The 144,179-nt window shown below is 38.6% G+C and overlaps 3 protein-coding genes and 1 long non-coding RNA gene across 4 annotated transcripts; 1 reads left to right on the forward strand and 3 right to left on the reverse strand.

Moving 5' to 3' along the window:
• Positions 1-43,106: 43,106 nt before the first annotated feature.
• LOC131994852 (xanthine dehydrogenase-like) lies at positions 43,107-50,331 on the reverse strand. The gene is made up of 4 exons (XM_059361808.1): positions 50,326-50,331; positions 46,820-48,781; positions 46,283-46,760; positions 43,107-43,417 (listed from the first exon to the last, which is right to left on the reverse strand). Exons 1-4 carry the CDS (start codon positions 50,329-50,331, stop codon positions 43,230-43,232), a joined length of 2,634 nt encoding a protein of 877 aa, XP_059217791.1. The 3' UTR covers positions 43,107-43,229.
• LOC106088014 (uncharacterized) lies at positions 50,243-64,571 on the reverse strand. The gene is made up of 7 exons (XM_059362460.1): positions 63,948-64,571; positions 63,702-63,874; positions 62,886-63,626; positions 62,595-62,828; positions 53,907-55,868; positions 53,370-53,847; positions 50,243-50,561 (listed from the first exon to the last, which is right to left on the reverse strand). Exons 1-7 carry the CDS (start codon positions 63,985-63,987, stop codon positions 50,374-50,376), a joined length of 3,816 nt encoding a protein of 1,271 aa, XP_059218443.1. The 5' UTR covers positions 63,988-64,571; the 3' UTR covers positions 50,243-50,373.
• A 9,641-nt stretch (positions 64,572-74,212) lies between these two features.
• LOC106087981 (uncharacterized) lies at positions 74,213-89,558 on the reverse strand. Its single transcript, XM_013253244.2, has 8 exons — positions 89,298-89,558; positions 89,057-89,229; positions 80,074-80,814; positions 77,223-77,456; positions 76,718-77,159; positions 75,619-76,653; positions 75,248-75,568; positions 74,213-75,186 (listed from the first exon to the last, which is right to left on the reverse strand). The coding sequence occupies exons 1-8, from the start codon at positions 89,338-89,340 to the stop codon at positions 74,381-74,383; spliced, it is 3,795 nt and encodes a 1,264-aa protein (XP_013108698.2). The 5' UTR covers positions 89,341-89,558; the 3' UTR covers positions 74,213-74,380.
• Positions 89,559-98,146: 8,588 nt separating this feature from the next.
• LOC131995002 (uncharacterized) lies at positions 98,147-99,302 on the forward strand. Its single transcript, XR_009397048.1, has 2 exons — positions 98,147-98,247; positions 98,332-99,302. It is a non-coding gene; the product is annotated as an uncharacterized LOC131995002 (long non-coding RNA).
• The last annotated feature ends 44,877 nt before the right edge of the window (positions 99,303-144,179 follow it).

Here is a 144,179-nt window from a genome sequence, read left to right on the forward strand (position 1 = left end):
GATAATTCGCGACCCAACGTTTCAGGCCTGGCTGGAGGGACGTGTTGGCGATGTCCTCAAATAATTTGGCATGGCTGACCGTGTCGAATGCCTTCGATAGGTCCAGTGCCACGAGGACTGTCCTGTCACATGGCCTGGGTTGATTGAAGCCACGGCAAATGTGTGTGGTGATGGCATGCAAAGCTGTTGTTGTGCTGTGCAGTCTCCGAAATCCGTGTTGATGCTCGGCGAATGGAAATTCTGCTATGAGGCTCGGGAGGAGTAATGCCTCAAGCGTCTTAGCCACTGGTGAGAGAAGGGAGATCGGTCTGTACGACTCCCCCAAACTCGGGTCCTTACCAGGCTTCAGTAGCGGGATCACTCTGCCCATTTTCCAGACATCGGGAACTATAAGAGTGTTCAATGACAGGTTAAGGACTGTGGTAAGGTACTCAACTCCAGGTAAATCCAGATTCTTCAGCATCAATGTAGAGATTCCGTCGGGGCCCAACGCCTTGGAAGGTTTGGTGCCACGGATGACATTCGTAACTTCGCCCACGGTAAATTGTGATGGCTGTTCATCGGCTCGGAGACCACGAATACGGCGAATGGCTCTCCTCCTTGCCCTGTCTCTCTCGGGATGCACAATAAATTGACGGTTGAACAACCTGGCGCATCTCTTCGGATCAGTCACGGTTAACTCGCCAAAAGTGACTGAGGTCCTGTCGTCCCGTCTACCGGGGTTCGAGAGACAGTGGCCCACAATTTGCCTGCACCGGTGCCTAAGTTACATTGCTCCAAGTGTTCCAGCCACAAATTCCGCTTATGTTCGTTGACTACCCTGTTTATTTCCAGATTCAGCTCGCTGATTCTGGGGTTAGCGGGGTCCATAGCACGAATCCCATCACGCTCGTCTGCGAGTACCACTGCTTGCGCCGGGAAATTGGGTCGCACTTGCGGTATTCGACCGGCTGGTATAAAGCGAGCGGCTGCTGCGTTGATGATGTCTCGGAATTTCCTCTCGGCCACAAGCACATCAGAGGGGGGTGGCAGTTCATTGAAGCGGCGATTGGTATACTCTCTGAAGCCAGTCCAATTGGCCTTCTTGTAATTGATGAACGTCCGGCGCTCAGAGGTTATGAAGTCGGGTGGTCGGTCGATGGTGAGGATTATGGGGAGGTGGTCTGACCCCAAAGAGATGACGGCTTGCCAGGATACGTCACTCAGGAGATCAGGGGATGTGATTGAGATGTCTGGCGATCTGCTGCACCTCCTCGTAATCCTAGTGGGGGCATCCTCATTCACCGTGCAAAACATGGAGCTATCTATCTGTTCTGCCAAAGCTATGCCACGCTGGTCGTTACCTAGGGGAGAATGCCATGACGAATGATGTGCATTAAAATCCCCCAGAACCAGACGACTATGGCCAGATAGCAACCCACTTATGTCGGGGCTGTAGGCCTGGCCATTAATCGGGACACAGCTACCAACCGGCGGTATATACACGTTGTATATCTCTATCTCGGCAGTACCAGACCTGACTGCTACCCCCATACATTCCATGTATGGGTCACTAGCATCAAGCGCAGGCGAGATAGGTCTATACTGCACGGAATGGTGTATAACGAAGGCCAATCCCCCACCACCATTCCTTGAGCGATCCTTACGTAGCACATTGTAGCCGTGACAACTGTGCAAGCTGCAGGTGTTAGCTTTGTCTCCTGGATCGCTGCGACCGATATGCTCTTCCGACTCATAAAATCTACAATCTCATCAATCTTGCCTCGCAGTCCATTGCAGTTTAACTGCAAGAACGATACATTTCCCGACACTGGCCTGGCAATAGTAGGGCTAGGGTGCTGTCGTTGCATAAATTGCCGTACGGGAGAGGTCGGGGGGGTCACATAGTCCGACGACGAGGACGCCGAAGGCGACGACGGCGACGCTTGTGACCCACTGCTGGCTATGTTCGCACAGCACCTAGCGACATAGCCAGTATGACTACACTCCCGTAGCGAGGTTAGGCCAGAGCAAGAACGGAAATGTACCCACTCCAAGCACCGGTTACACCTCACCGACACTGACCGATGATGAAGGCGGTTCTGGCAAACGGAACAGAACCAGGGTCCGGGGTTCTTTTCAATCCCGGCACGGACCAGAAGCATACGGAGAAGGCACTCCGGGATGTGCCTCTCCCATGACGAAAAAAGGCGAACACGTACACTGAGGCGGCAGCCCTTGCCGATGAAGATTCCATCGGGTCAATCCGGTGCGTACAACCGGCTGCCATGGGATTGCGGGTTTTGGTCTTCACGGTTTGCGTGTACCACCGTGGAGCTTCTTCATCCATTCTGACAACATGACCTTGCCAACGCAGCCGTTGTATTTTGATGCGTGTAACTATGCTATCGTCGCCATACGGCTCATACAGCTCGTCTTACGTCGTCTATATTCTCCATTATCGCAAACTGGTTCATATATTTTACGAAGAATCTTTCTCTCAAATACTCCAAGCACTGCCTCATCTGGTTTCAGAACCATATAACAGCACCGGTAGTATCAGTGTCTTGTATAGTGTAATCTTCATCTGTCGAGAGGTGGCATTGTTTCTAAACTGCTTACTTAGTCCAAAGTAGCATCTGTTTGCCAGTATTATTCTTCACCTAATCTCAAAACTGGTGTCATTCGTTTCGGTTACTGCGGTGCCGAGGTAGATAAAGTTACTGACTGTCTCAAAGTTGTGGTTCCCAACGTTCTCCATTTTCTTTATCTGCTCGGTTGTGCAAGGCTTTTTGGGAGTTGAAACTATCCATTTCGTCTTATCTCCATTAACTGCCAGACCCATTTTCACTGATTCTCTTTCGATTCTTTCAAAGGCTGCAGTTACTACTTCCGGTGACCGACCTATGATATTGATGTCGTCGGCATAGGCGAGTCGCATGTGTTCTCTTGTGAGTAGTGTGCCATATCTATTCACATCTGCATCTCGTATAGTCTTCTCCAGCAGGATATTAAAGAGATCACACGATAGGCTGTCTCCTTGTCTGAAACCTCGTTTGGTATTAAATGGTTCGGAGATATTCTTTCCTATTCTTTCTGAGGTGTCATCCTGCAGAGTCTTATTAATTTTGCAGGGATACCAAACTCAGACGTGACTTGAAATACCTTTAAAGGTAAAGAAGTATCGAAGGCGACTTTGTAGTCAACAAAGAGATGGTAGGTGTTGATTAGTAATTCTCGGGTCTTTTCCAGGATTTGGGCGCAGTGTGAAAATCTGGTCCAAGCCCAATTATCTCATTGACTTTAGGTTTTAATCTTTCACACAGTACACTCGAGAGTATCTTGTATGCAATGGGAAGGAGATTTATTCCTCTGTAGTTGGCACATTCCGTCTTGTCTCCTGTCTTGTGTACGGGACATAGTATGCTGAGGTTCCAATCATCGGGTATGCGTTCTTGTAGCCAGATTGCGCAGATAAGCTGATGCATACGCCTTATCAGCGTGTCGCCTCCGGTTTTAAATAGTTCAGCAGGTAACCCGTCGGCTCCTGCTGCCTTGTTGTTCTGTAGTCGACTCACTGCTACTTGGACCTCATTCTGACTAGGAGGTAAACATTCTATACCATATTCAGGGATTGGTTATATATAGGCAATAGGTAATACTTGATAATAATTAACTGCATGCTTTGCATTGCTAAAAGAATGTCATGTGGTGACCATTTACAAGACAACCTCTTCCTTATGTTACAAATAAAAGATACTTTGACAAGCTATCTTCAGTTTGCCGTAGCGAACTGTTGGGACTACGATTTCTTCCCATGGCATTTGAACAAATATTCGCAACAGTTGCATCAAATTTACATGGTGCATTTGCAGACATACGTCTGATCAATCCATGTCATCCGGCATATCAGAGTGGCGAAGTAAATGTACGACTGACATACAGACGCTCATGCATTGGCAAAGTAGAAGACTGCAACGAAATATGACACTTGTTTGACATGACAACACTTTTTAGTTATTCTTTGGATGTTTTGCAAATGCATTGAATCGATGTTGCCACAACTCACAGGGTATAGGCGGAGGGGCGTGCAGGCATCACCCGCCCCTGAGCGATGAACGTCATAATTGTGTGCATAGAGAAGACTTTCAGGTAGTTCATTATCAAGTCGCATGCTACAACTTGAAAATGTGAGTAGTTAACTTGTCTTGCAGCAGTCACATCAGTTTCAGGGATTCAAGTTGCAAGTGTCTGGAGGAAAATGGATGCGGCGCGTATGGAAATGCACTTACAGTGTGTTATTGTTGAGGATTGTTAGCGAGAAAGACTGATTGTCTATTTGCTTTTTATTATAAACGCTTTTATTTGCTTAAAATTGTCGGGTTATTAGGAGGAAGGTAACAACAATACATAAAGAAAAATAAAAGAATTCATCAATTGAGAGAAACAATTTGTAAGAAAGTAATGAAAATCATAAGTCAATGCTTAAATTTTTAAAAATGTTTGTCATAATTTGGTCGATGGGCTGCACCCATGAAAAAAAATCAAGCACGGCCTTGTCAAACTGACCCCATTGAATCAACACATCGATGATTTCAGATCAATCACAAATGTTCATAAATCAACAACGTTTTTTGTGCATGAAATCTTCGGAACTGTCTACAACCATTTACATTCTGACAAAGTTTAGAATGCAAAAAATTTTTGTTTGCTGTGGAGAATAGATACTGAGTTCTATCCATGATTATATGTTAAAAAACGTCTTACCACATGGCTGCACAGCACATGAAGTCGTTGAATATTTAAAAATGTTTAGTGTCTCCAGTACAATCTTTATTTTGACGGCCCCTGCAAACGTTTAAAGGACCATGATTTGCTCCTGGTATGTCCGCACTCTTATTAGTACGCACTGGCGGATGTATTAGAGAAGTACAGGAAGTGTGATGGCTCGGGAAGAGCTCCACAACAACACCGAGTGGTGACGGCTTATATTATAGCTGCCATGAGACGAGCATGAATTTGGATATAGATTTGAGGTTAGTCGGAAACTCAAACACCTTGTCTCCAGGCTAATTTGCACCCATGCAGCGAAGGAAGACACGGACGAAACGACCAAGGATATTTTTTACGAACTCCTAGAATGAGAATATGACCGCTGTCCCGCCCATGGTATTAAAATCGTTCTGGGAGATTTTACTGCAAAAATGGGGAAGGAACATATCTTTGGCCCAACAGTCGAAAAATTAAGCCTGCATGAAGAAACTTCCTATAATGGATTGAGGCTAATAGACTTGGCCGCTGCAAAGAATAGGTAGCACCACCAGATTACAACATCGAAGGATTCCCACGGCCACATGGCTGTCACCAGATCAAAGCACGAGAAAAATATTGTAGATAATTTTGAGACAGATGGAACTGTTTGTGACTAGCAGCGTGTTAGATGTAGGATCAATCCAAAGAGGCGAACATCGATTCGGATCATTACCTTGTTGCAGCAAAGGTTCGCACCCGTCTTAGTGTGGAGAAAAATGTACGATCAGACATTGAACGGAAACAGGATATCGAAAAGCTGCAAACACAACAGATAGCGGAGGCATACTGCATTCGACTAACCCAACTGACTGATGATACAAGGGTTACCTTTTATATTTCGGGATTAGAGAACACAACAACAAATATTAACCATCGAAAATCGCTTTATTGTTTTTCAAAATATAATCCACCAATGTATAAGGTTGTCTCAATCTCACGATTGGTCACATGACGATCTAGTAATATCAGTTGGAGCACAGCATCAATGTTTTTTGGAACAACCACTGATTTTAGACGACCCTCACGAAATTTGTCTTGAAGTGAACTACGACCTCGGTTGAATTCACCATACCATCGATAATAGACTTGATGGAGTTTCATCGTCAAAGATTTAGTTAAGATCATCGATGAACTGTTATTGAATTAATCCACGTCGAAAATTGTAAAAAATAATCGCACGAAAATGTTGACGATTCAGTTCAATTTTTTGGGGAGGATGAGGCTTTTATGTAACTGGAAACAACACAAATAGCGTTGTTCTGAGTACGTTTAATCTCAGAAATATCAAGCTTTACGATAGAGCTGTCAGTTGGCAGATTGCAACACAAGGGCTGTCCAATCCCGAAACATAAAAGGCAACCCTCGTAGCACTCCATGGCCCGATGATATTACTGCGCAGTGGCAATCCATTGCCCATTTCATGGAAAATGTCGTAAAATCCGTTCTTAGGTACAGGAAGCCAGCTTCCCCCAAAAACTCATGGTACGACCAAGAACTACGAAATGCTACTGAAGTCAAGAATGCGGCACACATCAGCAGCGCCCCAGATGAAGGAGAGGTTTCGGGAGAAAAGGAGAAAGAAGAGAAACGTCTATTCCGCAGAAAGAAAAAGGAAATAGAAAGAGACAAAGAAAGAAATCTGGTAACTGACACAGATAGTGTGCTGAGTATATGAAAATAACATTTTACCCAGCTGCTAGTGTCCGACGATGGCGTCGAAGCGGATACCGCAGAACCAATCACTGATGATGGTTTAGAATGTGTACCTCCTAATCAGAATGAGGTTCTAGTAGCAGTAACCTGACTGAAGAATAACAAGGCAGCAGAAGCTGACGGGTTACCCGCTGAACTATTTAAGAACAGAGGCGACACGCTGCGCGATGATTGGAACCTCGGCATACAATGGTCTGTGCACAAGAAAGGAGACAAGACGGAATATGTCATCTACAAAGGAATAAGTCTCCTTCCCATCGCAAACAATGTACTCTCGATCGTACTGTGTGAAAGATTAAAACCTGAAGTCAATGAGATAATTGGCGGCTTTAGACCTGGTAAATCCACCATAGACCAGATATTCACACTGCACCAAATCCTGAAAAAGACCCGAGAAGGACAAATCAACACCTACTAACTCTTCGTTGACTACAAAGCCGCTTTCAGGCCATGTCTGGGTTTAGGTTAGGTTGAAAAGAAGGTGCAGAAATCAATCCTCCCCATGCCACTATGGACATACACCTAAGCCAGTAATCGGCTTGTTCTGCGCTCTAAATACAAAAAAATCACCTCGAAAAAGAAAATCAAAGTTAGAAATTCCCTGCAAAATTCATAAGACTCAGCAGGGTGACACTTGCTGAATCACGTTCCTCAGTAAGTATAGAAAAGAACCTCTCCTAACCACTCAATACCAAACGAGGTTTCAGACAAGGAGACAGCTTATGGTGCGATCTCTTTAATAACCTGCTGGAGAACAATACGAGATGCAGATGTGATTAGATATTGCATACTACACACACAAGACAACACATGCTACTTGCCTATGCCGACGACATCGATATCATAGGTCGATCACCGGAAGTAATAACTGAAGCCTTTGAAATAATCGAAAGAGAGTCAGTGAAAATGGGTCTGGCAGTAAATGGAGATAAGACGAAATGGATGGTATCAACTCCCAAAACGCCTTGTACAACTGATCAGATAAAGAAAGTAGAAAAAGTTGGAACCACAACTTTGAGATAGTCAGTAACTTTATCTAACTCGGCGTGGCCATAACCGAAACGAACGACACCAGTTTTTAAATTAAACAAAAAATGGTACTGGCAAAAAGCTGCTACTTGTGAAAGCATACGAGGCAGTGCTTTTGCAGTATTTGAGAGAAAGATTCTTCGTAAAATTTGCGTTAACGGAGAATATAGGCGTCGTATGAACCATGAGCTGTATGACGACAAAGCAAGTTACATGTATCAAAATGCAACGGTTGCGTTGGCTAGGTCATGTTGTCAGAAGCTCCAGCAAATAAGTCTTTTGAATGCGATCACGGTGGTACACCTAACCGGGACGACCAAAAACCCGACGGAAAGATTAAGTGGTGGGAGACACCTCGAAACTTGGCTTCAGAGATTATAGAATAAGCGTGGAAGATGGAGGCGCTTGGAACGCTATTTCACGTTCGGCTAGTGGTACAAATGTTCTGTCATAGCCAATTAAAGTAAAATAAGAGAATTTATATGAACGTAGTAGTTTTTTGAATATTAAAAAAAAAAATTAAGAAAAAAGCAATCAAAAATTTTAGAAAATTTTTAAAAATATTTAAAAAAAGTGTTCCTCTCTCTAACCATTTCCTAATATTTTTTGACCATTTACCGAAAAACCCGATTTAAAAGATTTTGGCCATAATTTTACTTTTTTTTATATAGAAACCATCAAATGCAACAAAACACAAAAATGGTTTCCAAAATTTTGAGAAAATTTTTTATTTGATTGGTTTGGATATGAAAAAATACCGACTTTCGAGAAGCCTATGCTATATAAAAACTGTTTTACTACATTCAGCTATTGGTGCGAATTGGCTAAAACTTCTTTCTCTCTCTCTCTCTCTGTTCTATAATTACTGATATAGATTTGCGATCCTAAAAAGTTCTGGAGGCTTAAGATTCTAAGTAGATTAGCCATGTCTGTCCGTCCTTTCGACGAAATGAAAAGCCGCTAGAAATTTGACGCCAAATAAACACCCTATTGGTTCCTGCATAGACTTTGTCTCCTCCGGTTTGACTGCCCCAACTCATTCATTGTGCGATTTGTTTTCTTCAAAATAATCCCCATATAAAGTAAGTTGACTTCGACATATGAAGGGTGATGGATATCCAAGGTCAGGACCGGCAATATGTTTTTAATGGTTTTTAGTTAGTGCCTGTTTGCACCTTCTTTTTTTGTGTTTCATGGGCTTTTTTGCAAACGATTCCTTGCATTTTTCACATGTCAAAATCATGCAGTTCTACAGCTTAAAAACATTAAATATGCAAAAATATGGTGGCGTTGGTAAAAGCTAACAATTCGGTTAATACGGTTGTATACTGAGTTTTAAACTATTATAACAACCCAACCGAAATCCAATCTCCAATGCAGATTTGTCATTGAACATTCCATTAAGGAGCATCGAGGACACCTCTCTCTGCTGTTCGATACAAGTCTGAGCTCAGTGATTGCTAATTGAGCAATCTGACAGAATGCAATACAAATAAAAACATTTTAATATTTATGTAAACGTTATTGGTCAATCAATTTGTTCTTCGTAACACTTTCATTGTGTAACCCGTTTACTTATTTCTCGAAGAGCTGTTTATGTAAAATATTATTTCTGTTTGCCATTAGGTTAGCATTTTGAAAACTCACATCCCGGATGAACTCAGCCTTGGGTGATTTAATTGGTTAACAATTTTTATGATTTGCTTATCGCCCAAGTTGCAGCGTTTGGCATTTTCCAAACTTGCGAATAAGTCGACAAATAGTTGAGCCAACCATCTACCACATCAACAAGGACACATTCTTCACTCAATTCTGCAAACAAGAGAAACCAATACCAATAATTATCCCTTGTGTCATGAAGGATTTGGAAAACTCAACCTCAAATACCACCGACATTGTGCTCATATTGTGAACTTTCTAAGGCGCTCCAATGCTCTGACGCCCACTCTCAACCTCCTGCAATGGAGCTGGATTTGATGTCAAAGTTAAAACTTGTACTTATCACTGCCACCGCAAATCTTTTAGAGAATAACATTCTGTCACATAATTTAACACCCTTTTGCGAAAAAGGTGCTGAATTTGTATAAAATGCCAAGGAACACAAAAAGCGACATGGTATAAAACGATGTTATTCCTTGTCATTTTGCTCTTACTCCGGACGAGGACAAGGACGAAACCGAAAGAAATGTACCCTTTAGGGGAGCAATACTGGCTGCAACTCAAATAACTTGCCACAAGGATGCGAGTCAACAGGAGATAATGTTATGCAAAATACAAATGAAGAGGTTATTCAATATCAATTGGCACCTTCTTAACGCGGGGAGGGCATGTGCAGTGAACCGCTAACAAACTAGAAACCCCCCATTCCAGAGTGTAGGGTGTGATAGGTTCCAAATTGCGGACTCAAAGCAACACTACGACCACGACTGCCACAGCCAACCATCGGCATTACGGAGCGAATGATGAATACATGCACATTTTTTGGGTCCTTTTTCCAATTTTCATGCAATGCTAAATCTTCTGAAGTGTTACTGATGTTGATGCTGACGCTGATGCCGCTGGTGATTGCCGGAGTGATAGTGTCTGTGCGATAGTGTTGAAAATGTGCTCGGCATTTAAATTTATGCGTTGCCTTCCTTGCCTGATTCGACTTGTGTTGGCGGTGACTGTGGCGGCGACAAGGGAGGGGTTGCAATTGCAGTTGCAATGTGATGTGATTCGGAGATAGGAGACAACACGATTGGTGTGTAAGAACGTCATTCAAAATCCAACCATCCTTCCTTTCTAAATGGGAATTGAAACAGAACCGAAAAAATAGTAGTTTACATCCTACCAAAGCTCCCTTGCAAAAGTCCATTTAACGGGTGTAGATGGGAGTTTAAAACGGCGGATCAATTTCATTTGGAGCAGAACGTGGCTAGGGTATTTTGAAGTAGCACAATGGCTAATGCTTAAAATTGACTTATTTTGGCATTGTCAAATATTTAATAATAAATTTTTGCTAATGTGCTGATGTCGCACCAACATCCTTGGGACCAGTCAGTACGCTGGCCTGTCAATGAAATAAATGGCAACACAGGCAAAACAATGAAACGTTTGAAATGCCTTTACGACAGGCAAATCTGTTTTATTGTGGAAGAATTATTGACATACACCTAAGCCAGCAATAGGCTTGTTGTGCGCTCTAAAAACTAAAAAGTAACCTCGAAAAAGAAGTTTAAAGCCGGGAACTCCGTGCTACTTACAAAATCCATAATTGTTTTCCATACCAATCCCCTAAGTTGGTTCATGTTTGGTATTGTTTCCCCACCTAAGTACCGATCTCTTTTAGCCGCGAAAGCCCGGCAATGACATATGAAATGCTCAAACGTCTCATCATCATTCCCACATGCCCTACACAGGCTATCATTTGCCTCACCGATTTTTCATAAGTGAGCTCATGGTCCTATGTGTTCCGTTATGGTACTGAAACCTATACTGAAATGCTTCTTACTTCCTTTCAGTAATAGCTTCGCTCTCTCACGATCCGGATCACACCATAGGATTTTCGACGTCCTACCGACTGTTTCCCTGTTCCACAGTGTTACATGCGCTCTCGTCGCCCACGCCCTTAAATCGGACTGTGTCGATCCGAAAGGCTTCGCGTTAACCATGTTTATTGACTGCAGTTATCTGTCCTTCACTGCCAAACCGTCTGCCCTTTCATTCCCCCTTACTCCGTTATGGCCCGGCACCCAAACGATGTGGACTGTGCCGTCCTCATAGAGGGCACAATCAAGACTGTTCGTCACCTTGCCTTGCTGGTTGTTATTGCCCTTATGGCAATTTTTGATTTTTGTTCAAACTGTGTTACTGTGAACGTTATTCCCGACTTTGCCACTTCGTTTATGGTTAAACCTTTAAGAACTTCGTCTCTGCTAAAGGATGGCTGTGTTTGAACGAAAATTTTAAAATTCTTTTAAACCAAAAATGTTTCATTTACAGCTAAAGATGCTTTGCTACACGAAAAGGTGATTCGTTTGCTTTGCTAATCGCTTCTGTCAATTTCATTCCGCAGGGAGGGTGAGAAACTGTGCGTATACAGGCATACGCTCCAATTTGTCGTTTTCGGATATGTTTTCCGTTAAATAGTCAGTCAGCGGTCATTACAGGTAGGAACGCGTTCGTGTGCGGATGTAAGCTCGAAAAGTGATCATAATTCAACTTAAGGTAGAAAAAACGGTTGTATGTACAATACTTCAAATAAGCAAACTGCCAAAAATGTCTCAAATTTCGTTTACTAATAATGAATTATTTTTTTGCGTGCATTTGCAGCAGAAAGTGTTTGAACTACATGAATTGGAACAGTGGTTGGAGGCAGAGGTTTGCATGTCCATCTATGTCGCGGTACTCTTGGGTTCAAATCCCGAAAGAAATTTATTGAATGTTTTGGTTTTGCAAGTATAAATGTCACCATGGTGTCGATTAGTTGGAGCTCGCGCTTCGACCTCTTGGTTAAGGAGGTAATCAACAGAATCCTTTAGGTCTAGGGGCTTCAAAAACTCTAAATTGGTAAGTTGTACTTATATCGAAGTTATTGCCAAACCTCGTCTACGAAATTAATATAACACTAACCAATTTCGTCTCGTTGTCACATTAGCTGTCTCTTTCCAATGCAAGTGTTCTGTTGCATCGATTGATTTCTTTTGCAACACCTACGTATTTAGTCTGTAACACATGGAAACATTGATCTGTCATCCTGTAAAGCATGTACTTTTTTATACCCACCACCGAAGAATGGTGGCATATACATTTTTGTCATTCCGTTTGCAACACATTGAAATATCCATTTCTCACCCTATAAGGTGTATATATATTATTGATCAGCGTAAAAGATCTAAGACGATCCAGCCATGTCCGTCCGACCGTCTGTCTGTCCGTCTGTTGAAATCAGTCTTTTAAAATAAAAATGTTGAGCTGAAACTTTGCAGAGATTCTTTTTTTGTCCATAAGCAGGTTACGTTCGAAGATGGTCTTTATCGGACTATTTCTTGATATAGCCCCCATATAGACCGATCCGCCGATTTGGGGTCTTAGGCCCATAAAAGCCACATTTATTATCCGATTTTGCTAAAATTTGGAACAGTGAGTTGCGTTAGGCCCTACGACATCCTTCTGCGATTTGCCCCAAATCGGTACATATTTGGCTATAGCTGCTATGGGGCACAAGGTATGAATTTTTCACCGGATTTGGAGGATAGGTGGTTTACGTATATACCCGAGGTGGTATATAAAGTTCGGCCCTGCCGAACTTAACACCTTTTTACATGTTTTCTAATAAACTTGACATTTAAGCCGCTGTGTCTTTGTCCGTTCATCTGTTTGTCCATTCGCGTACATGTGCATATGGAAGTAGTATCGATTTTAACAAAAACACCAGTAAAAACGTGCTAAGTTCAGCCGCGCCGAATCTTGGCAACCCACAACCATGGATGGACTCTGCTAAAAATTTACACAAATGAATTTAGTTGAAAGACATATGTGTACTTTATGTACCAAATTTCAGCCAAATCGGGCAAAATTTAAAGCTTCTAAGGGTTGTAGAAGACTAATCGGTAGATTGGTTTACGTGGTAAAATCAAGATATCGGCCTATATGGCAGCTAAATCAGGTTAGTGACTGATTTGGACCATACTTGGCACTGTTGTTGGAAGTCGTAACAGAACATAAAGTGCCGCATTTTAGCCTAATCGGATAATAATTTAGGCTTTCAGGCTTCAGCCCAATATGTCAAATCGATTGTTATTGTAGATTTATGTGACGCTATATCGGGTTATATACTGATTCGTACCGTATTCGGCGCAGTTGTTATAAGACGGAATAAAATACTAGTAGCAAAAATGTCAGCTAAATCGGGTATGGCCCATTTTCAATCCCCAATGAAGTAACTGTGCAAAAATTCAATTGGCTAGCTTTATCCATTCAACCGCTATTGCGATTTTGACAGACGGACGGACATGGCTAGATCGATATTGAATGTCAAGACGATCAAGAATATACCTACTTTATGGGGCCGCAAATTGATATTTCGAAGTGTTACAAACTGAATTACTATAATAGAATGACTAGGAATATGAAGGATGTCAATATACATTTTGTTATGGGCGCACTTATGCAAAATAGATGCGGCAATTGACAGCGACTGCTGGTCATATGGGGAAGATGATGAGACGTTGGAACATTTTCTACGTCAATGCTTGGCTTTCGCGGCTAACAGACTTCTTGGCTGCGGATACGATATCAGATTGATTTCTTTTAATATATTGAAAAAATTGTCTCGATTTCTGTTTCTATATGATTCAAAGGGTTTTATTATCTCATCCGCGAGAACAGTTTTCGCTAAACCTAAAAAAACAGAAATTTTAGCTGGATTCGCTATAACGAAATTTCTTATAATAATTTAACATCAACGTTCATTTGGTACATGCAGAAAAGGGTCAAGTGGAAAAAATCTGAAGTGCAAGTAGTTGTAGCTGAAATTTGTCTTTTCCAATGGTGAAAAATGGTCCCCAAATGAAATTTATTCAACAATATTTTCGATGGACCATTGCTTTAAAGGACTTATGAATCGAGATGGGGTTTCCTTGCATTATGTCGAAACATGCATACGTATGGAATTGTGTTGGTACCTGCTGAGGCACAACAGTGTGTGGTAAAGTTGTTGGGACACCCAATGACATCAACGAGGACTTCTTGATGGATAAGTTGACATTGAAATACGATCAACTATTGCTTAGCTGAATAATGGTATTGAACTTGCATTTTGCTTATTTCCTTCCAAATTTTATATAGAGAAAATTATCATACTAAGGATTGATTTTTGAAGCGTAGTTTTGTTTTTTATACCCACCATCATAGGGTGGGGGTAAACTTATCTGGTCATTACGTTTGTAACACCTCGAATTATTGATTTGTGACCACAAAAAGCAGTTATTTATTGTTGATCATCTCGGCATTCTGATTCAATCTAGATACGTCCGTCTCCCGCCTGTCTCTCAAAATCGCGATAACGGCCGAACGTATAAAGCTAGCCGCTTGAAATTTTGCACAGCTACTTCTTGTTGACATGAGTCATTGGGGATTGAAAATGGGCCATATCGTTTCAGATTTGCCGTTTGGCCCACTGTGCGTTGTCAGAATGTGAAGTTTCTAACGTTTCGTTCACAGAAAATTGTTGTCGTTTTATGAACGGTTGCGGTGGATCTGATCAAAATTGAATGTTGATTCATTTTTATGAACCATTGGGGTCAATTTGACAAAGCCGTGCTTGATTTTTTCTTTCGATGGACATAGAATTGTTACTTTTCATGGAAAGGATCTATGACTCTAGATTGAAGTGGCCCACAAAAAACTGAGAGAATACTTACCACAGATTATAGAATCAAACCCACTTGTAGTTGAACTAGCTAAGAACATTTGACTTTGCCACAAATTGCATAGGCATTGGTGGAGGGCTTGTAAATGCTCCTCATTGTGGAGAGTAGTTGGTGGTGGGATCTTGGAGCTCGCTGCTCTCACATTCTTGATCTCTCACTTGGGAGTCGCAACGAATCCTAATATCCCCAGATTCATATTTTAAAATTTGCCACCTGCCGAAGCCAAATGCCAAAAACATTGAAATGTCTTATCAAAATGTATGCCAGAACTGACTAGCTGGTCTCGCGGGTGGCTAATATAAACACAGAATATAGGATTCTTCGAAATATTTCCCGATTCCTTCGTAGACAGCACTTCAAATACGCACTAAGAACTGTAAAGTTCTACTTGTATCACTTTTCTTCGCAGCCACACAAATGCCCAATTGTTTGGCATCAACCTGTGTTGTCAGTATGTGTAGATGTGCATTTCTTCCCCATTATTTTTTTTCGTTTCATATCAAAAGCGGAAATTAAATGTATGTCCTGCTCAGAGGAATTGCAGCTAACGCTGGGATTTACAAGTCCCACTATCCACACGGTACCTCCGAGAACCACTCACCTACACACTCACCCATGCGGCCAAGTGAGTTTTCAATGTGATATTTTATACAGATGAACATAAAATTTCATTTCCATAACAGCATTCACAGTTGCCATATTATTTATTTCCACTTCAGTGATGCAGCTGAATTGAGACCCAGCCCACGAGACGGACGGGAGCGGAAGAATTGAAGAAATGCACAAACGTACGAACGTACGAACGAACGGATGAGAAAAAAATTCAAAACTAATGGGAATTTAATCCATCAGTTGCACTTGTGCACAGTAATCTCGAAGATTTCTTCACAGATAGGATCTTTCCAATAAATAAATACCACCGGAATGTCTGAGGTGTCTATGGCCAGCGTCAATGTCGCTTCTTCCGCTGAGCGTACTGGAATTTGGCTGACATTTGGAGGGTGCAGGGTGGAGGGGAGTGAGCGAGTTGGCTTTAAAAATTATAATTACTTGTATAAGTTTTATTATTATTCGGCAGAGATGCTGAAGTTGAAGTTGGTGACCCGCCACGGTCTGTTTAACTGCTGTTGGGGCAGTTATTAAGCTGTCGTTGTCGTTGCGCCGAAGGTCCCATGTGTTGTTGGCCGCCACATGACAACCTACGCTGTGTGCGTGGGGTTTATGCGAGTGTTGGTTTCCGCTTCCGCGGTATAGGCAAAAGGGCTTTTGTGCTGTATCTGAGCACTCGTGCAGTGTCGCAGTCAGGATGATGCATACATGAGTGAGCCTGTGTATGTGTTTGTTTTTATTTTTTGGTGTAATCACTGAAATAAATCGTGAATTGTGATGATAATTTTGCATTGTATGCGGTTTCCATTGATGCCGATGATTATTACCAAACGACCGCACAAACACAGGCAAATGGCCAAGCGGCCGCATGGAAGAATACCTAGAAGGAGCAGGCGAACAACAGAAGCAGCAGTTGTTTTTATGTCGGCCATGATTTTCAATGATTGTTTTGCAATTGTTTCATGTGTGCGAGTTTGTGCGTGTGAAGGGAACTACTGTTTTCTACGCACATGAATGATGTTAATGTTTATTGATTGTGGGCCCGGAAGTGTTGTGGCGGAATTAACACAAATGGCCAGACGGAATTCGATGGTTGGGCCATAGCCGGTCGAAGGTACTTGCGGAGGAATGTGCGTGCAGCTCTCTGTGGCCCGGTCGGTGCAGCCCCCAAAAGGCATACAAATCCATAAATCAGAGAATAAAGCTTCATTAGCATGCAATCACCTGCTTTCGCCACCATCATGGCGGTTGGGGGAACAGGCCATTGATCGTTGCTCATGGACATTCCAGTCCGACGAAATATCATCGATGTCTCTGGGCCACTGTATGCTATTTATCAATATTTACTTTTACGCCCTGGTCAGCAAAATATAATGTGCAAAGTGCAGTCAGGCAGCAAGTCAACCAGGCAGCCAGCAGGAACTTTCATTACAGCCATGTACTCTGTCATTGACATCGTTGCCATTTACTGCGTATTTATGCTGCTTCTCGCCCATTGCACTAACACCACTGGGGTAAATTGCAAGCTGTACGATCCTTGCAAGTTGGCCTCGACAGTCGACCAAAGAGTTGTTCGTCTTTGGACAACTTGTAAATGCCAATTGGTCATAGGGGCAAACTTAATATGAACCTGGTGGTGTAAAAGTTTTAAGTTGCTATGCCCACTCCAAAATAATGGCAAACCTTTGGCAGAGCCCATCCAACCGTCCTCTTAAAGTTTCCGCAAAACTTTAAGCCTACCCGTTATTATTCCATAATTGGCTATTGAAGGCATCGCTCCCTGCCAATTTCGACCTATCAGTTCATGGCCAACTGCTATCCGTTGACGAGAAGGGAAGGGAGGGCAGTGGAGTGAAATGGAGTGGTGCTGGTCTGTTTCACAATAAACTGTGCTGTTACATTGTACCGTCGTCTGTAACTTAACACACTAATGGTCCATGAAATTAGATATTATTAAACTGACTTCAAACATAAATATGGCCAAAGATGTACACAGCACGGCTTATTTTCATATGCTCGTACTCTGGCCTAACGAGGGTAACTTCTGTGCGGCGGTCTAGTCATGCGGTCTTTGTTGTGGCGCTAGTCCCTCCCCTCCCCCCCTACCTCTTGGAGAGAGACCCATTTATTTTCTATTTGGCCATAATATTTTGATGTTGGCCCAAAGTAAGCCCTGTCGGCTGGCCGGCCATTAGAGCGAAGAACCTGTTCAAGTTCAGTACAATTCATAAATTTGCCATACTCGCACACATTTTCAAAAATTGGGTTTTGGCAATCATTGACCGCAAAAAATTTATAGACCAAAACAAATTTGTCTTGGTAAGTCAATGCCATAAATAAGCACACTGCCAAAGGGAAATTCAATAAACAAAAGACGACGTGGTCAGTTGGAGACACAAGCAAATGATATAGGTTTTGTAGGGGAAATTGTCACCGCAAATCGTTCGGTGAATGGAGGCAATAATTAAAATTTAATTCCCCCTTACGACCTTGTCGGGCAGAATGGCTAAACGAACGATGGAAGGCATTGTTTGCCAACTTTACTTTCAAGGACAGTTTAGGTACAACATTTTAGATAAATATAATAAATGACACATTTTCTTGTGTTACAATATATTGATGACTTTTTCGAAAAAAAGGTAAAGGTGGAGTAGTGTCATTTCGCCCAAAACGACAAACGTCATATGGCCCAAACGATATCACTTAGCCCAAAAACGAGTTTTTCAAATGTCAGAAAGCCCAAATAAAAACCCAAATTTTGGATTGGGATATTGTGACATTGAAACATTCGAATATGCCAAAATCAAAAAATAACTGTGACCCTAGAAGTGAAAATCGGGCGATGTATGTATATATGACAGCTATATCAAAATCTGTCACGAATTGTATGAAATTCACCAGAAATGTTGGGAATCCTAAGAAAATCCTTCCTGCCAATTTTCGAGAGAATTGGTTAAAAAATGAGCACTTTAGTGCAATATTTCTCAAAATCGGTTGAACATATATATAGGAGCTATACCTAAATCTGAACCGATTTCGAGGAAACTTCTCAGATACTGTGGCAGTGGTCAAGGAAAGTGTTTAGCAAAATTTTAGCAAGATGGGTCAATAAATGCGCTTGCTGTGACTCTAGAAGTTAAAATCGGACGATATATATGAGAGCTATACCAGAGAGCTATATGGCAGCTATATCCAAATCTAGACCGATCTGAGCCAATTTGCAGAAAGCTTTTGAAGAGCCTAACGCAACTCGCTGTTCCAAATTTCGTCGAAATCGGACAATAAATGCGTCTTTTATGGGTCCAAAGCATACTTCGAAAGATCGGTCTATATGACAGCTATATCCAAATCTGAACCGATTTAAGCCAAATTGCAGAAAGATGTCAAGGGGTCCAACACAACTCGCTGTTCCAAATTTCGGCTAAATCGGACAATAAATGCGCCTTTGATAGCCCAAGATCTTAAATCGAGAAATCGGTCTATATGGCAGCTATATCCAAATCTGGACCGATCTGTGCCATATTGCAGATAGAAGTCGAGGGGCCTTACATAACTCACTGCCCCAAATTTTGGCGACATCGGACAATAAATGCGCATTTTATGGACCCAAAACCTTAAATGGAGAGATCGGTCTATATGGCAGCTATATCCAAATCTGGACCGATCTGGGCCAAATTGCAAATAGATGTCAACGGGTCTAACACAACTCACGGCCCCAAATTTTGGAAAAAATACGCCTTTTATAGACCCAAATCCTTAAATCGATCTATATGGCACCTATATCGAAATCTGGGCCAAACTAAAGAGCAATGTCGACTAGCCTAACATAGCTCACTGTCCCAAATGTTTGCAAAATCGAATAATAAATATGGCTTTTATGGGCCTAAGACCCGAAATCGGCGGATCGGTCTATATGGGGGCTATATCAAGATATAGTCCGATTTAGCCCATCTTCGAACTTAGCCTGCTTTTGTACAAAAAAGAATCTGGACAAATACAAATCTGGACAATATCACTATTTTGAAAGACAGTAGCGTGATTTCAACAGACAGACGGACGAACATGGCTAGATCGTCTTAGATTTTTACGCTGATCCAGAATATATATACTTTATAGGGTCGGAAATGGATATTTCGATGTGTTGCAAACGGAATGACAAAATGATCCATCCTTCGGTGGTGGGTATAAAAACCAGGAGATCGATTTATATAGAAGCAATATCAATGTACAGACCAAATAAAATAAAGAATGATAAAGTCACTAGGAAGTCATGAGAAAAATCATGGTACAAAAAGTTAGCCTAATCGGATGAAAATTGCGCCGTCTATAGGCGCAATGTATCTTAAAGGATGCATTCAGTGTCGTATTGCTTATTTTTGTTTAATTTTGCAAAAAATTTAACTTTTACGATAATATCCATCGGAAAAATATCAATCGATATTCAGTCAAAAAACTAATATCGATAGTGCCATAGGTATTTTGCCAGCTCTACTCCAGAAGTGCAGGCCACCGTGGCGCAGGGGTTAGCATATCCACCTATGACGCTGAACAACTGGGTTCGAATCCTGGCGAGACCATCAGAAAAATTTTTCAGCGGTGGTTTTCCTCTCTCGGCTTGAAAAAGAGGCACCTTATAATTGAGCTTAAACTTGAATCGGACTGCACTCATTGATATGTGAGAAGTTTGCCCCTGTTCTTTAGTGGAATGTTCATGGGCAAAATTTGCAATTTGCTACTCCAGAAGTGCAATCGGGAGATCGGTTTATATGGGAGCTAAATAAGTTTTTGAATAGATTCGGATCATACTTGGCGCATCTATGAAATGTCATAGAAAACGTCAAGCACAACATTTCAGCCAAATCGGATAAGAATTCCGCTCTCCAGAGGCTCAATAAATATAATCGTAAGTTCTGTTTATACTTGGAAGTCTAAGTTGAAGTAATTGTGCAAAATGTTCGCTTAATTGGATAATAATGACGGCTTCCAGGGGCTCAATATGTCAAATTGTGTAATTGGCTTATATGGGGACTTTATTCAAATCTTAACCGATATGGCCCATTTGCAATTTCCAATGACCTACATCATGGTTAGCTTAATTCGTTCGCAATTAGTGTTTTGTTAGGACTTCCAACAACCGTGCAAAATACGGTCCAAATCGGTTTACAACCTGACATAGCTGCCATACAAACCGATCTCTCGATTTGACTTATTGGACCCCTAATCGCTGCAATGATTACCCAATTTGGTTGAAATGCGTCACGTAGTTGACTTTCAACAACCGATTTGTCTGAAATTTATAACATTAAGTGAACATATGCCTTTCAAATAAGTTCAGTTCTGTACATTTGTAGCAGAATCCATAGTGGTGGGTTACCCAAACTCGGCCCACCCGACAGAGCACGTTTTTACTTGTTAAATTTTAGAACAGCAATTAACGAATTCAACCATCCTAACGTATACCTTTCCATAGGAGAATTTGTTGAAACAACAAACTTTCTTGTACTTGTTGTTTCTCAATATGTGACCCAAGTAACATTTTTTTCTTCTTTTAATGTCAGACATCAGTCCTCTGGTTGTGTTAACCCATCGTAGTACTTCTTCGTTAGTTTTTCTATGGCATTTTGCGAGTATCCTTAAATTAACCATTTAAAATAGTTAACGATAAAATGACTCACCATAATAATAGAAGTACTTTAAAGCACACAGATGCCACAGAGCTGAACTCCATGTGTGTGCACAGTAGTTTAGGTAAACTCGTGAAAGCAGCATGGTAAGCCGCAAAAGATTAGCAGCTGTTATTTGACCCAAAAGCTGTTAGAAATTTCCATTCATAAAAAGCCTGCCATTCTGGTTTTTTCGACTTGCCAAGTGTCGTATTTGCTGCACCATATTGTCTAGACAAGCGAGATAATCGGAGTAATGATGACGTGGCCAAATGGCAGCAAGGCTAAGGCTAACATTGTAAACGTAAATCAACCAAAAGCCGCCACCACCATCGAAACGGTCTTCTACAATATTTTTGTTTTTTTTTGCCTTCAAAAGGTACACGTATCGCATAAAAGCTCAGCAAATGAATGTGTGCTGCATGAGTAGCTGTGATATGCAAATTATAAAGGACTGCGATAGATAAAACATTGTCTGCAGGCATTCCTCCTGGCAGAATGGTACTGCGAGTGTCGTAGGTGCTCCAGTGACTATGGCAACGTACGCAGTTGGGTGCACCAGAGGAATTGAAATGATTTACCAAATGAAATGGCATCCGCATGGAGTCAAGTTCAAGTTCATTGTAAATGTCATTTGACTTCTTGTGCAAGTAAAGTCAGCTAATAAATGGATGCAGGCACATTGTTAAGCTTCTGTTTTTGAGAGTTGAGGCAAGGCCAATATCCTGCATTTAAATTCAAAGAATCACAGTGTGTCATATGTGCTAAGAAAATGTGAAAATTACTTAAGAATATGTACACAATAAACCCCGATGAAAAGTGAAATACCATCGGAACCGGATAAGTGCAACGCCAAAAATACATCAATTTGGTTTCACTTATCCGTAATTTTCAGTTTAATGTAGTTCGGATAAGTGAAATAAGATTTCAATTAAGCGATATAATCATAAGTGCATGAGCATTTTCCTGTCAACGTTCTAATTATGTATAGAAAAAACTAGAGTTGAAAAATAGCAATGCTCAGTAGAACTCTTTAAAATTCAGAAACAATCATAAGCGATATATATCACAATATGTGTGTGAGATTTACTTGAGACATTCCCATTGAAACAACTTTTTCACTTATGAGATTAAGGTTCCATACAAAAAAGGAATTTAGGGTGCAAGAACTTTTACAGTTTAGTGTATTTTCAGTTAAGCGATTTTAATTGCATTGAATAACACCCAGCATTAATAGCTCTATACATAATCTTTCACTTAAGCGGTATTTTTCACTAACTACAGTTATGCGGTTTCGTGTACATACATTCTTGCGCATTTTTGACCCTAAAATTAAAAATAAATTCCTAATTTTGAGAAAAATTTAATTTTTGCCTTTAGAATTATTTCATCTGTTTAGGTATCATTATACCCTCCACCATAAGATGGGGGGTATACTAATTTCGTCATTCTGTTTGTAACTACTCGAAATATTCGTCTGAGACCCCATAAAGTATATATATTCTTGATCGTCGTGACATTTTATGTCGATCTAGCCATGTCCGTCCGTCCGTCCGTCCGTCCGTCCGTCCGTCCGTCCGTCCGTCCGTCCGTCCGTCTGTCTGTCGAAAGCACGCTAACTTCCGAAGGAGTAAAGCTAGCCGCTTGAAATTTTGCACAAATACTTCTTATTAGTGTAGGTCGGTTGGTATTGTAAATGGGCCATATCGGTCCATGTTTTGATATAGCTGCCATATAAACCGATCTTGGGTCTTGACTTCTTGAGCCTCTAGAGTGCGCAATTCTTATCCGATTGGAATGAAATTTTGCATGACGTGTTTTGCTATGATATCCAACAACTGTGCTAAGTATGGTTCAAATCGGTTCATAACCTGATATAGCTGCCATATAAACCGATCTTGGGTCTTGACTTCTTGAGCCTCTAGCGTGCGCAATTCTTATCCGATCAGAATGAAATTTTGCACAACGTGTTTTGTTATGATATCCAACAACTGTGCCATGTATGGTTCAAATCGGTCCATAACCTGATATAGCTGCCATATAAACCGATCTTGGGTCTTGACTTCTTGAGCCTCTAGCGTGCGCAATTCTTATCCGATTGGAATGGAATTTCGCACGACGTGTTTTGTTATGATACCCAACAACTGTGCTAAGTATGGTTCAAATCGGTCCATAACCTGATATAGCTACCATATAAACCGATCTTGGGTCTTGACTTCTTGATCCTCTAGAGGGCACAATTCTTATCCGATTTGACTGAAATCTTGCACGCGTTGTTTTGGCATCATTTCCAACAACTGCGCTAAGTATGGAGCCAATCGATCTATGTTTGAATATAGCTGCCATATAAACCGATCTTGGGTCTTGACTTCTTGAGCATCTAGAGGGCCCAATTCTTATCCGATTGAAATGAAATTTTGCACGACGTATTTTGTTATGATATCCAACAACTGTGCTAAGTATGGTTCAAATCGGTTCATAACCTGATATAGCTGCCATATAAACCGATGTGGAATTTTGACTTCTTGAGTCTCTAGAGGTCGCAATTATTATCCGATATGCCTGAAATTTTGTACGATGGATCCTCTCATGACCATCAACAAACGTGTTTATTATGGTCTGAATCGGTCTATAGCCCGATACAGATCCCATATAAATCGTTCTCTCTATTTTACTTCGTGAGCCCCAATGGGCGCAATTAAACGAATTGGTTGAAATTTTACACAGGCCTCCAACATATAATTTAATTGTGGTCCGAACCGGACCATATCTTGATATCGTTTTAATAGCAGAGTAACTATTTTCTTATATCCTTTTTTGCCTAAGAAGAGATGCCGGGAAAAGAACTTGACAAATGCGATCCATGGTGGAGGGTATATAAGATTCGGCCCGGCCGAACTTAGCACGCTTTTACTTGTTTTATTTTAACACCCACCACCGAAGGATGGGGGTATATTCATTTTGTCATTCCGTTAGCAAAACATAGAAATATCCATTTCCGACCCTATAAGGTATATATATTCTTGATCAGCGTAAAAATCAAAGACGATCTAGCCATGTCCGTCCGTCTGTCTGTTGAAATCACGCTACAGTCTTTAAAAATAGAGATATTGAGCTGAATTTTTGCATAGATTATTTTTTGTCCATAACCAGGTTAAGTTCGAAGATATGGGGGCTATATCAAGGTCAATATGCGGGCTATATCAATATATAGTCCGATATAGCCGACATATAGACCGATCCTCCGATTTAGGGTCTTAGAAATATAAAAGCCACATTTATTTTCCGATTTAAATGAAATTTGGGACAGTGAGTTGTGTCAGGCCGGTCGATATCCTTCTTCAATTTTTCCCCGATCGGTCGAGATTTGGATATAGCTGCCATACAGACCGATCTCTCGATTTAGGGTCTTGGGCCCATAAAAGACGCATTTCATGTACGATGTTGCTGAAATTTGGGACAGTGAGTTGTGTTAGGCCCTTCGGCATTTTTCTGCAATTTTGCCTAGATCCATCCAGATTTGGATATAGCTACCAAACCAATCCGAATCCAAATCGGACCATATTTCAATATAGCTGCTATGGGGGATTAAATATGCACTTTTCACCGGACTATGATGAAATGTGGTTTACATATATACCAGAGGTGGTGGGTATCCAAAGTTGGGCCGGCCGAACTTGACCCCTTTTTACTTTTTTAAGTTGGGATTTATTTCATATTTATTTAGGACCTACTAGTTCATTAGTACATATTTCATTGGGGGTTATTGCGCATATCCATTTAGGAAACTGTCCATAGCATTTTAAAGAGTCATACTTGAAGCTTGGACCATGTTTGTCAATTGGTGTTGTCTTATTTTTTGTATCTATTTTTTATATAAAGCATGAAAAAATTAATTCCCATCAAGTAAAAAGGCGTTAAGTTCGGCCGGGCCGAACTTTGGATACCCACCACCTCGGGTATATATGTAAACCGCCTTTCGCCAAAATCCGGTGAAAAATGCATACCGTATGCCCCATAGCAGCTATATCGAAATATGTTCCGATTCGAACTTAACCTGCTTATGAACAAAAAATGACTCTTTGCAAAATTTCAGCTCAATATCTCTATTTTTAAAGACTGTAGCGTGATTTCAACAGACAGACGGACGGACATGTCTAGATCGTCTTAGATTTTTACGCTGATCAAGAATATATATACTTTATAGGGTCGGAAATTGATATTTCCATGTGTTGCAAACGGAATGACAAAATGAAAATATATATATATATACTTTATAGGGTCGGAAATTGATATTTCCATGTGTTGCAAACGGAATGACAAAATGAAAATACCCCCATCCTTCGGTGGTGGGTATAAAAATTTTGCACTATTTTTGGATATCCTTGAATTTTTCAGTCCTTCTTTTGTAATAACGCTACGGCCTTAAAAATCAAATTCAAATTTTCAAGAACGCAGCAAGGTGAACTGCTTATACAATTTCGATGCAATTTGCATTCTAGCTACTCCTACACATGTGCCAAGTATGTCTGATAGTGTATCAGGACACAGGTTATGGTCTGTTGCTATAAAACAAAAAAAAAGACTCTGTTATCACAAAGGACTAAAATTGTCTGAGTCTGATTGTTGACTGCCACTATAACCTACCATAACCGCTGTGTTTGTACACAAGGGTGGTTTTAATTTTTGTGTCATGAGGTAAATCACTTGTGTTCGAACTCTGGCGAGAACGTCAAAAATGTCGTTTAGCTGCGATTATAGTTTTTGTAAGGCCTTCAGCCATGTTAAACTTTTTTACAAAAAGCTTTGCTCAGCGACAACCACTGCTGCGGAAATTTAAATCAGACAGCTCGAATTGAAATGAAAAAGACTTCCGGCTATTTAATCCTCGAAAAGTTTGGACTCTTGGTTTGCAATCAATCAAAGACTCCTCTCCGACCCAATAATTTATTTATAACTATTCCTTATTCTTTTAAATTTCTAAGACGAGATGTCTGCTCGTCTGTCTGTTCAAGTTAAGCTACTGTTTAAAACCAATGAAGATATTAGATATACCCCATCTCCCGATCTACAGTCTTAGGCTCATAAAGCGTATATATTAACACAAACTCAACGAAATTTGGAAAATAACATTGCAGTTGTTCTTCCTACATTCGTTGTGGCGGTCGTATAGACCGATATTTCAACTAAAGGTATTGAGCTTTTTAAAGATGCATTTGTTACCCAAGCTCATACAGGGTGGCTGATGAATATTGCTACAATGATGAATATTGCTACATTTTTTTTTCGGTGTATGGAATACATTTTTCTTTTATTCATGTTAAATTAAATTATTAAATTAATTATTAAATTATTATTAATTAAATTAATTAATTAATTAATTAAATTAATTATTAAATTATTATTATTAAATAGAAAAAAAGTTATTACATTTTTTTTTGGTAGCGGCTTTCATCAGCCACCCTGTATTTAGATATATCTGTCATATAGACCGATCAAAATGAGTATTTCTAGTTTCTATATAAGGTGGTGGTTACTACCAGTTTGTTTTTATTTGTTTTCTATTTTGTTGACAATGTGTAGGCATCTTTGCGAAGAATGGCAGCTACCCCAATGTGCAGGGACGCGTAGTGCCTGTGCGAAACCACGTAAATGTGTTAACGCTTGCATGGTGCTCGGAGGCGTTACTTTTCGTCTGGACATTGTTTGTGTTTGCTTTTGTGAAATTAAAAGTCACAGGATCGAAAACACAAAAAGCCATCACCTAAGGGAGTTCACAAGTGCTCTCGCACTACAGTGACTCAACTAGTATGACTTCACTAAATTTAAAACGGCGCCTGAAACACACAATAGAATGCGGTCATCATTTTTCTTTAATCCTTTGACTCATCAGCGGCCGCAATTTAAGTGACAAATTAATCACCTCATTATGAGTTAATTTACAGACATTTTTGGATAATATTATGAATAGTACATTTAACACAATATGACACCGTATGCCCTTCAGTTCGTGTGGATGTGTGTGTGTGTGTGTGCGTGGGTTTATGTAAAGCACAGCAATGACACTGGGTCATAAATAAATGATTGAACTGATCAATCAATGGCAATGACAAGGATTCCATGCTCAACGATATACTCGCAGACTCTCTCAAAAGCCGGGGGATGTGGGTGCGTTTGCCAATTGAAACCCGCCGCCGCTGCTCCTGTTGCTGTTTTAATGTCAGGGTTGTTAATGTTCAATGACCTCAGGATATATGCGTGCCTGCCTACAACTACTCATGCATAAATGTAACACATTCTCGTTTGTATCCTCCTGTGCTATCTCCAGCAACTGAACTGGGCTGGACGAGTGAGTGCGTTGCAATATAAACCACTGATGATGCTTTTTGCGGTTATTAAAAACAAAACCGCACAAACACATAAACAGATGGTGAAAAGCTTTCAATGGCACAGGCAATTGTTAGCGAATGTTTTACCCGCATGGGCAGGCATGGTAATGATGATTGCCATGAAAAGGGCACTTATGTATATTGCATTCATGTACACACACACACACACGCACAAAAACAAAAGTCTTTCAATGGCTTGTTTAAGTGTATTTGTGTTGCACATCAATTGTTCTTATCTGGCCAATTTAAGTTACGTATTTTGAAAAAAAAGAACACTGATTTGCCTTTGTAATTGTGGTTTTCAAGTTTATTGTCCTTTAGCTTGGAAAAGTCTTTGATCCAAATTTATCCAATATGAAAGGACATGTGTTTAGAACGGCATACAATTATAATCTTTCAAATACACGTTTTATTATTTAAAAATTTGATTTTTATACCCTTCACTCTAGGGCCCGAGTGAGGCCCGTTCCGTTGTAATTGTGGGTCCTTGAAAACATTAAATAACAAATCAATTAATGTGAATCTGAGAAGGACCCATAGCCCAGAATGGCTTGGTCATTTGGGCAACAGCTTCAAACTATTTAAAGAAATATCTACTAAAAGGCATTTAGATGTGTAGCGAAGTACACCGGGTTAGCTAGTCTGTTATATAACAAGTAAAAAGGTGTTAAGTTTGGCCGGGCCGAACTTTGGATACCCACAACCTTGAGTATATATGTAAACCATCTTTCGTCATAGTCCGGTAAAAATGCATATTTTATGCCCCCATAGCACCTATATCGAAATATGGTCCGGTTTGGATTCGGCACGGATATTGAGTGGTCTAATAAATACAAGTCATTGTTTAATTTTGTAGAACAAAAAGCCTGACATAAGCCACCGTGTTAAATTTCAGCGAAATCGGATTATAAATGCGCCTTTTATGCAGCCAAGACTTTAAATCGAGAGATCGGTCTATATGGCAGCCAAATCGAGACCGATCTGAACCAAATCGAAGACGGATGTCGAAGGGCCTAACACAACTCACTGTCCCAAATTTCGGCGACATCGGACAATAAACGTGCATTTTATGGGCCCAAAACCTTAAATCGAGAGATCGGCCTATATGGCAGCTATATCCAAATTGAAGAACGATATCGACTGGCCTAACACAACTCACTGTCCCGAATTTCAGCAAATTTATGGGCCTAAGATATAGTCCGATATAGCCCATCTTCGAACTTAACCTACTTATGACCAAAAAAAACATTCTGTGCAAAGTTTCAGCCCAATATCTCTATTTTTAAAGATTGTAGCGCGATTTCAACAGACGGACATGGCTAGATCGTCTTAGATTTTTACGCTGATCAAAAATATATATACTTCATAGGGTCGAAAATGGATATTTCGATGTGTTGCAAACGGAATGACAAAATGAATATACCCCCATCCTTCGGAGGTGGGTATAAAAATCAAAATGTTTGTTACTTTTAGTCTCGAAAACGGCTGAATTCTTGAAATTTTCACAGATTATGTTGGTTGGTTTGTTAAGTGTTAAAGGCTTTATATATTTTTGAATATCGGAAGAGGGAGCGGTACCTCCCCCTTATCCCAACAACACCACCCAAACTGAAAAATGTACAGTTCGGGTTAATATGGGACTTAAACGCAAAGTATTTGGGAGTAGTAGACGAACATGATAATTAAATTTGGAGGCAGATCTCAAGTGGGCCCACCCCAAACGCGACCCCCAATCGAATTGTAAACCGATGGGGACGATATAGGTCTCAATATAAGGTATTTGGGAGTAGAATACATAACTTGCATCCAACTTAGGGACCAAGTCTCAAGAGGCCAACCGACAAAAAAAAACACCCCAAGCGAACATGTGGGCCGACCGGGGTAATAAATAAAATTTAGTATCAGGGAAGTCGATGGGGCTATCCCACATTTAAATAATCACCAAACAAGCACTGAGGGGCATAGTGACGATATAGTACCGAAATAAAAGATTATTGCAAGTATAAGTACGAATATTTTAGTAACACTAGACAGCAAGTGTCTGGTTTTACCATGAAAACCCAAAATCGGCAGCTAGGTCGACGTGACAATATGGAACTAAGGTCCTTGCAAGCATAAAAAAATTAAAATAAGTGTCTGTGTCTGTGTCTGTAAATTCAAGAAGCACCAATGGGCCTGAAGTCTTGATTCTCTGGAGACAGACTTCATAATATTTAATGAAGTTTTTATTTTTAATAAATCTACTTAAAGCGCAGCACACCAGTAGCTCCTTTATAAATCGGTCACTGAATTTGACTTCCCGCGCACCTTGGTAAAGCATTTATTATTCAAATAAATATGCCATGACCTCTCATCATCCTTTTTTGAGTTTTTGCCTATTAAGAGAAAGAACTTTCCAAATGCGATCCATGAGACTCGGTCCAGCCGAACTGAGAACAGTTTTATTCGTTATTTCAAAGTGTTTCCTTGAAAAAGGATTGTAAGGGACTTGTTTAAATTTCCTTATTGTTTGGGAAGATTACTGTAATTTTGCTGTCAGATACTCCCGAAATTGTTGTTGTTAGCTTATCTATCTTCCCTCACATCTACAAAATAAGATTTCTAAACTTATATGGGTGGATTATGCTTTGGAAGATCAATTCTCAAAATGTATAATTCTTGCATTGGAGCTTTTGTAGCAACGTACAAATATTTGTGTGCCATTATCGTTATGGCTTAATGCATTGTAAATGTTTTCAAATTGTTTCTCAATATGAATTTTGATCTGTTTTTTGAAGGGTGTGGGCCATGCGACTTCTTACCTTGGGTAACCTTCTGTGATTTTGGAGATGTTGGAGTTGCCGTTATTTCGCCGCTAGTCAATACATCAATTCGTTCTGCTTCAAATGTGGAGCGGGCGAAAGTGATTGATTGAGTGGCACTGCAAGTAGCACTGACAGGCCACAGACACAATCCATATCGCACTTAAGAGGCTGCGTTTTGGAGTTCTCATTCCCTGGAATAGGCATCAAATATGAGGGGAAAAAGCACTGAATCACTGTAGACAAATCTCGTGTGCAGGAGAAACTGTATCATTGTCATTGTCTTGCGGTGGGTCGTTCGACAATGTGGCCGCTTGTTTGCTGAGAGTTTTCATCTGATTTTCATCGCAAATCATGAATATTTCGATAGAAATTCCCAAAAGTCTTTTGACTTTTTGAAGTGATTTGGCCACCAAGCAAGCACCAAGTTGACGCAAGAAGCCCTGCATTGCGCCCCAATGGCAGTGAAGTTCGGTGAACACACACACACGCAACAGCACTTACACCTACAATGAGATTTTTGAATTTCGGGGGTATTTGGTGGCCGCTCTTGAGATTATTAGATTACATTTTCCCAAAAACAAGAAGGAAAAATATTTTGAAAGCAGCCAGCTAGCAAGCAAGCAAATAAACATAAGCCGTCGTCAGCACACCTTTCAAGTGAAGTGTCTCTGCCAACGTATGCGGCCATTGGTTTGGTTGTTTGTTTGTCTGCTGACTTGCCCGCGCGTGTGTGGTCCTTTTCATATTTAAATCTGGTCACGTCTTTATTGTCGAACTCATAAAATGTAATTAAAATTGTTATAATGTTTTTCGATATTTTTTGTTTTAAACCGATTAAATGGCAAGGGAGTTGACTGTCTGTCTGTCTGTCTGTCTGTTTGTCCGCTGCCTGATGCGGGGGAGCTATCCCTGTGGCAGCAGCTGGAGCGTAAATGTTTGGGAGGTTCTGTGCCGTTTTTTAATTTATCCATGTAGTTTTTTTTTTCTTTTAAACAGTTCCACATACGTGTACGGATCGCTTTACTCGTTAATTTCACGTACGTGCAGCAAACAGACAATTTATTATGGCCAAAGTCATAAGCCAGTATCAGGCGTTATAATTCAATCATGTGACTGAATCAGCTTCACGTTCTTCTCTTCCAATCCACACCAATCCAATCGATATGGACAAATGAAAAGTCAACAATGACAATAATCCGAAAATGTATTCTCGGTATGTGTGGCTGCGCTGTGGCAACGATTTTTGTCCGATTCTCGTTAGCCTGCACACAGAGGCGCCACCTAGGGCCAGTTAGAGTGCTCTTGCAATCTGCATTCGAATGACTGCCGTTCAGTTGAAGCGAACGGTGGGCTGGATTTGTTGTGTTATGACCAACATTCATTTGACTCAAAACAACGACTACGACAATGGCCGCCTCTGGGCATGGGGTAGCAGGCTGGGTGTAAGTGGATATGGGTGGTCATTGTCAGTTGCAGAATAATGGCATCACCCGTTTGTTACTTTATTGTGCCACGGTCTCCTCCATCTCCCCGCTTGTCAGCCGATGATATCGGACAATGCAAACGTATACATTTCACCTAGACTTAATGCGCCTATCGGGATGAATGTTGATGAAATGGCTGCAACCCCTTGCAAGTCCATGCTTATAAAGTTCAAATGGACGAGGTCGTCTTCATGGGCACTGGGCTTAAATATGACAAAATTTGTTCATATGTTGACCACTTCCTAGTTGGTTGATATTAAGAGCAGCCTTTTTCGATATCCTTCCCATACATCTCTGAGTAGAAAACTAGCAAGAATTTGAAACCCAAATGTTTTACCTAAACCCATCTCAGCTCTTGGAAAGAATATTTGGTAATCGATTTTACGAAGATATAGAATTTCGTGGATAATTCGGCTTGAGGCCATGTACAAGTATTAAAAACAGATGTCGGTATATTTTATTAATTGTTTTATCTTTTTAGTTATCCTTTCCCTGATGAAGATTTCCAGCGATAATCGAAATATTGGAAAAATTTTAAATAAAACGTGGAAAGCGTTGTGCAAAGTTTTGGCAAGATTAGTAAATAAATGCGCTTGCAGTGGCTCTTGGAGCGAAAATCGGAGAGCTTTATCTAAATCTGAACCGATTTCCATTAACTTCAATAGTAATGTCGAGAGTCATAAGAAAATCCTTCCTACCAAATTTCGAGAGAATCGGTTAAAAAATGAGCAATATTTCTCAAAATCGAATGAACATTTGTATGGGAGCTATTTCTAAATCTGAACTGATGTCTATAATATTCACTTTTAATATCGAGAGTTATGAAAAAATCCTTTTTGTCAAATTGCGAGAGAATCGGTTAACAAATGACCATTTGATTGCTGTATTGCTCCAAATCACACGAAGATATACATGGGAGCTATATATTTAAATCTGAACCGATTTTTATGAAATTCATCAGTAATATTAAGAGTTATTGCTACCAAATTTCAAGAGAATCGGTTAACAAATGACCATTTTATTGCAGTATTACTGGAAATCGGACGAACATATACACGGGAGCTATATGCAAATCTCAACCGATTTCTATGAAATTTACCAGTAATATCGAAAGTCGTAAGAATATTCTTCCTACCAAGAGAATCGGTTAACAAATGACCATTTAATTGGATTTTTACTGCAAATCGGACGAACATATATATGGAAGCTATATCCAAATCTGATCCGATTTTTTCCAATTTCAATAAGCTACGTCTCTAGGTCGAAAAACATGCCTGTACCGAATTTGAAGACGATAGGATGAAAATTGCGACCTGTAGTTTGTACACAAATTAACATGGACAGACAGACAGACGGACATAGCTACTTCTGTAGCGTCAGTCAGTAGTTATCACGATGTAGACATATCGATTTAACGCTTTGACATTTAATAGTTGTAAATGATGATATATATATTCATGGATTTGGGAAAATTATTTCCATAATCCGCTGACTTTTTTTTCATCCTTGAAAATAGCAAACAATCAAAATCTTCCATTTTACTCGACAAGTAAAATACTGGTGAACATTTTCGACACTACCCGTAGCATGGATATAGGAAAACAAAGTTGCCCGAATAAAGTTACTGGTCCCCAATAGCCAAGCAAAATGCTAACGTATCCATTCGCATGGACACTCGCTCAATTTTTCGTTCAAACGCCTTTAAGCCGCCTCCAAATCGAATTATTTGAAGTATGCTACGTATGAACGAAAAACTTAAGTCACTGATCTAGGCAGTTTGTCTTTGAACTTTTCGTGCAAAAATGTGTTGCGAATTTGGTATAACTGCGCTACGAAATAACTCAGGTGTGTTCGCCTGGACCTGGTGTGCTTGGCCAGTGTGTGCTCGACTGCGTGTCGTGATGTGGCTCAAGACAATAGCGTCGATGGCATTGAAATTGCCATCGTATTGTGTGGGAATGAAGCATCGGCTATGGCTGTATTGTACTCTGCAGCCATTGATGATCGAGACAAAATGTAATTAATTCAATTTGTTTACATAATTACAGAGTTATACGTTACACAATGTCGATAATTTCGCCACTATGCATGCATCCTGCGAGGCACTCGGGATGCGTAACTCCAACCAGATGGCAGAAGCACTCTATGGGGCAGCTTTAACATTTGCACACACAATAACTCCGGCTCACTCGGGCAAATGCAAATAAATTCAATACAGACAGACACTGGTGGACGAACATACAGACAGACAGTCAAAGCACATAGTGGTGGCTTCATAGACTCTTATGAAATATTATGTGTCCTTTATGGTCCAGAGTTTTTTGATGCATCCAACAAAGCCGATGACGGCGACACCGACGACGACGACACTACAATGACGATGAGTGTATTTAAATTGAATTTCAAACATTTTACCAACAACACTAACGGCCAAAGGCAATGACTATGACACTGGCATTGGCAGTGGCAGTGGCCGCAACCGTCCACGGGCGGCAATAACAAGCAACACCAGGGGATGGACACGCACTCCTTTGACAATGTCCTGAATTTTATTGCTTTCGCTGACTGAGAAGCAATTATGGGACTCCATGGGGGACAGTGCTTTGAAATCGCATTGCAAAGGCGCAATAGTGTGCCAAACTAATATTGGAGCCAATTTAAAACGCATACCGAAACTTTCCGCTATGAATTGTCACAAAGCATGGGAACTTTGCAAGATTTAGAGAATTGCAAGGGATCAGAATATTGCAAAGCTAATGAATGGTCCTGATTGGGAATGCAATTGCTTGGCACAATTGACCGCATTCATTGTGATATTGCCTCCGGTGGCCTTAGCGAACTGGTTTTCAAATTCAATTCTTAATGGCCGAAAATGGCTAAAAGGAAGCCATTGAAGCCACACCACTGTGGTACGCCGTGTTCGGCACGTTCATTCGTTTTCCTCGCGGCATTGCTGTAATTAATACATTCAACTGGAGTTTTTAGCATGCAACAGCACTGCGAATAAAGCAATGAATGGCGACCACAAATGCTCGTTCATCCTTTTTGCAAAAAGTATTCCCCGGCTCGCCGCAGCGTTCCTGCCATCGCTGTGAATTCAAAGGATACGCCACTACTCCTAAATAACCATTATTTATATATGTATGTATATGAGCATATACATTGGAGAAATTCATGGCCTCCACTGCCAAATTGAATCCTTCGAAATGTTTAACTGGACTGCAGAACTTTGCGTGGCATGTGTTGCTGCTTATACAGCCTTTGCCATCCTCCAGAGTTGGCCAAGTTATTAATTTAATTTGTTGCAGTTGGTGTTTATTTTCGCCAGATTTTCAATTGTTTCGCCCCTTATTCAATCGCTTTCTCATTGTTAGTTATTTTGCGTAGAGTGGGTGGGCATATACCATCGTATAATGGCCTTTGCGCTCTACAGCTGGGAACCGGACCAACTTGCGTGCCATTGGCATCAATTAAATCATTTTAACAATAAATAAGTTTGCTGGCCGAAAAATGAAAAGAAAAGTACATAAAATCCATATACAAATATTAAACTCAAACCTATTGAACTTTAATTAAGTGACACTGAGGCAGCGGAGTGAAGAGAACTCTTTGTCATACTTGCTGATGGTAATTTCAAAATAAATGGAAAATTTGAATGTGGGCATTTTGGTGGGGGACACGATACCAACTGACTTGGGGGCGTGGAATGGATAACATTTGGGGACTTTGTTAGTAGCTGGGAATTCCTTACTTCCTGGTTCTCTTCGAGGTTACTTTATATTTACTAAGAACACACGACAAGGCGATAACTGGCATAGGTGTATGCGCATAGGTGTATGTACATAGGTATGTGTGTATGTATGTAGGTGTATGCGCATGGGGCGGATTAATATCAAATCGGTTAAAAAATTCGCTCTCTGTGGGCTTAGGAAATAAATTCGGTCTGACCAATCGCACCTTTTGGCTCAAGTTTAGCATTTTAATAATTTCTGAATAGTTTTTCGATTTGATATAAATTTCTTTCCACTTTGAACACCATGTTGTGCATCAGTTGTCCTTGATAATAAGAATGTATCATGCACCATGGTTTGCTTGTACCATTTCGCCAACACCAAAACATTTTTGAGTCTTCTCCGTTTATAGGAAGGAGGAGGTTGTTACCATACCTCCCAATGGTAATTGCAATGGTCTTGCCCTGAGTGCTTAATGAAGTTCATAGTTTCAAATATGTGTTGTATAAGAAGCTTTTCTATTCCAATAAGGGAAATTGAACAGGAATATAAATCAATATCGGCCCCCGATCTCCCTCCCAGTCTAAGCACGTCTTTGGCACGTACACAACATTCTGACAAATAGGCGCAAATACATGTGTACTTCCGACATTCGAAGTTCCACCAGCCGCGCACCCCACTCATCTTTGCCAAGAAAGACATTGACTCAAGCATGTGCACTGTAGTTGGGTGCAGTTTGCATTTTGTCTTCACTTGGGGATCATAAATTTACTGTAAGCCCGATGCAAGTACGCACGCCTGACTGGGCGCCCACAAAAGCCCATAAATTCACACACAATTTGACAGTTTCGGCACCTCCGGCATAATCATTTCGATAGTTTACGGGTACTTATCGATGGCTTATGAATTATTTTCATGAGCTATTCTGGTGAACGTATGTAATTTTTAGCCAAATGATTGAGGAAACGTAAATAAGAATAATGGCTGGAGAGCCAAAAGAAGCCGTCGATTTGACTGGCTCTGCGGTTGGATGGCCGCAATGACACTTGGTTTGTCCATTTCCTGCATTGAGTTGTGTCTGCCATGGCCTGCCGCATGGCCAAGAAGAAAAGAGTGAAAATCTTGGCGACTACGCAACACATTGCCATTTATGTTATGCTTATCCCTCAAAATAGCGTTACAGTGCCGCTTGCTAACCAGCGATGCATATGGTTTATAATTGGCTACTCCCTCCAATAGGACGGTATCATTTAAAAATGTGATTCATCCTTGAACGCAATCCCCTTCGCGAAATGATGACTGGGAATAACATTCAAGGCAAAAAAAAACCAAGCAAGCAAAAACGTGTTAAGTTTGTCCGTCCGAACTTTGGATACCCACCACCATGAATAAATTAACGCTCCTCTTTAATAACAACTCCACTACCATATCCATAGTAATATGCAAATGGAGGCTTGTCTGGATCATATTTGATTCAGGTCCCGATAACTTTTATAATACAAGCCAAAGTTTCAGCAAAATCGGGCAACAGATTCGCTCGGTCGGTCTATATGGCAGCTATATTTAAATATAGTTTGATCTGGACCATACTCTGGTCGGATGACGGAAGGCTTAATACAAAGCGCTGTGTCAAATTCCAGCGAAATCGTGCAATAAAAGCAGCTTTAATGGGGTTAAGGCTCTTTATCGGCAGATCTATTTATATGGCAGCTATATCTGAATAAAGACCGATTTTAACCATATATGAGTCGGATGTCGAAAGGGTTAAAACAACTCAATATTTCAAATTTAGGCCAAATTGGATTATAATAGGGACTTGACAACTCTTAACTCTTACTCTTTAAAATAAACTGCAAAGGCTTGAAGTACAATGAAAAGATTTAGGGATGGAAGTCTGGGGCTATTTCTTGATATAACTCACTCATCAATCTTCAATAAATCAATTGTATCGTGTGGCATCGTCCTTGAAACCACATGTCGTCCAGGTCCATATCTTTCAATTCAGCTCACAAATAATCATTGAGCATGGTGCTGTAGCGTTGTAGTAACGTGACGATTGCCATCATCGAAGAAGAAGTATGGACCAATGACGCCGCCGGCGTGCAAACTACACCAAACAGTTATTTTTTGTGGATAAACTGTTGATTCGTGAAGTACATGTGGATTTTTGCCTGACCAATAACACATATTTTGCTTGTGGACAAATAAGCGAAACATGACGAATATGAGCTTTAACTAGCGGTCACTGACTCCTAATTTCGCTTGTAAATTTTTATGATTTGTAGACGTTGTTCGTTACTTTACCATGAAGAAAATATTGAGTTTACTGAATAAATTCACAGTGACAGTTCGATGATTAGTGTAAGAGTGCGCCTAATTAACAAAATCTTGCCCATTCTCTTATGACTCTTGACATTACCGATAAATTTCATAGAATTGTTTTTATACCCTCCACCATAAGATGGGGGGTATACTAATTTCGTCATTCTGTTTGTAACTACTCGAAATATTCTTCTGAGACCCCATAAAGTATATATATTCTTGATCGTCGTGACATTTTATGTCGATCTAGCTATGTCCGTCCGTCTGTCCGTCCGTCCGTCCGTCTGTCTGTCGAAAGCACGCTAACTTCCGAAGGAGTAAAGCTAGCCTCTTGAAATTTTGCACAAATACTTCTTATTAGTGTAGGTCGGTTGGTATTGTAAATGGGCCATATCGGTCCATGTTTCGATATAGCTGCCATATAAACCGATCTTGGGTCTTGACTTCTTGAGCCTCTAGAGTGCGCAATTCTTATTCGATTCGAATGAAATTTTGTACGGCGTGTTTTTTTATGATATCCAACAACTGTGCCAAGTATGGTTCAAATCGGTCCATAACCTGATATAGCTGCCATATAAACCGATCTTGGGTCTTGACTTCTTGAGCCTCTAGAGTGCGCAATTCTTATCCGATTGAAATGAAATTTTGCACGACGTGTTTTGTTATGATATCCAACAACTGTGCCAAGTATGGTTCAAATCGGTTCATAACCTGATATAGCTGCCATATAAACCGATCTTGGGTCTTGACTTCTTGAGCCTCTAGAGTACGCAATTCTTATCCGATTGAAATGAAATTTTGCACGACGTCAATTTTTTTCGCATCAAAAATTGAAAATTTTCATAAGGGGTTAGCCTTTGCTAAAAAAATGCAAAAAAAAATAAAATGTGAAATTTTAAGTAATTCTGTTTATTTTACGAATCGTCTTCGAATTTCGAACTGCGGAATGCTAGAAAATAATCGAAATTCGAAAAAATGAAGGAGTTACAGCGTAGTTGGCCTTGAAAACGACTTTGAATTTTTACGCCCAAAATAAATTGGTTTTTGCTATGTTTTCCATAGCAACCTTTACAGTATCGCTTCATGTAGCACCTCTACGGAAAGGGATCTTTATCACGAATCTAACGGTGTCTGAAAATTTGTAAAGTTTGCCAAAATAGGGAAGTTACAGCAATTGCAAACTCAAGTTGGTTTTTTTGAATTTTTGGGATATGAATTATGCGATTTTGATGCAATACACTGAAGATTTCAAGGAAATGGGAAATAGTATTGATTCGTCCGGCACCACTACGGAAAGAGAATTTCTTCACGAATCCAACGGTGTCCTCAGAATGTTGAAGTTCACAAAACTAACGAAGTTACAGCAATTTGAAACTCACGTAGATTTTTTTTGCGTTTTTATACCCTCCACCATAAGATGGGGGGTATACTAATTTCGTCATTCTGTTTGTAACTACTCGAAATATTCTTCTGAGACCCCATAAAGTATATATATTCTTGATCGTCGTGACATTTTATGTCGATCTAGCTATGTCCGTCCGTCTGTCCGTCCGTCCGTCCGTCCGTCCGTCTGTCTGTCGAAAGCACGCTAACTTCCGAAGGAGTAAAGCTAGCCTTTTGAAATTTTGCACAAATACTTCTTATTAGTGTAGGTCGGTTGGTATTGTAAATGGGCCATATCGGTCCATGTTTTGATATAGCTGCCATATAAACCGATCTTGGGTCTTGACTTCTTGAGCCTCTAGAGTGCGCAATTCTTATCCGATTCGAATGAAATTTTGTACGGCGTGTTTTTTTATGATATCCAACAACTGCGCCAAGTATGGTTCAAATCGGTCCATAACCTGATATAGCTGCCATATAAACCGATCTTGGGTCTTGACTTCTTGAGCCTCTAGAGGGCGCAATTCTTATCCGATTGAAATGGAATTTCGCACGACGAGTTTTGTTATTATATTCAACAACTGTGCCAAGTATGGTTCAAATCGGTTCATAACCTGATATAGCTGCCATATAAACCGATCTTGGGTCTTGACTTCTTGAGCCTCTAGAGTACGCAATTCTTATCCGATTGAAATGGAATTTCGCACGACGTGTTTTGTTATGATACCCAACAACTGTGCCAAGTATGGTTCAAATCGGTCCATAACCTAATATAGCTGCCATATAAACCGATCTTGGGTCTTGACTTCTTGAGCCTCTAGAGGGCGCAATTCTTATCCGATTGAAATGGAATTTCGCACGACGTGTTTTGTTATGATATCCAACAACTGTGCCAAGTATGGTTGAAATCGGTTCATAACCTGATATAGCTGTCATATAAACAGATCTGGTTATTTGACTTCTTGAGCTTCTAGAGGGCGCAATTCCTATCCGATTTGGCTGAAATTTTGCATGACGTATTTTATTTTTACTTTCAACAACTGTGTCAAATAAGGTTCAAATCGGTTCATAACCTGATATAGCTGTCATATAAACCGATCTGGGATCTTGACTTCTTGACCCCTAGAAGTCGCAATTATTATTACCGATATGCCTGAAATTTTGTACGACGGATCCTCTCATGACCATCAACAAATGTGTTTATTATGGTCTGAAGCGGTCTATAGCCCGATACAGATCCCATATAAATCGTTCTCTCTATTTTACTTCGTGAGCCCCAATGGGCGCAATTCTTATACGAATTGGCTGAAATTTTACACAGGTCTCCAACATATAATTTAATTGTGGTCCGAACCGGACCATATCTTGATATCGTTTTAATAGCAGAGCAACTCTTTTCTTATATCCTTTTTAGCCTAAGAAGAGATGCCGGGAAAAGAACTCGACAAATGCGATCCATGGTGGAGGGTATATAAGATTCGGCCCGGCCGAACTTAGCACGCTTTTACTTGTTACTTTTAGAGTTTGTATAGCTCATTTAGCAACCGATATTTTCAAGGCTTACCTTTATAACTCCCACCATAGGGAATCGGTGTGCAAAAAAACCGGTTCAGATTTAAGTATAGATCCCATATAAAAGTATCACTCGATTTTCACATTAAGAGCTCTTGTCAGCGAATTTTATAAAATGTTGCACAATAATTTCTTTTATGACATTTACCATGTGAATCGATTTTTATTGAAATCGCTTCGGATTTAAATATAGCTCTCATATGCAAATTGCAAATTTTGCCCATGAACATTCCACTAAGGAACAGGGGCAAACTTTTCACATATCAATGAGTGCAGCCCGATTCAAGTTTTAAGCTCAATGATAAGGGGCCTCCTTTTTATAGCCGAGTCCGAACGGCGTGCCACAGTGCGACACCTCTTTGGAGAGAAGTTTGACATGGCGTTGTACCTCACAAATTTTGCCAGCATTAGGAGGGGAAAACCAGCGATGAAAATTTTTTCTGATGGTCTCGCCAGGATTCGAACCCAGGCGTTCAGCGTCATAGGTGGACATTCTAACCTCTGCGCTACGGTGGCTCCCACATACATATATATATTTACGTCCAATTTAAGTTTATACTTCCGTAATTTAGTGATTTGCTTCTCGAATGTTTCTCTTATGACTCCGATCACTTATGACATATCACACATTTAACTTTAAAGGCCTTTGTAAACGCATTTATATCCAATTTCCTTAAAATTTTGCTCAAGATGTCTAATTGAGAGACTGATTTATATAGGACCTACATGTGTAATACTTGATGTTTCTTGGTGTTGCGAAATTTCAACCAAATCGGATAAGACTTGCACCCTCTTGAGGCTCAAGGAGTAAGAACAGGATTTCGGTTTACATGGGTGCTATATCATGTTCAAGACCAATTCAAACTATGTACTTACGAACTATACCCACCTCCATAGAATGGGGGTTCTCTAATCAAGTCATTCCGTTTGTAACACCTCGAAATATTCGACCCCATAAAGTATATATATTATTGATCGTTTCGTCGTCTGAATCGATCTAGCCATGTCCGTCCGACCGTCCGTTTGTCGAAATCACGATAGAAATCCAACGCGTAATGCTAGCCGCTTGAAAATTTGCACAGATACCTATTATCGATGTAGATCGTTGGGAATTGCAAATGGGCCATATCGGTTCAGATTTAGTTCTAGCTCCCATATAAATCGATCTTCCGTTTGGAATCTTGAGCCTCTGAAAGCAGCAATTTTCGTCCGATCTGGCTGAAATTTTGCATATGGTGTTCTGTTATTATTTCCAACAACTGTGTCAAGTACGGTCCAAATCGGTCTTTAACCTGATATAGCTCCCATATAAACCGATCTCCCCATTTCACTTCTTAAGCCCCTGGAAGCCGCAATTTTTGTCCGATTTGTCTGAAATTTTGCACCTGATGTTCTTTTATGACTTCTAACAACTGTGTCATGTACGGTCTAAATCGGTCTATAACCTGATATAGCTCCCATATTACCCGATCTCCCAGTTTCACTTCTTGAGCGGACAATTTTTTGTCCGATTTGGCTGAAGTTTTGGATGTAGTGTTTTGTTGTGACTATCAACATCTGTGCTAAGTACGTTCCAAATTGATCTATAACCTGATCCTAACGACTTCCAACAACTGTGCCATGTATGGCCAAAATCAGTCTATAACTTGATATAGGTCCCATGTAAACCGGTCTCTCGATCATCCTTGTTCGGTTCCTAGAAGCCTTAGGTTTTGCTGGTTTGACAGAAGTTTGGTTTGTAGAATTATGCCCAAAACCGAACATAGTACCAGTCATTGGACGAATATAATAGAGGAAGTTATACAAAAAGTGCGAATATTTATCCGTCCAAGCCACTATGCACATACAGTAAATGATCGGCAAGTTGCATGCCAGTTATAATTTCGAAAATTTTTTTCAGGATTTTTATGCTGCTCACAAAATCCCAAATTATTCGTAAGTTGAGTTCTGCTATGACTTTCAGCTTGCTTGACAGCGAATGTATATCATCTTGCCATAGGTCCGTGCTTTCATGATACAGGTCCAATTTCCCAATTTGATAATCATGTACATCGTAAGGGTGCAACGCTTTTCTTAATTGGCTGCTATTTTCATATTCAGATGGGATATTTCACTTCCAATTGTACTCTTTAAGTTTGAACCTGTAAAAGTAAGTCGCCAACAGAACTTGGACAATATTTGACTAGGTACAACTTATCGCATTTCTTTTGCTTATACATGTTCTCAATTTTATTTTCGAAATTTCGGAGATCGTAATATGTACATCTTATAAAGAACAATATTCATAAAAACAATTATCAACGATTGTTCCTGAGGTTTGTGCACTATTTGGCGGCAAGTTTCATCATTTCCACATTAGTGCCAGAGTTCAAAAGTATGTACTCGGGCGTCATCGGAGCATTGAGGGTGACCCATTGCTTTTCCAAACCAGCATCGTCACGAGCAGATTGTATGGCCTCTTGCAAGGCAAAAGTTACATTTACGGACACACAGATGGAAGGTTCCCCGGTAGCTGAAAAATTTAAGTAAACAGTCATAATTATTTCAAGTCTCGAGTTCATTTATTCAAATAATAATCGAAAGAATGTTAAGTCCAGCAGTATTACTATGATCATTGATATGTAGCTTAAAGTACCCGCAAAAAAAAAGTTTGTCCCAAAGGAAATTTTCGGCAAGTACACTTCTTTTGTGGAAAACAAATGAAAATAGTTATAATCGATATTTTTTTATACGCAGAAAAAAATATTGTCAAACCATTAAGGAAGGGCAAAACTCGGGCGGTGCCGACTGTATAATACCCCACACCTACCCTATAAGTACAATGTGGGACCTATATTCAATTCTGCTTCAATTTTTATGGACCTGGGCAGATGTTTCCAGATTTCTTATTAAACAATCGCTATAAATTTCGAGCAAATATGTTCAAACTGTACTAACTACGGTTGACAAATGACAAAATTGCTGCAAATTACCAAGAATCTAACGAATATATATGTGAGTGCTATATCTAAATCTGATCCGATTTCGAGCAAACTGCTCAGACATTGTGGTAGCCGTCAAGGAAAGCGTTATGCAAAACTTTGGCAAGATTGGTCAATAAATGCGCTTGCAGCGGCTCTCGAAGTGAAAATCGGGCGATATACATATATGGCAGCTATATCTAAATCTGAACCGATTTCTATGAAACTCACCAGTAATATCGAAGATCATAGGAAAATCCATACTGCCAAATGTCGAGGGAATCGGTTGACAAATTAGCTCTTTATTGCAATATTTCTCAAAATCGGACGAACATTTAAGTGGGAGCTATATCCAAATTTGAACCGATTTCGAGTAACCTTCGCAGATAATGTGGTAGTCATCGAGCGTTGTACAAAGTTTCGGCAAGATTGGCCAATATATGCGCTTGCAGCGGCTCTCGAAGTGAAAATCGGGCGATATACATATATGGCAGCTATATCTAAAACTGAACCGATTTCTATGAAATTCACCAATAAAGTCGAAGATCATAAGAAAATCCCTCTTGCCAAATTTTTGAAGAATCGGTTAACAAATTAGCACTTTATTGCAATAATTCTCAGAATCGGACAAACATATATATGCGAGCTGTATCTAAATTTGAACCGATTTCGAGCAAACTCTCAAAGTTTTGGCAAGACTGGCCAATAAATCCGCTACCTGTGACTCTAGAAGTTAATATCGGGCGATATATATATACATACAACAGCTATATCTAAATCTGAACCGATTTCCATGATATTTACTAGTAATATTGAGAGTCAAGAGAAATTCTTCCAACCAAATTTCAAGAGAATCGGTTAACAAGTGACCATTTTATTGCATTATTTGTGCAAATCGGACGAACATATGTATGGGAACTATATCCAAATCTGAACCGATTTTTTCAAATTTCAATAGGCTTTGTCTCTAGACTAAAAAACATGCCTGTACAAAATTAGAAGACGATCGGATGAAAATTGCGACCTGTAGTTTGTAAACACACTAACATGGACAGACAGACAGATGGACATAGCTAAATCGAATCAGAAAGTGATTCTGAGTCGATCGATATACTTATCAATAGCTCCATCTCTCTTCCTTCTGGGTGTTACAAACAAATGCACAAAGTATAATACCCTGTAGTGGTGTAGGGTATACAAATGCACACGACTGTATTCGTACCAATAATGACGTCTCACTGACCGACAATAGTCAATGAAAAAAATCTGAAAATAGTCTTTTGAGCATATTGCATTCTTCGCTCGCGGACACACACTCTCTGCCAAGAGACAACATATAAATAAAGTAAATGAATCAATTTTTCGTGTAACAAGGCATATTTTGCCGTAAACAACACATTTTTGGGTTAAAAGAATTTTTGAATTTATACGTAAGAGAGTCATCACTTATAACAGACGAAGTAAATCATAGTATATTGATTAAGAAATTGGAGAATATTGGATTTAGCAATGAAACTTTTCTTTTTTTACAGATTTTTGAAGAAAACGATTCCAGTTTGTAAAATTTGGTAACGAATCAAGTGGCTGGGTACCTGTACACCATGGCGTAACTCAGGGGAGTGTTTTGGGTCCCTTATTTTTTAAGATATATGTTTATGATTTAAAAAATATGGGATTTTTTGAAAACCTTGTAATGTGAGACTCTTTTACAGATATGTGGACGAAAAGGTACTTCAAGTACAAATTTGTTCTTAACTCATCGAAAACCGGATTTGTTCGATTTAAACCTCAGACCAATGGAGACACAATGTCTGTGCATATAAATGGAGTGCCCGTTGCAGAGTCAAGGTTCGTCAGCTACGGTTATTCTTCGCAAATTAAATCGACTTTTAAATATTGATATTAAGATGATGATATATCGAGCACTGAAACACTCTCTCTGGAATTTGTGCCTGTGAGAATAACAGCTCATTGAAAGAATTACAGCACGCGCGGAACACTGCATTAAAAATTGCTATGAATTTACCTAGAAGATATCCCATTAAGGCTTTCCAGGGAGAATGTTAAAACTGTTTTGCCGATACGTGGCTTATATTCGCAGCAGATACTAAGATATGTCAAGTCATTTACAGTAAGAGGTTCTAGATTAATACAGTTCGGTGATAACGGCAAGAAAATATCGTCAATCTGGCCAACTTCGTATTGATAGGTGTCGTTTGGAGATTATTAAACAACGAATGAGTTTTGCTGGACAGTTATTTCAGCCTTTAAAGATACATTGATAAAATATCTTGTGACTAAACTGTATACACTTCTTTCGTTATTTGAATACCTATTTTATCCTCTTTTTATTTTAATTCGAAGAAATTAAGTTAAAGATCAATGCTTATTTAGAAATTGTTAATCTCCTGACTTACCCTTAGATCTCATGAAACCACCAGCATTCGGACTTCTTGCCAATAATTCGATGCGAAAGTCTATGGGAATGTCCCTGGCACCGGGAGGGTTGTAGTTCCAAGTGCGATTTGTCAACATCTGGCCATTTGATTTATCGACTACGCAATGCTCGCTGGACCAATAACCCAAGCCCATGATATAGGCACCCTCGACTTGCCCAATGTCTACATTGGGATTTAAGCTCTCACCAGCATCCTGCAAAATGTCGACTCGTTTAACAAGGTAATTGCCTGTCAGCATGTCCACCTCGACCTCGGCCAGACTCAAGCCGCAAACAGTATATGGATCCATTTCGCCAACATGGCAATGTTCACTTGCAATGAGGTTCATGTTTTTGCTGTGAGCCGTTTTCACCAAATCCTTCCACGAAGGATCTTTCAGTTCTTCTCGCACAGGGGCCAATCTAGCCATCAAAGTGTTGCAGCATTTGCGCACAGCCTAAAAATGAAGAAATACTTCGCTATCAACCACGTTAAAATGATTTGATTTGTACTTACAAAGCAAACAACTTCACTCCCCACAGAACCACCGGTCGCCATTGAATTGGCTCCATTAACAGTGTTGCTTCCCTCAACCCGTATCATTTCCATGGGAATTCCCAAAGTATGGGCCGCCACCTGCACTATTTTCGTGTTCATTCCCTGACCCATCTCTATGCCACCGTGACTGATGATAACTGTGCCATCACCATGGTAAATGGCCACACTGGCTGGGAATTGACCGAAATATCCCACATGATACTCCATCATGGCCAAGCCAAGACCCTTCTTTATCCAACGGTTTTGTTTATTGAACTCTTTGATCTCCTGCTTTCGCTGCCTGTATTGTGTGGACTCCTCAAATCGGGGCAACATTTCAGATACCTTGTGGCCCGCTATTAAATTGGCCAGACGTAGGTCAAGTGGATCCATGTCCAATTGGAATGCTATGTGCTCCATGATGTTTTCAATCATAGCTATGCTCTCAACTGAGCCAGGAGCTCTACAGGAAATGTTCGATGGAGTATCAGTGATGACCATATAGCCATCCAAGATGAAGTTGTCTGAGGTAAATTGGTAGCAGTTCTTTGAGAGCAACTGGGTATGGCCCATAGGCGATTCGTTGGAACACCATCCAGCATCCTCGTAGAACGATGAAATCAGTTTTACAACTTTTCCAGACTTGCGTGCGAAGAAATCGTAGTCAACATGACAAGGCCATCGCTTGCCAAAGGACTCCATCATAGACTCAATGGATAGCACAAAGCGAACAGGTCTGTTGAGTTTGAAGGCAGATAGAGCTGCCGCGCAAGCAGCATAGTTGCTACGTGTCACTTTGCCACCATAACCCCCACCAACGCGAATGGTTTTCAATTGCACTTCATTGTAGCGCAATCCCAGTAATTTTGAGACGGCATATTGTGAAAAATCCATCCACTGAGTTGAAACATAGAGCAGAACCCCCCCTTCAGTGGGCAACGCGACTGTGGTGTGTGGCTCCATAAAGAAATGGTACTGCAGACCCATATCCAAGGCTCCTTTAGCGGCAACATCGAACTGATCGGGGCTGATATCTTTTGCTTGTTTCGAAGTTCCCGCCTCAAAGGTTGGGGATTTGATTTGATGCCGAATCCTATTCGCAGGACCTCCATTTAACACATCCTTCATAGTTGGATAAACCACTGCAGAGCCGCCTTCATATGTGAGCTCCACCATTTCAGCGGCTTTGTTGGCAAGAGCATTTGACTCCGCCACTATAATGCCAACTGGCTGGCCATAGTACTTGACTTCCCCTTCTAAGAACAGCTCCTCGTTTTCCATAAAGTACATATTGTCCTTGGTGACGGTGTAATTGGCCCCAGGAATATCTTTGGCCGTGAAAACTGCGACAACACCAGGCAGTTGCAATGCCTTTTCAGCATTTATTTTGGTGACCTTGGCGCCGATTTTCTTAGCCGTAAAGAAAGCGGCCCACAGTTGTTGACTCTGCGGTAGCAAATCGTTGGAGAAAGTTGCTTCACCGGAGCATTGTAGAAGACCTTCGTGTTTTTCGGTGGGCTTCTTGACTGGCAGACAACTGTCGTTGACTTCGAAAGTTTGTTGTCCTGTGGATACTGGGCGCTTTAGTAGTTGACCACCTGAAGAGAAGCTGGTACCAACTTTGCCGGAAGGTGCATGGCTTAGGAGGAATTTGTAAAACAGTCCATGTGCCAGTTTTGTCCTATATTCTGGGGATGGTTCGGGCAACGCCACCTCTGCTTTGATTTCCGATTGCATAGAGGCGAAGGCATTACGGACATTCTCTTCAGTAAAGAGGGCTTTGTTTAAAAGGCTCTTCTCCAGATTTGTGGCTCTAGAAAATCCGTGGCTTAAACCGCCATAGGATATACGGGCCGATTTCACTATGTAGTCAGGTTTTTGAACCTGCACAAGGAATGCGGCATTTACGAGAGCATGGGCATTTTGTGCTCTAGGCATTATCTGCAACGGAAGGAATAAGTGTAAATAAATAAGAGGACCAAGAAGTAACCGCTCTATAAAGATTGGGTTTTTTTTGATTATTCGAACTCAGAATGGTCCTTTATAAAGGGTGATTTTTTTGAGGTTAGGATTTTCATGCATTAGTATTTGACAGATCACGTGGGATTTCAGACATGGTGTCAAAAAGAAAGATGCTCAGTATGCTTTGACATTTCATCATGAATAGACTTACTAACGAGCAACGCTTGCAAATCATTGAATTTTATTACCAAAATCAGTGTTCGGTTCGAAATGTGTTCATTCACCGTAACGTTGCGTCCAACAGCATCTTTGAAAAAATACGGTCCAATGATTCCACCAGCGTACAAACCACACCAAACAGTGCATTTTTCGGGATGCATGGGCAGTTCTTGAACGGCTTCTGATTGCTCTTCACTCCAAATGCGGCAATTTTGCTTATTTACGTAGCCATTCAACCAGAAATGAGCCTCATCGCTGAACAAAATTTGTCAAAATTTGAACACATTTCGAACCGAACACTGATTTTGGTAATAAAATTCAATGATTTGCAAGCGTTGCTCGTTAGTAAGTCTATTCATGATGAAATGTCAAAGCATACTGAGCATCTTTCTCTTTGACACCATGTCTGAAATCCCACGTGATCTGTCAAATACTAATGCATGAAAATCCTAACCTCAAAAAAATCACCCTTTAATATTAAGTAATGTGTCGTCAAAGTTCTAAAAATATTACTTCTCCAAAGGAAAAAATCATTGAATCAAATGCTCCACGCACAACAATTTGTCTTTTTCAAATCTTGCATATCCTTCACCATGGATGGGAATTTTATTGAAACGTAGTGAAATAAGTAGTCAATTTTGAAAACTTCACGATTTTTAAATACCTAGGATGGCTAGGCACTTGAACTGTACCCTATGCCAATACTGAGGCAGTGAGACAGTCGATCGGTAATCGACTCAGAAACTCTTCCCGTACCCATCCATCTGTGTTTCCTTTCAGAGGGGTAATACACAATTTTGTGCAAAATGTTTCTGCTTTGCCATTTTAGCAGATATTTTGTGGCTATGCATATGCAAATTTGCCCACCAACATTCAGTTAAGGAACATTGGCAATCCTCTCACATATCTAAGAGTGCTGTCCGATTCCAGTTTAAGCTCAATAATAAGGGGCCTCCTTTGTACAGCCGAATTCGAATGAAATTGGTACATGGCTGTCATACCATTTTTTTGAATTAGGAGGGGATAAATACCGCGCACCGAGTTGGCTGATCACACCCAAGTTTTTTTTTCCGACTAAAATTTTACATGTGAATATTATTTAAGGCTTCCATCCATAAGATTCAGCCGTGCAGAGCTTTTCTTAGGCTCATTCCTGTGGTATCTTTAAAACAAATTTAATGTAAACTTATTAACATTAACATGTGATACAAAACGTTATGTTTTTTTCTTAATCTGTGTTCTTAATATTTTATTGAATTTCAGCCACATGTCATTACATAAAAAAAATATATAAACATACATACATACATATGTATGTAACAATTATAACGATGGTTCTTAAGATTAGTTTCTTATTTAGCGGCAAGTTCCATCATTTCCACATTAGTGCCAGAGTTCAACAGAATGTATTCGGGCGTCATAGGAGCATTCAAGGTGACCCACTCCTTCTTCAAGCCGGCATCGTTACGAGCAGATTGTATGGCCTCTTGCAAGGCAAAAGTCACATTTACGGACACACAGATTGAGGGTTCGCCCGTAGCTGAAAAAGGCCAAATTAATAATAAAATTTATGTTACATACATTTTTGTTTCCACTGCCAAATTCGTATGAGAAACGAGCAAAGGAAGTGTAAAGCAAGGAGGAAGTCATCTCTTCCCTGCCCTTCTCTATTAGTCTAACACAAGGCTGTATATACATATGTATGTGTCTATTTCAATTTTAAATAAAACATAATTGACAATTTTGTGAAACTGTTTTTATACCCACCACCGACGGATGGGGGTATATTCATTTTGTCATTCCGTTTGCAACACATCGAAATATCTATTTCCGACCCTATAAAGTATATATATTCTTGATCAGCGTAAAAATCTAAAACGATCTAGACATGTCCGTCCGTCTGTCCGTCTGTCTGTTGAAATCACGCCACAGTCTTCCAAAATAGAGATATTGAGCTGAAACTTTGCACAGATTCTTTTTTTGTCCATAAGCAGGTTAAGTTCGAACATTGGACTATATCTTGATATAGCCCCCATATAGACCGATCCGCCGATTTAGGTTCTTAGGCCAATAAAAGCCACATTTATTGTCCGATTTTGCTGAAATTTTGACAGTGAGTTGTCTTAGACCCTTGCACATCTTCTGTCAATATGGCTTAGATTGGTTCAGATTTGGATATAGCTGCCATATAGACCGATCCTCCAATTTAGGGTCTTAGGCCCATAAAAGCCACATTTAATATCCGATTTTGCTGAAATTTGGGGCAGTGAGTTGTGTTAGGCACTTCAACATTCTCCGTCAATTTGACTTAGATCGGTCCAGATTTGGATATAGCTGCCATATAGACCGATCTCTCGGTTTTAGGTTTTGGAGCCATAAAAAAACGCATTTATTGTCCGATGTTGCCGAAATTTGGAACAAAGAGTTATGTTAAGCCCCTCCACATATTTCTGCAATTTGGTCTAGATCGAACAAGATTTGCATATAGCTGCCATATAGACCGATCTCTCTATTTAAAGTCTTGGTTCAGATCGGTTTATTTTTAGATATAACTTCTAAAAAGATCAATATTTTGTTATATACAATTGAACAATAACGTTTACTTATTAGTATTTGGTCTAAATCGGAACATAAATTGATATAGCTGCTATGGGGCATAAGGTATGCAATTTTCACCGAATTTTGATGAAAGGTGGTTTACATATATACCCGAGGTGGTGGGTATCCAAAGTTCGGCCCGGCCGTACTTAGCGCCTTTTTACTTGTTTTTTATATTCTCGGCCCTATTTCGATGTTTTTTTTTTTTTTTTTTTTGAGCTCGAGGCCTTAGTTTTAGCTTATATTTTATTTGGCAGGGCCGAATCTTTGCACTGTATCTCTTTTTAGATCTTTGCACTGTATCTCTTTTTAGGCAAACAAAGAATAATGAATAAAAACTGTTATGCTATTGGAGCTATATAGAGATATAAATGAATTGAATGCTGAACATTGTAGAAGTCATTGTTCATTCGGATAAGAATTCCGCCTTGTAGGAGATCGATTTGTATGGGAGCTGTATCAAGCTATTGATCGATTCAGACCATATTAGAAACGTATGTTGAAGATCATGAGAGAAGTCGTTGTAAGAAATTTCAGCCAAATCGGATAATAATTGCGCCCTCTAGAGGCTCGAGAAGTCAAAATCCCAGATCGGTTTATATGGCAGCTATATCAGGTTATGTACAGATTTGCGCCAGTTGTTGGAAATCATAACAAAACACCTCATGCAAAATTTCAGCCAAATCGGATAAGAATTGCGCCCTCTAGAGGCTCAAAAAGTCAAGATCCAAGATCGGTTTATATGACAGTTATACCAGGTTATGAACCGATTTGAACCATACTTAGCACAGTTGTTGGAATTCATAACAAATCACCACGTGCTAAATTTTAGTCAAGACCCCAGATCGGTTTATATGGCAGCTATATCAAAACATGGATTGATTTGGCCCATTTACAATCCCAACCCACCTACACTAATACAATAGAAAGTATTTGTGCAAAATTTCAAGCGCCTAACTTTACTCCTTCAAATATAAGCGGACGGACGGACATGGCTAGATCGACTTAAAATGACATGACGATCAAGAATATATAACTTTATGGGGTTTTATACCCATATTTCGAGGTTTTACAAACAGAATGACGAGGTTTGTATACCCCCATCCTATGGTGGAGGGTATAAAAATAATCTCTACTATAGCGTAATTAAGTCTTGTGTCCTTGTCAGCATGTCAAATTTTGAACTGCTTGCCAAAAAATTAAGGGCCGATCGGCTTGATTCTTTCTTTAAAATATAGCGCTCGCAAAACAAAATTTTCTAAGCCATATAACTATGTTAAGTTCGTTTACATATCTCTATCCGCTCAAAAGTTCCACAATTATTTCCAAGATTTTTCGATTTGGTAACACTGTCCGTAAACCGGCCACCGCACATTGAAAAGTGATCAGATGTCAAGTTTCAAGGTTTTGAATGTTTTGAGGCTGCAAATAAAATGCTGGAGGGTTTTGGTCAGAAAAAGTTGCATCTAGGACCATAGTGCAATGCGTCACATTTCGATTTATTTCAAATTTGTTTCTCCTCAAACATTCCAAATGTTTAAAAATTATTAAATTACAATTGTAGAACCTTAGAGTCGCCTTTAAAATGTATGTAAGGCAGTCTCCCATCACTTAGAATTTATAGGAATTTCTTTGAACCCAAAATCTACTTTCCTCAAATGAAGTAAAACTAAAATACACTGCTTTAAGTGTAGAGTCACATAAGTCTGCGAGCTCAATGAGAAAATGAAGTAAAAAAACCGTAACTCACCCTTGGATCTCATGAAACCGCCAGCATTCGGACTTCTTGCCAATAATTCGATGCGGAAATCTATGGGAATGTCTTTGGCACCCGGAGGCTTGTAGTTCCAAGTGCGATTTGTAAGCATCCCACCGGTAGATTTATCAACCACGCAATGCTCGCTGGTCCAATAACCCAGGCCCATGATGTAAGCGCCCTCGACTTGGCCAATATCCACATTAGGATTTAAACTTTCACCAGCATCCTGCAAAATGTCCACTCGTTTCACAAGATAATTGCCTGTCAGCATGTCCACCTCGACCTCGGCTAGACTCAATACGCAAACAGTATATGGATCCATTTCGCCGACTTGGCAGTGATCACTAGCGATAAGGTTCATGTTTTTGCTGTGGGCCGATTTCACCAAATCCTTCCATGAGGGATCCTTCAGTTCTTCTCGCACAGGAGCCAATCTAGCCATCAAGGTATTGCAGCACTTGCGTACGGCCTAGAAAAGAGATTTTTTTAAACCCTCATTGAAATTGAAACAAATTGAATTGTACTTACAAAGCAAACGACTTCGCTTCCAATAGAACCACCTGTTACCATTGAATTGGCTCCGTTTACTGTATTGCTGCCCTCAACCCGTATCATTTCCATGGGAATTCCCAAAGTATGGGCCGCCACCTGCACTATTTTCGTGTTCATTCCCTGACCCATCTCTACGCCGCCGTGACTGATGATAACTGTGCCATCACCATGGTAAATGGCCACGGTAGCTGGGAATTGACCGAAATATCCAATATGATACTCCATCATGGCCAAGCCAAGACCCTTCTTTATCCAACGGTTCTGTTTGTTGAACTCTTTGATGTTCTGCTTTCGCAGCCTGTATTGTGTGGACTCCTCAAATCGGGGCAACATTTCAGATACCTTGTGGCCCGCTATTAGATTGGCCAGACGTAGGTCCAGTGGATCCATGTCCAATTGAAATGCTATGTGCTCCATGATGTTTTCAATCAGAGCTATGCCTTCTACTGACCCAGGAGCTCTGCAGGCAATGTTCGATGGAGTATCAGTGATGACCATATAGCCATCCAAGATAAAGTTATCTGAGGTAAATTGGTAGCAGTTCTTTGAGAGCAACTGGGTGTGACCCATAGGCGATTCGTTAGAACTCCATCCAGCATCCTCGTAGAACGATGAAATCAATTTTACAACTTTTCCAGACTTGCGTGCAAAGAAATCGTAGTCAACATGACAAGGCCAGCGCTTGCCAAAGGACTCCATCATTGACTCAATGGATTGAACAAAGCGAACAGGTCTGTTGAGTTTGAAGGCAGCTAGCGCAGCGCCACATGCAGCAAAGTTGCTACGAGTACCTTTGCCACCATAACCCCCACCAACGCGAATGGTTTTCAATTGCACTTCGTTGTTTCGCAAGCCTAGCAACTTTGCAACGATATCTTGCGTCAAATCCATGAACTGAGTCGAACAATAGAGCAAAAGACCTCCATCAGTAGGCAAGGCGACTGTCGTGTGTGGCTCCATAAAGAAGTGGTACTGCAGACCCATATCCAGGGCCCCCTTGGCTGCAACATCGTACTGATCCTGGCAAACTGCTTTTGCTTGTTTCGAAGTACCTGCCTCAGAGGCTGCAGATTTGATTTGATGCCGAATCCTATTCCCAGGACCTCCATTTAACACATCCTTCATAGTTGGATAAATCACTGCAGAGCCGCCTTCATATGTGAGCTCCACCATTTCAGCGGCTTTGTAGGCAAGAGCATTTGACTCCGCCACTATAATGCCAACTGGTTGGCCACAGTACTTGACTTCACCTTCTAAGAACAACCCCTCGTTTTCCATAAAGAACATACCATCTCGAACGGCGGTGTAATTGTCACCAGGAATATCATTGGCCGTAAAAACTGCGACAACACCAGGCAGTTGCAATGCCTTTTCAGCATTTATTTTTGTGACCTTGGCCCCGATTTTCTTAGCTGTAAAGAAAGCGGCCCACAGTTGTTGACTCTGCGGTAGCAAATCGTTGGAGAAAGTTGCTTCACCGGAGCATTGTAGAACACCTTCGTGTTTTTCGGTGGGCTTCTTGACTGGCAGACAACTGTCGTTGGCTTCGAAAGTTTGTTGTCCTGTGGATACTGGGCGCTTAAGAATTTGACCACCTGAAGAGAAGCTGGCGCCAACTTTGCCGGAAGGTGCATGGCTTAGGAGGAATTTGTAAAAGAGCCCATGTGCCAGTTTTGTCCTATATTCTGGGGATGGTTCGGGCAACGCCACCTCTGCTTTAATTTCCGATTGCATGGAGGTAAAGGCATTACGGACATTCTCTTCAGTAAAGAGGGCTTTGTTCAAAAGGCTCTTCTCCAGATTTATGGCTCTAGAGAATCCGTTGCTTAGACCGCCATAGGCTATACGGGCCGATTTGACTATGTAGTCAGGTTTTTGAACCTGCACAAGGAATGCAGCATTTACGAGAGCATGGGCATTTTGTGCTCTTGGCATGATCTACAATAAAGGCAAAGAAAATTTCACTAATTCGCTTTTTTATAGCAAATTGTTTTTAATTTGAATTAGCCAATCCAACTTCGATAATCTACACACACTTTCATTAACGTTGGCAAAAGCGTCATACTACACTTAGATTAATGTTAGGTTTTCTTAAAATGCTTTCTAGTTGCAGATTTTGCATAGATAGGAATATTGATCAAACAGGAGGAAAATGAAACTTTTCTTGTGAAGATACTCAGTGTTTCTAGTTGCTGCCTTTTATAGTTAGTCGAACACTATTGAAAATTGGTAAACATAACTCACATTGTTGGTATTATGCAAGCGCAATATCTTTGGCATGTACTTTTACGATGGGAAACACAGTGGGGGGGGGGGGGGGATATTCTTTATTGTGTTCAACAATCAACAAGCTCAATTCAGAGTTTTTTAAGTTCTGAGTTTTTAAGTTAAGCAAAAGTTCGTGCAAAACCTTTTTCGCGTTATCCTATGATTGAGGCCTCTGCGCCCATATTAATAAAGAAATTGGATTTTGCAAACCTCTTTTGTCCTTCTGGATATTTTGGACATTTTAGTCAAGAAATGTGAGCAACCTTTTGTAAATGCCGTTTACGTAAACTGACAGCTACGTAATTAGGATATGTTTGTACCAATAAATTTAAGCCTATTATAACACCGGCCATGGTGAACAGTTCAAACAATATGCGATATTGCGACATTTTCGTATGCAAATTTTGGCATATATAGCATGCTATGTTGAAGACATTTGACTTAAAACTATATTTTCGATTTTTGACCTATTTGCAAACAGATTTTGAATCTACTGATTACGGAATCAGATTGCTTAGGACATTTAGAATGATTTTGTTGCATCAGTGTCCATGGAGCAACATAATTGACTCTACCAAATTTCGTGGAGATATTTTGAACAATATATCTGTAGCCCCTTAGTCCCATGTTTAAATTAGGAAATGGATTTTTATAGCGCCCATACAAAACAAGAGCCATATTTGCTACATATGAACTTTTTTTATACCCACCACCGTAGGTGATTGTTTTGTTCATTTAGTCGCTTCGTTTGCAACACATCGAAATATGAATTTCCGACCCTACAAAGTATATATATTTCGGATCGTCGTAAAATTCTAAGACGATTTAACCATGTCCGTGTCTGTTGTAATCTCTCTACAGACTTCAAAAATTGAGATATTGAGCTAAAATTTGGCACAGATACGTCATTTTGATGCACGCTGGTTCCTTAATGGGCCAAATCGGACCATATTTGGATATAGCTGCTTTATAGGCCGAGCTGCCGATAAAGGGTCTGAAGCCCATAAAAGCTTTATTTATTGCCCAATTTCGCTGAGATTTGAAACAGTGGGTTATTTTAAGCCTCCCGACATATGACTTAAGTATGGTTCAGATCGAACTATATTTAGATATAGCTGCCATAAAAGCTTTATTTTTTAACCGATTTCGCTAAAATTTGAAACAGTGGGTAGTTTTAGGCGTTTTAATATAGGACCCAAATATGGTTTAGATCGGACTATATTTAGATATAGCTGTCATAAAGACCGATCTGCCGATTAAGGGTCTGAAGCCCATAAAAGCTTTATTTTTATCTAATTTTACTGAAATTTGAAACAGTGAGTAATTTTAGGCCATCCGACCCAAATATGGTTCAGATCGGACTATATTTAGATATAGCTGGCATATACACCGATCTGTCGATAAAGCTTTATTTTTTAACCGATTTCGCTGAAATTTGAAACAGAGAGTAGTTTCAGACCTCTCAACTTCGAACCTATATATGGTTTAGATCGGACTATTTTATAGAAGACTAGTTTTATTCAATAATTTCTAATATATGTCTACATAATCCTATTTACGTAAATGTAAATTTATTTATTTTTTTATATTTGCTGAATAATAGGATTTTATGTAGCTTACATCATTTTTTGCGGTCACTCTGGAAAGCCTGTTTTCAACTTAATAGCGGTTACATCATCTTAAAACCTGATGCAGAGATCACATTTTTGATCCGATTTTCTTGAAATTTATCACAGATGACATTTGAGTTCTAAGCCACTGAAATTGGTTTAAATCGGTTAAGATTTAGGTATATCTCCCTTGTATATGTTCGTCCGATTTGAACTAAAATACCAATTATTGGTCATTTGTGGAAATTGGATTCTAGCGGGTAAATTCCCAATGATTAATTTTTTTTGGGTATTTACAAATTTTCAGATATTTTAGTAACTGAAAACATTTTGTACCATTTTTTTTATAATTTCCTACTCTTTGTTTATAAACCTGACCTTCTGATCTTATAAAATAGGACTAGATTCTTATATATATATATATCCGCTATATAGACCGATCTCCCGACTTAAAGTCTTAGGGCAATACATTTTTCATCCATTCCTGTGAAATGTGATCCAGATCGGTCCAAATTTGGATATAGCTGCCGTATAGACCGACCGCCCGATCTCCAGATATAGGGTATTGAACCCATAAAAGGATAATTTTTTCATCCGTTTTTGATGACATTTGGCAGAGTGAGTTTTGGTAGACCTCTTCACCTTTTTGTTGAATTTTGTCCAGATCGGACCATATTTGGATACAGGTGCCATATAGACCCATCTCCCGATATAGAGTATTGAGCCTATAAAAGGAGGAATTTTTCATTCGATTTCGATGAAAGTAAATTCAATGTTTTCATAAGGTGTTCTTATTAATATGGTTCTTATTTATTGGACAATCAAAATGTTCTATAGAGCCAAGATATCACTCGGATATTCACCCAATTTACCGTGTAAATATATTTTCGATACCTTCCGAGTCCTAAGCATCCTTATTTATATTCGATTGGGTACACTTATGCTAGGTTAAATCCATAAATAACTATTGCCCCCGGTCGTCCGTTTGACTTCTTGAGCCTCTACGGCATCTTTGGTCAGTACCTGTTGAAAAAACTGTTGCTTTCCATTCACAATGGTTGTTTTCGGTTGATTTTAAAAGTTATTTTTCCTGGGAATTCCCTGGACCGAAGTCTGAACTACGCAATTGAAATCATTAGTGTAAGTAAACATTGTCCATATCAATATCATCTGCGACCATAAATCAGTCTTTATGAAAATTAAAAAAAATATTTTTTAAGGCTTAGGGATAAAAAATATTAAAATTGGAAAAAAATCGGTTCAGATTAAGATATAACTGTTATATTCATATATATTTCGCTCGATATGCACTATTATGTCTATATATAAATCCACAAGACGTTAAATTTGATGTCCCAATGTTTGTGCAAAATATTGCCTAATCGAATCAGATTTAGAGTTAGTTCTCATATACATCTTTCATCCGATATGCGCTTCTATGGCTGCGGTAGCCACAAATTAGGTCCGATCATTATAAAATTTGGTGGGAGAAAATCCAAAAAGAAATTTGTAAAATATATGCCGCGTGAGAACGGGTTTAAATGGTTAGAGCTGAGGTGTTAACGAAATCGTGTGCAAAATTTCAAGTTACTAGGTTGTCCGGGCGCCTTTTGGCAGGCTCCTAAATTTGGTCACCTCTGTATTTCGAAAAATTGTTCGGGCTGCCAAATCTTTTTATCTTCGTATATTGCAATTTGCGTATTCGTATTTTGCATTTGTAGTTCGATTTTAATTTTTATGGATGATTTGGATTCGTGACATGGCGAGCAAAGTAAAAAAAAGTGGCAACCATTATTTTTTCTATACGAAAATTGCAAAGAATCAATAAAAAATGAAAGGGGAGCAATTATCATGAACACAGTGAGTTTGTTCACAGCTAGAACTTTGAATGTTTTTCCGACTTTTTTTTAATTCTCCTATTTGTATGCAAATTTGATAAATTTTATAACCAAATTTGAAAAAAATTTAAAAAGATCTTTCTGAGACACAGTTTTAAAGTAAAATAATTTTTATACAATCCGGGTGCAGACCGTACGATAATCTGTTTCTCTTACAAATAGAAAAACAAAAAACTCTTTTTTTAAGTTAGGCAGAACATGTGTTTTTGCTTTGGTACCAAACTCATCAGTAAGAGTTGCCAAATAAGAAGGACAATATCCGATAGAATGAATTATTTCAGGACCTAATGAATATAGCGCAAAACGTGTGAATGGACAGGATGGCACGCTGCAAACAGTGTAGGCTGAAAATATGCCTACATTGAAAACTTACTCTTTTGGCAATAGGCAATTTTTTAGAGTAGCGGTTGAACAGGATATTTTGTTGTTGGATGCCTTCAATTAGTAGAAATATATGAGGTGCATGAATTTTCTTTCTTGGTGCGTTACAAAAAGTCAAAAACTCCTAAGAGAATATTTTCAAATACTCTTAAGACATACCACTTTTATACCCATCACAATTGGATAGGGGGTATATTGATCTAGTCATTCCGTATGCAACACATTGAAATATCCATTTCCGATCCTACAAAATACATGTTTTGGATAGTCGTAAGATTCTAAGGCGATTTAAAGATGCATTCACTCTACAACCTTCAAAAATTAAGATATTGAGCTGAAATTTGGCGCAGATATTTTTTTTCTGCACACAGGTTAAGTTCTTGAACCGACCAATTCGTCCAATTGCGATGTAGACCGATCTGCCGATTAAGGACATGAAGCCCATTTACGACTTATTTATTACACGATTTCGCTGAAATTTGAAAGAGTGAGTTGCTTCAAGCCTCCCGTTATCTGATTCAAATATGGTTCAGATCGCACAATATTTAGATAAAGCTTTCATATAGACTGATCTGTCGATTAAGGGTCTGGTCGTTAATTTTTTACGCCTCCCGACATTTGACCCAAATATGGTTTAGATCGGAGTACATTTAGATATAGATGCCATATAGACCGATCTGCCGATTTAGGGTCTGAAACCTTAAAGGCTTTATTTTTTACCCGATTCAGCATAAACTTCAAATAGTGCGTTGTTTTAAGCCATATTAAGAGGCTTAAAACACCCCAAGTATTTACATGTTGAGGTCAATCTGCAAACCTACCAATTTTAGTAAGAACCTACCTAACACGCCAACACTGATCATGATGGTATTCGAACAAAAGGTTTGCACATATATTTCTTATCCATGAAGGTTTTTGTCAATTCCAAAAGCAAATGCAAATTTGCCCATGAACATTCCACTAAGGAACAGGGGCAAACCTCTCACATATCAATGAGTGCAGTCCGATTCAAGTTTAAGCTCAATGATAACGGGCTTCCATTTTATAGGCGAGTCCGAAATTCCTCTTTGGAGAGAAGTTTTTACATGGCATACTACCTCACAAATGTCGCCAGCATTAGGCGGGATTAAAAACTGCTGAACATTTTTTTCTGATGCTCTCGCCTGAATCGAGCCCAGTCGTTCAGAGTCATATGCGGACATGCTAATTTCTGCACTACGGTGGCCTCCATTGAAGGTCTTTGGGAATTGGAAATGGAATATTTCGACTTCTATTTATATGCCGTTTCCATATAAGTGGATTACTTGAGTTTTAATTTTCAATTTTTGAACAATGTGGGTTTGCCCGAAAAAAATTTGGTGAGCCTAAATCTCGATATTATGAAATCCATGTGCTAGTATTTAAATTAAAAACATCATAATACCAAAATCCATAATCATATCAATATACCCTACACCACTAGTGTGGCATAGGCTGTTATAACTTAGTGCTCGCATAGGTTGAAATTCTTTATTTCAAATTTAAACAGGGTCTTAGCCTGCATACCCAATGTGGTGTAAGGTATCAAAAGCTGGTCTTTGTTCGACTTAAGTCCGTCCTTACTTGTTTTAATATCGACGTATTATTGTCCAGCTTCAAAAGGAAATGTTTCTGGTTTCTTGTTTGCATTTATGATTGCCCCAGGAGCCACCCTCGCTCATAGAACAGGCATTCACGCATAGAACATATGCCTTGACCTCTTGATAAAGTTGAAACAATGAACAAAAGAGAGTACTACACAATGATTGATTGATGTTCTCATATATGTTAATAGCTTATATAAAATCGTTTATATTTTCATTTGATTTCTATTAAATTTGAAATAGTGGTTTTAGCCGACATACTATAAAGTATATTGGTTAGGCTATTTTACATTTTAACAAAAGTTAGATTAATTGAAATTGCCCACCTGACCACTTGTTCATAAATATATGTCTGAGAATTACTTATGAAATGTTTCTCGATTTGGTTTACTCATGAAAGTTCAGTATATTTTTATACAGACTATTGTGATTATTGCTCACAATTATTGAGCATTCAACCGTAAAAGTACACTCGAATTTTTTTATACTATTTTCGGAAATATTAGTGTTTTGGTTTATTTATTTATTTTTTTTTTTTTTGATGACATTTGCGCTTGGAAACCAGTTTGAATTGGTTTAGTCAATTTTCTTCATATGTTTAATGAACAAGTGAGCTATTGTACTGATAATGGATGAATTTGTAGATAATTTCTTTTTTGGGTTTGATATGGAAATGCCTTGCCAAAAGAAGAACGACACAAGTCTGGCCCAAATTTGAAATTTTGCTTAGGAGATAGCTTATCGTTGGTGCTATCTTTTGACAAGTATTAGGTGAAATTATCAAATAGAAATTGAGGGTGACTCTGCAATTTGTCCATGGCCAGTCAATTAAAAATAGTTTCAAGTTCAAAATAATTTCGCCAATTGTATGGTTTGTCCACTTACCTTATATGACTCGAAGAGATACTCATTGCTGTGGTACTGCCTCAGAATGAAAGATTTGATTATTTTTTTGCTCATCGGTGCTTTGAGATACTCGGAGATGGTCATGGTTTGCTCATCGCCTATGGCTTTTTGCACCACAACATGGACATCTAAAGCCTCAAAGACCACATAAATATCGGAGGGGAAATCTGGGTGTTGGTGTTTGATCGAAAGATTTCCAGCCAAAGTGCCCATCTGAAAGAAAGCGTTCGAAATATTTTCGCCTCTTAGAAGTCAACCCATGGAACTTACATTGCGCACAGGAACATTGGCGATAAGATCGAAATGATTCCACACTTTGGAGCAATACTCGAAGCCGGCTAGCTTGGATGCCTCTTGGAATGCCTCCATGGCGTCAGACATGTTGAGATTACCTCCCAACACTAAGGAGTCATTTGTGATTGTATATCCTTGCAGCTCATGCAGAGAATGCAAATCAACGAATTTATTGATCTGACTCGAACGCCTGTAAACGCCATGAGCAGTATTGCCGGACACCAGCATGTAATTGTCATCTTGGAATTTGGCCAGCACTGCGAATAGCTCCTCAAGACTCTGGGGCCAGAACCACTGCTCACCATTATTGCAGGTGAGCGTGGTCAATTTTGCCTTCGTGCAGGAGCCGCTGCAGGAAAGACCTGTTTTGGGACACGTCAGCTTTGTCAGATCCTCTATGTCACGGCACTCCTCGGGCACCTCGATGTTACTGTCGACGGCAAACGATTTCATGGCATCCAAAATTGGTCGATAGCCTGTGCAACGGCAAATGTTGCCACCGAAAGCATTTTCCACCTCCTCCATGGTGACTTTGCCTTTGCGTTCCTGCAGCAGGCCATACATATTCATGACGAAGCCCGGTGAGCAATAGCCACACTGGGTGCCATTCATCTTGGCCAAGCGCTTCTGTATGGGATGATAGCCATCACGCTTGTTTCCAATGCCCTCGCAAGTGGTTATCTCCCAATCCATGCACGAGTTCAGGAGTGTTAGGCACTGAAATGAGATGCAAAAAACCAGTCTGAAATGCTGTCGTCCGCTTCAGAAAGAATGCCAATCGAGTTTTCCTACCGAATTCACAGCTCGTGTTTTGATTTCGCCCGTGGTAGGATTTTTGCTGGTAACAACGCAGACACACACTCCACAGCCGCCTTCTTGGCACATGAACTTGGTGGCCGAGAGACCGGCATAGTCTCTAATGAAAGTATTCAACGTCAAGTCTGCCGGCAAACTGGCCAAGTTCACTGCGAAAACAAATAATGCGCATTCATTCGCCTGCACGGAATTCGCCTCCACTGAATCACACTCTACACTTACCGCTGTACGCCTTTCCATTTATGCTGAACTTAGTTGTCATGCTGCTGTCCCCCTGCCTCTTTCAATTCCAACGGATAGAATATTATATAAATGAATAGTTTTGGAATTTTTATGTAGTTGTTCACCCAACGCTCGCTCAACAAGTGAAGGAAGCAAATTCAAATTGCCCGGTTACCGCCTATGCCAGTTGGTTAGTTATCTCAGTTTTAAGTGACTAAGCGAGTCCAGTGTTGGCGCGATAATTTTCGACCCGTTCCGATTGCGAGGAGATTGCTGACTGATTAATGCCGGTAACCGAAACTAGCAATTGTTGTTCTGAGTATATCGAACTAGATAAGAACGACCTCAAGGCGATATCAGTTCGTGTGATCACGACAATCTTTAGTGCTAAATATGTTTTTTTGCAATAATATTGGGTGTGTTTTTCGCAACTATTGCCGAAAGAAGTATTCAATTGGGAGAAGCTTAATTCTCCTTGGAATGTTGCTTAAAATAATAAGCAGTCGAAGGAATGCTAATGTGTTGGTCGTAATCCTTGTCGGGCGGACAACATTGGCAAAAATTCAAAAAATAATTATGCAAGTTCATAAAACACTTCTATTGTTTCCACATAATTAACTGCGGAAACACATTAACAGGAATATTTGGGGTTGCCAGTGTTTATAAAAATCTGTGGGATTTACTGAGAGGTGATTGACATTTACCACTAAATTCCTCATTAGATCTTACTAAACTTAGCATATCGATGTTTCAATGCATATAAAACTCGTATAAGACAAAAGAAAAGGCAAGCAATGTCTACTTTTGAAAGTCGAAAGGTTTGGAGACTAAAGGAAAAACATTTGGTTGGCAAGATTATTACCGGCAACTAAAATATTACATCCCCGGCAATAGACGGTAATACGGTTCAAGGTACTAAAATTGGACATGACGGGAATGGTATCCTGTTACTGTAGTGTGTATTATTGCACTACCTTGCTATTAGAAAAGCATACGAGTAGCTCAGGTGCAACGTCATAAGAAACGCAAATACAAACATTCATTAAAGTAGGCAGACAGACTGACAGGTTAGAGTGGCAATCTCTTAAACGATATAAAAAAGAATTTGGGAAACTTTTATATTCTTTTCAGTAAATAACGGTTACCGTACTTTACCAGCCTTATTTTTAGTACGAAAAAACCTAACAATTGGAAGAAACAAAACTACAACAAAGTAAAAAATAATTCCTATCAAACATTGCATTTTTTAAAGTCTTCTCTGCATACTTATGGTTAAAAATTTTATAAGTGGACTTATAGTCTTAAAAAACACAGGTCATAAATATCATGCAAAACTTTTTGAATGTGGCACTATAACACGAATACGTTACTAGAGGGGAAAATTTTAGCCGATATGTCTGAAATAGTGCACGTCCATTTCTATTATGACTTTCAAAACATTTGACAATTATGGTCCAAATCAATCCATATCACGAGATATGTAGCTCCCATATAAACCAATGTTTATGTTTGTTTATGACTTGAAGCATCCGTGCTTATAATCGTACAAATCGGTTAATAATCTTATGAAGCTCCCATACAAACTGATCTCACAATATGACTTCTTGGGACTCTAGAGGGTGCAATTTTTAACCGATTTGGCTGAAATTTTTGTGCAGTTTTTGCTTTAAATAGGCCCAAACACTCAAAACACGAACTTGGGACCACCTTGCCAATCTTGTTGTTACTTAATATTGAAATGGGAAAATTGTGGCAGATTCAAAGAATAGTGATGTGGATGCGTAGAGCGTCTGCTTTGTAAACAGAAGTTTTTTGGTTCAACTCTCGGATGTGACAAACGGTTATGTTTTATTTTATCTTATAATTGCAATGTTTCATATTAAATTTTTCTTCTTAAAAATGACTGCGCGATTGCGAGCTTGAGGGTGGGAGAAAGGCGGAACAAAAATTGCTTTATAATTAGTATGTGTCCGACAATCTCCAATTGGATGATCGAAAGAGTTCGTTAATAGCTATTTTTTCAATTATTTTATCTTCAGTTTCAATGGTCGTAAGTTCATATTTAACTTATGGGAAGTTGCAAGTGTACTTATACAATGAAAAAAAAAAAAAACAATCCAAATTATTGAACTCGGACCGAGCATATAATTCTTTGATGCATGTAATTCAATATTTCCCAAATTTAGTTCATTTGAACTAGTGTTGAGGTTGAAATTTCTTTTAGATGTGTTTGTATAAATTTATAAACGAAAAGTTTTGTATGCGTGTTTTTTTTTGCATGTAAAATAGTTATATTCGTCCATAGATGTATGTGTCCACAGATGTATGTATGTACACAGATGTATGTAAGTACAGTTATGTGCAAAAAAATAGGGTCAGCGGATAGACGAACAAGCAAAGGATTCTAAAGCACGTAAAATGAGAGCTAGATCGATGGTTTATACCATTTTTTTTACTGAAATTAGACTGCAAAAACAACTCAAATTGGGAATATATCAAAAATGTACTGATATATCACCTTTGTCAAGACACCGAAAATTATGAGACGAAGCATAGAACGATCAGAAAAAAAAATACTTCCTTGTCTTAACCAAAAAAAAAAAAAACAACAAGTAAGACCGTGCTAAGTTTGGCCGGGCCGAATCTCATATACCCTCCACCATGGATCGCATTTGTCCAGTTCTATGCGCGGTATCTCTTTTTAAGCAAACAAAGAATATTGAATAAGAATTGTTATGCTATTGGAGCTATATCAAGTTATAGCCCGATTCGGACCATAAATGAATGCTGAACATTGTAGATTCGGGTAAGAATTGCGCCTTGTAGGGGCTCAAGGAGCAAAATCGGGAAATCGATTTATATGGGAGCTGTATCAGGCTATTGATCGATTTAGGCCATATTACACACGTATGTTGAAGGTCATGATAGAAGCCGTTGTACATAGTTTCTGCCAAATGGGATGAGAATTGCGTCCTCTAGAGGCTCAAGAACTCAAGATCCCAGATGGGTTTATATGAGAGCTATATCAGGTTATGTACCGATTTGCGCCATACTAAGCACAGTTATTGTAAGTCATAACAAAACACCTCACCATAGGTTGGGGGTATACTAACTTCGTCATTCTGTTTGTAACTCCTCGATATATTCGTCTAAGACCCCATAAAGTACATATATTCTTGATCGTCATAACATTTTAAGTCAGAGTAGCCATGTCCATCCGTCTGTCTGTCGAAAGCACGCTAACTTTCGAAGGAGTGAAGCTAGGCGCTTGAAATTTTGCACAAACACTTCTTATTAGTGTAGGTCGGTTGGAATTATAAATGGGCAATATCGGTTCACATTTTGATATAGCTGCCATATAAACCGATTTTGGATCTTTACTTTTTGAGCCGCTATAGGGCACAATTCTTATCCGATTTGGCTGAAATTTCGCATGAGTTGTTTTATTATGATGAGTATGGTTTAAATCGGTCCATAACCTGATATAGCTGCCATATAAACCGATCTGGGGTCTTGACTTCTTGAGCCTCTACAGGGAGCAATTCCCATCCGATTTGGCTGAAATATTGTATGACGTGTTTTGTTATGAATTCCAACAAATGTATTAAGAATGGTTCAAATCGGTCCATAACCTGATTTATATATATATAAACCGATCTGAGGTCTTGACTTCTTGAGCCACTAGAGGGCGCAATTATTATCCGATTTAGCTGAAATTTTTGCTTCTCTTATGACCTTTAACATACGTGTCAAAAATGGCATGAATCGGTTTATAGCCTAGTGCAGCTCCCCTATAAACCGGTCTCCCTATTTTACTTCTTCAGCCCCTAAAGTGCGCAATTCTTACTAGATTTGGCTGAAATTTTACACAATGACTTCTACTATGGTCTCCAATATTCAGTTCAATTATGGTCCGAAATGAACCATAACTTCATATTGTTCCAATAACAAAGTCATTCTTTTCTTTAATCCTTTTTTATACCGTGGCAAGAGCTCGACAAATGCGATCCATGGTGGAGGGTATATAAGATTCGGCCTGGCCGAACTTAGCACGCTTTTACTTGTGTTTTTTCAGATGGTGTGAGCTCCTTTAATAGCATAGAGAGCATCATAAAAGTTACAAATAACGTCAAAATTATATTCTTACATTAGAAAGAGATTTTCCAACTTGACAACACACAATCTTGGTATAGAAGCAATAAAATAACTGTGGCCCCCGTAGTCTCCGAATCTAAATTTGATCAAAATTTTTTGATTAAATCTCTAAAAAGTGGAATATGTCAGTCCAGTTTAGATGAATTTTGATTACCCATTATAGCTCCATAAGTAATTATAGCAGTTTTGATTCGCAAGAACTGAACCTAGGATGATCCAATCGCTTATTAAGGATCGTTAAGTTATTAAAAAGCTATTAGAATACAATTTGGCTGCAAATGTTACTCAAAAATTGCCTTCCTTTTTTCTATTTTTGGAGTTTTTCGTTTGAAAACCAAATGTCTCCCCATTATTTTGCACGAGTTAAATTTTGCTTGTATGCTTAAAATGACAAACATAGAAAACAAAAAGCACATTGTTTAAAGATGGATATTTTCAAATATAACCAATTTCAATTCAAACAGTAATGGCACCGCATGGTCACTTACATCTTTTTGACGGTTGAGGCTCTATATTTCTAGTTAATTATCGAAATACAACACATTTCCTTTGTTTGTTATGCAAACATATTCCCGAAATGTTTTGAATTTGGTCACGTCTGGCATGTCTGTTAAAATATTTTAAAATCTCTCTCATTGTTTTGTGTATTTACTTTGAATGTTTATTTCAAACAATAACAAATATAAGAATGCCACTCGATGAGAAATGGCAAACGGAGGTGGCTCAGTAGCGAAATCATATGTAGAAGCCACAGCATTGGGGAGAGAGCGGCCTGATCTTGACATCTAATGTATATTTGAGTACGAAACTTAACAACAGCCACAGTGAAGAGAGCACTCTGTTGTCATTGTATATAATTAACCCGTTAAAAGCACAATCAAAAATTCCACACGCGATCATTCCAAACTTGCTTCGCCCATTAGATAAGATTTTCGTTTTTTTTTTTCGTACAAAGCATGTTGTCATTTGTGTCTATGGTGAAATACCTACAGTGAAGAGAAGAAATTCTAACTACATAATCCAAACATGTGAAATTATGGAACTACGTTTTGGGTTGCAAGCTAAAATTATTAGACAATATTTCTGTTTAGTCATTGGGGATGTATTAATTAAATATAATTAAAACAAAATAAACAAACTGCATTTGAATGGCAAGAAATCATTGCTTTTTTTAAACTAAAAATTTAAAATGGCAAAAACTTGCTAGTCATCATTAGAAAAAAGACGCTGAAACAAGCCAGACGTCGCAAAGTTGTTGCGAAATTCTTTAGATGTTTATTCTGGAAGTTCTTCTTGTCTGATACAATTGTTTATGCATGGATTTTGGGAAAATTTTATACATATAAGCTCTGTTAGCAAGAGGATTATTGTAAAAAAATCAAAACTTCTAAAGGCTCTATTACACGGTATGTAATTGTCTTATGACATGTCAAATTTAGCACATATAGAGTTGATACAAACGAAACTAACATATGAAAATCACTTTTCAAAAAAGAGTGTGCTCTATTCCTTCTGACTAAAACATATTTGTCAGTCAAATGAAAGCAACCTCAACTTAAACTGTTTTAACAAATTTATGATTAAACCAGCTTTCTCACAACTTTAACAATTATTACTCATAAAAAAATCAGCTTTTGTTCAAATTTTTAGGTTATGTCATACGAAAATAAAATACAGGTGTGGTAGCAAAAATGATGAATCGTATGTAAATTGACAATTTGACAAACATTTTCAATTACATGTGAATACAAAAAGTGACATGTCATAAGACATCTACATGCCGCGTAATATCGCCTTAATGAATTAGGGCTCAGAAGCCAAATCTTGGATTCGGTATAAAGGAGGCTATGTTTATTCGTGACTATCATTTCTCTCTTTAACCCAATTCGGCAAAAGTTCAAGCTTTTATCGGTCCAAGAAGCTAAATTGGAATTGGATTGAATCATATCTAAAATCTAAAACAAACGCCAATAACATAGAATAACGATGGGGGCTGAAGAATTCGTGGAAAAACAGCCCTTGTCATCAAAACAAAACGGCATTTTGGGGTGTAACTTGTGGAATGAGAAGCTTAGATGCTAATATAGAACAGCAGTATGTTTAAAATGAACATTTTGTTGTTTCTATAGGAATATGTTGTGTCTTCAATTCGTTTGTCAGGTTTTGCTAAATATTCAGATACATTAACTCTGCGAGATTGGCTGAGCAGATGAACCGTTAAAGTGTGGTACCAGGTTATACACGAGGCATACATGCAGCACGTTGGCGCTACATCAGCCGGAAGGTAGAACTATTCTGATTTTCCGAAGGAGGTTTACCCCTTCAGGTGGTATGGGAAGCTGTTGGTCTCCCAGAACGGCTTGCACTCAATTTTTGTTCGTTGCTTTCGTTATTGCTATTGAGAACCGCTGCTTGATCTAGAGGTTCTTCTTTGTAAAGTCGCATGCTCTAGATCATTGACCTTTTTTGTTGACTTCATCGGGTCACTCTGGTACGTACAACCGGCTGCCGTGAGATTGTTAACATTTTGTGGTTAGTGGCACCGTGGGGATATTTGAAACCTATTCAAAAAATAAAAAATCTGCTCAAGCTTTTCTGATTCGGTTCAAACTTTAATACAACATAACTTTTAAGCAATTATACAACTGATTAACTATTTACATTGGTATTGAACAAAAACTATTTTATACCCACAATTATCAAGCTTATTCACCATCTCAGCCATACATCTTCGAGTGTATTATAGAAAAGTTTTATTTTGTTAGCAATTTCCGCAATTACTTTCTTATCTGTCTAACTCATAATGCACATGTTGAAGCGAAATCCATTTATCAGTATAAAATCTCAAGGGTTTATAAATTATTCTAAATTTTAATTTAGATGGACAAGAATAAAACAAATAATTGAGAACGAATGCGATACGATATCAACGCAAAGATAGCAAATTCGTACCAGCGCAATAGAAAACAAAGTAACTGTCGCGAAATTCTGCTGTAGAATTCAAATGACAGTTGCTAGCAAAACTAATACAATTTTGTCTTTCATTGATTCGCATATTCATCTCATTTTGCTCTATAAAATCAAATGATTTTGATGACTTGGCTGTCCCAGGTTTAATTGATTGCCACTCCACTAGTATTAAAGGATCCTCTTTCGAACTTCAAGTCAAGACTAGTACTAGGTGGACTCCGGTCATGACTGAGAACTTTTTTCCAATTAATTCTAAGGACATTATCTGTATATTTAATAGACATTTTTAATTGACATCACCAAAGAAAGGGGCTATAGTGTCATTCGTGTCTATGGTGAAATACCTACAGCCAAGAGAAAAAATTCTAACTACATAATCCAAGCATATGAAATTATGGAACTAAATTTTGGCTTGGAAGCTTAAACTATTACACATTATTTCTGTTTAGTCATGGAAGTGTTTCATGTACAACACTTCAAAATATACATTTCTGACACTACACATTCTTGATCGTCTTAAAATTGTAATACTATCATCCCTCGTCCGTTTGCATGCAAAAAAAAAAAAAAAATCTTTTTGGAATACCTTTGCGAAAAAGAGTTCTGATTTATTGATAAAGTGCTATTTTTGTAGTAGCTGTGCAATATTTCCCTCCACTTTCAACCTAAGTCGTGAATTTGCTAAAACTTTTATGGACCTCGTCGTTTAAGCCAAAAATGCTTCGTTTACAACAAAAGACGATTTATTACACAAAAATATGATTCTTTTGGTTCGTTGATATATTGGGCATCTTTCATTTGACGGAGAGCGAAGCTAAAAAGCACTTCCTTTCGGATTTTTTCATTGGGTAAAGCTCAATCTGGCGGATTCCATCGTAGCGCAGAGGTTAGCATGTCCGCCTATGACACTGTACGCCTGGGTTCGGATTATATCGGATTATATGGGGCATATTTTGCCCCATAAATAAATATCTTTTCTTTGTATTCGTCACAACTTCTTGTAATCTTATCGTAACCTAAGTCCCAACGTTTTTCATAAAAGAAGTTTACTTGTCGAAAAGTTCGTTTATGGATAATGAATTGTTTTTTTGCGAACGTCTGAAGATATTGAGCTGAAACTTCAAATTCGATGATGGGCTATATCGGACAATATCTTGATATACGCCGATCTCCCGATTAAGGGCCTGGGACCCACAAAAGGTTACTTTATTGCTCGACTTCTCAGAAATTTCCAGAATTAATGATTTTTTGTTTCATACCCAACCATGCTTTGGTGGTCACGTTAAAACGAATAAGTAAGTAATAAGGCATTGAGTTCGGCCGAAACGGACTTTGGATACCCACCACCTCAGATGTATATATTAATAGCATTTTGTCAAAATCCGGTGAACGTCCGGGGGTCCAATTGGCCTGAGGCCTCCCATATATGAAGACAATCCGTTATTGCTCATCTTCGAACATAACCTGCCTATGGATAAACAAGTAAAAGCGTGCTAAGTTCGGCCGGGCCGAATCTTATATACCCTCCACCATGGATCGCATTTGTCGAGTTCTTTTCCCGGCATCTCTTCTTAGGCAAAAAAAAAGGATATAAGAAAAGATTTGCTTTGCTATTAGAGGGAGACCTGTGTAAAATGTCAGCCAATTCGAATAAGAATTGCGCTCTTTGTGAGCTCAAAAAGTAAAATAGAGAGATCGATTTATATGGGAGCTGTATCGGGCTATGGACCGATTCAGACCATAATAAACACGTATGTTGATGGTCATGAAAGAATCCGTCGTACAAAATTTCAGGCAAATCGGATAATAATTGCGACCTCTAGAGGCTCAAGAAGTCAAGATCCCAGATCGATCCCAGCTATATCAGGTTATGACCCGACTTGTACTTTATTTGACACAGTTGTTGAAAGTAACAATAAAAAAAGTCTTGCGAAATTTCAACCAAATCGGATAGGAATTGCGCCCTCTAGAAGCTCAAGAAGTCAAGTCCCCAGATCTGTTTATATGACAGCTATATGAACCGATTTGAACCATATTTGGCACAGTTGTTGGATATCATAACAAAATACTACGTGCCAAAATTCATTCAAATTGGATAAGAATTGCGCCCTCTAGAGGCTCAAGAAATCAAGACCCAAGATCGGTTTATATGACAGCTATATAAGGTTATAGACCTATTTGAACCATACTTGGCACAGTTGTTGGATATCGTAACAAAACACGTCGTGCAAAATTTTATTCCAATTGGATAAGAATTGCGCTCTCTAGAGGCTCAAGAAGTCAAGACCCCCAGATCGGTTTATATGGCAGCTATATCAGGTTGTGGACCGATTTGAACCATACTTGGCACAGTTGTTGGATATAATAACGAAACACGTCGTGCAAAATTTCATTCCAATCGGATAAGAATTGCGCTCTCTAGAGGCTCAAGAAGTCAAGACCCAAAATCGGTTTATATGGCAGCTATATCAGGTTATGAACCGATTTCAACCATACTTGGCACATCATAACAAAACACGTCGTGCAAAATTTCATTCTGATAGGATAAGAATTGCGCACGCTAAAGGCTCAAGAAGTCAAGACCCAAGATCGGTTTATATGGCAGCTATATCAGGTTATGAACCGATTTCAACCATACTTGGCACAGTTGTTGGATATCATAACAAAACACGTCGTGCAAAATTTCATCTCAATCGGATAAGAATTGCGCACTCTAGAGGCTCAATAAGTCAAGACCCAAGATCGGTTTATATGGCAGCTATATCAAAACATGGACCGATATGGCCCATTTACAATACCAACCGACCTACACTAATAAGAAGTATTTGTGCAAAATTTCAAGCGGCTAGCTTTACTCCTTCGGAAGTTAGCGTGCTTTCGACAGACAGACGGACGGACGGACGGACGGATGGACATGGCTAGATCGACATAAAATGTCACGACGATCAAGAATATATATACTTTATGGGGTCTCAGACGAATATTTCGAGTAGTTACAATCAGAATGACGAAATTAGTATACCCCCCATCTTAAGCATCTGAAAAAAATTTCAGCTTTATTAGTAAAGGCAATAAAAAACAATAAAAAATAGCACTGTCTTGTTGTGATTAGAAAGTTGTGAAGGCACTCTAGTCAAGTATTTCGTTTTACTATCACACAGTTGGTTTATTTCAGGATATATGAAAATATATTTTTACATAATTGGTTGTGTATGGGGTATGTAGTAGAAAAGTGCAGTCAAAGATCCCAACCACCTCTTAATGTCTAACAATAAAGTATAAAAAAATGTCAACTAGGGAAATTGAACCTATTCCAACGAATAGGTTGTCACATCATTGCCCGCGTTTAGGACAATTGTTTCAGGTGTTGTCGGGGCACCCAAACGAACCCATTCCCTCTTAAGACCGGCATCTTTACGGGCAGATTGTATGGCATGCTGTATGGCGAAAATCGCACTAATCGCCAGACAACAAGGGGGCTCACCGGTAGCCTTTGAGCGCATGAATCCTGCCGGATTTGCAGAGCCTTGCAGCAGTTCAATACGGAAATCAATGGGTATGTCCTTGGCACCGGGTGGCTTATAGTTCCATGTACGATTGCTCAGTAGTTGTCCATTTTGGCGGTCGTAAACGAGTTGCTCCGTTAGCCAGTAGCCCAAGCACATGACAAAAGCACCTTCTATTTGGCCAATATCCACATAGGGGCTTAAACTTTCGCCGGTATCCTCAAGGATATCGACGCGCTTGATCAGATGATTGCCCGTTAAAATGTCCACCTCCACTTCGGTAAGAGCCAGACCATATACGTAATAGTTCTTCATATCACCCTGCTTGTAGTGATCGCTGGCAATCATGTTGATGCATTTCTCCCAGGCAGTATTAACCACCTCCAACCAGGATGCATTTGCCTTCAGGGAGTCCTTAATGGGCTGCAAGCGGCTGTTAAGGACCTCACAAGCCTTGCGTACAGCAAAACATAAACTTTCACTACCCACTGCACCTCCGGTTACCATGGAATTGGCTCCATTTATGGTATCGCTGGACTCTATTTTAATGTATTCCAAGGGAACTCCCAAGACAAAAGCTGCCACTTGAGCTACCTTCGTATTCATGCCTATGTAGAAAGCAAACTTCCTAATCAATCAAAGGACTCGAATGAAAATGTCTTACAATACCTTGGCCCATCTCTATGCCACCATGAGATATGACTACTGTTCCGTCGGCATGATAGATGGACACTGTGGCTGGGTATTGTCCGAAGAGATAAATAGGATAGTCCATGATGGCAATGCCAAGGCCCTTCTTCAACCAACGATTTTTGGAATTGAAGTCATCAATCTCCTGTCTTCTTTTGCGATATTCGGTGGATTCAATGAATCGGGGTAACAACTGTTTCAGTTTGTTGCCATCCTCTATGTTCACCATGCGGGCGTCTGCTGGATCTATCTGAGCTTCGAAAGCAATGTGTTCCAAAATATTCTCAATCATAGCAATTCCTGAGAAATAGTGCACATTAGCTTAATCATAATAATCAGTAGCAACTTACCTTCAACGGAACCTGGGGCACGGCACCAGGTGGAGCTGGTGGCGTCGGTGACTACCGCATTTCCATCCAATTTATAGTTGTCCGCCGTGAAGGCATAGCAGCTTTTCGCACAAGGTATAGAGTGACCTTCCGGGCCAACAGGATTTTCGTTAAGCGTACAGCCACCGTCTTCGTAGAAAGTATTCCTTAGTCCTACTATTTTACCGTTGGCCTTTACATGGAACTCATAGTCCGAACGGCATCCCCAACGTTTGCCGTTGCTGTTCATCATCGACTCAATGGTCTGTACGAAGCGAGCAGGTCGGTTGAGTTTGTAGGCTGCAAGCGATGCGGCGCATGCCACTTGGTTGCCGCGGGTGATTTTGCAGCCATAAGCACCGCCGAGACGCCTGACCTTCAACTGGACATCGGCTGCCTTGAGTTGAAGCATTTTTGAAATCACACTTTGGGTGTGATCCATCCACTGAGTGGCGGACCACACTTGCAAACCTTGTTCAAAGGGCACAGCTACGCAAGTCTGCGGTTCCATAGTGAAGTGGTACTGCAAGCCCATATCGAAAATACCCTTGCCACTTATATCAGCTGCACCGGACAACTTAATGGCCTTCAGTTTCGATGGTACCACACTATGGATGCGGTCTAGTTGGTTGTGGTCAAACACATCCGGAAGTGTAGGCATCACTACTTCTGCCCCATTCGAGTACATAACCTTGACCTTTGAAACCGCGCGATTAGCAATGTCACTACTCAATGCCACTATCATTCCCAAAGGCTGATCGTAGTAACGAACTGTTTTCGAGACAAACTGCTCTTCCATTTCATAGCCGAAAGTGGGATCGACGAAGGCATTGACTCCCGGAATATCCTTAGCAGAGTAAAATGCAATAACGCCTGGCATTTTAAGAGCTTCGGATGGATCAATTTGTTCAATGTTGCTACCCACTTTCGTAGCATTGACAAAAGCGCAATGGACGGCATTGTGTGGAGTAAGGGTGTCATTCATGTATGTGGCTTCACCGGAACATTGGATTAAGCCTGCAACGAAAAGGCAATGTTCCTACGTAGTTCATTCATATTTCGCCTCATGCCAAACACTTACCTTCAATCTTCTCCACTGGCTGGGACACGGGATAATATTTCTTTTGAGAACTGAATGTCTGAATACCCGAGGAGAGCCCCCTCTTCAGTATGGGGCCTCCGCTTTTGAATTCTGGCTTTACTTTTTCAGAGGGAGCACATTCTAGAAGGCATTTTAGCATTAAGCCGCATGCCAATTTGCTTCGATAGTCTGGTGAAGGATCGGGAAGTACTTCGTTTGGCTGCAGTATGGTGGGCAATTGGGTAAAGATTTTCTCTACCACAGCCTTGTCGTAGAAACTCTGGCCTTTTAAAAGCTCTTCTATGGCAGCAGCATGTACGAAATCGGGCCGTATACCACCAAAACAAAGGCGAGAAGTGCCAACCTTACCCGTAGAAGGTTCGACCTCCATGAGAAAAGCGGCATTCACAAATGCATGGGCGTTTTGTGCCCTGGGCATAATCTTGGCAAATTTTGGGAGACAAATAAAACATTTGCAATTCACATGAATCTTAGAGTAACTCACCTTGTACGACTTGAAAATAAACTTGTCTTTGGGATATGCAGGCAGCTCGATTGATAGCATCACTGACTTGGGAGTTTTGTCCTTGAGATAGTCGCAGAGAGGCATGGTTTGCTGCTTGTCGGCACTGAAGCCGACTTTGACTTGAGCATTAAGGGCCTCCATAGTTAAAAACACATCCGATGGAAATTCCTCATGCTGTTTCTTTATGCTGATGTTGCCGGCAAGGGTTCCAGTCTACAGAAATCGATAGCAAATATTGTTCGAACTTAAGTGGAAATTTTGGACATAAACAGACGCAACATCTCGTAATTACTTTTGAAACTTCTGACAATTGATCTGAGATCCTATAAAGTACAGGGTGAGTATTGAGAATGCAATAACCTAATTTTTGCTATGCAATCTTGAAGATGACATCGGGTAAATGGCATCACGTTTAGTTAATTCTTGCACAACAGCCAAATTATAGGGATGAAATTTAAGGTCTTGATCAAGAATTGGTCGAACAGTGGTGCCAGAAATTTTCATAGCAGCTGCGTGTATGCGAGCCGAACTCCAAGGAGAACGCTCCACTGCCTCACTCTTTCGATATTTTCCGGAGTTCTGATGGTTCGTTAAAATCCATTTCTGTATATCTGTGTTTAGAAGGGATACTTCCACTCTCTCGAAATGAGTTTACCGACGATAAAATCGAATTACAGCCAAGAACGAGCTAGTGGGGAGGAATTTCAAAGGGAGCGCGGAAGCCACGTTGCATAGCAACAAGTGAGCGACCCTTAAACTCTCGACGGCAAAGGCCCGCTGCACCAAATATCAGAGCATAATGGCAACTGACTGGGAAGAGAAACAAACTTGGGGACTTCCCCCTTCTGATGCTCCCCCTATCGACACCAACTCTTTGCTCTGGAGGTTTTTCAAATAAGTAAGATTGCCATGTATATGGGATTGGACCTACAAATCTTTAATGACAATCCAAATGTGTCAAATTTGTATACCTTACATTACTAATGTGGTACAGAATATTAGCATATTTGCGTATAACAGACAGAAGGAAGAGAGATAGACCGGTTGATAAGTACACCAGTCGACTCAGAATCATTTTCTTATTCCATTTGGCTATGTCCGTCTGTTTTTGTATTTAAATGTTCATTCCATCGTTTTCAAATTTGTCAGACAATTTTTTAGGGCTATAGAAAAAGCCTATTGACTCTAGAAACAATTGGTTCAGATTTGAATATAACTCCATATATATTATATTTGGTCATTCTCACGAAATCTAGCACAAATGATTCTCTTACGACTCTCGACATAACTGGTGAGTTTCGTACAAATCGGTTCAGATTTAGATATAGCTCCCACATATATGTAAATATCGCCCGACTTCCACTTCTAGCCACTTGCAAGGGCATTTATCAATCAATATCTTCTTCTATGACTTCCACTCTGTGTACGGATCTTGGTCGAAATCTGCTCAGATTAAGTATAGTTCCATTCAAGGGCATAGACGAAATATCGACACTGGCTCCTTTTGTATATCTATACTAATAAAGAGTGATTTTGTAGCTATTATCTTCTTGGCAACACTGGCTTAAACAGCTCACGCATGTTGCTTGTTTTGATTCACTATCAAACATCTTCAGTTTGGTCTATCATGAGCCAAAAATGAGCTTTCTCGCTGAAGAAGAAGCGTTGTTCGTTGGTAAGACGATGCATGGTTACATCGTCTTACCAACGAACAACGCTTCTTCTTCTTCTTCTTCAGCGAGAAAGCTCATTTTTGGCTCAATCTGTACGTAAATAAGCAGAATTGTCGATTTTAGAGTGAAGATCAGCCAGAAGCATTGCAAGAGCTACCAATGCATCCAGAAAAAGTCACAGTTTGGTGCGGTTTTTGGGCTGGTAGCATCATTGGACCGTACTTCATAAAATATGATGTAAATCGTAACGTAACTGTTAATTGTGACCGCTACGGTGAGATGATATCCAATTTTTTTCTCTCAAAATGCAAGAGCTTTACTTGCATGACATGTGGTTTCGACAAGACGGTGTAACGTGCCATACAGCAGGCGTAACAATGGACTTATTGAGAGGCGAGTTCGGGGAACATTGTATTTCACGTTCCGGACAGGTCAATTGTCCTCCCAGATTTTACGATTTAACGTCTTTAGACTATTTGTGGGGCTATATTAAAGCTCAAGTTTATACAGACAAGTCCTCTTCAATTGACGCATCGGAAGACAATATTTGAAACATTTATTCGTGAGATACTTGCCGAAATGTTGGAAAGAGTATGCCAAAACTGATATAAGCGGATGGACCATTTGAGACGCAGTCACGGTCAACATTTGCACGAATAATCTTCAAACATTAATTTATATGGACCGTACTATCGATTCAAATAAAGATTTCATGCATTTTTCTGAATTTTATGTGTTTTTTTTTTTGTTTGAAAACTTTCCTATAGCCCTTGAAAAATCACCCTTTACAATACTTTTGTCATTTCTTAGCTGATCCTGGCGAAAATTCGCATATTCCATTCTCTTATGAGAATGGAATATGGTGGTGTAGGGCTTTTTATGCCCTACACCACCAACTTTTTTAGTTCAAAACGTAGATCTTATCGCTTATGTTCTTGAAGAGTAAAAATGATTTTTTTAGTGATAGACATTTACCATGCATCCCTATCATTCATTATCTTGTGAATAAATTTCATAAAGATATCCTATAAACTTTTTTTAATATTTATTTTAATTTTCATTTAATCTTTGAATGTAATGGGAGTTAGAGTCAAATATGGGTTATCTGCAAAATCAACTATTTTGAGCTATGTCATGCACAGGGCGTTAATACTCACATTTCTCACAGGCACATTGGCAATCAAATCGAAATGATGCCAAAGTTGTTGGCAATACTCAAAACCAGGTTCTTTTGCTGCAGCAGTAAAAATGTCCATTGCTTCGGTGAGACTGAGATTAGCACCCAATGACAACTTATCCTTCGACAGTTCATGCTTCTTTAGATCAACAATAGCATTGAGGTTGATGAAGTGTTTAATATTTTCAGATCGGCGATAGACACCGTGAGCTGTGTTGCCAGCGGAAAGCATGTATTCATCTTGTGAATCAATCTTGGATAGAACATCGAACAACTCATTGAGTGTCTTGGGCCAATACCAGGCGCTGCCATCTTCGTAGTCCAACGACTGTAAGGGTTTGTTACATAGACCAGCACAAGGTTGTCCGCTTTTGGGACATGTCTTTTTCGTAAGATCCTCAATATCCAGACATTCCTGGGGTACCTGAATATTGCTATCAGAAGCAAAGGATTTCATAGCGTCCAAAATTGGCCTATATCCGGTGCAGCGACAAATGTTGCCACCAAACGAGTTTTCCACCTCTTCCATGGTAATTTTGTCATTTTTTGCCTCCATCAAGCTGTACATGTTCATAACAAACCCCGGCGAGCAAAAGCCGCATTGAGTGCCATTCATTTTGGCCAAGCGGTTTTGTATGGGATGATAGCCATCGCGCTTATTGCCGATGCCTTCACAGGTTGTGATCTCCAAGTCGGTGCAAGTGTTCAGCAATGTGAGACACTGAAATTAAAAATTAAATATTTTAGAAATTATAATTGTCCATAAATGATCAAAACCAGCGATGTCCAGCCCAATACGGTAGCGTTGATGGCAAATCGCACGAATTCTTATTCGCTTTGCTTCAGTCGTTGATGAGACAGCAATGCAGCGGAATACGCATGGTTTCTTCGTTTTTATTTTAAAAGCAATAAATGTAATTGATTAAACGATTGGAAGGTATACGAGTAAAGAAGTATTTAAGTTTTTTATTTTATGTTTATTTTTGCAAAACACCAATCATTCAGTTCAAAAAGTGATTTTTTGCATATTGAGAGATTTAAAAATTATTCAAGAGAGTATTTCACCCATGCAGTCACAATTTCATTTTGAGCATCGCTGATATAAACTAAATAGTGGTAAATTTGTAATTATTAGGCTGTAAATGGAAAGTCGATAGTACGCAATTTGTAAACATACCCTCCACCATGGAATGAGAGTATACTAAATTGGTTGTTTCGAAATACAGAACTAATACTCCGCAATGTGTCTGGCTATTCCTTATAGTCTTGCCACTCTGACGAGATGTAGCCATGTCCAGCCGAACGCTATCTTTCGAATGAGTTTTCTGACGCTTCTCGATTATGGGTATATTAAAAAACTTGAGATCAAAAGATGCACCCATACCATTTGCGATTTATATAATTTTGTATTGCCCAGTTCAATAGATCGAAAGTTTTGTATATAATTCCCGCACTGTGCGCCGAGTTAGCTGATCCTATTATTAGTCGCACAGTGTTATAAATGTAGAAATATCAAACTGGAGGCATTATTCTTTCATGAAACTTCCATTAAATATCTTGGGGATAAAAATAACAAATGTTGTTGTTTTACTATAAATGTAATTAATAAGTTGACATCAGTTATTCGTTCAAGATGATAAACTAAGCAAAAAACAAGTAATAAGGCATTAAGTTCGGCCGGGCCGAACTTTGGATACTCACCACCTCGGGTATATATGTAAACCACATTTCGTCTCAATCCTGTGAAAATTGGAAACTTAAGCACCCACTTTCGGCACGAACATTGAGTGGTCTAATATATACGTCACTATTCAATTTTGTAGAACAAAATATTGGTCTTTTTGGCAGATATATCCAATTATAAACCGATCTGAACCATATTAAGGTTGGATATCGTGAGGCTCAGAAAAACTCACTGTTTAAAATTTCAGCGAAATCGGGTAATAAATAAAGCTTTTATTGGCTTCAGTCCCCTTATCGGCAGATCGGTCTATATGGCAGCTATATCTAAATACAGTCCGATCAGAACCATACTACGGTGGTGGGTATAAAAATAATAATAAATTCTGAAGTAAATTAAATATTCATTCAATACAAAAACAAGTAAAGGCGCGTTAAGTTCAGCCGGGCGGAATTTAAAATACCCTATGCCCACTATGAAACGTATACGACGAGATTTTGGAATTACGTTTTTGAGCCAAATGGAATAATATTGGGTTGCCCAAAAAGTAATTGCGGATTTTTTAAAAGAAAGTAAATGCATTTTTAATAAAACGTAGGCAGCTCTAACGGGTTACGGGCTGATTTTAACCATTATTGATGTGAATATTGTAGTTCATAAAGGAAGTCATCGTGCACATTGCAGTCAAATCGGAAAATAATGGCTCCCTCTATTAGCCAAAAAAGAAAAATCGGGAGATCGGTTTTTTAGGAGGGTTGTGGATCGATTCCAACCATACTTGGTACAGATTGTGGATGTCATCGTTCAAAACTTCCGCCAATATCAGATAGGAATAGCGCCATCTTGACGATCAACTAGTATAACCAGGAGATCGGCTTAAAAGGAAGTTATTACAGTTTATGAGACGATCATAAGTCGCACAAATATGGAAGGTCATGGGAGAAGTCATCGTGCAAAATCGGATAAGAATTGAGTCCAATGAGGCTCAAGTATATATGGGAGCTTTATCAAAACATGGTCCGATTTGGTCCATTTACTGACCTACATTAACAACAAGTATTGGGTTGCCCAAAAAGTAATTGCGGATTTTTTAAAAGAAAGTAAATGCATTTTTAATAAAGCTTAGAATGAACTTTAATCAAATATACTTTTTTTACACTTTTTTTCTAAAGCAAGCTAAAAGTAACAGCTGATAACTGACTGAAGAAAGAATGCAATTACAGAGTCACAAGCTGTGAAAAAATTTGACAACGCCGATTATATGAAAAATCCGCAATTACTTTTTGCTACAATGTTGTTGGAAGTCATCGAAAACATGACGCGCAAAATTTTAGCTAAATCGCTCTAAAGAGGCCCAAGAAATCAAGTCGGGAGATGAATTTATCCAAAACATGGACCATCCCAAACGACTCAAAACATATAAGAGTTATGTGTGCAAAATTTGAAGTGACTAAGTTTTACTCTTTGGAATGTTTGCGACAGGCATACAAACGGACCGACATGACTAAATCGACTAAGAATGTCAGGGCGATTTAGAAAATATATACTTTGTTGGGACTAAGATCAATGTTTCGATGAGTTACAAACGGAACGACGATATTAGTATATCATCATCCTATAGTGGAAGGTGTAAAAAATATGAGAATCTATTAAAATTATTTTCCTCTCTATACTTAGATGAAATTTAAGGTGCTTTATTTATACCTGTTGATATTATTGTTTTCACATAAGTGGCAAACTAAGCGTGGTTTTAGTGGCAAAAAGGAATTTTATACCAAATTCCAAGTAAGATTTCTACATCCTAAAACTTGCTAAAGTGTCTTGTGAGGTGAATATCATTTTCGTGTGGGAATTTTTGGGAATCAATATACATATCTATGGCTTAATATTAAATGGGCCTTGTTTATTCTGGAAGACAAATGTCTGATGCACATTACCTCAAAACTTCATGTGGATACAATGGCAAATATCAGATTTATAACCGGTTTTGTAATAAATCCAACACCAGGCGGTACTTATCAATTTATATTTCAACCATACCAGGTGGTTTTGTTTTGATACCATACGGGGTTACTTCACTGTCAATACCGTATATTCATCGCAATAAGCACGTTTGGTATCCATTTTTTTCTATTAGTGTAATATTAATTATTCGTTTAAGCAACGAAGTCTTTCTGAATAGAAAACGTGTTCCAAAACAACAATCTTTCTTGCTTATTTTTGGGTGCTTATTGCAACGGGATATTGCCCAGCTGTTGATCGTTAATCTTTCAGTAGCCAAACTATCATGAGAAAACAAATTAGTAAACTGGTTCTCAAATGGTGAATTAAGCTATTGTTAATTAAGGCATGCTTTTATTTATTCATAAAATAAAATTTTTTAGTTTTATTTTATAACTTCTTCATTGCGTTTTAAATACTTTCCTTAGACCAGCTTTGTGTATTGCAAATTCTTGATCACCCTGACATTTTCAGTAGAACTATTCCATCCATCCATCAGCACGGCAATAAACCATTTTTCTTCCGAAATAATAAAGCTATTAGCCCCTACGTTTTTACATAGCTGCTCCCATATAAACCAATTTCCCGACTTGATATCTTGAGCCTTGTCTAGAAGTCTAGTGTATTTTGGTGTCGCATAATCGCATACATTTTTGTAATTATACCAAAATGAATAGATTTAATTACTTGTTTGTTCTCTTCTTCTTTTTGTTTAAAACAATCGTTTTCAATTTGTTTAAATATTTTGTCATCAGAAATTGCCTTTCCAAAAAAAAAAAAAAAAAAAAAAAAAAAATTTTGTTTTCCATTGTTTCAGTTCATATCGCTTAACAGCATAAATCATTTGACTGTGACTTGAAAAAGAGACGGGCGAATAAAATTAGCTGAAAATACTGTAATTTTGTTTGCATTTTAATGACAAGCTCATATTTCCTTACGACTCTACCGTAAATAATAACTTTGGTATCGCCAACGCTAATTTGTCTACTAATATCGGGGCTTGCATTTGATCCAATCTGAAGTTGTAGAAATATTAACAATTTGCTTCGATTTCGATCCAATTTAAAGTTTTGTTTATTGAGTCGACTTTTCCAAATTAAAATAAAAAAAGGAACCTAGGAATTTACAGAGTAACCAAGTCTTATTCCAATATAAGGGTAACACAGGGGTTTCAATGACGTCTTCTATTACACATTGAAGATAGTTGTATTTTTAAACTTCCTAAGATTTCGTTTAGAACACAATGAAAACCTATACACTGATAGAAAAAGAGACGGTACTTTTCCAATAATGGATGGTGTTATTTTATTCGCGTTATTGACAAATATTTTTAATACCATCTGGTATAAATTTAATACCAGACTAAGGAGGCTACTTAGAATAGGCTGCACCACATGTGTATTCTTGTCACCGCAGCAAAAGTAGTTTATTTAGCTTTTTACTGAAAATATTGACGCCGTTATAAAATATTTGTTTAAACTTAATAAAATGTTTTAATACGATTTGTGTAGGTAAAAACGTGTTGAAATACTCAACAACGGAGAAAACAAAAATATTTCAATTTCTAAGGACGTCACCTATATCAAAAACATGATAAAGTCTGTTGTGTGCTAAACGATGTAGTGTTGGTGTACTCGATTCATATGAAAACCACTTCTGGAAACAATTGCTGAATACAAAAAATCGAGGTCGATCACGCCGATATATTATTTTTTAAAAATGATTTAATAGTGAGATTATAATTATTTTCAATGGTTTTTTGTTTTGGTTCATTAGGGGGCGGAATATTCAATAAAGATTTGGTACTTTAACCTGTAACAGATTGGTATTATGACCAATACCAGTTCGCTTGTCCCAATTTTATATTTCATCCTTACCATGTGGTATTGCTTTGCTTCCATACGATAAGACTTTACTATCAATACCGTGTGGTACTGAAATGATCACGTTTAGTACCAACTTTTCTCTGGGTGTAAAGGACGGTACTTTATTTCATTTTTAAGAATCCCCGTTCTTTCTTAATGGAATATTCCTAGGTACATTTGCAATTTTTAAACTCCCAGCATCATCAACTCTCGCTTAACTTAGTCTTCATAAGGACTAACCTCCTGTTTTTAGTCGATAAGGGTCAAGGTGATCTAGTTAAAAAAACATATATGTAGGATGATTTTTTATGAGTAAAGTTTTTCGGGTGGCAGCACTGATTGATAATTGTGTCCAAACGTATTCTGTGAAAATGAAAAGTGTTCAGTATACACTGCCATTTCATATGGGAGAAACTAGAAACAACGACAAAACATCGTTGAAGTTTATTATCAAAAGCCGTGATTTGTGACAAAGGTCGATGAAAATCCAATGTTTATTTTGAAATATTGTGTTCAGCGTTGAGGCTCATCCAGCTCAATGGATACGTTAACAAACAAAAAACTGTCGCATCTGGGACGAACAAAGGCCACACGCCGTACACCAGCTACATAAGCCATTCCGAAAAAGCGACAGTTTTGTGTTTTTTATGAGTTGGTTTAACATAACAACGTGGAATTCAGGCCAAAATGCTCGAAAATGTGGAGGAAAATGGACCTTACACAGACATCGAAATATGTCTGTGTAAGGACCAAATAAGGTCGAAAACATTTTGTAAAAAGTGTTTGTCAAATATTAATAAAATATTAATACATATTGACAAAAACTTTTATCAAACCATCATGTTGATAAGATAATACTAAAATTCGTTAAAAATGTTATCAAACACTTACACAAAGTGACAAATACTTTTAATAAATTTTATCAGTGGCTTTGAAAAGTATTATCAAATGGCGACAATTTCTTCCCTGTATACAAATGGACCATTTAAACCGAAGAAATTGACAAAATGTGTTGGATGTTATTTTTAACAAGTAAAATCATGCTAAGTTCGGCCGGGCAGATTCTTATATACCCTCCACCATGGATCGCATTTGTCGAGTTCAATGCGCGGTATCTCTTTTTAGCCAAACAAAGAATATTGAATAAGAACTGTTATGCTATTGGAGCTATATCAAGTTATACTCCGATTCGGACCATAAATGAATGCTGAACATGGTAGAAGTCATTGAGTACTATTTTAGTTCATTCGGATTAGAATTGTGCCTTGTAGGGGCTCAAGAAGCAAAATCGGGAGATGGGTTTATATGGGAGCTGTATAAAGCTATTGATCGATTCAGACCATATGAGACACGTATGTTGAAGGTAATGAGAGAAGCCGTTGTACAAAATTTCTGCCAAATCGGATGAGAATTGCGTCCTCTAGAGGCTCAATACGTCAAGATCCCAGATCGATTTATATGGCACCTAAATCAGGTTATATACTGATTTGCGCCATACTTAACACAGTTATTGGAAGTCATAACAAAACACCTTATGCAAAATTTCAGCCAAATTGGATGAGAATTGAGCGCTCTATTGGCTCAAGAAATCGAGATTCAAGATCGGTTTATATGGCAGCTATACCAGATTATGAACCGATTTGAGTCATACTTAGTACAGTTATTGAAAGTGATACCAAAACACTACGTGCGAAATTTCAGTCAAATCGGATGAGAATTGCGGCTCAAGAAGTCAAGACCCAAGATCGGTTTATATGGTAGCTATATCAAAACAAGTACCGATTTGAACCATACTAAGCGCAGTTGTTGGAAGTGATACCAGAACACCATGTGCAAAATCAAATCGAAGGAGGATTGCGCCCTTTAGAGGCTCAAGAAGTCAAGACCCAAGACCGGTTTATATGGCAGCAATATCAAAACATGGACCGATTTGGCCCATTTACAATCCCAACCGACCTACGCTAATGAAAAGTATTTGTGCGAAATTTCAAGCGCCTAGCTTCACTCCTTCGAAAGTTAGCGTGCTTTCGACAGACAGACGGATGGACATGGCTAGTCCGACTTTATAGGGTCTTAGACGAATATATCGAGGAGTTACAAACAGAATGACGAAGTAAGTATACCCCCAACCTATGGTGAGGTGTTTTGTTATGACTTACAATAACTGTGCTTAGTATGGCGCAAATCGGTACAAAACCTGATATAGCTCCCATATAACCCCATCTTTGATCTTGACTTCTTGAGCCTCTATAGGACGCAATTCTCATCCGAAATTTTGTACAACGGCTTCTATCATGACCTTCAACATACGTGTGTAATATGGCCTGAATCGATCAATAGCCTGTTACAGCTCCCATATAAATCGATCTCCCGATTTTGCTCTTTGAGCCCTTACAAGGCGCAATTCTTATCCGAATGAACTGAAATATTACACAATGACTTCTACAATGTTCAGCATTCATTTATGGTCCGAATCGGGCTATAACTTGATATAGCTCCAATAGCATAACAATTCTTATTCAATATTCTTTGTTTGCCTAAAAAGAGATACCGCGCATAGAACTGGACAAATGCGATCCATGGTGGAGGGTATATGAGATTCGGCCCGGCGAAACTTAGCACGCTCTTACTTGTTGTTTTTTTTTTTTGTTAAGACAAGGAAGTATTTTGTTTCTGATCGTTCTATGCTTCGTCTCATAATTTTCGGTTTCTTGACAAAGGTAATATATCAGTACATGTTTAATTTATTCCCAATGTGAGTTGTTTTTGCAGTCTAATTTCAGTAAAAAAAAAATGCTATACACCATCGATCTAGCTCTCATTTTACGTGCTTTAGAATCCTTTGCTTGTTCGTCTATCCGCTGACCCTATTTTTTTGCACATATATGTACTTACATACATCTGTGTACATACATACATCTGTGGACACATACATCTATGGACGAATATAACTATTTTACATGCAAAAAAAACACGCATACAAAACTTTTCGTTTATAAATTTAGACAAACACATCTAAACGAAATTTCAACCTCAACACTAGTTCAAATGAACTAAATTTGGGAAATATTGAATTACATGCACCAAAGAATTACATGCTCGGTCTAGCTATACTCCTTCGAAAGTTTGCGTGCTTTCGACAGACAGACGGACGGACGGACATGACTAGTTCGACTTAAAATGTCACGACGATCAAGAATATATATACTTTATGGGGTCTGAGAGGCATATTTCGAGGTGCTACACACAGAATGACGAAATTAGTAAACTCCCATCCTATTGTGGAGGGTATAAAAAAAACTAAACTTAAATATTCACCCCTAATTTGAGCACTATAATCACATAAATATGACAACCACCTCGTTATGCATGAAATCTTTTTGAGGAAAACGATAGTTTCTGCTTGAAATACTTACCGAATTTACGGCCCATGTTTTGAGCTCTCCTGTAGCAGGATGCTTTCCTTTAACGGCTACCACACAAGCTCCACATCCTCCCTCAAGGCACATAAATTTCGTAGCGGTCAGTTGAGCATGATCTCTAATGAATGTATTCAGAGTTATATCAGGTGCCAGCGACGAAAGATTCACTGAAAATCGATCGTTGTTTTATATTCACAGATTATCATCTAAACGGACTGGTCCTAATGGCGCTTACCCGTATAGGAAACATTGTTTATTTTGAAAGTGGCTGTTGTCATCTTCGGAAAATTTATGGCTAGCGCTTTCGAAAGTCAGCTATAACAACCCGTATTCCAGCTGTAACTAAAATCCGATGTTAGCTTTCAACAATTTCAAATGTGACTCTAATTGCGAAAATGCCAGCGGCTATCAGGCTTAGGACTGGTTGGTCCCACGTTTGCGCAAAAACTGAATGGCGGGTAGCTTTCCGTTGAGTGGAATAGTTACAAGTTTATGAAACAAAATGACATTTATACTGAAAACACAAAAAAATCAAACAAACAAAAAAGAATAACCAACACAAGCATATATACGAATATACGAACATTTTGATGGGTAAATTGAAAAATGAAAAATAAATACAGAAAATAATAAGAGATAGTTGCGGTGAAGTTTTGCGTGCTCCTCACAGTAGCAGCAGCATTCCTCTTGCATTGAGAGCTTCTATTCATTTCAAGAGCTATGGATGATTGCAGAATTGAAAATAAGCTCATGTCCACCATTAACGGCACAATGAATGATACAAGCATTGCATGGTTCCCTCCATAAAATGCGAGTAAAGCTAAGTTTAGATGAACCAACTTTGAACCAATTTGATTTATCATATTTGCCCACAATATGTCAAATTCATGAAGTGTTGATTTTCTATTCACCTTAAACACATGTATTTGGCACATTTTGTTTGTTAAAAAAAAATATCAAAAATAGTTCATCATTCATGATAGAATCTAATTATAGCTACTACCCTAGCTGATTAAATATTGAAGAACTTCCAAATTGTATCGTCCCACTGAATTGTCATATACACTTCAAATAATTTATATTTTCATGACAAACAGTATCTTCAGATTCAAAATTGAAATTGAATTGAAAAAAAGCGATGGAAGTATGACGGTTCATAGTTGGCCAATTTTCGAAAAACACACACCTTTTGGGTAACTTGGTCTGATTTTAAGTGTAATATCTCGAAAACTAGGCATTGTCATTTTGTTTTTCCTTTGAGTTTCTCTAGGTAAAACACTATTTAAAAAGTAAAAATTTGTTTACTATTTTTCAACATTGATGGAAATTAATAAATATACACTTTTATTCCCTCACCCTATTTTTAAAATATGCTCTTTCAAACTAGTTTAGCTGCCGTACTTGCCCCATTTTTGTTTAGATCCAAAATATGTAAAAAAAGGCATGGTTCAAGAAGTATTTGGAGGACATATCCAACAGTCGAAAATCTTTGGAATAATTCTATCACATTTGAGCAGATATAGAGCAAAGATATGCATAAAACTTGACATAGTGAATGTGGAGCTGGTTTCCTTTAGTATGCAAAATTTGGAGACCCTAGTAGGTCCAGCAGCTGAAATGAGGCGTGAATATAGGTCACCTTTAGCATTTCATATTTTGAAGTGCTGAAAAATACGCATCATAAGATAGAGCTCGTAAAATCCTAAACAAATAACATGTCGACATGTCTGGAATATCTTAGCGATTTATAAGTTATTGTAGTCACAATTTTTTTTTTTTTTTTGAAAATCGGTATTTGAAATTAGAGCACTATTTCATTGCCAATTGCAAATCTGATTATATCATTGGGAATGTTACAAATTTTTCCGAATACTTATAAGTTATAGGCTCCACAACTTAAAACTTCCTTAGGAGTTATGATGAACATTTTACAGAAAATTAAAAAAAATATATATAAATTTTTTAAAAAACTTAAAATTGAAATAAAAATTTTTACTCTACCAATTTTGACCTTGATGAGCCATAACTAAGGATCTAAAAAGCGTAGCACCTTTTTCAAGCAATAATTTTTTATGATGAACACTTATCTATAATATACAATTATATATAATATATACATAGTATAATATACATATGAAGAAGTAACAAAATAAATGTGATTCCATGCGTTTCCCAAGTTTCTGTTTTTTACATTTGATTAACAGAATCTATAGCTTTCTTAATTTTCCTTTGTTTGAAACACTATTTAAATAGGGGAGATATCCGGCTGAAACTTAGCTTCAGGTTGCAAAAGCATCAATATCGGATATATCTCCGCGGACTGTTTTTTTTTATAGGACTATTTGCCTTATTAACACAACCCATTTTGTATACAACATGAGGAAATTTATTTAATTTAAAATTTACATAGAAATGTCAGCTTTTCGGCATTTTTATCTGTGTTTACATTTGCTTTGACTAGTTAGTCGTTGTATCTGAGTTGTATCTGACCATACCTTTTATTTGATTCTAGCGAGTATTCATTAGATCAAAAACAGGGTTTTATTTGTCCTACATTTGATTGCATACAAAATGTATTTGCCCTCACAATTTTTTTGTAACGACAAACATGTGCATAAAGATATGCACTTGAAATTATGGACGAATGCATCGTATGGATGTAGGAAATTACAAATGGTCTATATCGGTTCAGATTTGGATATAGCCATCATATAAAATGGACCTTCGATTTGAATTGAAGGGCTACTAGAAGCCTCAATTTTGACTGAAATTTGGTACGTAAAATAGACTTATAATCTCAAACAAGCACACCAAGATAGGTGTATATATAGTTATAGCTCCCATATTTACCATTATCGTGATGTGACTTCTCGAGCTCTTAGAAGCCTCAATTGTAAATTGTGTTAATTAGGCAATACTACGAGTACATCTCCAATTGAGCCGATTTTGATAAAATTCGCCAGATATGACCACAGTCATAAGATAGTTGTATGTTCGTGATTTTTGGTTAAAAAACTAACACACTATTTCAACATTACCTAAAATCGGACACATACATATATATAGGACCATATATTGGTTAATATATGTATTTGCATATGAACTGACCAAAAACCGCACACATTTGGGGTCCAAGAAAAAGCATTTGGCAAAGTTTTAAGATCCGTATACATAGTAGAGGTTATAGAAGAACACAATTTGCAAACTTTTGAGAAGATCGGTTTATAAATTCGCTGAAAAACGCTGTAGATATATGTATAGGAGCTCCATACAAATGTGAAACGATTCACCAGTAAAACGTGAATCCTGAATAAATTTCATCCATTTTCAATCGGAAAAAAACTGGAGGAGGCTGATTTGAATAAATAAAAAATATTTTCTCAAAAAAAATATGTGATCGTTTGATTTTGTAACACTCCTGTCAGCTACCCTGTATAACGAACATTTAAGTGAGGAGCAGGTGTCAAACTTCTCACATATCAATGGTTGCTGTTCAATTCTAATTTTAGCTCAACGATAAGGGATTTCATTTTCATAGCCGAGTCCGAACGGCGTGCCTCAGGGCGACACCTCAAGCCTAGAGCCTTCAAATGTCGCTAACATTAGAAGGTGATAAAAAACGCTGAAACATTTCTGATTCTTTCGCTAAATCTGGCGAATTATTGGGTTGCCCAAAAAGTAATTGCGGAGTTTTTAAAAGAAAGTAAATGCATTTTTAATAAAACTTAGAATGAACTTTAGTCAAATATACTTTTTTTACACTTTTTTCTAAAGCAAGCTAAAAGTAACAGCTGATAACTGACAGAAGAAAGAATGCAATTACAGAGTTACAAGCTGTGAAAAAATTTGTCAACGCCGACTATATGAAAAATCCGCAATTACTTTTTGGGCAACCCATAGATGCCTACTGGAACAATTCGAACTTTAAATCATGAATCATAGCCATCGCAATGGTTGATTTGTAAATGGCAAAATTCGCTGAGAAAGTTTACTAAACTGAACTAAATGCCGCGGCGGCTTGAAATTTAAAACACAATTATTTTTTCATACAAAGTATTTATTTTTTCATACAACTACCGCCATCTATACGTCGGGTCGGAAACTTTTGGGACCATCTCGTATTTGAGCAGATTTCACAAGTATACACAGAGGCTTGTTATAGCTCTAATAGCAAGAACAGAAGCGTCTGAAAATCGTTGCTGCTTTTGTTCGATCATTGATAATTCTTTTCACCGACTTGATTTCACTTAAAAAATTCCAGTCAAATTTATCACATTGTAGCAAATCAGATATCGGCTGGGTCCGTCTGAAGTCGCTATTACACGGCATGTAGATGTCTTATGACACGTCACTTTTTGTATTCACATGTAATTGAAAATTGTTGTCAAAAGTGTCAATTTACATATGATTCATCATTTTTGCTATCACACCTGTCTACTATTTTTGTATGACATAAACTAAAAATGAGAGCAAATCTGATATTGTTTTGCGTAAAAGCTGTTAAATTGTAGAGAAATGTGGTTAAATCCTACATTTGTGAAAACAATTTAATTTGGGATTGCTTTCACTAGACTGACACCAAAACCAGCTGATTTCTTTATGTTTTTGTTAGAAGGAATGGGACAAGCACCAAAACAAAAAATTACATGTGCTATTTTGAAAAGTAATTTTCATATGATATTTTCATTTGTATCTTACGACATGTACAACACTACATGTGCTTCATTGCAATGTCATAAGACATGATTTTCACGTTGACATATCAAGGCGCTATTACACGGCATGTAGATGTCTTATGACATGTCACTTTTTGTATTCACATGTAATTGAAAATGTTTGTCAAAATTGTCAACTGTATGTTATTTTCGTATGACACAACCTACAACTTTAAGCAAAAACTGATATTTTTATGAGTAAAAATTGTTAAAGTTGTGAGAAAGTTGGATAAATCATAAAATTGTGAAAACAATTTAATTTGGTATTGCTTTCATTTGACTGTCAACAAAAACAGCTGATTTCTTTATGTTTTTGTCAGAAGGAACAGAGCACGCTCTAATCGAAAAAAATGTCAGGTGCTATTTTGAAAAGTGATTTTTATATGTTAGTTTCGTTTGTATCACATGACATGTACAAATCAACATGTGCTAAATTTGACATGTAATAAGACAACTACATGCCGTGTAATAGAGCCTTAACAATGTTGGATTGCTGCTCTTTGAGTACTTTTATGTTGGTGGCAGTGTTGGTATTCAATTGTACACCATTTCCAATCGTTTCGCCTTTTACCAATTGTGCACAAGATCACAACAAACTCAATAAATGTCACCTTCCAATTCATTTTCGAAGTGCAGAATAGTCTGCTGTGCACCGAGATAGTTAACATTACTTAAGCATGTATCATTTAAAGAAAAATTCCACAATTATTGCTCAATAAAATCCATTGTTATTAACAACAACAAATAACAGAATTAAACACTTATCTCACATACATGTGCAAATTTTTAAACTACATTTGAATGAAAAATGAGTTTTTTTTATACATTTTGTCAGAGAGAATCAGAATCTGCACAAATGTTGTACACAAGCGTCGAAGCTTTAGTAGAATCGTATCTAATCAAATCAACAAAGCAAACAAACGGCCGATCCCTGTCCTTTTCCAATTCATTTTGTGTTGTTCTCTCCACACGTTCGTTGTTTCATTCACTATCAGCGTGTTTGGGAATTATTTTTTTGAGAATGATAAAATCAAAACGACAACCGGCGCGTCAACATTTGCTTTCCGCCTTGGAGTGCGTGTGTGTGTCGTTGCTTTTTATATTCGTTTTGATGTAAATAATTGATGAAAATTACCCCGTGCACGTGGATCGTGCAAGTCGCAAAACAGAGAAATCCGAATAGAAAAGAAAGAGGAGTAGCGAAACCAACCGTCTGCCAGAGGTGGAATTACACTATCGACTAAATCCCCAAAGTGTTGGGAAAATTGCCAAACATATGTCGAACGAGACATGTTACTTCGCTCGAAGAGAATCGGGACATGTTCTATGAAAGTAAAAGTGAACTGACCACATTCCAATGCGCGTCCGAATACGTTAACATTGGTCATATGCTTCAACCGACACAGTTGGCGCTTGGTTGATTGATAGCACAACTCTTGGGTACAGTGACTCAAGTTTTTGCGTTTATAATTTAAGAACATATGCTTAATGGAAATATTGACCCCACTACGTCACTGATAGATCTTTTCGGATTCTCTGCACCATCTATAGACATACATATGTATATGTATCGTACAGTATGTTTCTATACAGCTAGGGTTTTTCTTTATCAGCAAAACCAGTGTCAAACACAATATTCAATTGGCTTTCAAACACTTAATTTTGAATAAAGTTTATCTAAATTACCCCAAAGCACAAAAGTGGAAGTGGGCGGTACTAATATGCTAATGCAAATAAATAATTGATGATTTTTTTTTTTTGAGTTCTTCGATGCACTGTATGTGAAAAAAGTGAACGTGTGCAAAATGATTTGCAGCCACAAACGTAAAAGTGTATTTAATAAATTCTGTTTTTGTTGCTTAATTTACAGTAGCGATTAAAACTTTTAATCGGTTTTTATGCCCATCGCCATAGCAAAGGGGGAGGGGGTATACTTATCAAACATTTTGTTTGTGTTGCGTCGAAATATCGATCTGCAAACTTTAAATATATAAAACTGGTATTTTTTAGACATGTGATCTCTTCGAAAGCTCTTACTTAGTTTATGCTCCGTTTAGATTGCCATTTTTCCAATGAATAGATTTACTCATAATAAGTAGAATTTTTACTAACATACGAGTACAGTCGCATGTGGTGCAAAAAGTGGTCGGAAATGGGCCTATCTATCTAGGCACGATGGCCACTGGCCTGATATCTCTTTATACCCTCCATCATAGGATGGAGGTATACTAATTTCGTCATTCTGTTTGTAACACCTCGAAATATGCGTCTAAAACCCCATAAAGAATATATATTCTCATTAGTCGTGACATTTTAAGTCGAACTAGCCATGTCCGTCCGTCTGTCCATCTGTCGAAAGTACGCTAACTTTCGAAGGAGTAAAGTTAGGCGCTTGAACTTTTTCACAAATACTTCTTATTAGTGTAGGTCGGTTGGGATTGTAAATGGGCCTAATCGGCCCATGTTTTGATATAGCTGCCATATAAACCCATCTTGGGTCTTGACTTCTTGAGCTTTTAGAAGGCGCAATTCTTATCCGATTTGGCTGTAATTTTTACGTGGTGTTTTGGTATCACTTGCAACATTTGTGCGAAGTAAGGTCCAAATCGGTCCATAACCTGATATAGCTGCCATATAGGTCGATCGACTTCTTGAGCCTCTGGAAAGAGCAATTCTCATACAATTTGGCACAAATTTTATACATCGGCTTCTCTCATGACCTACAATATACGTGTGCAATATGGTCTGAATCGATCTATAGCTTGATACAGCTCCCATATAAACCAATCTCCCGATTTTGCTTCTTGATCCCTGAATCGGACTATAACTTGATATAGCTCTTCCTCCGTCCTTATTCATTATTTTTTGTTTGCCTAAAAAGGGATACTGCGCAAAGATACGAAACTTGGTGGAGGGTATATTAGAATCGGCCCGACCGAACTTAGCACGCTTTTACATGGTGTTTTTTTAATTGCTAATGCTTACCTAAATTTCAAGACTTTTCACGCTGTACGGCCAATTCGATTCGGAAGCGATTAGGACAAATTTCTGCTATACCACTGCAGTATATTAAATTTCTTTCAGTAATTATATTCTGAGACAAGAATGGATAACATTATTTGAACGCGTCATGGGAATGGTTTGTATGGTTTGCATGTGTGTTGCTGACGCCTTTTTGTTAGCGGCACATGCGTATGGTGTTTAACAGCACAGCCATGGTTAGTAGGGGAAAAGGCGGATTTTCCTTTTTAAATAAGAATTTGTGTCAGTAATAAACCTTGAAAGTTTTCTAGGGAATTTTATTAAGGGTTTCTAACATGGATCTATTTATTTCAATCATATGATTGTTGTATTGCTGACAAACAACTTGTTTAAAAAACACCATTATAATGGCATAAAGCTATTGCATTAAAGCTATGTTGAAGAAGAACGGATTTAATCATCTCTGTTACGAAATCTGTCAACCTAAGTTTATTTTTAACAAAATTTTAAGTTAAAATTTGTATTTCAATTAAGTTTATACAATTATACTCAAATTTGAGAAATTCGTAAACTATTTTGAACGAATATTTATTCAAATTGAAAATATATAGGTTTATAGGGAGCGTTTGAACTCAACATAACAACATGTTTAAATTGGGTAAATAAAATCGTCGATTGCTATAGGATTATTGAACTTGTTGAGAAGAAACTTGGTTAAGTAGAATGACTTCCCTAATCCAAGTTAATGACCTATTTGCCACTTTTTAAAGATGAGTAAAACTTTCTAGAAATTTGCATTTTTTCCTTGTTTTAATCAAAATTTAACGAAATTAGATTAAAATTTGCCAACTCATTTGGAATAAAACTTTTACTTTATTTTATTTTCTGAGTGAAAAATATAAGATTAGTAGGAAGAAAGAAATGCCTGTGCTACTGAGACCATCAGCTAAGAGTCTATAAATCACGCTACTATCTTTAAAATATGTGTTTTTGTCCATTGTTAGGTAATGTTCGAGCATGTAAAAACAGTTCTTTTTCATGCTTGTTGTGAACGACTATCCCCATCTGAGTATTACAACAATACTTCTAGCGTGCGAAGCCATCAATACAACTTCCAATAGATGCGCAGTATCATGTGTACCATGGAAGTAGTGTAATTGTCGCAGAAAATCTGTCATTTCACAAAAACACGTGCATTGAGAAAAATACAGCCAATAGATAGGGTGTGTTGCGATCTCTGGCTTTCCTTTTCCATTTGCAAAGAAAATCTCCGATCATTGAGCTCGTCTCGAAAGAGAAACAAACGAAAATACCAAATATTGTTTTCTTTTGAACTTCAGTGTTGATCGACTTGGACAGTTTTAGCAAGTGCGATTGAAGTGTAAATTGAAATAGTCATTTGTGTCATTCCAGCGTTGGTTAAAACACTTGTTGTTGTTGTTTTTTGTGATAGGCCAGCAAATGAGCACTACCTACTAATTTAGTATAGTAAGTAATAATTACACTCAAATAAAACAAAAGTTAATTAATGGTATTTTGCTTTATATCATCAATGGAACTCTGTTATCAAAGGCGATATTACCAATGGATTAACGAGCTTTTTGGAAGAATGGATGGGTTCAACCTAATTAACCTAAAACGTGAGACAAAATTTGGCAAGGTCATATATGTTATGCCGTTCATGGCAGTGACTTTTTCAAACTGCGAAGTTTCCATCATAAACTCTATAAAACGAATACTCAATTCAATATTATATATGATGCTTACAGGTTTTGGTCAATCATATTTCAGCATAGTTTTTATCAGAGATCAGAGCGAAGGCAAACCCGTCGCTTTTCAAAAAAATCGAAACCGAAACTCATAAAAGTGCTTTAATTTTGATGATAGTGAAATAGAAAACATACTTCGTTTCCATAATTCCATAGTGAAATAACCTGTGGTGACGCACTGTGTTGACCTAACTTTATGGGTCTCATACTTTTGACTATAAGTCGTGAGTAGAGCTTGAACGTTATTTGTTTCAACCATGAAATTTTTGTTTGGATCGCCGTCTCGCACTATCTCGTAATTGCATTTGAAACTCACTCACGACTAAGGTGAATCACACGTAACACGACAAATTCCTGTCCCTGCCATGGGGGCTATATATAGTTAGGGATCGTGCGGGGCAATGTGACAGATTGGTTCTTCCATTGAAGGACAAAATCTCGAAATATTTCGTTGAGGATTTCTTTAAAGACAATGTAAAATTTTCTTTTAATGCCACATTAATAAAGGTTTTCAATGGTCGCAATTGCCTCTAAAGGCAAATATCATGATTAAACCAAACACTAATAAACTTTTCTCTAAAGACGCAATTTCCAAGAAATTTGTAAAAGGTTTCTAATTAAAAATCAAAATAAACTCTATAAAAAAATCATAAATAATATGTATAATATTATTGATCAACTAAAAGCCCAATTAGCAACTAGACAAATTCAAAATCTACTACAAATAAAAATAGTGTAAATCAAATCATAAACATAGTTTTGCTAATAAAGTAATAGCTGCGTTTTATTTTCTTATCAATCGGATATTCTCTTCTATTTTGTATGGACAAAAATGCTAACTTCACAAAAATCGGTTAGTAATTGCGCCCTCTAAAGTCTCAAGAAGTCAAGACCCCAGATCGGCTTATATAACAGCTATATCAGGTTATGAACCGATTTCAACCATACTTAGGACAGTTGTTGGACATCATAACAAAACACCTCATGCAAAATTTCAGCCCAATCGGATAAAAATTGCACCCTGTAGTGGCTCAAGAAGTCAAGATCCAAGATCCGTTTATATGGCAGCTATATCAAAACATGGTCCGATATAGCCCATTTACAATCCCAACCGACCTACACCTAAAAGAAGTAAGTATGAAATATAACAAAAATTGATTTCATAATCCCCATAGGTAAGGCAATGTATCCTACGTTAAGGCATTATACGACATTCTCAATTTTACTTTCTGATTAAATTATATTTACAAAAAAAAAAAGTATTTTTCCTCTACAGCAAATATATAAATGTAAGAAATGAATTCCTTGTTACGAAAATAGATTGGCTCTTTTGTGCAGGCCTAGGTTATTGAACTTAAAGCGATGAAAAGCTTATCATTTCCCAAAAAATAAAACAAAGCGAGAAGAATCCCATTTGCCTAATCATTGGATTGGGAATGAGGTATTGAAAATTTCAATGTCTCATTTCGTAATTTGATTAACATATGAGAACTTGTATCATAAATCTTCTCTTGGCAAGAGTAAACCTTCCAAGCGCACGAGAAAGCGCAAAATCACTTTTAATTCATTTATCACAACACGTTGATATGCAATCTGTCTGACATGGTAAATTCTAAGGGAGAGAGGGATAACTTCCTCAATTCCCAACACCATTTATTTAAAATGCCGTCTCGAATGCTTTGAACAAAGCTAAAATTTCGATATGGTTAAGCAAAATTAGTAGCCAGCCATGCTATCAGCCTTCGACATGAAAGAAAGCCTTCCAAAAATTCGACAATTTGATTCCATATGGATGCGGAAATAGTCCTTATGTGGATTTTTTTTACAATGACTCATGAGTTCCCTTTTTTATTACATTTCGTCAATGATATATGGATACACAAAAGGCTAAACTAAATCAAAGATGCGCCAGGTTCAGGTGTACATCATACGATTAGAAAAAAAAACAACTATCTTACCACTCCTTTGCTTCTCTGTATGGATATTTGAGCTTTAATTCTTTGCAGTTCTTTTTTGGATGTTGAAGACATTAGCGTTTAAGGTTATCATTTATTTGGGCATTCTCATATTTATCCTTGCAAGGATGCAGAACACTGTATGTGTTATGGATGTTGATCATAGATACTTCCAAAAGGCTATCCAATAGACTTCAAGTGTCCAGAATGACTGTAAGTGTGAGGTACTCTCTTAAAATATTTCAATTCTCTCAAAGTATAAAAAATAATATTTTGGGCTGAACGATTGATGTTTTGCAAAAATAAACATAAAATAAGAAAGCTCTAGTTTGTTTATACCTTCCAAGAGCTAATCTATATGTATATAATAGTAGAGTGACTGACTGATCATCGCTCAACGCGAACGGCTAAAGCTAGAATCATGAAATTTTGCATGCATTTTGGCCTTGGGTACGGAATAAGGTTGGATTTGGTGATATTCGTACGTTTAGGTACTAAATATTGTAGTACCAAAAAGTACGAAATAGTACATATTTGCACAGCTCGAACGGAAAAGGCTCGAACGGAAAAGGCTCCAAATATTATCGCTGTCTTTACAGAAATACGACAAGTGGAAGAAAACCTACTAATTGGGTAATTGGTACCTTGAATGAATATATTGGGCAACTAGAAGATATTTTTTATTCGTTTATTTGGGTACTCAAACGTACAAAATGGTACTTAACGGTGTGAGCTAAAGCTCTCAAAACTGGGATACAAATACACCACGACTATACATTTTGGGTAACCAGAGGAATTTTCAAAATCGTACATTTATGTACTAAATCGTACGAAATGAGGTAAAGCACTCAAAATTAGGATACGGTTACTCCTTGACAGTTTATATTGGACGGTTAGAAGATTGGGGTTTAATTCATGAATTCAGGTATTAAAACATAAAAAACGGCACTTTCTTTACAGAGTGGTCTTTAGCTCTCAAAATTGGGATACAAGTACTCATTGACTATACATTTTGTGTGAACAGAAGATTTTTCAAAATCGTACATTTAGGTACTAAAACGTATAAAATGGTAATTTTTTTGAATGGAGCTAAAGCACTAAAAATTGGAAATTAATGATTTTCCGATGTATTGTTATTCTTGTGGATCGTAGCGATCAGGTTAGAATGCCCGCCTATGAAGATGAAAGTCGGGTTCGAAGTCGGGCGAGAACATCATAAACCAATGTTCAGCGGTAGTTATCTCCTTCTAATGCTGGCGATATTTGTGAGGTACTGCACCATTTGGTATGGCGGCCATATAAAAACCTCTTCTCAAAGAGGTGTCGCACTGCGACACACCGTTCGGAATCGGCTATAAAATGGAGGTCCCTTATTGAGCTTAAATTTGATTCGGACAGCACTCAGTGGTATGTGAGAAGTTTGCCCCTGTTCGTTAATGGAATGTTCATCGGCAAATTTGCATTTATATTGTTATTCTTGGTACTATTTGGCACTTTCTTTGCAGAAGGGGGCAGCTTTCTGAAATGTTATTTGCAATTATTACAAAACTTCATAACCATTTAAACTGAGTTACTTTCTATGTTCTTGGAAGTCCTAAAATAAAAAGGGGGTATCAAAAACTGAGGTGGCGAAGCGGATCACCGGGAATCTAGTCAATAAATATATTTGTTTTTTAAATAACTCCAGAAAAATTTTGCATATACCTTGGCGCATGTTCATTCGTTGCTGTCTCAACAACGACTGCATCAAAAACAATAAGAATAAGTGTGACTTCCCATCAACGCTACCGTAAAGAGCTGGAAATCGCTGTTTTAAATCCAAAACTTTAACACCCATTATGTTTGAAGTTTGAATTTAAAGTACTCACAAAGCCAGCATTTATTAAGGCCACATGCCCCAATTAGGTAGATCGATTGCTCTTGACAAACAATGTCGCTTTGTCAATATAGCTGACTAATTATGAAATTGCTGTTGGCTAATTGAAAATTGATACTGTAGTTTTGACAAAGCTGTCCATGTGCACGCTGGGCAGGATAATAAAAAAGGGACTTATTCCAAATGCACTTACCTGCCTTAATGTACATGTATATAAAATTTCGAATGTGTTCTTAAAAAAGTTGTTTGTATGAAACTAAGAAAAATTTCCAAATATACAGAAGAGGCAGTTATGACCAATTCGCACTTAAGTGAAGCCAGCTAAATCAAAACTACTGTACAACCTTTGTGGTGGTAATGCTATATCTATATGTTTTGAACCGTTTTGATCATCTAAGGCTTTATATACATATAAATCATTAAGCAGTGAATGTAGCACGTAGAATTTATGAAATAAAAATAACGAATCCGGCTCCAGTAAATGCAATTTAATTAGAACTGAAGCAAAATATTCCTTTGTTAGGGCAGTCGATATTTTCGATCGTAAAATACTGACTTCTTCAAATTAAAAACAATTCGAATAAAATATCTTCATTCATGTCACGCTAAACTTGATTGTTCACTCATAAAAACTGCCTATTTGAAGTAGCGCTGCCAAGGTCCGCTGCCACCTTACTCTGCATCATTGTGTATTTGATTTGTATTCCTGCAGATTCCTCTTAATTGAGTCATCAAAATCGAAACCGATTACCATTGTGCATTAAGTCATCCAGTGAACTCCCAAGGCATGGAGACCCACCACGTTGCCGCACCATGCAATATGGTACATACACACGAACATACAGAGGTCCATATGGGGGTACACTAAGCCATCCTTAGGACCGAGATGAAGGAGGAAACAATACCAAGGCAAATTCACTTGTGACGTGCCTGCCAATTAATTGCCAATCTGTTCGACGATCTTAACGAAGGAATAAACTTGAAATACAACAACGTAAATGGGTGTCCAGCGAAAAGACTTGGTTCCACGAAACGCACGCAGTCACCTGGATAGAGGATGGGGACTTGTTATATTATGTCAATATCTTAGCCTTAACTCAACTGACCACCGAACGACATACATGGCCTTCAAAAGACCTGTCTCACTTTGCTGATGGTTAAATTGGGTAGGATCGAAATTGATGCGACTTGATGTGTTTCTCTCTAATCACTAAGATTAACCAAATAATTTATTAAATAAAGGTCAGTATTATTCTATCTACATACTATAAATTCATTACATTGTTCTAGCCATTCCCAATTTAAAAAAACTGTGGAATATTCAGCTACGACCCTATAAAGTGCATATGTTTCTGATAGTGTTGACATTTTTTTAGTCGATCTTGACATATCCGTCCATATTAGCAAGCCACTAGTGGGTCGAACAATTAAAGATAGTCATACCTGTTAGAAATTTTGCATAGAAACTTTTTCTTAAAGTGGGTCATTGGGGATTGCAAATGAGCCAAATCGATTCACATATGGGTATAGCTTTCAATTGCGCTCCAATATCCATACTAAATACCGCCTGTATGGTACAAAATTTCAGCCAAGTCAGATGCGAATTGCGCCCTCTAGAGGCTCAAGAAGTCAAAATCCCAGATCGGTTTATATGGCAGCTATATGTACCGATTTGCGCCATACTTAGCACAGTTGTTGGAAGTTATAACAAATCACCTCGCGCATAATTTCAACCAAATTAGGTAAGAATTGCGCCCTCTAGCGGCTCAAGAAGTCATAATCCAAGATCGGTTTATATGGCAGCTTTACCAGGTTGTAGACCGATTTCGACCATACTTAGCACAGTTGTTGGAGGTCATAACAAAACACCATGTGCAGAATTTCAGTCAAATCGGACGAGAATTGCGCCCTCTAGAGGCTTAAGAAGTGAAGACCGAAGATCGGCTTATATGGCAGATATATCAAAACATGGACCGATTGAAACGTATAGGTGTGTATTACATTCTGCAGACAGTTCAATGATTATACGCAAGGCGTTAATGTGGTCGGCACAAGAACGTAATGAACGAAAACCTTCCTCAAAGGGTATGAGAGTATATTAATCTAGTCATTGCATTTGTAATACATCGAAATATTCGTCAAAGCCCCCATAAATTATATATATTCTTGATCATCTCAACGTTCTGAGCCGTTCAAGTCATGTCCGTCTATCGAAATAACGATTGCTGTAGAACGCGTAAAGCTAGCCACATGAAAATTTGCACAGATACTTAATGTTGATGTGGATGGTTGGGGATCAGATTTAGATGTAGCTGCCGAGTTTGCTAAAAATTTGCAAGTAGTGTTCTGTTATGACTTCCAACAACTGTGTCAAGTACGGTTTAAGTCGGTCAAGAATCTGATATAGCTCCCATATAAACCGATCTCACGATTTGACTTCTTGAACCCCTGGAAGCCTCAATTTTCATCCAATTTGGCTGAAATTTTAGATGTAGTGTTTTGTTACGATTTCCAACATCTGTGCGCAGTATGGTCCAAATAGGTCAATAGCTCCCAAATAAACCATGAGTTCTTATCAGCCGCGATTTTTGTCCGATTTGGTTGAAATTTTGAACGCTGTTACGACTTCCAACAACTGTCCCAAATACGGCCCAAATCAGTCTAGAACATGATGTAGCTCTCATGTAAACTGGTCTCTCGATCATCCTTGTTCGGTTCCTAGAAGCTTTAGTTTTTGCTGGTTTGACAGAAGTTTGGTATGTAGAATAAAATTATGCCCTTCAACTTAATTTATTTTGCATACATCTTTAGCAGAATCCATGGTGGTTGGTTTCCGAGGATTCGGCCCGTCCGAACTTTGTACGCTTTAGCTTGTTTTTATTGCGTTTAGCAATATAATCCCCCTGCGTTTTTAAACTGGGTGAGGTCACCCTTCTTTTACATAATTTGGTATAATTTGTTTTTTATACTATTATATTGTTTTACTTATCTTTACTCCGCTATGAACTTTAGTAAGAACTTCTAGTTCTTATTATTGATATAAATCGACCCCATCTACGACATGCAACTTTGGAGACACCCTACCTCACCAGATGCTTGCAAATGTGATAATGATTGGTAAATATGCGATTATCAAGTGTGTTAGCTGCCGTTCGTTGAGAAACCAATCACATTATCACTTGATGGTCATTTTTAATATTCATGCCCCTCGATATTTTCATATTTGTCACAGTTGATTAATGGCAGCAATAAAATTGACTTGAAGTGGAATTTAGGAGACGCTTCCTGTTGAAGCTGAAGATGTTGCCTGTGGTGCGTGGCATGGTCGCAATGGTAATGACAGTTGTAGACGACCACGTTCTTTGAGTAAGGCTGGGTGTCTTTTTTAAGCATTTAATCTTAAGCGAATAAATAGCGGCCTATACATGCAGTTCCTGGCCCGATTAAACAAAACGAAAATGCTTCCTACGCCTAGTTAGACTCCGCATGAATAACGCCTTAGGCGTTTTGCACCTTGGTCATCCTCGTTCAGCGAAACCTTGATATCTTATTTCACATTTCCATTTAAGCATTCGCCCACGAAACTGACAGGAACCTTAATTGTCGCATGTTTTCAAAATTGTTTGGGTTGCCCGACACTACGATGCATTCACAAATTTGGCGATTCGCCTGAATGCCATCGGTTGATCACTGGTTGGGAGATTGCATTGCCATGGAGAGTCCGTGAGTGTCGTGACCAATGCGTATATTCGAGAAAAATTGCATCTCTTTGTAGCAAGGCAATGTGGTGAAGGTTCGCTGGTTTGGTGCATGCATTCGCGCATAAGATATGGGATCGTATGCGTGCGTATAGCTCTTGTGGGCTTGATAAGTCATCTTAATTGCGAAATAATTTATCGTAAGCTTCCAATTGAAGACTTCGTTGGACAGATGGCACCATTCTTTAACAAAATAAAATTCAATTTTTATTTAGGCATATGCGATTCCCAATAAAATCCGGATTAAGACAAAATTATTATTTTTTTATTATTTTTAAAAACTAACAAGCAATATGTGGAATGGTTCGGCCGGGCCAAACGGCCCACATCAATGGGAAGTATCTGTATCGACTGTTGTCGTGATTTCCACGAACGGAAGGACGGACATGACTAGATCAACGAAGTCAAGGATCAAGATTATATATATTTATGGGAACGCAGATCAATATTTTGAGGTGATACAAACGGAATGATAGATTGCGCACTATAAAAAGTTATTTCTGCTTTGAATAAAGTCAATAATATGCTTAACGGGCAAAAAAGATATTTTCAAATTAAAATTCATGTCTGTAATGCTAAAAGTTTGAACCATAACAACAACAACCTTAATACTCTACACCACCGAGTTTGTCTACTATTACAATTAAGCAAATGCGAGAGCAGTCTCAGCAGTAATCAGATGAAAGATAAATATGGAAGCTATATCTAAGCCTGGACCAATTTTATTAAAATGAACGAAGGTGAAATCCAACAGCTCGTGCACAACTGTGGCTGCTAGAGCCATAACAGGCCATATCGGACTACATATGAAACTAGTCGTACCGGACCCGCTCCGCTACCCATTTTTTAACTCTCTAATATCGCCCTGAATGCGGATATCGAATACCTTTCATTTGAGTCCCATATTGTCATAATGGGTCAAATAACCCATTTGACGAATCTTTAGAAGGAAAGCGCCACCTAGACTTGAAAGCAAATTTTAATGTCTGTGCCCGCTTGGAACTTGGACTCAAATTTTAAAACCATATTTGTTTGGCGTGACCTCATATACTTCGAACTGATTTTATATGCCAGATTCGAAATCTACTCCCGAATACCTTTCATTTGAGCCCCATATTGACATGAATTTGGAATACATCTATTTAGCGGATTTTTGAGGTTGGGGTATTCGTTATCTGGTCTTCAATACCTTTCATTTGGTACCCTTATTGTGCCCATCGGACCACTTTCGGATATGGGTGGAGTTTTTGGGGTAAGGGGGAAGGTCCACCTCCACCCCGGTATCTAACAATTATATAGCCTATGTTTCCTTCCAGACAAACGTACACAATCTTTGAAAATTCTAAGAAAATAGGTTCAGCCAAGTATCAAAATAGGTTCAACCAAGTATCATATCAGCCATTAATTTGGCGTTTTTGAAGAGTGGCGTGACCCCCTATACTTCGATCTGATTTTGTATGCAGGTTTGGAAATCTACTCCCGAATACCTTTCATTTGAGCCGAAAACCTTTCATTTCAAATAAACGTCCAATATGTCTATTTGGGGGAGTTTTGGGGTTGGGGCGGCCTAATGGGTGTTTAGACTCAAATTTTAATACCATATTCATATTCTATTGTCCAATACCTTTCATTTTATACCTATATTGTCCCGATCGGTCCAGTTTAGATTTTGGTTTGTGTTTTTGGCATAAGGGGCAGGGTCCGTCCCCCTTCCGATACCGAAAAATTATATAGCCTATGTTTTCTTCCAGACCAACCTACACAATCAGTAAAAATTTCGAGAAAATCAGTTCTGCCGTTTTTCAGTCTATAGGGAACAAGCAACCGAGACCCATATATCAGTGATGGGGTGATCCTCCTATACTTCGATATGATTTTGTATGCCAGATTCGTTATCTACTCCCGCATACTTTTCATTTGATACCCATATTGTCCTTATCGATCCACTTTTGATTTTGGGTGGTGTTCTTGGGGTAACGGTGGACGGTCCGCCCCTTCCGTTATCAATAAATTGTAAAGCCTATTATCAATGAATTGTAAAGCCTATTCCTACTTCCTGGCCATATTCGTAATCTACTCCCGAATACCTTTCATTTGAGTGCCATATTGTCATGCTCGTCAAATAAACCTATTTTAAGACGTTTTGAGGCTGGGGGGCCCCCCAGGTACTTGGACCCAACTTTTATTATGAAATTCTTACTCTACTCTTAAATACCTTTCATTTGAATGCCATATTGTCCCGATCGGTCCACTTTTATTAGTGGGTAGTACTTTTGTGGTAAGGGGGAGAGTCCGCCCCCCTCTTGATATCAAAAAATTATATAGCCTTTGTTTACTTCCAGAACAAACTACACAATCTGTGAAAATTTCAAGGTAATCGACCGTTTTTGAGTCTATGCGGAACAAACATACAATTTTTTATATAAGATATATACATGGGAGCTATATACAAAACTGAACCGATTGCGATGCAATTTTGCGGACAAGTTGAGACGTCCAGTCAAACACCTCACGAAAAATGTTTTAAATGTTGTTATAATAGAATTGTGGCTGTTACAGCCATAATAGGCCATGTCGGCTGAAAGATATATATGGGAGCTACATCTAAATCTGGACCGATTTTGATGAAATTTTGGGATAAAATTTGGTAAAAGATCGGATCAAAACTGTGGCTGCTACAACCATAATAGCTCACATATATTGAAGCTATATCTAAATCTGAACCGATTTTTTTTCCAAAATCAATAGCGTTCGTCCTTGAGCCAAAGAAATAGCATATGCAAATTTTGATGGTAATCGGACAAGAAATGCGACCGTACCTTGATTGCAAGAATACGTGGATAGACAGACAGACGGACAGACGGACATAGCTAACCGAATCAGGAAGTTATTCTAAGCTGATCGGTATGCTTAACAAATGGTCTAGCTCGTCTACTTCTTAGCGTTGCAAACAAATGTAGAAAGTAATATTGCCCTGCTCCACACTTGTATTGTAGGATATAAAAATGCAGAAAATAATTCAATGAAATTTTTTTTTTAACTTTTGACGCTTATAAACCTTGTTTTTCTTATTCGTGTTTTTTTCGTTTCAAACTATTCTTCAATGGGCAAATTGCGAGTTGCGGTTATGCCATCTCCATTATGGCACTTAGCCTCATAGAGAAGTAGAGGCGACATTTGTCAAGTAGAACACACATATTTGCCAACATCGTTCACAAAGTTAATTTTTTCATTAGACAATACCAATTTCCAAATCATTGAGTAATGTCGCATCATTGCCAGCAAGCAAGCAACAACATTTTGGGAACATGTGGCGCACGAGACGCTTAAGCTTTGGGTCTCAAACCTACATGACTAACCGGTGTTTTTTTTTTTTTTTTGTATTACTTTTGTGCGTGAGACCACTAAACTCTGACAATGAGCCAGAAGGGGGAACACAGTCATTGGCTGCCTCTCTCGTTTCGCTGTCTGCCTCCGTAAATGCACCCAAATGCACATCACACATTTGGGGTTTGACATTGTTGGCTTTATTAACTGGTTTCACGCTTGGCTGGCATGATTCGCGTGCTTGTTGCAATTAGGTTGACTGCTCCATATAACAAGTATCGATGCGATGGGAGCTCCACGGAGGGCACAAAGGTACTTTGTATGGCTATTAACTTTTTTATTTGTGTGGCATGAACTATTTTTACTGTTAATAGATTTTCCATAATGGAATCGTAACAATTGAAAAGTATCTGCTGTTATTTAGATGATTGCCTCCGAATGCAATGCGCACTTGGCCAAAAGCAATAACAAAGTTTGAAAACCAAAAAAAAAAGAACCAAACTATCAACAACTATGAAAGAATAAAAAAGCAAAAAAAATATAATTTGTGGGTTTCCATGGCAAAACGCGGTGCAGTAGCAGGTGCGCTCTTTTTTGGAAAGCGTAGTAGAATTGGGTAAAAAAGGGTGTTCAAATCACTGGTAGTGGCGTTTGCAGCGTGGAGTTTGTTAAAATTTGTGACGACACGCAAGTAATCACCACGATTCAATTGATAAGTATCCAAATTGCCTTCACCCCGCGCGGAGCGGGGTGCCTGTTATTGTTGTTGTAACCACTCGTTCCGGTCCAAAGGACCGATTGCCACAGGAACCGAGAGGCCATTGGTTATTCAAAGGCGATTATAACTCGCCTTGTCGTATCGACCATCATAGGCACTAAGTATTTATGCAAGCGCCGGTGCCGCCCGGCCTCTCGCTAAGACTCTCCGCTCGAGAACGCTAATAGTCAGTGGCTGCCGTAGCAGCTACTCCGCATGGAGCATTCCACCAACCTCTACTCTACGGTGTCCTTCAGCAGATTAATATATAGTAGAGCTTTAACTAAATTTGAACCGATTTTCACCAAAATATATTCAATTGATTTTTTTAGGATTGGATAACAAACGGAATCTTTATATTGATTGCAAAAACCAACAGACGTACACATGCTACAGAAAAGGAAAACTCGAATTGTATAAGTCATCGCTGCACCAGAAGTGGCGCAGTGCACAGTTCTTGTTTAAACCATATAAATGTGTGTTTTGTTTAGGAATTTTAATCCCAAAATCCTCATCTAGATTCCTTAGGACTTAGGACCGTTATTCGATCGCTATAATATTTCGCATTTTGTTTATTACGATCAAAAGGAAAACAAGTAAGAGAGTGCTATGTTCGGCCGGGACGAATCGTATATACCCTCCACCATGGATCGCCACTTTCGAGTTTTTTGCGCAGTATCTCTTTTTAGGCAAACAAAGAATAATGAATAAGGACGGAGGAGGTAGAGCTATATCAAGTTATAGTCCGATTCGGACCACAAATGAACGCTGAACATTGTAGAAGTCATTGTGTAGTATTTCAGTTCATTCGGATAAGAATTGCGCCTTGTAGGGGCTCAAGAAGCAAAACCGGGAGATCGGTTTATATGGGAGCTGTATCAAGCTATTGATCGATTTAGACCATATTGGACATGATGTTGAAGGTCATAAGAGAAGACGTTGTACAAAATCTCCTCCAAATCCGATGAGAAATGCGCCCTCTAGAGGCTCAAGAAGTCAAGATCCCAGATCGATTTATGTGGCAGCTATATCAGGTTATGCACCGATTTGAATCATACTTGGCGCAGTTATTGGAAGTCATAACAAAACACATCATGCAAAATTTCAGCCCAATCGGATTAGAATTGCGCGCTCTATTGACTCAAGAAGTCAAGATCCCAGATCGGTTTATGTGGCAGCTATATCAGGTTATGTACTGACTAGCGTTATTGAAAGTCATAACAAAACACCACGTGCAAAATTTCAGTCAAATCGCAAGAGAATTGCGCCCTCTAGAGGCTCAAGAAGTCAAGACCCAAGATCAGATTATATGGCAGCTATATCAAAACATTGACCGATTTTAACCGTACTTAGCGCAGTTGTAGGAAGTGACACCACTTGCATAATTTTAGCCAAATCGGACGCGAATAACGCCCTCTAGAGGCTCAAGAAGTCAAGACCCAAGATCGGTTTATATGGCAGCTATATCAAAACATGGACCGATTTGGCCCATTTACAATCCCAACCGACCTACACTAATAAAAAGTATTTGTGCAAAATCGCGCCTAGCTTTACTCCTTCGAAAGTTAGCGTGCTTTCGACAGATAAACGGACGGACGGACGGACATGGCTAGATCGACTTAAAATGACATGACGATCAAGAATATATATACTTTATGGGGTCTCATACGCATATTTCAAGGTGTTACAAACAGAATGAAGAAATTAGTATACCTCCATCCTTTGGTGGAGGGTATAAAAAATAGTTTTTTGGAACACTACAATGAATATGCCTTGTAAGGTTCAACATTCTAATATACCCCTACCACATTATCATCTGGGTACATCATCTATAAAATACCTGGAAAAATCTATATTCGAAAGCTATCTCATTGAAATATTGTGCCAACGTAGTGAATATGTACATTGTCCACACTTAACTTCTGGATTGGAATCCTGGTGAAAATAGTGGTTACCCATTTCTGAAGATGACAAGTCTTGTACCACATCTCTGCGAAGAGGCATGCTATTAAAAAAAATTAAAAAAAGAGTGTCTTGCTAAAACCTTAATCGAACCGTAGTCATTGATTGGAGAGGATTACACACCGTTTCTTAATGGAATTCTTATGACAAAATTTGAATAGTTTGCAACTCGTATTGATGTAGGCCTACATCACCAAATACCACCTGACAAGTACAATTAAAATTGTCAAGCTTTCATTGTGGGTTTACTCCGAGAATTCCTTGTGAACTTTGGAAAAGTTTCTATAGATTTTGCATGCCTCAGACGCCATAATTATGTCAATCATCCGACATTTGTTTTGTAGGCCTTTCACAACAATGGGTACAGGTGATAGGGCTTTGGCAAAGAAGCGGAACATTTTCTAATTACTGAAGTGCAGAAATCACGTATTCATGTACCCATGTTGGTAAATGAATGACCTATTCGAGGCGTGGGGGTTAAACTCTATTAAGTTCGGAGGCCAACTTGTACGTCTTGGCCTTAAGTTGTCCTGATTAAAGGTAATTTGATACAGGAATCTTGATATGTTCGGTAAATATTTGGCCAACGTGTAATTAGGTTTTGTTATTTCTATAAATAAATACTCGTAAAGGCTTCCGACACCGGCAAGAGGGATGGATGGGATGAATGTTTTGCAAGCGTAGAGGCAAACCTGTTACAGATTGGAGGAGGGTGATGGTGGTATGGTGGTTGGTGCCACCTTGTGGGGAGATGGGATGATGGGTGCATATAAATTGCGTCATTTGCTTACATCACGTACTCGAGTTGGGGTTATTATGCTGAAATTAGCACCTCGGGAATGTGTAAACTGGAATCACACTTTGTGTGCTTGGCTATGCCAAGCAGCGCAGGATAAAAACTTCGGTGGTCACTTGATTTGAATGTATGGCTGTTGATGCCGAGTGAATGCGTGTGGTTGTGTGTCTGGCTGGGTGCTGGTGGGAGTTTTTAAAAACACGTAGCAGAGCATTACCGTCTTTTGGGGGGTTGCTGAATGTGGCAAGTGCGGTGTGTGATTCTGCAGATTCTTCTTTAGAGATAAATTTTATGATTTCTGTTTTGTAGTAATTTCATTTAATTTGCTTGAGTGCTGGTAAAATCACTGGGGATGCTAAGTGATGGGTGTAATCTGAAACTAGTACTCACTCTCCTTATTCCCCCTTCGTTTGCAGTCTAATACTCAACTGTGAAAAGGGTGTTGCAAAAAATTGTGCCAGCGAATAAGGAAGAGAAGAATAAGAGAATGCTATGAGCATAACTCATAAAGTAACGGTAGACAACCGTAGTGCAGAGGTTAGCACATTCTCCTATGAGGCTGAAAGCCTGGGTTTGAATTCTGGCGAGACTAACTTTTGAAGAAGGAAAGCTAAGCGCTTAAAGATTGCACAAATACTTTTTATTAGTGTGTGTTGGAGGCCACCGTAGCGCAGAAGTTACTATGTCCGCCTTTGACGCTGAACGTCTGGGTTCGAATCCTAGCGGGAACATCAGAAAATGTTTCAGGGGCGGTTATCCCCTCCTAATGCTGGCGACATTTGTGAGGTACTTTGCCATGTAAAAACTTCTTTCCAAAGAGATGTGGCAATGCGGCACGCCTTTTGGACTCGGCTATAAAAAGGAGGTGTCTTTTCATTGAGCTTAAAATGGAATCGGACAGCACTCATTGATATGTGAGAAGTTTGCCCCTGTTCCCTAGTGGAATGTTCATGGGCAAATTTGCATTTGTACTTCTTATTAGTGAAGGTCGGTTGGAATTGTAAATGGCTCAAATCGGTCTATGTTTTGACATAACTACCATATAAACAGATTTTGGGTCTTGATTTATTGAGCCTCTAGAGGGCGCAATTCTCGTCTGATTTGACTGAAATTTTGCACGTGGTGTTTTGGCATCACTTCCAACAACTGTGTTTAGTATGCTTCAAATCGGTTAATAACCTGATACAGCTGCCATATAAACCGATCTTGGGTCTTGACTTCTTGAACTTTTAGAGGGCGCAATTCTTATCCGATTTTGCTCTAATTTTGCACGTGATGTTTTGGTATCACTTCCCCAAATATATCACAGCTCCCGTATAAACCGATCTCCCGATTTTGCTTCTTGAGCCCCTACAAGACGCAATTCTAATACGAATGTTTCATTTGATACCAATATTGTGAGTGCTTAGAGTGGACTCCGGAGTCAGAGTTTAGAAATTAACCCAGAGTCGGAATCGGAGCCGAGACGAAATTGATCTACTTCACAGGTGATTTAATCTTCAAATTTCAGAGAACAGCACGAATTGTTCACTTTTCACTTGCACAGATGACGTTAGGACACAATTATCAGCCAGTGCTGCAACACCGAAAAGCTTAACTCCCAAACAATCATCCTGTATATACTTCACCTGGTCGCTGATCAATATTGTTGTTGTTGTAGCCATATTTGTAGGTAGTAGTTGCGATGCTCTTCAAGCTACTGTAGGTGAGCAAGCTCGTTCCGGACTGATCGCCAATAACTCGCCTTGTCGTATCGAGCATCATAGGCTCTCAGTATTTCAGCAAGAGCCGACGCTGAAAGCCCCTTCACCGAGACCGTCCACTCGATACTGCTGATTTTGCGCGATTGCAGTTGAAGCTACTTAGTATATCATTCCCCAATCTGCAATCTGTGGATGCGCCCGGTAGCTCCTAACTAAGCTTCTCGTGATAAAGAGGAAAAACAACACAGAATGGGGCTCAAAGTTTCAGCCTATGTCATGCTCATAGGTATCCCGTGCCGGGTACTACTAACACAATGTCTTGGAATACCCCTTGTGATAAGGTGTTGGCCATAAAAATGGGCTTTTCATAGATCCAGAAAAATTAGACAAGTACATTGGCCATAAAAATGTTGGCTTTGGCGACAAAAATGGGATTTGCATACAATAAAAAATTTTGAACCTCAACATTAGTTAAAATGTACTAAATTTGGGATATATTGAACTTTCAATGGCGCTAAAGATTAATATGCTCGTTGCGAGTTCAACAATTTCTTTATATTTACATAGATTTTTTAAACATATTGGGTTACCTAAAAAGTAATTGCGGATTTTTCATATAGTCGGCGTTGATAAATTTTTTCACAGCTTGTAACTCTGTAATTGCATTCTTTCTTCTGTCAGTTATCAGCTGTTACTTTTAGATTGCTTTAGAAAAAAGGGTAAAAAAAGTATATTTGATTAAAGTTCATTCTAAGTTTTATTAAAAATGCATTTACTTTCTTTTAAAAAATCCGCAATTACTTTTTGGGTAACCCAAATAGGTAAAATATGCATTGAAATTCGAAGATAAAATTATTGAAAAAAATCGCTTCTTCCGAACACACTCCGGACCATCCGGACCTCCGGACAAATCTATATTACTCAACCCATTTATTTCCGCCTGTCTCCCATCCCCACGCAATCAATTGCTCAGCTATTGTGAAGAATACAAATTTAATATGAAATATTGCAACACTACCAGCCGAGTAGTGAACCAAGAACCTTCTGTTTACAGTGCAGACGCTCTACTCATTCATCCACTTCAGTATTGTTGGAGACTTCGACTATTTTCCCATTTCAGTATTTACTAACAACACAAAGGCAAAATATACTTTGCCAATGTTTAGTAAAATTCTCGCTTATTTTAAAAATAATCCATTAAGGAAAATTCTATACTCACGAGTAGTTGGTTTTATTCGTAGTACGTTAATTTTCTCATTCTTTTGGAATTTTTAACTAATAGTGAGTAAATAGTATGGACTAACGAGTATTATGTAATTAACTCCTATTTGCGATAAGCATTTTTCTGAGTGTAGATCCAGAAAGACTGGACAAATACGAATACAATAAGAGCAACGACAAAAATTAGCTTATCGAATAGAGCTTCGGCATAAACACTGTATTCATTAGTAATCTATATAAGTCTCGTAGAATTTACCATTCTAAACTACCAAGAAAGAGTTCAAAATGCGTTTTTTGTGAGCCCAAAATAATATTATAAAATATTCAGACCTCATAAAAAACGGTAAAAATTCGCAGATATATATGAATTTTATCGATTTGGGTTTTAGTTTCGGTTGAGAAGATGTTAAATCGAGATGTCGGTAACTGCTTTCATATATGCTCTTTATAACTTACTGTTCCAAATTGCATCACAATCATACCTCTAATGAGTATAAAAACTATTTATTCAGATTCTGATTCAAAGACTTACTACTCACTAAACAGTGACATGACTTTCGGAACACCCTGTATATGTGTGCTTTCATCATCCATTTGGCCATCACTTGTTGGCTGTTCGTGCCATAGTACAATGCCAACGGTAACATGAAACGGAGATCACAGCTCGCTTTGGGGTTAATTCATGTAAGGGAGCAAATATTTTGAAAACGGATGATGTACCTCGGTAAATACCTATGGGACTCTTCCAATTTGGTCCATGTGCATTTCCTTTGATACTCGCCCATACAGTTAAGAGCACGACTCTTGGCAGTGCTTTCATTTTCATTTCGGCCATTTTCGGAAATCTTTTATGATTGTATGTGTGTACATCGGCATGAGCATATGCACGTGTATGGGTGTTTGTATTCCGGTTCAGATTGGAGATTTGGGCAATGGTAGGGGGGGGGGGGGGGGGGATTTGGAGAGTGAGGTTTGTTTGTTCTTCGCTTGATCTTTCAGGTTTTTATGTTTATTTTATTTAACACTCATGCCGTGTATGCAGCCACAAGTCCACCAACACATGTACAAACAGACATACACCTACCTATACAACTATGGAGTTTGATTAAAATTTTGTTTACCATGTGGTTGTTTAGTAGCTTCTCGGATAAGAGAGCTCTTTGCTGTCTTTTGGGAGGATGGATGCTCTGGATGGTGGGTTGGGGCTGGAGCTAGAGCTGGCCCACTACTTGCGGAAAACTTCCAAAGGCAAAAGTTTATTATTAATAAAACAGCAATAGCAACAACAACAACGAAAACGAAGTAAACGGCAATAACATCTCCACAACAGCAACAATTCAATGTTTATTTTTAAAGGGATTTTGGGCCATACAAAGAGCACGAAAAACAAAACACAAAAAGAAAACAACAAAAAAACACACCAAACTGACTCAGCAGCAGCAACAACAACAACAAGGAACATAAGAACACTATGGGTATTTTGGGGCTTATTTGATTACTTTAAAGATTTATGTTCAGGTCTACCAACGTTTTATGGATGGGATAATTAAAAATATTTCGGCCCTTGTTTACACTCGTAAAATTCACAAGAACTTTTCGCATCATCCAATGCATTCCCCAGCGACAGCAAAGGACCTTTCTGGGAGGGTAGAGAGTTCTATGTGACATAGAGGGCATCGGTCGGCAGTTTCGGTTACCTATGACAGACAAATCAGTAGCCCCTTCAGTTATCTTAGTTTTATTTCGAAAATGCGTTACCAAATCACAGGGTGCCACCATCCTGCCCCCCCCACATCAAGTGAGGAGTTGTTGAACAGAATTTAGTGATGCCTCCATGAGTTCTGTGTCGCATAAGGTGAGGGGGTGCCCGCAACAGGGAGTGATGTCATTTCATACATGAGTGAATTGATGTCGCTAGCCCGAAGTTGAATGGGGTAACTCTGCATTCATGTGCACTCAAGTTTATACCATGGCTTAAATAAATTATGACCCACAACTTGAAATGTCGAGTCATTTTTATGTGAAATGTTTCGTTTGCTGTTTCTTTTATTTTGTTTTTGGGTTCGTCATTTGGGCCAAAGGATCACGCACCAGCACAAAAAGCAAACTCACACATACATACAAAAGTATGCATAAAAACCTTCATATGTATTCATAAGTAATGCAATGGAAGTGCTCCGAAATACAAGAAATTTAGCAGGTACATCCATTTCGATAGATCGAGACCTTAATCCAAGAAGGCAGAAGAACAAAGTAGCCATGTTAATGGTCAGAAAGGAAATTTTAAACGAATCTAAAAAGTTTAAAATTATTGTAAGAGAGGACAGAATGAAGATCAATACCAAATGGTTCACCTGGGACAGTCGTAGTAATCTAATGTGTGGACGTGAAAAAGCCGAATCCGTTCTCAAGTCATTGTACGGAGAAGATATACGTACAACTTGCTTTAACAACATTTTTGAGAAAATTAATTCAAAAAACTAAAAACAAGGCGCGCTAAAGATAAAATAAAAATTCCCCATGATAATAAAAACAGCTTTAAACTTAAGATAATCTCCTATAACATCAATGGATTGTCTAATAAATATTTGTATCCACTTTTTTTTACGTATTTAAATGAATTCGATATTATTATTCTATTGGAAACCCATCTTATCATGGAAAATACAAGACAGGCAGAAAAATACTTTCCCGATCATTGTATAAACTGGATAAATGCTACAAGATTAAGCCGATTTGGAAGGGCAATTGGTGGAGTTATGATAGGTGTAAAAAGGTCATTAACAAAATATAACATCAGCTACCACTTTCATAGCACCAATGAAGTACAATGCTTGCATATCAAAACTGCCTACTCCACGCTGCGAATAATACCATTATATCTGAGAAGCGCAAACTGGTCTAATGATTACTCGATTGTTAAGAACTTCGTGGAACAGTCAGATTGCGATAATTACATTCTAATCGGAGACTTAAATATACGAATAGGCAATTTACAGCAAGATATTGCTCCACTATATAGAGAGCTATTTCCTGCTGGAAAAGCAATAAGAAAATCCAAAGATGAGGAAATAAATGCAAAGGGCCGAACATATTTGGAATTCTGCAACGAAAATAATCTGATGATTCTAAATGGGCAAACCAGAGGTGATGAAAATGGGAATCTTACGTTTATTAGTACTGTTGGGGAATCTGTGAATGATATCTGTTCAGTATCTCAATCTTTGTTGAAATATGTGGAAGGCTTTCATGTTGATGAAAAAATATGGTCTGACCATCTACCAATAGTTCTAACATTGGAATTAAACTCGCCGAATAATGCTGAAAAAAAGTTGAAATTATTACCTAAATTGCACTGGAAGGATGCAGATAAATATATTTACCAGAGCAAGCTTAATAGAAATTTGCAAACTATTCTGGAAAACAATGAAAGAATATGTCTAAAAGATTTGACTGGAGTTATAACAGCATCATCAGAAGCGACAATCACGTCAAAATTCACACCAAAGATGAAATGGTTTAATGAAACATGTCATTGGGCCAGAAGAAAGGTTTTTGAAAACTTGCGCAAATTTAGAAAAAATAACAATGAAATACAGAAGCAAAAATACTTAAGCGCAAAAAAGAAGTACAAAGAAGTATGTGAGATGAGCAAACGTAGGTACTTTTGTCTCATTAATGAAAAAATTAACAATATTAAAAATGACAAAGAATGGTGGAAGCTAGTAAAAGAAATAAATAATCAAGAGCTTAAAATAAGTCATAAAATCTCAGTCGACATGTTAAAAGACTACTTCATACGGCTTTTGAATCCTGAGCAGACTTCATTACCAATACTATATGCCCCAATGCTAGCAACAGACCACTTGTTGGATATGGAAATTACAGTGGACGAAGTTAAAGATATGCTACAAAATGTTAAACTGCACAAAGCGCCAGGGGAGGACAGAATTCCGTATGAATTTTTCATACACGCCACTGAAGGGTTTCTATCGGAATTAGCTCGTGGATACAACAAAGTGTATGAAAATGGAGATGTGGAAGATACATTTATAAAGACCATAATATTCCCGATCCACAAAAAAGGTTGTCTTAGTGATGTTTCGAATTATAGAGGAATCTCCTTTATGAACTGCGTTGCTAAAATCTTCATGGGAATCCTCAATGAAAGGCTTATTACCTGGATTGAAACACGAAAGTTACTGCTGGAATATCAGGCTGGATTTCGCAGAAATTATTCAGCCGCAGACAACATTTATAACCTTGCTGCAATAGTTAATATCAAGATGGCAGAAAAAAAGAAAGTATATGCCTTCTTCGTTGACTTCAAGGCTGCATTTGATAATGTCAGTCGAAGTCTACTAATTTATAAACTACATGAACTTGGTATTTCCTATAAATTTGTTAAAATGGTAGAAAGCATTTATAAAAACACAAAATCAGCAGTTTGGGCAGGTGAGGAAATATCTGAATATTTTGATACATTATCGGGCGTGAAACAAGGCTGTCTGTTATCCCCGCTGCTTTTCGCGTTATATCTCAATGACCTCCATGATTTTTTAAAAGGTGGCTTGTATATAGAGGGCTTGAATATAAGATTATTGCTATACGCCGACGATATCGTTATTTTGGCTGAGGATAAACAGATACTTCAACTTATGATAACGAATTTAGAAAAGTATTGCTCTAAATGGAATTTAACGGTCAACATGGCAAAGTCGAAGATAATTGTATTTCGAAAAGGAGGCAGATTAGCCGAACAAGAAAAATGGGTTTTTAAAGGAGAACAAATTGAGATAGTTTCACAATATGACTACCTTGGAGTAATTGTAACGCCACAAATGTCCTTTTTAAAACATATACAAAATCGAAATAGCCAATCGAAGAGTGCCATAAACGTCACATGGAAGAATTTTATAAATAAAGATGAGGTGCCCTTGGCCCAAAAGTGGAACATGTATCAAGCTGTGTGCAGGGCAATCCAATCATATGCTGCGCAAGTGTGGGGTCATTTACATTTTGACGAAGTAGATAAACTACAACGATTTTTTCTAAAACGTGTTCTGAGATTACCGGAATCAACACCAAACTACGCTATTTCAATTGAAACAGGTCTTGATGCTGGCCACATTTATACACTTAAACTGCACTTAAATTATATTTGGAGGACATTGTTTCAATATAACCAAGAAAGGTTACCGTGTCAATTAAGTAAAATAATAATTCGGAAACAGCTATTTTGGGTTAGATCCTTAAATGATTTATTAACCGAAATGGATATGCAGACAATAGAGGAAAATATTTCACCAAATGTCTGGAAATTTATGGAAGCGGCTCTTATAGAACGTGTAGCAACCAATAACAGAACAAAGGATTTGCGTAGAGCACGGCAAAGTAACTCACGTATCTATAAACACTTAGATCTATCACGAGGCACATGTTATTTCAATGGTAATTTCAACAGACAAGAAATCTCCTGGATTTTTAAAGCAAGGTGCGACCTAATTTGTCTTAGTGGAAATCGTTATATATCAGGCACAGATGAAAACAACAACTGTACTATTTGCAATATAAATGAAAAGGAAACACTTCAGCACTTTCTCGGTAACTGTCCAATTCTCAGAGAAATTAGAATACAAATATTTGGTAAACCCCACCTTCAACAACACGAAATCGTATCAATACTAGATGGACATGATGGGGCTGATTGGAAAAAATTAGTGTCTTATCTTATATCGGCGCTTAGATATCGAAAACTTATACTTAATGAATACAATTAAAACAAAACATAACGAAAAAGCCAAACAAACAAGAAACAAGAATATATGCTATCTTTAACATATAAGTAAATGTACATATTTTTACCGACTGACGACATAATGTCATAGTCGTGAATCCACTTTATTTTTTTTTTTTTGTTTTGCCCAATTGTAATTAAAATTACATTTATATTTAAGAAAATTTTGAATTGTACCAATTATTAAGAAGAAATAAAGTGATACTACTACTACTACTACTACTCATAAGGATTTCATAAGGATGCAAGAAAATATTCATACGTCAATATGCTATGTGTGTTTGTGAGTATACGTCCCCTGTATGTACCCAGCGAAAAAGGAATCCTTATCAAACCTTTGAGTACATGGATATGAGTACATTCATGTGTGTGATACTCACGGACATTCGAGAGTATCTTGGGAGAAATGAGTAACGCAATAAAAACACCAACTACAAGCCATAACAATAATAATAACAGACTTAGTGTACAGTGGGCCACAAGCGAACAAGCGCTTGACATTTTGCACAGATTCTTTATGTAGGTTGTTGATTGCAAATGGTTACGACCAAGGACATAGCAAGGTGGGGGCCCTTCCCGACTAAAACAAAGATCATAAGCGTACGTGTGAGATGAGTATGAAATCTAGTGAAAAGAAAATGTTTAATTGGCCTGCTCTAAAGACACAAATTCAATGAAATTTTTTCCACAATTATTTCGACAAAATGTTAATGAAATTTTTTCTAAAGAGGAAATTTCAGTTAAAATTCTCTAAAGGAAAAAGTTGGCCCATGCCCGAGCTACCTTTACATTATAAATATTTTCAAAGATATAATTGTAATGAACTTTACTATAAAGACCCAATTTCAATGAAATTTTCTCTTAAACACTGGTGCTTAGTTCGTTTGCACCGTTGAAAACCCATGCATCGCAACACGTATGCAGAATTCCATAAAAATCGGTTTCGATTTTGATGGGGCTCCCATATAAATCTTTCATCACATATGTGCTATTATGGGTATAGTAGGCAAAGTGTCTTGAGTTCTGCCCACTGTGGCCATTCGTTTAGGATACAATCATGGGGATTCAAGAATAATTTTGGAACGGTAAACGAAGAACAAAGGCCAACGCGTGCAACACTTTGTGTTGAATTTTAAAGGAGTTCTGCCATTGTTCCTTGATGTGCTCATCATGCACACTGGCGTACAAATACAAGTGTGTGTGTGTGTGTATGTGTATTCGCTATACCTTCAGAGGAGCATAGATTCTTAGAATAAAAAGTATTTTTTTTTTTGGTAGTTTGTCACTGGGAAAAAGTGCTGTTTGACGTTACTTTATTGCACCCGGGAGAAACAGCTCGTTGCTGCGAGAGGGGAATGCGAAAAGTTTTATTCGACTGAGAGATGGGCATGCGATGAGGTTTGGATGTATGGGGCGGAGGACGCTCAAGTTTGAATGTGAAAAACATTTACCTTAAGGGCTGACTGTTTCCTTTGCTCTTTGTAATCGCAAACGTGCATGCATGTAAATGACAAGGACATATGCTAAAGCAAAGTATTTGTTTTTGCTCCACACACTCACGCATATGCCCATCTCATACAAATATGCCAGCTTTAGTGTGGTAAAAAGGCAGCAGAAAGTGAGCATGGTTTGCAGTGAGTGAGAGAGAGAGAAAGAGGGGTCTGTGGGATGGGAAAGGGAAATATGTTACACAAGTTTATCTTAAATAAGTAATGACTCGAACACGCCAAGCAGATCCCAAATTATAAACGCCTCAGACACCAGCCGACGCTTATGAATCAAATCACATAAAATCGTTTTTATGCGACATCGCAGGATTTGCAGTCAGTCGTTTTAACGCCGCTTTTAAGGGAAGGCGGCAAAAACGTGCCCCTACGAGGATGTGTGCTGTCTTCTACTCACCATTGCGGCAAGGATAATGGGAAAGTGGTATCCACTTGAATTAAAGTTGCGTTCGCGCCCCACTGCCGTTACACGGGAGTTTTTTTCGTTATCTTGCTTTAAGGATGGGCTGTAATTTCGAATTTGGAACTCGTCTATTTTGTCTGCCAGTGACAGATGGCGGCTGCTTGTTTACGCTGCAGGTTGCATTTTGTCGAGAACTCTCTCTGCCAAACCCACAATACGCCATAAAAAGGGTAGAGATGGTGTCTCATCCACAAAGGGTTGAACTTACTTCAGTCATTACGCCCTCCTCTTCCTCCTTTTCTTTTATAGCTTCACAAAGCAATTTGGATTTTTTCATCTTAAGTTTCCATTTGCTTAGGGCCATAATTTAATTTGTGTTTATGAAGATAACAGCACTGCGAGTAGAACTAAGCTTTTGTCGGCTTTGTCTATCTGTCAGTTTGCCGACATTGAAGCCAAGTGGAAGTGGATGAGTGGCATATTGCGGCTGCTGCTGGTGCTCGCCGGCTGTGTGGGAGTACCAAAGACTTATTAGAAGAAATTAAATGGAACAACTTAAAGTGGAATTAAGTTGTCCTATTGAACGGTGCCGAACACCCACACTGCTCCGCAACTTTTCTCAATTGTTGGTAGCACACAAAGCAATTGTCTCCTCGATTGCCAACTTTTCATTTAATTAGATGTCGCATTGCGAATGCTTATTGGAGTGGATGCCTTTGCTGGTTGCTGCCTGTTGGTGGCCACCACCGCCTGGCCACCACAATTAGCACTAAAACCATTTAAGCGTTGCTTACTAAAGAGCTTACAATGATTTCTTCTGACAAATCCCATAAACATTTCAATCAAACTTTCGAAAGAAAGGCAGGCATTCAATGACTTCATGCTTGGCACTAGTAGTGGTGGTGTTGGTGGTACGAGTAATACGTCACGAAGATTTCCCAACACTCGGTGCCATTGATATAGGGCACTAGATTTTGGCGATCTGAATAAAGAACTTTTAAAAATGTAATACTCTATCGCGGAAGGCAAGCTAGTGAATTGACTTAAACAGGCTTGAACTGTTTTCCACAACAGATACATGTAACGTCTGATTTGACCTACAATGTCTGGCCAAATAGACCAAACACCAGATGTTGTCTCTTTTTTACCCTCTCCTTCATTGGATAGGCGCCTTATTTATTTCGTTATTATGTTTGAAATACCTCAAAATATGGAACAAATCGATCCATAGCCTGTATAATAAATTTAGTTTTTGAATTTAAATTCGTATTCTACGACCGTCTTTATTTATAACTAGCTGGACAGGGCCCGCTCCGCTGCGCCTTCGCTCACTCTCCTATTTTATCTGAGCCCTATACTGACACGGCAAACACGGTGGTACACGCAAACCGGGAAGACCAAAAGCCCGATGGAAAGATCAAGTTGTGGGAGACACCTCGAAACTTGGTGTCAGAGATTTTAGAATGAGCGCAGAAGATCGAGGCGCTTGGAACGCTATTCTACGTTCGGCTAGTGGAAGAAATATTCTGTCATAGCCAATTAAAGTAAAGTACTATACTGACACGGTCAGGAAAGTCCTTTTTGGGGGTACTGGTACTGCCTTGCAGATATTTCGCCCCAATGTGGACTTCAAATTGGTGCTCTACTCCCAAATACCTTTCATTTGGTTTGTATTTCCATTTAGCGGGCTATGGAGGTGTGCGGCCCCCATACATAAACAAACTAAATTTTAGACAGCCCCATTCATCTCCTAGATCTGGAGTTTTTGAAAATAAGGTAAGGGGGGAGGCCGCCCATTTTAAATTGGATGTTAGGTCTACTTCATTCTCTTGATTTTGGTGGCCGATTGGAGTAGCCAACCCCTTTGCCCCGAATTGGATATTAGATTGAGGTGAGGCGTCCCTGAAACACTTGGACATAAAACAGATATCAGGGCCCTGAATTAATATCAGCATCGTGCTAGAGCACGATTTTATTTGGCCCGATAATTTCAAGCATTTTGAAGGTAGCTATCAAGATATTCAGGGCGACGGGTCTCGTTCCGATCCACTCTAATTAATTTTTTGTTGTTTTGGTTATCTACATTCAAAATCATATTTCAAAGCTACCATTTGGGATACCACATTTTTTAAGATCCGTAGGTCCTCCTGTGTCTATCCCAATTTGAGGGCAAAAGTGTACTCTTCTACCAAAGACCTTTTATTGTCTGTCCTATTCTTTACTTATCGGCCTTCATATTTTATTTTGAATTCCTTCTTTTTTTGGGTAGGATAGGGGGATTGCACTCTGACACATCCTTTGATTTGAGTTTGGTGTTGTTTTTATTGGGAGAAGAGGGTCGCTCTCCCTGAAGCTAAGACCCACAAGACAATTTATTTCAGTCCTTTATTGTCGCGATATACATGTCCTGCTGAACGGCAGGACGGCTAGACGTGACCCAGATTCTTGAATCCTCATATCAACATTAGATTCGAACTCTACTGACATAAACCTTTCTTTATTTAGTGGTCGGGCCGTTCCCAGACTGTATCCCAAATATGTATACCAACTTCCAAATACCTTTCATTTGAAACCCATTTTGTGACGTTGGACATTCATGCCCGATTTAGGGGTTATTGGGTTTGGGGAGGCCCCGTAGACCAAATGAGTACTAAACTTCCACCTTTCATTTGATGTCCATATTATCCCAATTGATAAATTAGCCCTGCTGGGGAGTTTTGGGGGTGGAGAGGCGCCTCAGATACCTAGAAATTAATTTTTATATCAGATTCTTACTCTACTATTAAATACATTTGAAGTGATACCCATATTGCCCAAAGCGCTGAAAGAGTCCTGTTGGGAGGTTTTATGGGGGTGGGGGACCCCCTGAATACTTTGGGCGAAATTTTTATACCAAGTTCGGACTCTACTCTCAAATACCTTTAATTTGATACCCATATTGTCCCAATCGTTTAACATGTCCGTCCGGGTCGGTTTTGGGATGGGGGTCCCCCCCGGGTTATTTAACCCAAAAATTGTATACCAATGATACCCCATACCACTAGGTAGCATACTACATTTCGCTTCAATCGGTGAACGCATCTCCGAGATCTGGCGTTTTTGAAAATTGTGGTATGGGGGAGGGTCCACCTCCCCCTTGGGATATCAAAAAATTTTGTACTTTGTTAATATTTAATTTAGAAAATTTTAAATTCATTTTACCATTTAGACAATGGCCGTGTAAGCACCATTTTCACAAAAAATTTCATTACGTTTTGTTTCTGTTTCAGCCAATGTATTTTATTGTGACACTCACTGTATACTGAGCGGCTCAGTCTTGTCGTCCTTATGCTTCTCCTCCTGCTGTGGCAATAGAGCTGGAAGAAAAGTTGGTTACACTCGTCCATACGATTAAAAGCAGTTTGTTTGAAACTTAGCAAAGAATGTACCAATATATTGTACAAGACCATGAAGGTTACTAGAACACGTGTGTCCATCTTTGTGGCTTTGTCGCCGTATTGACAGATTGCCAACCAAAGGAATGCGAAATAATCCAAGTTATTTACTATCTAACTCTCTCACTCCTCCTTTTCAACTAACCGTGGCTAGTAGAGGTAGTCGAAGGCATGCACGCTTTTTTCACCTCTCCTCCTCTTGTGCCATGATTCAGTTCAGATAGTGGCCAAGTTCAGCGTCCACTATGGGACTTAATTTGATTAAAAGTTTCCATTTTGTTGCAAAGTTTCAAAGTAGTACAGAAGCGAGTTTATTTAATGTTTCCGTGGCAATGGAATTGACCCTGTTAGCAAATTGTACCACCTGAGTTGCTATTATGCGGAATTATGCAACAATAAGTGTGCAGTGTCTATTCGGATAAGAATTTGGAAAATTAGAAAATTATTCAAGGAATGCTTGAAATAAAACCTATTTCTGGGAAATTAAGTCATCTACTCACAGATGTGTAATCATATCAAAAATTGCTTATTCTAAATAAAATATAAGGAAACTTTTGAGAAACAAATAGAATGGAAAACATGTAAAAGGACGTAAAGATCGACAGGGTCGAATCATATGTACCGTCTGCAATGCATCGCATGTGATAAATTCTTTAAATGACTTTTACAAATATAGAAATAACAGCTATAAAAAGTTATGAACCGTGCTTTGCATGACTGTTAGAAGTCGTAAAAATACCATCCTGAAAATTTCAGGTAAAATTGCAAATTTTGCCATAAACATTCCACTAAGAAACAGGGGCAAACTTCTCACATATCAATGAGTGCAGTCCGATTCAAGTATAAACTGAATGCTAAGGTTCATCCTTTTTAAAACCGATTCCGAACGGCGTGCCGCAATGTACCTCACTGAAAATTTGTTCTGATTGTCTCGCAAGGATTCGAACCCAGGCGTTCAGCGTCATAGGCGGAAATGATTGAACTCTGGGCTACGGTGGCCTCCAAAAATTTCAGGCAAATCGAATAATAATTCGATTATATTTAAGAGGTCAAATCGCGAGATGGGTTTATATGGGTGCTATATCAGGTTATGGACAGATTTGGACCATACATGACATCGATAAGAAATGCGCTCTCCAGAAGCTCAAGATATCAAATCGGGAGATCGCTTCATATACCAGCAATATCAAAACGTGGACCGATTTAGCCCATTTACAATCCCAGCCGACCTACGCTTATAAGAAGTAAGAGTATTTGTACGAAATTTCATGCACCAACATTGCTAAACCGACTTAGACGATCAAGAATATATATGTCCTAGCCGAACCGGGCCCGCTCCGCTGCGTCTTCTTTAACTCTTTAATATCTTTTTAGGGTGGGGACACTTCGCCCTAAATGCGGATATCGAATTCTTGTCATTGTAGCCTATGACGTTGAACGCGTTCGAACCCTGGCGAGAACATCGGACAAAGCGGTATTTATCCCCTCGTAATGTTGGCGACATTTGCGAAGTAAAATTCCATGCATGGACCCCTCTTCCCCAAAGAGGTGTCGCACTGAGGGACGCCGTTCGGACTCGGCTATAAGATTATCATTAAAATTAAACTTCAATCGGAAAGCACTCATTGATGTGTGAGAATTTGCCCCTTCTCGGTTCCTGGTGGTAATGTTCTTCCTTAGGGTAATGTTGTCAAATATGTCGAATTCGTGCTGCATTCCTAAATCCCTTTAATTTCAGCCCCATATGGCCATGGCCGGTAAATATGATCCGTTTGGAGAGTGTTTTGGGGCTGGACCGGACACCGGCACTTTGCCCGCTGGGTACTTAGACCCAAATTTTAACACCATATTCGTTTTCTTGTCTCCAATATCTTTGATTTGATACCCTTATGGTGCCCATCGGACCACCTTCGGATATGGGTGGCGTTTTTGGGGCAAGGGGGAGGGTCCACCTCCGCCCGGTATCTAAAAATTATATAGCCTATGTTTCCTTCCAGACAAACGTACACAATCTATGAACATTTTCAGAAAATCGATTCACTCTAGTATCATATAGTCACAATGGGTCTAATGGTGTTTTTGAAGTGTGGCGTGACCCCCTATACTTCGATCTAATTTTGTATGCCTGTTTCGAAATCTAATCCCGAATAACTTTCATTTCAGCCCCATATTGAAATGAACGTCCAATATGTCTGTTTGGGGGAGTTTAGGGGTTGGGGCGGCCAGATGGGTACTTAGACTCAAATATTAATACCATATTCTACTCTCCAATACCTTTTATTTGATACCTATATTGTCCCGACGGTCCACTTTTATTTTTGGGTTGTGTTTTTGGCATAAGGGGGGAGAGTCCGTCCCGTCCAGATATCAAAAAATTATATAGCCTTACACAATATACGAAAGTTTCGCGAAAATCGGTTCAGCCGTTTTTCAGTCTGTACGGTACAAACAAACCAAGTCGCATATACCCGTCGCATATGTGCCCATTTTAGGCGTTTTTGTGGGGGTGGGATGACCCTCTTTACTTCGACATGAATTTGTATGCCAGATTCGTTACATACTCCCGCATGCTTTTCATTTGATACTATACGGAACATTTTGAATCTATACGGAACAAACAAACAAACCGACAAACAAACAAACACAAATTGAATTTTATATATAAGATATACACTTTGTTGAGTCTCTGATCAATATTTCTATAAGTTAAAAACGATGCGTCGATATTATTACACCGCCAAACTATGGTACTAATTTCGATGAAATTTGAGACAATGACTTGTACTATGCATGCCGACGTCCGAACCGAATATGGTCCTAACAGGACTATATTTAGATATAACTGCCATAAAGACCGATCTGCCGATTTCGAGTCTAAGCCCATAGTTGCCGCATTTATTATCCAATTTCGTTGAAATTTGGAACTGTAATTGTATGAGACTTTCCACTATCAGAGTTGAAAATGGTTCATATCGGAGAATATTTAGATATAGCTCCCATATAAACTGACCTCCCGATTTGACCTTTTGAGCTCCCGGATGTCGCTGTTTTTATACGATTGAGCTGCATTTTTGTACATAGTGTTTTGTTATGACCTTTAACATGCATGGGAAGTATGATCTAAAACGGCCTAGTAATTAATATAGCTCCCATGTAAACCAATCTGCGGATTTAGTTACTTAAGTGGTCCAGCCTTCAAAACACCCCAAAACAGAAGTTATATACCGACCATGGCAATATAGAGCTCAAGTAAAAGGTATTAGAGATTGAAGAATGCGCAGCGGTTCAGCTTATACCGCATATATAAAACAATTCCACATAATTAATACCAGGGACACAATCGAAAACTTAAAAAAAGGGATAGAGGTACCTTTAATATTTGGGTCATTACTTCGAAGGTTGTAAAAAATTGCAGCTGAAATTTTACATGAAGCATCTTAAGACCACTAAGACATTGGAATAAAATATCAATGGGAAGTTCAAGGGGGAACATAAGTAAACTTACCTGCAACTAATGGATACTGCCAAGATAGTATTACAAAACATACCAATGATAACACTAATTTTAATTAACCTACACAACAATTTAATTTACTTTTGAATTTTTTGTCAGTATTCATGATTGATTTTGTCAAAATAAGTTCGATTTATTTTTTGTGAATATTTTGTTTTCACTTTACTTAACTCAAGTCTGAAACCAAGTAATCACATCTTCTCTCTTTTGGTGTTATTCTTCAAGAGTACTGTTAGATCGAATTAATCACATTTGCACTTTTGACGTGCTTAACCTCTCAAGAATTGATGTAGTACATATATTTGGTGCAAAACATCAGACTTTAATTTTTTAAATTCTGCGGAACGCCGTTCGGACTCGGTATCAAAAAGGACGTCCGTTATCACTTAGCTTACACTGGAGTCGGACAGACTCTTGATAAATGAGCTATGGGTAAATTTGCCGTTGATATGAACGTTTTTTTTTTTTTTCAAATGGGTGAATTTATCAGTTTCAATATAGGTAAGTTTAAAGTTACTTTTATTATGTTGGGGTCAATTGATCCATATCTATGATATATGATCCATACATATGATACTCGTATTCATATGTTAACTTCATCTAGAAACCAGCTATCGAATCACTGACAACGAGTTGTATCACTGGTTCAAAACAAGTCGTATATTTTGCTAGAAATAGTCGGACAGATCGACAAACTAACGGAAATGGGTGGATCATGGTAGATTTTCACTCCGATCAAGAATACATACTTATTTTAAGGGGTCGAAAATGAATATTACACTGTGAAGTATACAAATAATGTACCCCTCATGCCAAGGTGGTGGATATACGAGCAAATAAGAAAAAAATGTTAAAATCTTCAAAATCCCCAAAGTAATTCATTGATAATAGAAATGTGTAGCTTTCGAAACCATTAAGGCTAAGAGTTCGAACAATATACGAGTTAGTGAAATATAACACAAATTAAGTCCTACTTATCTCAATTTTGCACCAATCAAGCGCTTTGTATCAATACCGAAGCTATGGAATTGGTTCGAAAGGTGTTGCCTTTGGAGTTGACTGTGGCATTCCTAATCTTCACTAAGCATCAAATCGGCTTGGAATTTGTTAGCTTTCGCCTTAAATTCTTACAATTTTGACAGATTCCAACTACCTTTGTCTAAAGAAATCCCCAACCACCCGCCTCATAAGTTTACGGCTAAGATGAAGCAGCATCAAAATCCATTACAAAGGGTTGTGGGTGGATGGGGGTGAACGTGAACACATTCCTATGAACAATTGTACTGGGGACATTGTTTCAACTCCTCGGAGAATTAAGGAATATGCAAATTGTCTGCTGGCCTTTGTTAGCTCATATTGTGGCAAACTGATTGCTGGTAGGTCTTCTGGGACTAGAAAATGGAGTCGCAGTAGATGTGAGGAAGACAAACATTTGGAAAAGTGCTTCTGCTACTTGTGTTGAGTCCTTACCCGTTCGGGATGCCATCACAGCTTTGGATCATACTGTCTTTGTTGTGAGTGTTGAAGTTGTTGTTATTCGAATTCTCGCAGTGCGTTCTTGTCCGTTTGTTTTTGTCGTTATTGTTATTGACCAACTTGGCAACTTGGCATGGCCTGCTGACAATTCATTCAGTCATAGACGATGCTGGTCGCTTGGTTGGTTAGTTAGTCATGGACTTGATTTACAGCCCCAAACCACAAAAGTTGTTAACTCCATTTGACTTGTCAATATGTCGATTTGTAACATCTTTGACTCCCAGGATGCATCCCTATTCTGCTTGCCCATTGCCCGGCATTCGGTCTTCCTTCGATTTCGAGTCGTTGTCTGTATAATCGGAGAACACACATGCCGATTAGTTAGTGTGCGTTTTCATGGCTTTGTGTGCGTGTGTGGGTATTTTTGTGTTTATGTTTCAAGTCTTGTTTCATTTGCATACCATAACCACCACCAATGATGGACAGAGGAACGAATTTATGCCACTGCAAGTTACTTTTTAACAAAGTCGATGTAATTGACCAATTTTGGAGAGGAAGTTTTTCTTTTTTTTTCATATCCCCCATACGTTTTGCAATGTATTCTACTCGAATCTAGTTTTAGCTATTTTACTTGCCGTTTTTATTAGGCGTGTTTTATTTTTGGACACGAAAAGAAATAGTTGTTTGTCTTCAGTTTGGAATGGCATATTTTCAAAATTACCCATGCACATTCCGTTAAGGACAGGGACAAACTTCTCATATATCAATGAGAGCTGTCCGATTCAAAATTAAGCTCGATGATAAGGAACCTCCTTTTTAAACCCGAACCCGAAAGGCGTGCTGCAGGGTGGCATCTCTTTATGAAGCTGGGGTTTATAATCCGATTTCGCTAAAATTTGACTTTTCGCTTTTCAACATCCGTGTCGTATATGGTTCACATCGGTCTATATTTGGATATGGATTCAATCCTTAGACCAGTACATGGTGGACCCGGTTCTTAGAGACTGGATAAACCATATGCTAAGGAACAGGTGGATAAATTGTGTGTCCCATGGCAAAAATATAAGGGAGAAAGTGGTACAAGACACGCCACAGGGGTGCATTTAATCGCCACTCCTATGGGTGACCACCATAAATTACCTATTACGGATGCTGAATGAGGAAAGATTTGAACCCGTCTACGACGATGTAAGAATCCGAACCAGCTATGCAGAAGGGCCGAAATGGGTCTTGCAGATGGCGTATGACTGGGCTAGACTCAGAATTTCTCAATGTTAACGCAGAGAAGACTGAAATATGCCTGTTCACGAGGAAGACGAAAGTGCAACATAAGGACCATACAACAAGTTCCGAGAACATGTTGTCTTGGCATAGGCGGATCGATGAGGACCACGCCCACTAGGGCACTGGAGACTATTCTAGGTATTCGACCCATTGACATACGGATTAAGTGTGAGGCAGCCACTGCGGCTATGAGACTAAAGGCGATGGGAAAATGGATTGAGAATGGGAGCAGCTCATACCATTGCGGTATAATCGCTGCGACGATAGGAAACCTGGAAGGAAGGGAAGAGGTTTCCGATCGGATACCTGAGATGAACCTTGTAGTCGAGTGCGAGGCACTGCTCCCATCAGCACAGTCTTGGATTGACGGAACCCTAGTATTGCCATCTGGAAGATCATGTTACACGGATGGATCAAACCAAGAGAACTGAGTGGGGCTGGGGATCTTCAATGAGGACCCAGGGACTAAGATCTGTTTTAGACTGCCTGACCATAATATGGTCCTGCAGGCGAAGATCCGATCACTGAATGCGTGAAGTGGTGTGGTGCTAACGCGAGGACGTCAAGTGTGGACATCTTTACGGACAGAAAAATTCCCATAGATTAACGGCTTCTCTGGGGATGGCAAAATCCGCATCGTTTAGGTGCCGGGGCACAACGGGGTAAGGGGAAATGAAAGGGCAGGCGATTTGGCGGTGAAGGCCAGAGGACTGCCGTCAATAAACTTGGCTAACCCGAAGCCTTTCGGATCGACGCAGTCCGAGTTAAAGGAGTGGGCGACGAATGCGCATGCAATCGGTGATAGGACGGCGAAAATCCTATAGGGGGATCCAGATCGTGAGAAGATGAGGCTATTACTGAAAGGAGGTATGAAGGAGGTCAGTATATATAGGTATCATAACGGGACACATAGGACTTCGAGGTCACTTATATAAAATCGATAGCATGTGTAGGGCATGCGAGGAAGATGATGAAACGTTGGAGAATTTCTTTTGTCATTGCCCGGGCTTCGCATCTAACAGATACCAGCACTTTGGTGGAGACACAGTACCAGACATGAACCAACTTAGGGGAGTGGTATTGAAAATTATTAAGGATGTTGTAAGTGGCACGGAATTTCTAACTAAAAATATTTTTTTAAACGTTACTTTTTAGTTAATAAAGCGCACAATAAGCCAATTACTGGCTTGGGTGTATGTCCATTGTGGCATGGGGCGGATTAATATCTGCATCCTCTTTTAAACCTTACGAAACCATATGTAGGTTAATTTCTTGAATGGACCAAATCGGATATTAGACTGATCTGCCGATTTAGAATTTGAAGTCAAAAAACCAAATTTGTTATTCGATTTCGCTCAAATTCGTAACAATGTTCTGAAATTGGGAACAGTGATCTGCACTGTGGCTCTCGAACCAAATATTGTTCATTTGTCATTTATAACGATCTGCTGATTAAGGGTCTTCAGCCCATAAAAGACGCATTTATTATCAGATTTCACTGAAAATTGGAGCCTCCCGTTATCTGAACCGGAGATCGTTTAAGCCCTTAAAAGGCGCGTCTATAAACCGATATCGTTGAAATTTGGAACAGTACGTCGCACTATGCCAAAACGAGTATGGTTCATATTTAACGTTACCATCTCAATTTGGCAATAAAGCGGGATTTCCAGAGTAGAAAAGTCGGATTTGGCGAGAAAACTATCATCCATATACAATAACAATAAATTTTAACCAAGATAATAATACTTTTATATTTATACCCTACACCACTACTGTGGTACAGGCTATTATACACCAGAAAGAAGAGAGATAGACCCATTGACTAGTATACCGATCGACTCGGAATCACCTTCTTATTCCATTCAGCTATGTCCGTCTGTCCATGTCAGGCATGTTTTTCGACCTAGAGACAAAGCCTATTGAAATTGGAAAAAACCGGCTCAGATTTAGATATAGCTCCCATATGTATTTTCGTCCGATTTTGAGAAATATTGCAATAAAGTGCTCATTTGTTAACCGATTCTCTATAGATTCGGCAGGAAGATTTTTTTAGGACTCTCGACATCGAAAAGAAAGCATTTCATACAAAAATTTCTTTTCGACCCTTTATTATTTGGAACAGGATTCCAGAGTCCAGCAATTTTTGACTCGGCTCTGACTACGGGAAAATTGCTTGACTTCGAGTCGGAGTCGGCTACGGCCACTTAAAAATTCTATACTTCTTATTGATGTAGGTCATTGGGGATTGCAAATGGGCAATATCGGTTCATTTTTGGATATAATCTGACAGACGGTATTGACATAATCGATATGGTAAAAAGAATTTAGTATCAATCAACAGTAGACATTTCTTCATTTTCTTCCACTCCATGCCAGCCCACTCCAATTTTGACTACAACTTTTTATGGTTATTACGAAACTCACATTCTAAATTTAATTATGAAATGCAAGCAAAAAATAAGATCCCATAGTAGGTACTTCAGCAATTCCTTCGATGCCAAAGCCTTATAACAATCATGTCTTTAATGACATGAAACTCTATAATAATGGTAACGCGTTTCTCCATATACACATACACACAGGTGGGCGTGAGTGTGACAATGTGCGTGAGACAGCGAGGGCGACGGAGCTACAACCATATCAACATATGTTTGAATTTAGTAGTAGGTGAATAAAATTATAATTCAAAAAGAAATTGGGAAACGGAATCCAAATATGGGAATGGAACCATCCGTCCCAAGTAAACACCATAGCACACACACACAATTCGCATACTGGGAGAGAAGCACACAAAACATACATCCACAGGCAAAAGAGGTCCATCCATATGCCAATGATGCTCCAAGTAGATTAAAATGAAGGTAGTATGTACGTACACACGTTTCCCCGAATACCTTTATGGTTATGTACTTGTACTCCTGTCGTGCTCATAGCCGAGTTCGTGTCCTCAACTTACGCATGGACATGGCTAAGGTAAGGAGTGGCACAAAATCTTAATTTTAAGGCCTTGAATAGGGCCTGCAACTTCCATTACAAATTAATTTTATATTTATTCAGTATCAAGTTGGAAGAATTCTGAATTTGAAAGAATCCTTTCTGTGTAATATCGCTAGAAGAAATTTAAAAATTTCTTTTTTTTTATATTACTATGAGAAACAAATGCGATTCTACATGACCACCGTAGTACAGACTAACTATGCACTAGTTTTAAAGTCTTAGAAGCAAAATGCCTAAATTCATTGTTAAATAAGTATACCGGGTTTAGATATAGCTCCCATATATTTGTTCGTCCAATTTGGACTAAAAAACAAATTGCAATTATATCGTCATTTGTAAACCGATTCTCACAAAATATTTCACGAGAAATTCTCTTATGAGTCTCAACATTATTGAAAACAAAAACAGGTGTTGGTGTTTTATATAATTGTTTTATTTGTAATTTTTTCCAATGTTTCGACCAGCGCCGGTGACCTTCATCAGGGTCGGTGGTCGAAACGTTGGTAAAAATTACAAATAAAACAATTATATAAAACACCAACACCTGTTTTTGTTAATTGTTCGATGACCTCGAGCCAAACCAAGCAGATAAAGTTATTCATCAATAATGTCGAGACTTATAAGAGAATTTCTCGTGAAATATTTTGTGAGAATCGGTTTACAAATGACGATATAATTGCAATTTGTTTTTTTAGTCCAAATTGGACGAACAAATATATGGGAGCTATATCTAAACCTGGCACGGGATAGCTGTGAGCACCACACAGGCTGGAACATTGAGGTCCAATGTGTGTGGTGTTCATTGCTCTCAAGAGAAACTTAGCTGCGAGCTACCGGGCACGTCTACAATTTGCGGAAAGTGAAATGCTCCATATGGAGTAGCTGCAACGGCAGTCGAGCGGTATCGTGCAGAGAGTCTCAGTGAGGGGCCGGGCGGCACCGGCTCCTGTACAAATGCTGAGTGGATGTGATGCTCGATATGACAAGGCGAATTAACCAATGGCCATCCTGTTCTAGCGGCGATTGGTTCTTTGGACCGGAATGAGATTGCTCATCTACTGGCGCTTGAAGAGGATCGCCACCTCCACATGAAAATGTGGCTACAACAACAACAACAACAGCTATATTTAAATCTGAACCGTTTTCTATGAAATTCCTCAATAATGTCGAGACCTGTAAGAGAATCACTAGTGCAAAATTTCGTGAGATTCTGTTTACAAATCAGGATGTAATTGCAATTTTAGTCCAAATCGGACGAACATATATATGGGAGCTATATCCAAATCTGAACCGATAGATACTTCGTCTCTAGGCCCAAGAAAATACTTGTGACACATTTGAAGACGATCGGATGAAAAATGCAACCTGTACTTTGTACACAAATTAACATGGACAGACGGACGGACAGACAGGCGGATATAGTTAAATCGAAATAGGAAGTGATGCTGAGTCGATCGGTATACTTATCAATGGGTCTATCTCTCTTCCTTCTGCGTGTTACAAACATATTTACTAAGTTATAATACCCTGTACTACAGTAGTGGTGTAGGATATAATTAACTGGACAAATCAATTTCTTGATTGAAAGCGATTTTTATTTTTTTCTGTGTACGACATAGACTAGTATTGCAATAATTTGGTCATTTGTTTTCCAATCCTTACGAAATTTGCGACTTTTCAGATTACTGGTGAGTTTAAAAGACATCAGATCAAATTTAGATATAGCTCCCGTATAAATGTATCACTCAATTTCTAGAGCCTTTGCAGGCGCATTTATCAACCCATCTTGTCAAAATTCTGCACAATGTCTTCTTTTATGGCTTCCACCATACATATGGAATTTGATCGAAATCGATTCAGATTTACATATAGCTGTCATATGTGTATATCTTTGTCAGAAATTTGACGGAAATCACGTGATTGTTGATATTTCTAGGGAATTTTGGTTTAAATCGGTTCAGATTACGATATTCAAATTTTGCCGAAACTTTGCTCGGAGCTCAATTGAAAGGATTTTAGAGTGTTCTTACATGAAAAACTCCACATCAGGAGAAGGTTGAATGGTCTTTGGGAGAAGAGTAAAAATCAGACATAAATTTTGATGATGAACCTCACATACTCTTTGTTGGTTACATGTCTGGAGAGATCGCCCTGCTCCCAATTTCCTTGGGCGGATATGTTGCCGCATGACTACAACGTAGTGATCACAGAAGGATATTTTGGTGGGGCACTCCAAACACTTAGGTGTCTGGGGTGAGCCACCCTATCTCCAAAAACTTTCGAGTAATCGAAAGATGTGGAATCACTTTTCTCGAAAGATTTAAGATGTCACCCGCCTGGGGGTGGCTGGGTGTTTTCTATTTACAACAAGCCATTCATGCATATGTCAAGCTCGTCGAGCCCGGTTTAGTTTACGTCTAGATCTTTGACTTTATATCCACTTTTACTAAAAAAGCTCCTAAATTCCACCTCTGGGATAAATTTTAATAGACGTTTACCAAGCCACACTCAAATTTAACAGAGTGTGCCGTTCATAGGATCTGTTCATAAACATAAAATGACTTTACAAAAAAATTACTTATTAATGTAATAAGATTTGTGTCACATAATGCAAAAACCTATGGATGTAAAAGAGTGTTGTTTTTCATTAAACTTGGAAAGTTCTCACTCACAGTTTCGATAGTTAAGATTCAAAAGACCAAGGCACCTTAATATTTCAAATGCCACTTCAACATTGGGCGAAATATGACACATGTACAATGTATAGCGTACATGTATGTGTATGTATATGACAAACGGTTTAGTTGGCAGTGTGTGGCAGGCCACAAAGCAAAGCAGTGGAGAAGGAACTCTAATAATAGATTCCACTTTGTGAAATATATTTACAGAGAAATCAACAGCTATCCCCACTTGGTAATGGGCCAGAGAGAAAATTATAGTTCATGTTATGTTGAAGCTCTATGGTAGGTTTTGAATTTGTATGCAAAAGAACTCACTATATGAGATAACCTTCCCGAGCTGTAGTAAAGACCATTTCGACACTTTGCGGAACGACCCTTTACGCTCAAAGGAAATATCGTCTTCTGCGAATGCCATTAATAAACGTGTCTTGTGTTCGCCTGAAGTCTAAAAAATATTTTGCTCACAAAGACAGTCATTTCTAATGTAATTATTTTTAACAATGTTGTAAAGTTATAGACGCTAAAGCAGCCATCGACAGCAGACACTTTTAGTATGAAAGAAAATTGTTCCCAAAATTTTACTTTAAAAGCAGTTTTATTGAAAAAATTCCATAGAGACAAATTTTTAATAAGTAATAAAAAACTGAATGCAACCGACAGATAGACGGACATTGTTATATGGAATCAGGACGTGATTTTTAACACATCAGCTTCTTTGTGGCGCTAGATGGACCACCTATAGTCACTGAGAGCATTGATAGAATCGCATATGTGTTTTAATTTTTTTTTATAGCCTTCATATCCATGACCTAATAACAACGGCCTCACATTATTTTTTTTCAAAATTCCGTTTTTTATACCCACCACCGTAGGGTAGGGGGCATATTCATTCAGTCATTCCGTTTTCAACACATCGAAATATCAATTTCCGACCCTACAAGGTATATATATTTCGGATCGTCGTAAATTTCTAAGACGATTTAATGATGTCCCTGTGTCTGCCCGTCCTTCTGTTGTAATCACTCTACAGCCTTCAAATATTGAGCTAAAATTTGGCACAGATACGTCTTGTTGGTTAAGTTCTTGAACGGGTCAAATCGGACCATATTTGGATATAGCTGCTATTTGACCGATTTTCCGACAAAGGGTCTAATGCCCATAAATGCTTTATTTTTCATCCGATTTCGCTGAAATTTATAACAGAGAGTAGTTTTAAGCCCCCCGACATCTGACCCAAATATGGGCCATATCGGACTATATTTATATATAGCTGCCATATAGACCGATCTGCCGATTAAGGGTCTGAAGCCCATAAAAACTATATTTTTCATCCGATTTCGTTGAAATTTGAAACAGTAGTTTTAGGCCTCCTAACGTAGGACACAAATATGGTTCAAATTGGACTATATTGAGGAATAGCTGCCATATAGACCGATCTGCCGATTAAGGGTCTGAAGCTCATAAAAGCTTTAGTTATTATTTGTTGAAATTTGAATTACACAATTCAACAGTGACTTATATTTATTAGCCCACTCAATATCCGTGTCGAGTTTAGGTGCATAAATTATCCAATTTTTACCGGATTATGCCAAAAGAGAATTTTCATATAAACGCGAGGTTGTGGGTATCCAATACCTTTTCACTTGTTGTTTATTCTGGAAGACAAATGTAAAATGCACTCTGCCTTCAAACTTAAGGAGGATAGTTTGCCAACTCAAGTTTTTCACTCGAGGGTCTTTTTATATGAAGCGCTCGATATGCTCCGATATCTCAGTTCATATATGAAGTTTAATCCGGTCAGACCATATACCTCAAGTATGGTTGTTATAAAATAATTAGTTTTATCTATTGAAAATGTAAACACTTTCGTTACGGTTCCCCCGCACTGCAGGTCAATTAACTAACCGACTTAAAAGACAAATATACTCTTAGACACATATTCCATTCAACAGAGATACTGAAGAGGGGCTCTTTTACGTAAGGAAAGCAGTGAATGGAGTTAATCAGCTACAACTACTACAACTCTTCAATCTGAATGCCTTTTGTGCTATTGGCATCCTTAATTGGTGCTTTCAATTCAACCTTTGCTCTGAATACTTAAACTTTTGCAATCATTTAAAGTCTCTGTCTCTTGTATTGGAGCATATCTAACAACACATGCAACGAGCTCTCTCTTGCCCCGGCCAAGTAAGACACTAAGGCCAACGTTTGTCTATCACAAATAATTTCTTCAGTTTCGTTCAAATTTCATTTCTTAATTGATTATCAATGTCTTTAGTTTTACGAGTGCTGGGCGTAGTATTTGTTCAAGCACCCCACTTGCCATCCACTCCTTTCGAACAGGAGTATTTTGCATGTCTGCAAACAAAAGTTGTTAAGTTACCACTTCGGAAAAGTGCATCTTGATATTGGTTGGCCAGCATTGCAAGCAGCTTTTGTGGCAAGTCAACCATTGTGTACGGAAGGACAGACCGCACAACAAAAGAGTTCCAGATATTGAGGAAAATATCTATAAAATCAAATTAGAAAACTTATTTAACTAAAATGAACATTCAATCAATATTTACCAAAAAGCTCTCCCATACAAACACAAATGCACTGACTTGCATTGAATACATGGCATATAAATTTACACACACACGGACACAATTGTTTTTGAGAATAATGTCAGAGATGGCACATGCAGTTGATAAGTCCGTTGAGTGCGTGGAGTTTTCTGGCATTTCAGAAATCTTGACTTCTCCAAATGGCTTGCTGAAGAAAGGCATACAAATTATCTCAAATCATAGGCAGATAGATTATTTTGGTTCACTTTATCTATTTGGCTGCCATATCTAGTGAAGAATCATGCTTTTAAGAGCTCAAGATGTCGATGTTTTATATGGAGGTTTACAGACTTGTATTTTCCATACAAGATTTGATTGAGGTTAATTCCAAGGTGAAAATTTTAAATTGATGATACGAGGCCACCTAATTTTGGGCGTCATGACAGTGGGCCCCAAATGAAAAAAAAGACCCACATTTGGGGTGCATTTTCATTATGAAAGATGACCCCAACATAAATGTCATTTGCGTCCCAAAATTGCGGTTTAGAATTTTGGGTGTATTTTCATAATGGAAATTTTACACCAACATGCAATAGGCCCCAAAGTACCATAATCACACCAAATATATTGTCAAACTTTACAGTGTATATTTGGTGTGTAAATGCATTAAACATTTTTGGGTGCAATTTCATAACTGATGTAGCCAAAATTGAAAGCAGTATTTTGGAAAGAAAGAAGTAGTAGACAAAGGCAAGTGTACTTTTTGTACAATAGTAAGCACTCAAACCAGTTTGGTTTTTAAGGAACATAATTAATATTTTATTCGTCTTTTAGCCATAGAGCAACGTCGTACAAAACGGTAAGATTTTTATACCCCTCATCATAGGATGGGGGTGCACTAACTTCAATGTTCCGTTTGTAACACCTCAAAATATTAATCTTAGACCCCATAAAGTAAATATATTCTTGATCGTCTTGGCATTTTAAGTCGATATAGCCTTGTCCGACCGCCTGTCAGTGGAGAGAACGCTAACTTTCGAAGTTGTAAAGCTTGGCGCTTGAAATTTTGTACAAATACTTCCTATTAGTGTGGGTCGGTTGGGATTGTATTGTAAATGGGCCACATCGGTCCATGTTTTTACATAGGTGGTTTTACTTCTTGAGCCCGTTTGCCTATAAAGAGATGCTGGACAAAGAACTTGTTTTACCTTTAATGAGATGCCGGGCAAAGATCTTTACAAATGCGATCCATGGTGGAGAGTATATAAGACTCGGCCCAGCCGAACTTGAGAATGATTTTTACTTGTTTTTTATACTCCTCAAAATTATCGTCTAAGAACCCATAAAGTATATATATTCTTGATCGTCTCGACGTCCTGAGTCGTTCTTGCCATGTCCGTCCGTCCGTTCGCATGTCGAAATCACGATAGCGGTCGAATGCGTCAAGCTACTCGCTTGAAATTTTGCACAGATATTTAATATTGATGTAGGTCGTTGGGGATTGCAAATGGGACATATCGGTTCAGATTTAGATATAGCCCCCATATATACCAATCTCCCAACTTGACTCTTAGAAGCAGCAATTTTTGTGCGATTTGGCTAAAATTTTGCTTATGGTATTCTTTTATGACTTCCAATAACTGTGCCTAGTACGGTCCGAATCGGCCTATAACCTGATATAGCTTCCATATAAACCGATCTGCCGATTTGATTTCTTGAGCCCTTATAAGCCGCAATTTTTGTCCGATTTGGCTAAAATAGGGCATATAGTGTTCCGTTATGACTTCCAACAACTGTGCTAAGTATGGTCAAAATCGGTTGAGAACTTAATATAGCTCCCATATAAACCGATTTCCCGATTTGACTTCTTGAGTCCCTACAAGCCGCAATTTTTGTCTGATTTGTCTAAAATTGAGCATATGATTTTCCGTTATGACTTCCAATAACTGTGCCATGCACGGTCTAAATCGGTGTATAACCTGATATAGCTGCTTTATAAACCGATCTCCCGATTTGACTTCTTGAGCCCCATTAAGCCGCAATTTTTGTCCGATTTCGCTATAATTGAGCATATAGTGTTTTCCTATGACTTCCAATAACTGTGTTAAGTACTTTTCGAATCGGTCTATAATCTGATAAAGCTCCCATATAAACCGATCTCCCGATTAGACTTCTTGAGTCATTACAAGCCGCAATTTTTGTCCGATTTGGCTGAAATTTTGCACGTGGTGTTCCGTTATGATTTCCAACGACTGTGCCAAATGCGGTTCAAATCGGTCTATAACATGATATAGCTCTCATGTAAACCGGTGTACCTATCATACTTGTTCAGTTCCTACTGGATTTATTTTGTATACATTTTTAGCAGAATCCATGATGGTGGGTTTCCAAGATTCGGACCGGCCGAACGTAGCTCGCGTTTATTTGTTCTTGTTGACACCGCTTATTTAAATCTTTACTGTATTTTGTGTGAATGATGAAGGAAAAAGTGTTCCCTGCGGGACATCAAAAAATTTTTCTGCGCCGGTTTTCCCTTCGCTAATGCTGCCGACGTTTGTGAGGTGATGTTTTTCATATTAAACTTCTCTCTAAAACGTTGTAGCAAAGTGGCACGCCGGTAATGCATCTATCATGAATACATTGGGCCTTTATTATTGTA

The sequence above is a fragment of the Stomoxys calcitrans genome, chromosome 2, assembly GCF_963082655.1.
Source record: "Stomoxys calcitrans chromosome 2, idStoCalc2.1, whole genome shotgun sequence".
Classification (NCBI taxonomy): Eukaryota; Metazoa; Arthropoda; class Insecta; order Diptera; family Muscidae; genus Stomoxys; species Stomoxys calcitrans.

Coding starts and splice junctions, on each gene's coding strand:
- LOC131994852 (XM_059361808.1), bottom strand. Junction 46,761..46,819: donor GGAGTGAAGTTGTTTGCTTT/GTAAGTACAAAT, acceptor CTTCATTTTTAG/GCTGTGCGCAAATGCTGCAA. Junction 43,418..46,282: donor TGGTTTCATGAGATCTAAGG/GTAAGTCAGGAG, acceptor TAAATTTTTCAG/CTACCGGGGAACCTTCCATC.
- LOC106088014 (XM_059362460.1), bottom strand. CDS start 63,987: ATGACAACTAAGTTCAGCATAAATGGAAAGGCGTACAGCG. Junction 62,829..62,885: donor CCAATGTTCCTGTGCGCAAT/GTAAGTTCCATG, acceptor GCTTTCTTTCAG/ATGGGCACTTTGGCTGGAAA. Junction 53,848..53,906: donor GAAGCGAAGTCGTTTGCTTT/GTAAGTACAATT, acceptor TCTCTTTTCTAG/GCCGTACGCAAGTGCTGCAA.
- LOC106087981 (XM_013253244.2), bottom strand. CDS start 89,340: ATGACAACAGCCACTTTCAAAATAAACAATGTTTCCTATACGG. Junction 77,457..80,073: donor CCAATGTGCCTGTGAGAAAT/GTGAGTATTAAC, acceptor CGATTTCTGTAG/ACTGGAACCCTTGCCGGCAA. Junction 75,569..75,618: donor TGCCCCAGGTTCCGTTGAAG/GTAAGTTGCTAC, acceptor ACTATTTCTCAG/GAATTGCTATGATTGAGAAT.